Source organism: Loxodonta africana, chromosome X, assembly GCF_030014295.1.
Source record: "Loxodonta africana isolate mLoxAfr1 chromosome X, mLoxAfr1.hap2, whole genome shotgun sequence".
Taxonomy (NCBI): Eukaryota; Metazoa; Chordata; class Mammalia; order Proboscidea; family Elephantidae; genus Loxodonta; species Loxodonta africana.
Genome location: NC_087369.1, coordinates 47,328,137 through 47,472,315, shown reverse-complemented (window position 1 = coordinate 47,472,315; position 144,179 = coordinate 47,328,137). Strand labels below are relative to the sequence as shown.

Below are 144,179 nucleotides of genomic sequence, written 5' to 3'. Positions count from 1 at the left end.
TGGAATCGACTTGACAGCAATGGATCTCTTTATGTTCTCAAAACATTTCTACGAAATTGTCATGAGAGCCAAAGAACAACCTTTATCAGAATAATTTGAAAAGTTTGTGATGAGTATGTTCATGCTGGTTCATGTAAACTCTTCAAATGAATGATTTTTTTCTTTTATCAACACAAAGCTATACCTTACTTTTTTATTATTATTTTGTGTGTGTGCGTGTGTGTTAGGCGAGTAGCTTGCATTGCCATGGAGAAGACCAAGCAGGAGCAGCAGGCCAGCTGTACCTGGTTTGGCAAGAAAAAGAAGCAGTACAAAGATAAATATCTGGCAAAGCACAATGCAGGTAGGAAAAAGTACAACTTTTACTGCGGCCAGGTTAAATATCTCAAAAACCTAAATAGATGTAACATTTCAATTCAGTCTTCAGGGCTCTCTATCCAGAAGTTCCACCATATGAGATCTTCATCAGCCGCAAAAGCTTTTTTAAGAAACCTCTCCCTCCTTATTGTTAATATATTGGTTATTTGCTAGATATTGTGCAGAATTATATTTTATAGAAAGAAAAATACTGTTTTGAAGTATTAGTATCCTCTGGAACTAATGGAACTCAACACATTAAATCCTCCCCTGAGAAATGAGAACTTGAGAGTTTGTTGAATTACCAGGATTCTTACCTCCGTGTTTTGAATTGATCTTGAACAGCTCCCTTCTCTCCTGGCTCCTCTCTAGCCTTTGGATGTGGCTCTGTGATACATATCTAAGTAGAAGGGTGCACTCTTAATAGAGAGCTGTGTTGCAAATGATTCAGGGGTTGATTTGAAAGAGCACAGATGACATGGATACTAACTTGGTTTGCTCAGTTTTTGTGACTAGTCTCCTAGTCTTCACGGTATTTCCTAGCTCCTAAAAGACCAAGAACATTCTCTTGGGCTTGCCTACATGGTATGTTTGTCTATATGGAAGACTGTTCATCTGAAGTCAAAATATCCACTTGTTATGTTAAAAACTGAAATGAATACCAAAAAAGCAGATCTGTCATTGTATTTGGATCCCCAGAAGACTCACAAGATGTAGCTTAAGCTAAAAGAAAATGCATGGTGATATACAAAGTGGGATTGATTTTCAATAACTTCTTACTGTGAAAAAAAGGAACTTTTTCTGAGGACTTAAAAGCCCTGACATTGGCATTAGATTAGTTCCCAAGGTTTTAGAAATAACACCAAAGATCCAATATGCAGCAATAAAAATCAAGCACATACTCACTGCAACAAATTCTATGAAATGTACTTTTTTCTGTAGAATGTTGTAACACATTAAGATTCACTAGGAAATTTATTTAGAAACTCTGAATTGTTCATTTCTTTATCAGAGATTAAAAGTAAATGTTTTCGAAATACTGAATAATGTATAATGAATGTGAATGGCCACATGGGTTAATTTAAAATAGTCCCCTTAGATGAGGAATCTTCCCCTTCACATTAGCTACATCATGCCATGTTTTTATTTCCAAAAAAAGTATCATTTCAATTATGTGCTACTACAGAGCGCTAGTATCATAATGGCTTTTTTAGTTTTACAAAGGGAAAAATATTTAAAGCAGACTAGTTAAACACAATTTAGCAACTATTAATTTTAAATGCTCAAGTAGTACTATTTGAAGAAATTCACTGTAGTGCTAGCAAAATGTTTCTTAACACAAAATGTCAGTGGTTATTGCTGAGTCTCCTTAGTTGCCTTAATTTCGATCAACTTCTAACAGTCTTAACAGGCTCACAAGGAGATGTGTTGATATACATATACATACATATATACATACAGGCTCACAAGGAGATGTGTTGATATACGTATACATACATACATATGTATGTGTATATATATCTATAGCCTTGTATTTTTTTTAAACAACTTTAAATGATATATAGATATAAACAAAAAAAAAAACCAAACCCACTGCCGTCGTGTCGATTCCGACTCATAGCGACCCTATAAGACAGAGTAGAACTGCCCCATAGAGTTTCCAAGGAGCACCTGGCGAACTCAAACTGCCAACCTTTTGGTTAGCAGCTGTAGCACTTAGCTACTACGCCACCAGGGTTTCCATATAGATGGAACCCAGACCCAGTGCCATCGATGTAGATGACATTAAAATTAAGTAGAACATACAAAAGCAAAGAAATGGCTGGTTAAGGCTGTCAATTCATCGTTCGTTTTATGTACTCTACTAATGGGGGACATGTAGACAAAAGTATATAATTTGCCAATATTTTTTAATTCAGTCCTGAGAAAAAATAAGGAGCTAATGGACTGAAAAGCTAGAACACTCTAAATGCTCGCAAAGAATCAATTGAATCATTCATTTAAGAATTTGCCAGAGAATCCGCATCCAATTTGGTGGCCAATATTTTCCAAAGCTTACTTTTTCCATTCTTCGACAGTCAGGGCATCACTGATGTTCTTACATTGTTCCCACTGTCTCTGATTCATAATAGATGGTGCACAGTGGTCCTGCAAACACACCTGTAAGCTTAATAGGCAACTTGAGATAGAACAAGGAATTAGGACACCTGAGTAACCACCCAACTTGGACAAATCTCTTAGCTCCTGTGAGCCTCAAAAGGAGAGAATGCTAATTCTAAATGCTAGAATTCTTTTCTAATTCTAAAATTCAGTGATTTTAAGGTTCTTTCATTACTGGGTCTGACAAGTGGGTATCATTTAATGAAACCAAATACTCTTTTATTCTTCCTCATCACAGAGTTTAGCTCTCTGTTAAATGTTGTAAAAAAAAAAAAAAAAAAAACCGGCGCAGGGACTGAGTCTGACCTCTTCTAACTTCACAAGAGGGAAAGAGAATGAAGATCAACAGCCCAAGGCCGATTCCTGTGAGGAGGAGGTCAGACCTGCTTCCTCTCTCAGCCATCTTTATCAATTCTGACACCAACCATCCCCCCCACGGCACTGTCTTAACTCTCTGCTGAAGTCAATAGTTCTTTGCAGTGGCCACACAGAACTCACAGGCCGTACTCATGATTATGGGGTTTATTAGGGAAGTAACGGGTTCAGGTTGAGGAACCCTCAGGATACAGTTCTTCCATCAGGACAACCTCTTCTCAGCCATGCTCACAGGCACACCCCTCTCTGGCCCCTCACCTTCTGCCCTGCTCAGGCAAGTATTATAAAGCTCTTTTAGTCTCTCAGCCTCTACCCTGCTCAGGCAAGTGTTACAAAATTTTTTTTAAATCTGTGCCAGTAAGTGCCCAGAGGCACCCCACTCCGTTAGTAAGCCTCGGCCCAAAGGCACTCCGCTTTCTCACTCTGTGGGCCAAGAAGCCCATGGTATGTCTCTTGTGAGTCTCTCCTGCTGCCGTTTCTCTGCCGCCGCTTCTTGCTCAGCTCTCGCTCTCTCTCTTTTTCTCTCTCTGTCTCCTAGTTCCAAGCTTCTCAGTGCAGGGATCCTGGCTCCAAAGGACACACTCCACTCTTGGCTCTCCCTCCTTGGTAGTGTTGGGATCCTTTCTCTGCTCTGGAATTGGCTCTCTTTTAAGCCAGCGGGATGGCAAAAATGACCAATCCCCTTGATGGGCCACAGTTACCCTATTTGCAAGTGACTGGGTGGGAGTTATAAGATCATGGCAAGAAAGCCTACACAAAAGCAGTCCATCACACCACACGTGTAATGCCTGTCAAATTTGAAGGGTATTCCTTTGATATAGAAGGCAGGAGCCTGATAGAGGTAGAATAGGATTGCTTTCTCTCTATTGTCGTTTGACATTACACCTCCTATCCCAAACCATGGACCTATCTAAGTTTTTGTAAACTTAGAACTAACAAAGGAGGGTAAGAGGGAACCACCACTACTTTTTTGTTATCTTCAACATTTTCCTAAGCAATGGTCTTCCTGGGCATCAGAGTGTTCCTCATTCATCATGCTTAAGGGTTTGTTCCTTCTACGTGTCAGTGTTTATCATTGCATATGAGGCTCTCCTTTTGTACCCTTTGAAAGAAAGTCTGAGCTTCTTAGAAGGTCCTCCCAGAGCCACTCAAGTTTCTTTGTAGAACTTTGTGTTTAGGCTTATTAGTGATGATATAGTCAGAATATCATTTTTAGGGTTCCCTCCCCCCAAAGAATAATCACTTGTGAGCTCTCACTTCTTTTAGTTTCCCTGGTCATAAGAAGATGCCCAGCTTTTTTCCAGCACTTTCTGGAATATGATGCCTGACAAGGCTTAGCATTCCTTTCTGTCACTATCTCTTCGGGTTTCCTCCATTTCATCAACCAACTCCTCCATTCATTATAAGTTCCAGAAGAACCATTTGTTTAGTGCTTACTTTTCCTTTACAAGAGATGAAATTGTCAGAAAGGAAAATCAAATATTTTGTCAGTCATTCTGCTTTTAGCTATAATGAAATTTCATCCTAATATGCTGGGTTGCCTGTATAAAGAATTGCTATAAAAGAGAAACTAATACTATTGACCTTTATCAGTAAGGCAGATGCTTTGAGATACTCTTTAGTACCAAGAACTAGCCAAATGGCTCCTAGGCCACAGATCAAACCATCTTTCTGAAGTGTTTTCCTGGCTTTTTCAGAAGTTGACCATGAAATCCAGCATGCTCTTTGTTCTTCCCATACTATTCACTTAATTAAAATAAGGGCCGTATATTTTGTTTCCTGCTTCAAATCTTTGATATCAAGATTCAAACTTTATCAAATTCTGAAGTTTTTGTATTTATAATAAAAATGAGAACTTTGTCAATATCTAGAACCGATGGGAACATTAATACTAGAATTAATTACTTCCATTTTCACCAGAAAATTCCACATAATTATTAAAAGCAGGGTTCTGTTCAAACTGTGTTGCCTATATCTCACATTATAACGTGTCAGCCCCTTAACTGAGTGTGGCGTAGACATTAATTTTGTTTGCCCCATATACGTAGTGTTTAAAATAATTTTAACTAGATATCACATTGAAAAATCAAGATGTTTGACATTAAAATCTCAGTTTCTGACTTCCCTTGAAACAACAAAATGCAGCAACACTGAACCCACTTTCTCTCTTAGCGACTATAGGCCGTTAATGTCCCTTTTGGGTGGACACTCATTCTCCAGGTCCTGCCATCCCTACCACTCCCTGTTCTTGCACCTGGCCCACTTAATTCAACTACATTAGCTGCCTGGCCACTGCAGGTGTATGAGTGTATACTCCTTGGCCCAATGTTACCAGTGTGCAATGCCTTTTTTTAACTGGAACTTTTTACAGTGATTGAAGATATTTGTAGCTTTTCAAATGGAGACAAGGATTTGGTGTTAAAGGATTTTTTTATGGAAAAGATTCAACTGGAAAGTAGTTACCTAAATACTTAAAAGAAGTGTCTGGAATGTTGAATGGTTTACCAGAAAATCAAGATAATATGAGCAAATTATGCCAGATAGTATTGGGAATAGATTTGATTATGGTATATGTAGTGTTTACAGCAAATATATTTTCTGCAATATGTAAAAGATTTTCAGCCTCATGCATTTGGTGGAGAGAGCATTGTCATACTTCTGAAAGAACTATTCTCTTGAACTATGGAGATTCCTCAGACCCGGGACTTCCAAAAGGCATCTTTAGATCAAGTTACTGATATAAACTTTTTTTTTAAGTCTTCATTAATTTATTTTTTAAAATGTTAGGGCCCTGATCAATGGTATTTAAATACCCTATTTCTCCAGTTTTTATTTACATACATATGAACAGAAAATTCATAGGTGTGGTTAAATTAGGCTTAAATACCACAAATTAGTATTGTTGACTTTATAAAGCTGCTTTTTTTTTTTTCTTTAATATAGAGAACTCTATAAAGACAACAAAAAATGGTCCATAATTTCACTGTCCTGTTGGCCGGTTGACACATTTTTAAATAATGAAAGTAATAGACGTACATGATTAGAAATTGCAAACAGTGCAGAAAGGTACAAAATAAAAAGTGAAAGGCTTCTACACCTACACTCTCTGAAAAGAGTTTCTTGTAACTATTCCCACATAAAATTTCTGTGTATGTTAGTATATAAAATCCACTGGCTTTTATGTAAGGGTATTGTTGAATTTTTATTAAATGAGTTTGTTTCTTAATGTGATTTATTTGCCTTGTGTTTAGAATATTGCATGATAAAGTTTATTTTGTGCATATTATACTTTTATTTTACTAATATATTAAAAGCCATATTTCAATGACCCCTGTACATTTTTCATGCTGTCTTACTCCCAATGGCCTCTGTGCATGTAAGTAACCTGTTGAATGACTATGCCTCTTGATTTGTTTTTGACTGTTTCCTTTCATTAAGTCCTTTTTTTTTAATCAGCAAGCAACTCAAAACCTTTAAAAGTTCAGTCTTTTAGTGCTCTCCTTACATTCCTTGTATCTCTTATTTTGAAATATCCTTTTTTGTTGTTTCTCAACCCTTTGACCATGTGGTGATTTCATTTGGACCAGAGTAACCTCCTCATGCTACTCGTTTACAGTTAAAATATGGTTGTTGAACATGTCTGTTCATTTGTTTGTGGTGTTGATTGTTGATATCTAGCTCATTCTTCTGGGTTTATAAAAAATGACAAGTCTTAATTCAGTAGGAATGGAGTTATGAAGTGGCAGCCCATTAGAGGAGGGAGTGGGCTGTGCATACCATTCAGAAAGCTTGTTTCATCATCATCTTGCTCTTTTGTGAGATGCTTGATTATTTTTATACATGAAAATATATCAGTTTGTTGATGTACTTCTTTCATGGACATACTTTTTCTTGAAGAAAATATTACTTAGTGAGCAATAGATATAAAGAGCAATGCCATACCATAAGCACTCTTGCTTTTATTTTTGCCAGTCTCATCACTCCATCACCCCTGCAGCACTACTAGCTAGCTCCACCACGTAGAGTACCTCATATTCATTTTAATTTTGTGAGTCTCACCTTCGAAACACAGAAAACATTCTTGGTTTTTAGCTGTTGGTAGAGAAGATGCTTTAAAGTCTTTTATTCAGCCTTTATGGAATCAAGTTATCAAAAGAAAACATGCACAAATACCCATTAACATGCACTAACCCTTATTTTAACATGTTATATTTCCTTTTTTGAAATATATTTTGAGAATGATACTTCGGTTTTTGGTTTCTGATATTTTGCATTTTAAGGTTCTTTGCTACTGGGAAGATCATAAATATGGACTGAGCCGATACTCAAAACCGTTTGACCATATCGTTTCAGGGAGTAGAAGCTTCTCTTACTCATTGAAGCATCCAGATTCTTTTAGTACAGCATGGAATCAATTTTACTGAATTTATTTCAACCCCTGTAAAATTCAGGGCTTATTCAACATTCTTTAAAAAAAAACAAATGTTAGTGTGTGCCTGACAACATTTGGGGCTATTACCATGCAAAAATTATAGACGTATGACTTGCGCCTTCTTGTGAGAATGTTCAAATGGCGTGAGAATTGGGCTACGTTGAACGTCAACAGGAATGGTCATCCTTTCAGGAAAGCTTCATATATGGCTTGAAATTGTTTTTGCAATAGTTTTGTTAAGAAACTGGTTTCAAAAAATATTTTTAAAAATATTTCTTCTCAGTCTATAATGATGGAGAACTCCCCTTTTGCAAAGCTTCCCAGCCTCAGACCTTACTTAATGCTCCTTTCCATTTCTGTCCATCCTGATTTACCGCATACAGGCTGAGCATGTAATGGCTGACAAGGTTTGGGGCCCAGGGACGCATGTTTCCCTACTTACAAACCGAAGACTTTCCATTGAATGGATATCTGGATTATAATAAAACTTGTGAGATGTTCATTTCAAAAGCTTGTGAAATCATAGTGATAGAACTTGACTTGGAAAGAATCCAGCATGCTACCTCCATCAATTCTGTTGAAAGAAAGAACCATGAAGTTAAAGACCAGCTGTCCATGCATTTCTCATTCGTCTCTAGAAATGATTTAGCTGACCTCTCTCTTGGTTAACTTTAGTTGCATTCATGCTTTATTCATGTTGGTCACTGTCTGTAGACTTTTTCTTTTTAGTATTGCTGATTTCTTAGAATTGCAAAAATGGAAACAGCATGTGGAATTGAATAACTTCATATATTTATTGGATACTACATTAAAAGATATGCAGTATCTTTTAGAATTGAACTTTTATGCATGCACTCAACCTATCTTTGGATGCCCCTTGTTCTAAAGTGCATTTTCATGGGCGTAAAATTAAAATTTTCTCCCTAAAGGTCATATGACTAAAATTCCATGTAAGCTGTACACTGTAAGTTCAATTCACATTTTTAAGACATGGTTTTACTATAACTCTAATGTTGCCAGTAAAAGTATAATTTCATACATGAAATATTCGTTCTGCGAGTTTACCTTTCTTCTAAATCTTTGCCTTTTAGTGTTTGATCAATTAGATCTTGTTACATATGAAGAAGTAGTAAAACTGCCAGCATTCAAAAGGAAAACACTAGTCTTATTAGGTAAGTTTGATTGTATAAGTGGTTTGCTCTCTTATTCTCACCTTTAGAACATTTTGTGGGCATTAACAATTAAAATTTTTAACTTCGTTTCTTAAAAATGACATAGGTGCACATGGTGTTGGAAGAAGACACATAAAAAACACCCTCATTACTAAGCACCCGGACCGATTTGCGTATCCTATTCCACGTAAGCAATGTCTCACTGTCTTTCAATTAGACTTTTCTCTTGTGTTTTTAATATTGTAATATATGTATTTTTTACTGATTACATAAGAAATAGCCATTCATTGTAGGAAAAACACGAAAATAAGTTAACAATAATCCCACCCCTACCTCCTCAATGGCTCCTTTTAATGCAAACATATGTATGCGTATGTGTGTATCAGTCTGTGTGTATATATTTTTTTTAATAAAATTGGGCTCATTCATTGTATTTGTAACCTAATTTCTCCAATAGTGTCTCTTAAACATTACACAGATTAATTATTCTTCAGAAAAATAAGTTTTAATCATTGTATAGTTTTCTCCATGACAATATTTTCCTTAATCGGTACCTAAATTGTTGACTTATCACTTTTAAAAGCCGGTTAATGTACTGTTAATTGTTTGTTATGAAGAATTTTAAATCTATAAGATATTTATTTCCCTTATTATCTGTATCTTATTCTTAACCTCCGGGAGAAAGATGTGACAGTCTGCTTCCATAGATTTACAGCCTTGGGAACCTTATGGGACAGTTCCACTCTGTCCTGTAGGGTCGCTATGAGTCAGAATCGACTCTACAGCAATGGTTTTTTTATCATTATTATTCTTAACCTCTTGCCCTCTTGGTTTCCTCAACTATAAAATGAAGTAATTCCTGCATCCAGGATTGTGAAGAGGGTTAGAGATAATGTGTATGAAGTACTTAGCCAATGCTGAATAAAGAGTAACCATCTTGCCACTATCATTTTATTATCATCATCATCATTTATTCTAAAGTTTTGAATCCCAAAAGCTTTCTGGCAGTTATAGCCTTGTTCGGGGTAGGAAACACTAAAGGAGAATGATTTTGAAGAGCCACAGAAGGCAATGTGAAGATTGGCTCCATGCTGTCAGGCCTTCAGATGCCTTTCTGAAGCAGTGCCACGACCACTTACTATTACCTCCAACACCCCCAGAGAGTCATGGGGCTTCATAAGACCACCCTCATCCCACAACCCTGTCTGGTTTACACACAAAAAGGAAATCATTAAATATCATTTCAATTACTGCCACTGGGGTTTTCTATCAAAATACTTTGAAATTTTCCTTTAATTCTCCTTATATCTAGATCATGAATACAGCAAGCTTGGCTAATTTAGTTTCTTCTTGATCATGTAACAATTGAACTTCCAAGTTATCAAATGGCCAATTAACTAGCTTGGTTTAAAGCTTAAGGTTAATGACCTCGATCATGTCTGCTTCTCTGAAATATTTGATCCCAGATGTGTATATACCATATGATTAACTACTAAGACTACTAAAACTAGTACAAAATTAATATGGCATACCATTTCTTCAACTTCTGATAATGGCAGTGTTCTATATCTGCACTGTCCAATATGGCATTCTTTAGCCACATATGGCTATTGAATACTTGAAATGTGGCTGGTGAGACTGAGGAACTAAATTTTTAGTTTTATGTAGTTTTAATTCATTTAAATTTAAATAACCACATGTGGCTAGAGACTACTGCATTTAGACAGCACAGCTGTAGACAGTCAAGCACGGACCTCTTTCCTTTGCCTTCTTTCACCTCATTTTTCCATTTTTTATTCTTTTCCCTTCTGCTCAAGACCTAACTGCATTAAGGCATATAGTGAGTTATGTTAATCTTAGAGGGAGGGATAAATACATCTTTTCTTCTAAACACTGAAAGATTCATCAAATCAAACAACTAACTGGCTACTGCAGTTTGATGTCTTTCAGATAAATATAATTTCTACTTCTACAAAGCTACTGGGAGTGGGACCAGAGGATGGGAGACATATACTAAAGAATTCACAGATTTTAAGAAGAAATTGGGGTTTTGATAGGTAGGTCCCTTGGAAGTGTAAACTCATAAACTCAGCCTTTTAAATTTCTCTTGACATGTGACTTTGCAGATACAACCAGACCTCCAAAGAAAGATGAAGAAAATGGAAAGAATTATTACTTTGTATCCCATGACCAAATGATGCAAGACATCTCTAATAATGAGTACTTGGAGTACGGCAGCCATGAAGATGCGATGTATGGGACAAAACTGGAGACCATCCGGAAGATCCACGAGCAGGGGCTGATTGCAATACTGGATGTGGAGCCTCAGGTAATGTCCAGCCACGCCCAACCCCCTGTCATCCTGCTTGCATGCTACTCCCATATTCTGAAATCAAAGATGCCACCAGAAAGTCATGGGTTGCATAATAATTAAATAAACTGCAAGAAAGCATCAGTAATCAAGGCATCATGGGTTGACAGTCTAGAATGCAAAGTAATTGTTGGACTCAGTGCACACACCATGTACTTAGGAAGCAGAGATTATTCTCTTATGAGGTATATTATACTCAGAAACTCAATAAAGTACCTGATTGGGTCTGTGCCTGCCAGAAATTCTACAATAATATGACCTCAGGATAAGACTCTTGCACTTTGTTATCACAACATCCACTTTTCCTCTCTTGGTACAGATCATACTGGACCATCAGAGCCTCTGCCAGCATCTTATGTTAATCACTAGCAGGAAAATGTGATCCTGAGGCCTGGGTCTGAAACCTAGCACTAGCTTTACGAAAGCCAGTGCGAGTGAGCCCAGAGGATGCCAGAGGGAGTGGAGGTGTAGCCCAGGGGTGATTCTTGGCCTCTGCCATCTCTCTACCTGCGGACAGTGCCTGACCCTGAGCTCAAACTAGGAGGGATATGGAGAACTTAGAGAGGATTCAAAGGAGAGCCAGACACAGAGATGATTATATGATCCCCAGATAAGTCCTACGCCAAAAGCAATAGAAACTACTAAACCTGAAAAAGAGAAAGCTGAAGACCTTACATGGAGAATGCTGACAAGCTCTTTTTTCATCTCTGAGAACAAACCAAGTAGAAGTGGACTAGCACAGTAGAAAGGATGGGGGAGCTCTAAACATCAGAGTGGGTTACAGGAGAGGCTTGTGGGTGCCTGTGTGACTGCTTGGTCTGCCATTTCTAAGACTGCTCTGTACCCAAAATTTCTAATCGTTTATAAATGAAAGCTGTACACCACCTGCATAAATGGTAGACCAGCTCCCCTCATGCAGGCCCCGTCTCACTGGGAGGCTTACCTGGCTGTCCCAGGCAGGGCAAGTCTCTGCTCAAGGGCCACTGTGTGAGACTTGGTTCCCTAGCCATCCCCAAAGTGAGGACGGAACCTGTGTAGCCAGAGTCTGTGTGACCTGGGGCCTGACAGCTCAGTTATTAGGCTCCAGGATCCTAACCTCATGGCTGGCTGGGTTCACCCTTTTCCAATTTACAGCACCTGATGGGTTATTTAACTTGGAACTTTGGAAATCACAAAAGAATCTGGTTAAGGGGGCAGGTAGGGTGAACACTATACCATTTACTTAACTATTAACTGGGACCTATATAAAACGAAATATATGATGTGTAACACAGATTGGTTTTTGTTTAACTACTAATCCCTCCTTACTAGGGATTGGAAAAATCTTCTGGCCAGGGCTGGCTAGAGGCAAAGTCTCAATCCTGGTCCTGGTCTTCAACATCCTCTCCTTGGTTTCCACACTGGTCTTCACCTGAACGTCGTTTTCTGCTGGTAGTAATGTCTCTAGCAGTATGCTGGCTGCAGGGCTCCTCAAACTCCCTCTGCATTCCCAAGTCCAATTTCTAAGGCTTTCTGCCTTACCAATGCTACTGCTGCTGCTGCTGCCACCGCCCCCACCACTGCTATCGCTGCTGCCGCTCCACTCTTACCGTTCACCGGTCTCGCCTCCTTGCCCTTGCATTCATGCATTGCTCTGCACTGCTGAGTGGGAGATACTTCTCTTGGCCTCATCAGGACATCCACAGCAGTTACATTGACCTGTTGCAGTTGGCACCAGAGCGCTCCTCGCCCCAGGCTGGGCAGTTTCCCCTCCTCCCTGACTGCTGGATGTGCTCACCTGGACTCTTCTCACCTGCTTTCTGTGTGCCCGCTTCTCAGAACTGTCAGCTCTCAGGTCCACCTACCTCCAAGGACAGACCATAGGCAACCTGTTCTCTGCCCAACCTTCTTTGGGGAGGTCATCCTGGGGACAGGGATCACCCAAGTCATACTCCTCTTGTCAGCCTGGTTGACCACTCTGGTCCCAGGCTCTCCTGCCCAGGGCTACACACTGCCCAGTCTGGCCTCATGCCCAGCACTGGTCTCACACTGACCTCTGTGGATACCCACAGAGCCTGCACTGACTGGGGTTTGCCCTCAGGCTTCTCTGATCCCAGCCTACTCTTTCCACAAGCCAGGAAAGGCCTTCGTCCTGCCTTCAGGATGCCTGTGGCCATGAATGACTTGCTTTCAGGCAGCGCCTCATTGCTGTAGGGAGGCTCTTTCCTTAGGACATTTATCTCTATGCCCTTTTCCTGCCCCAGCTTTTTAAAATGCCCCCTCTACTGTATCTCATTGACAGTTTGATTTAACACACTTGTATGCCAGGCACTGTGCCAGCAGCTAAGAATGTAAATAATAAGAAGAGCTGTTGAGGATGAGATTCGTTCCTTGATGTACATCAAAAACTGTCCATAACTGGAGAAGTGCCTTATGGCATTTTCTTTAAAATCCTCTCACTTTTACCACTGCTGATGCCACTTCCACTATATGTGGACCTTTTAAAGACCACCTAGCAAAAGTGTTTAGCTCGTTTGGTTCAGGTCTAATACTTTGTGCCATCTTAACTTATTTTAGGCAGTTAAGGCCAAATTGTACAAATGTCCAGTAATTCCATATGATAAGATGTTGTTGCCCAATTTTAAACCTAAACCATCATGGCAAATACATTAAGCTGGAAAAAATTAGTAACCCAGCTTTTTTTTTTTTTAAGTAACAATAGATTGTGTTTCTATTACACACAAGAAGATTGTCATAGGGTCAGCCCCAACTCATGGCAACCCCATGTGCGTCAGAGTAGAACTGTGCTCCATAGGGCTTTCTTTCTTTCTTCTTCTTTTTTTTTTAATTTATTTTTTGTTGTTGTTGAGACCACAGGATTTTCAGTGGCTGATTTTTCAGCAGTAGATCACCAAGCCTTTCTTCCATGGTGCCTCTGGGTAAACTCAAACCTCCAACCTTTTGGTTAGCAGCCAAGTACTATTAACTCCTACTGTCTTATCTAATCCTTGTAACCCTATGAGATAGAGACATCGATATCTACATTTATGGATGAGGAAGCTGAGGCTTAACGTAATTGTAGCTTGATCAAGGCTTTACAGCCAATTGCTGCAAGTGAATTGTTTTGTTTGTTTGTTTGTTTGTTTGTTTTTACAGTAAATCCCAACTTGCTTTCATGGGATCATACTAGAAAAGAATCCTCAAAATGCAGCATTTCCCAGTGTTCCCCTTTGTATGTAATAGTACAATTTAAATTCTTTTTTTTTTTTAAGGTTTAGAAAAATCTATAAGGCAGTCAACCCTAAGAAAAACTATAGAACTCACTTCTCATGAAAATAAAGCCACGACTCAGGAAATAATCCATGTCCCTGAAGCTGAAACAATAATACCTCCAGTGTGTAATCAGAACTTAATGTCACAATTTTAGATTTTAGCTTTTTAATTTTATTCTGATTTATCTGTTTTCAGCATTAAAAAGTTAACAGTAGCAGAATCTTTATGGTTTTGCTTTTGCCCACAGAAGGAAAGGTCACAATGAAGGGACTAGCTTTCAGTCATTTGTTATGAATCTGTACTGGAAATCAAGAACCACGTTCTAAACCAGGGGCTACTTTGTTAAATCATTTGGCTCTTAAGATTGTTTCTGGGGTCATCGTTCCCTTAGATTTCTGTACAAAATGACTCAAACGCTTGCCCTTATGTGCTTTTTAAGTTTGCAAGCCAGATAAGTCTGTTCCAGGGTACTTGAGTCAAATGACTTTTTATTCCCTGAGGGTACAGTAGCTATAGGTGAAGATTTTCTAGAAATGAACTGAATGGTAACCTGAGATTAATTATTGGCCGTAGCTGAGCTCTAAAATCAATTGATCTCCAAAAAAGAGAACTGAAGAATTAAGTTTAAATGTTAATGTTACTTCGGCTATTTAAATCCAGCTTATTTTCACTGATCTTTCTAGAGATCTGTCTCTCTCTCCCCCCCGCCCTTCTCTGGGGTTCAGAGAGAAAGATTTGCCTGTAAACATTAACAAATTTATGTCTCATCTTGAATCAGAAAGGAAGAAGGTTTAAAGTTCATCTTAAAGTCACTTATTAACTGCCTGAGGGAGGGTAATCCTTATGAAACAGTCCATTTCCCGTCCCTAAAGTGACCCTGAACCTTGGCCAAGCTGAAATTATACCAAAAATAGCATTCACTTGAGGTCCATAAATAGAGCAAAGTATGGGAACAGAGACTTTCAAGAACAACTGAGGAAATGTGTATGTGGTGGCTCTGCTGAAGATATCAGGCCTAGCAGACAAGAAAATCTCAGTCCAGAAGTAAGGCATCTTACAATTTTTGAAATTATGATAATATAGGATAGAAATAGAAACTCAAAGCCATAAAAAGAAGGAGGAAGCAAATGTGCTAATGCAGGGGTGACTGTAGTTACTGGGATAAACATTACATTTGACTCTGAACATTCTAGCAACCATAGATCACGTAACATTCATTAAATAGAGAGAAGCATGCCATTTCTTCCCTTGGAATCAATTGCTAAAGGAATAAAACATGAGTCTTATCCACAAGAGCCATTAGACAATATGATGGACATGGTCTTCATTGACAGTTTTGTGCAGCAAGTGCCGACTGACCCTCATGTCTTTTTTTAAGACTGTGTGCAGTACAGAGAATAGATAATCTGCCGGGAACTAAACTCTTGTTTTCCAAGTTGGTTGTTTTCTGGTGTTGTAATGGGATAGCAGGCTAAAACTTAAAATATTCAAAGGATCGGGTGGATATCAGGCTGGAGTTACTGAGCAGAGAAGAGACCATTTCATGCCTGGGATGTCATTCTGTACTTCATCCGTGGGTCCCATTCACCATCTGGCACTCAGAATTCTGTCTTCGGGAATGGAAGCAAGGGTAGGACGTGTGCATTAGGACTTTTTTCCCATCTCAGTTTCCCAGAAGCTGGCTGTGGGTGTGCGTGTATGTATGTGATGGGGAGGGCGGGGAGAGGGGTAGATGAAGAAACCTTATGTCTCAACTGACCCTATATTCACCTGATTTATGAGCATAGGAGGGAAGGAAAAAAAAGGCCCACGATAATATTGACGAAAAGGACATTTCTAAGTGAAGGCCCCTGTTAAGCTTGATTAAGCTATATATGGACTTTTTGATGATATTTGCTCCTTGCTAACATCCTTGGTCACAAAAGGATTGGCAAAGAAGTTGCTAAAATACGTCTCTCAAAAAATGAACATGTGAAAGCTTTACAAGCTTTCCTACTAGGAAAATCTGAGGCTGTGACTTTAACAATTCAAGAACTGTGATAAAACTAGGTACTAGATCCCTTAACCCACAAGGAAATGGTGCATGACTAAAATTCAGAAATATAATCCAGGTGGAAGTGAACCTTGTACTGAAAAAGAAGGCTGAAACCTTTAATATCAGATTTGTCTCTAACATGCCTATATACTCCAAGAGGCAAAGAGATTCCCATCAACCAAGAAAGCAGAGTGCTATCTAGTTGAGCCTGCCTCAAAGACAAAATAAATTTTGTGCAAATTGTATTTACTGCTTTTCCATTTTCATCTGCATTTCATAAAGGCAGTTCATGTCAGGTGCCATATTGGGCATGAGAATACAACTGAACAAGAAGCTTCCCTGCCCTCACAAAGCTTCCCCTCTAGTAATCAGGGACTTGCATTTCCAATGTGATAGGTATGATGGTTGCACATGGGAGGGTCACCTAACCGAGTCTCAGAGCTCACCAAGGACTCTTCCAGAAAAAATAGTATCAGTGTTGAGTTAGAAAGGATTACTCAGTCAAGTAAAAAGGACAGTGGGAAAGGCAAAGAAGGAATGGAAGATTCAGGCAGAAGGGGTAGTAAGTAAAAATACCAGGAACCCAAGGAAAGCCTGGCCTTTTCTGGAACTGAAAGTAGTTCAGTAAGGCTGCTCCATGGAGGGGAAAGGGCAGAGAAAGGCTAAAGAGATAAGTATAGGCCTGCTTGTAAGGGACCTGACAGTTATGCTAAGGAGTGCACATTTTATTCCAAGGCCAAGAGGGAGCTATTGAAGGATTTTTTGCAGGGGAGGGACATTATCAGATTTGCGTTTCAGGAAGATCATTCTATGGTAGAGTGGAGTATGGATTGGAAAGCAGCAAAACTGGAGGCAGGATGACAAGTCTAATTGCTACTACAGTGAACCAGACAGGAGGTGGAATAATAGGAATAGAGCACAGCCAACAAATTTAAAGGCTATTTAGAAAGCAAAATCTGTAGTGGAGTAGAAATGTTAAATTCTCGTAGAAAGGACATGGAGCTATTTACCCCTGACACACACGAATTAATTGTATGTCAGTCGTTATGAACTGTATACCTGGATATCTTGGGGTTTGTTCATTGGAGGGGAGTTTGTAACCCATAGAAGTATCCTCCTAGGGGAGGAGCTGAAGCAGTAATCCCTTACAGAATCAGCTCCTACAGCATCTGATTCCAGCTGGGCAGTGTTATATCTATGCAAACTAGTAACGTACATAATTAGACGGGTTTGATGCCCCGGAAAGGGGCCTCAGAGGTCCTTCTCCCTTGAATGCAGTGTTTTCTCAAGGGCCTCCCGGTTGCCCAGAGCCACACAGCTCCTTAGTGGCAGGACTGAGACAGAAAGGCCGGGCTCCTGCACAAGGCCTCCCCCCACCGTGAGACTTCCTTCGCAGTGAGTCCCACAAGGGCCTTTCATCAGGGAAGCTCAGAGTGCCTCATGTAAGTGTTAACACAGCCCTCGCTTTTACACAAGTGACCAGTATTTTCTCTCCGTGCGTAGCAAGTTGAAATTTGAAATGTAGCAAAATGGGCTCTAGGTCAGTGGTGAAGCCAGCCTGCTCGTCCAAGTCTACCCAAAAATGCATTTCCTAGAAATTAAAATTCAGGCTAAAATCAATTTAAAAAATAAATAAATAAATAACCAGGTTTAAATGAACACTAGCCAACATAATCAGGATTCACTCTTCTGAAGAAAAAGAAATCAAATTGACTCATGAGATTCGTAAGAAAAATGTCCAGTTTGTCAACTTTTCTTTTCTGGATGGCTGTTGCCCATCCTTTGGAAGAGAGGAATATAAGTTATGAGTGAAGTTGGTAAATGTATAATACCTTGGCAAAAAATTTTTCAGTTGTGTAATTTTTATAAGCTCATTTGAAAGTCGCATTAGTCATTTCTTCTTTTAAGTTTCTTTTTCTTTTTTTCTTCACACAGGCACTGAAGGTCCTGCGAACTGCAGAGTTTGCTCCTTTTGTCGTTTTTATTGCCGCACCTACTATTACTCCAGGTTTAAATGAGGTAAGGATCACTCAGATAAGTTCCCAAATGAGCATGCCCCCTTGTAAGGACCCATGTTTGTTGTGTGCCCAAGACCAAAGCCTGGTCTCATTAAGAACTAAATGAAGCTCTGCTTTGTTGTTGATGTTGGAAAATCTGATTTCCAGAGCTTGGGGTCTTTTTCCAGTGTATTAGGAATTAGGCAACATAGACAGTATGATTCTTCTGAAATCAGAATCCTTAGGAAAAACCAAGCTTTAGTCCCAGCAGCCTAAAGCATGTGTCAGTGTACATTTGCAGCAGAAGTCTGCTGTAGTCAAATGGGATGGGGATAGAATGGTTCATGGAACAGCCTGTGGCCTTATCGATAAGTCTATCTCTAAAGTCTGGAGGGTGAACCCCCTCACCCTTCCAGGGCAGAAGGCGCCCCAGGAGTCTCATGCCCTCCAGGGCTGCCAGCCCACACCTTCTCCAGATAGAGATGGTGCCAAGAAAGCAGAGACCCCCAGCTCCAGCTCTGGGCTGGAGTGAGCGTCAAGGGGGAAGTCATTACCTCTAGGCCAAGGACTGCTTTGCATGAAGAGAGCTATAAGGAATCCATGACCTTAGCCCAGCTACCCTGGTTCCCCCAGGCAGCTCCTAGAGTGGAAGCCACATAGAATTTATATCCAGGCCCCCCAAAACCAAACCAAACCCATTGCTGCCGAGTCGATTCCGACTCATAGCGACCCTATAGGACAGAGTAGAACGGCCCCCATAGTGTTTCCAAGGAGCGCCTGGTGGATTCAAACTGCTGACCTTTTGGCTAGCAGCCATAGCGCTTAACCACTATGCCACCAGGGTTTCCTACAGGACTCCGGAGACTACCAGATCTGGAAATGAGCTCTATCCCTCATCAACTCAAATCAGGTCAGCAGCTACCACAGAGATATTGCCTGGGAGAGTTGATGCACTATCTCGTACAGCATCTACTTAGAAGGCCCTCTATTGCTAGGTAGATAAGAAGGGTAGTTATCATGTGTATGGTAAGTGTTTGGGTGCTTACTGACCATAGGCACGTTAGTTAGGAGGAGACTCCTATACAGAGTTATCCTGAAGACCACTCTTTTTGCAAGTTATAGAAACCATCAGAGTGCCCTTTGTTCTGTTCAGTAAACATGTAATACTGACATAAACTCATCCAAGGGCATATGTCCTTGTTACCCAAGGTTATAACATAGTGAAATCAAGGCTTGGAAATGTTCACTTTGTGTACCTTTAAGGAAGATTAAATATGTAGATTTAACTATGTCATTCATATTTTAAGTAATTATTTTTGTCATTTCATTTGCAAAAGGTGTATCCCTTTGTAAAATTCAACTTTTCCATCTCATTTGATACACAAACATGTTTGAAACCCCACACCGTGGTTAGCTTTTATCCTTTTGTTGCCATGTATTTTTCTTGAATTATCATCTTTGCTTTGTTTTGTCTGTTTGTTTTGTTTTGTTTTTGCCTGTTTTCCTGCCCTTTTACTAATTTTCCATAGCTGCCAAAATGGTGCAGAAAATTGCCTGTAAGTACCAGCTAGGAGGTGATTAAATACAGCCTTGTTTCTTTTAATAGATTTAGAATGTAGATATTTTGTTCCCACTCATCCTTGCTTCTGCTATTAGAATGAAGGCATTTTGTTTGCACTGAGTTAAACCCTGCTCACATGTAAGTTAAGAATGTAGGCAAGCTGTTGTTGAGGAAGAAGCTGACAAATAGAGCTTCATCTTATAAGATGCCTAAGAGACAGGAGTATTTTTTTGTAAGGAGAACTATATTTAAAATGTGATGCTTTCAGCCATAAAGTTTTCTGAATGTTTTCATCAGCCCAGATTTCTGAGCAAATAATAAACTCTGCTGGTGGTTTTTGAAGCCCAGGACTGGTATATTCAAATAAAATTGCCTAGCCCAGAGAGTGACTTTGTAGAATTGTTCTTTCTCATACCAGTAGGAAGCACTCCTGTCTTTGGGTGAATGCCTATTTCCTGAAATGAGGATTTTTGCATTGTTTTTATTGTGAAGTCACGGTGAAAATACTATGCTTTTTAAGTGCAGCCAGAAAGTGTGCTCATATGACCTGAAAAAACCAAAAAAATCAAACCCATTGCCGTCAATTCTGACTCATAACGACCCTGTAGTGCTAGTGGTGCAGTGGTTAAGAGCTCAGCTGCTAACCAAAAGGTGGGCAGTTCGAATCCACCAGCCACTCCTTGGAAACCCTATAGGGCAGATCCACTCTGTCCTGTAAGGTCGCTGTGAGTCGGAATCAACACAACGGCAATGAATATGACCTTAAAAAACCAAATCAAACCCAGTGCCGTGGAGTTGATTTTGACTCATAGCGACCCTATAGGACAGAGTAGAACTGCCCCGTAGAGCTTCCAAGGAGCACCTGGCGGATTTGAACTGCCGACCCTTTGGTTAGCAGCTGTAGCACTTAACCACTACACCACCAGGGTTTCCATGACCTTAGAAGGTGCTTATTAACTGGGGTCTTATCTACACTGTGGTAGTTAATACCTGACATTCAAAGCATGGCATGTCTTGCTTTGAAATTCCTATCAAAGATGACAAAACAGGCAGAAAATTCCTCACTCCAGAGTGTCCTGAGAGAAAAATTGAGTTTTCAGGTGCTCTGTTGTCTGTCCATCTCCCCTGCAGTGATGTGATAGAACCAGTCAAGTCTCCTATGGTTTGTTATTTCACTTCTGATCCCCTTTCCAGAGACCTGCCCCATAGAACCTAGGTTTACCTGGGGCATCACATCAGGTTCATCAGAAAGGGTCTTTTACAAATAACAGATGGGCCATGGAGAAAAGTAGACAGTGCCAGCATTAGTGCTCCTAAGTTCCCGAGGGCACTGCAGCTTTCATTTTTTTCTAGAGATCTGGCATTGTCACCCTGGCCCCCCAGGACTGCTCTGTCTCTTGATTATAGATTTAGTACTCATAAAATCCTGTAATGACCAGCATCAGTAAGTCAAGAGCTTATTCTTTCAACATTTATTAAGCACTTATTGTATACAAGGCACTATGCAATGCTGGGGTGCAGTGATGACAAGGCACACAAGATAAGTTTATATTCTACTTGGGGAGAGAGATACTAATCAAATAAACAGATGATCCCAGTAACTCACCTACCTAGTGTTGGGAATGGGAAAGAGTCATTTGACTCACAAAGTTCCTCAGTTTCAAATATGAACTTGTCCATTGGGAGTTTAACATAAAATTTGACCTGTGAAGAGGCAAAGGCATACTTTCTAGTGACCCATAAGAGATCTTTGTCTTGAAAGAACTACCATCCTACAGATAAAATTATACTCACATGACAAACTTGGGACCAAAAATTGCCACCCACTGTTGGCTCATCCCTGCCAAGAGTTCTCAAAATCTGTATAAGCTGTAGGAGTTTAGAATAAGTCCTTTACTGCTCCAAACCTCCTTGGAATTTAGTAGCTGCTTTTCCTTCAGTTTTTTTTCACAAGAGAACAGTGATATTTGTCTGACCATTTTCCAGTTTTTTGGAATTCATCAGATATCAGTTGATGGTTGGGATATGGCTTTATTCCGTTCATTATTTGTAACACCCAAAAAAGCTTTTGCCTCTGGCATCCACCGCAGTTGAGGGCCATTGTATGGTATTGAATTTCTGGAACACGTTGAACCTTTTGATAGAAAAGGAGAAAACACAACTTAATTTGTTGTCCAAAGGCAAGGGCTTATTGGTACAGATGCAGCTGGGCACTGGGGCCTGGCTCAAGTGAGTGCAGAATACCAAGGAAAAGGGAATGGAAGAGCTCTGGCCTTAGCAATGAAACCCTGTGTCAAATAGGAGAGTGGCTGGAGACCAGGCCACAGGTCCTCCTATGGGCCTGGGTTAGAAGAATGAGGAAAGACCAGCTTGGGGTACAGTAGGTACTGGTAACCAACACTTTGCAGGGCCTTCCCCTGCCTGGGTTTGGGCAGCGTGTTTGCTGAAGGGTGTCTGTTTTCTCTGGTTTGTCTGGTTTGTCGTGGAGACCCCTGTTGCATGTTGAGCAGTCTCAGTTTCAAGCCATAGTCTGTAAACCTACCATCCCAGGGAACACCGTCTCCTCTATCATGAAGCAGACTTGGCCTCATGCCCAGATATGGCCCATCAAGGTTTAGCTTTGACTGTTTCTGACACTGGGACAAACAGAAATGTGAAAAGACACAAAATCCAACTGATTTTTCTATTTGTTCTTCCCTTCCCCCATGCCCACCCCTGCCTCCGTCCCATCACCATTTAGGATGAATCTCTTCAGCGTCTGCAGAAGGAGTCTGATATCTTACAGAGAACATATGCACACTACTTTGATCTCACAATTATCAACAATGAAATTGACGAAACAATCAGACATCTGGAGGAAGCCATTGAGCTCGTGTGCACAGCCCCACAGTGGGTCCCCGTCTCCTGGGTCTATTAGGCCTTTCCCCAGATATCTGATGCATAACTGGGAACCACCTCATACATGGAAAAGCCTCTTTGTTATCGGCCTTGTGTCAGCAGGTCGTGGTCCCTAGAGACTACCTAGTTGTAGTGTGACCTACATTTATAATTATTGTCATGTCCGAATAGATAGGAGGAGAAAATCAATCACACACTAATTTAAAGAGACAGTATCTTTTTTAATCAGTTCTCCTAAACTTTAATAAAATGTATCTTTAAATGTATGTATTATTCAATCCTTTGGAATGTTATATTTTTGGAAATCATAGCTTTTTATTTCCAAGGCCCCTAAAAACTGCACAAAATAGATGCTGCTTTCTATAATCTATTTTAATAATAATAAAAAAATGACTCTGTTACCTTGATTGGGGGTGGAACACTACATTCTTTTTAGAGTCTGATTTTATGGATTGGAGTATCATTCTTTCCTTTATTTATTTGAAATAATTAGTCTAGTGATTACAAAACAGTCATAAATTTTTAAAGGCCTTTTTTCTCTCTTTTTTTCTTTTTAGAGTAGTATTTTTTTTTAAGTCCTTTTATGTAACATCCAGATAATGTGATACTGTCTCTTTGAAGCACCCTGTAAACCTTTTAGAGATTTGAAGTTGGGTCTTGACTCTTAATGCATGTGGACAGTCGCGAGCGTTTATGCTGTCGGTGTGTCTGTGTTGGACAAAAACAATCTGTAATCTATACAGCAAAGTACATTCCGTTCATGGGGCACACCCAGGGGAATAAGAATAAAATGCTATTATGACTAAGTTGTAAACCTATGCACATCCCTTGCATTTCGGGCAACTTTATAAAAAAAAAAAAAAAGAAACTGATTTTTATTAATAATAATCATGTAGTGAAATGTGTTTGTAATTTTGTCTCAATTTAATTTGTTGTAAGGTGGGAGGGGGACTTGCTGGTTTCACCATTTCAGATCTGTGTTGTCTGAGAGTATTAAGGTTTTAATTAAGCAAAGCAATGAGGATTTTAATATGTATGTAATTGTTTTAAAGCACCCATTTTAAGAGAAAATACTGTGCAATGAAGAAACCAGTTTAGGCGTTTGCTATAAACTGAATTATTCCAAAAGAATAATCTATAACAGCCCTGTAAATTCCTTTAAAGTGATAACTAACAGGACGGTTTGACCAAACTTTTTTTTTTTAAATATACTTCATTTTATGTGTTCAATAATTAAATGCCTTTGGGTCCTTCATTTCATTATAGACTTGTTCAGTTTTACAAGCTGATAATCTTTTAGGTTTTATAGTTCATTTGATGCTCATTGAACCATCAGAAAGCCCAGGAGTGAATGTCAGTTGGCAGGGCAGCAAAATAACCTGAGAGAGTGCAGCCTGGACCACGGCTGACTCCCAGAGAGTGTGTGCCCAAGAGCCATGGCGGCCATGGATGTACCGGAGGCCATCTGTGGTTTCTACTTCCTCTTGCTATATCCCTTGGCACAGGAGAATAGTCTTTCCTTGTTGGTTTAGATACATCAACCATCTCACCACCCTTCCATGAGGTCCCACTCTTTTAATATGGGAGATTAGGGCTTGGGATTTTCAACTCTTTGCCAGAGGTCCAGTCAAATGTTTTTCATTAGAGTTTGCGAGTGTGAAGTTGTCATAGTAACCTATGATTCTTGAAAAAAAAAACATCATTTTTTCTTCTTATACATTAGATGGCTTCAGTCACTTTGTGCCTTGGCAGGATGTGCAGGGTGTGTTCTGAGCTAAACAGCTCCTCTTAAAGGACCAAACAGAGAAGGCATTTGTATACTCCTTTTATGTTGTCAACCCCCCACCTACTATCATTAAACAATGCTAATTTTTTTTCTGATGTTGTCCTTTGTCAGTGGCAAGATGAGTCTGCAACTTACTAACAAGGTGTTGAGTGAACTACTTCTCTCTGGGCCCCACAGCAGGATGACCAAACAACCAAACCAGAGACAAGCTCAACAGAGGTCTAACCCTGGATGGAGAGAGGGATTTAAATCTAATTGATGCCAAGGCAAGACAGTCATTCCCGTAATGGTACTGACCACAATCCGGGCTCTTTTCAGTATCGAAGTGCCCACTCTACCTCTTTTCCACTGAAGCACAAAGAATACAACTAACACATGGGAAACAGAAGCTTCCCTTCCTCTGGTAGAAAAACCCATGCCCCTGCTTGCCCTTTGAGACCAGATCTCCAGAAATGGTGATGATGCCTACCTTATCCCATCCGCCATGTTCATAAAGGTGAGTTAAGCCAAGGAGGAGAAAAACGATACCAATTTAAATGTACGTGACCCCAGAATTCCGAAGCATGCCCTCTTAGTCTCTTTCTGCATCCTCTGAGAAGCACACAGGTAGCCATTGTTCTTGCCATTGTGCACCTGGAGAGATGCCTGCGACCAGAATTCCTGTCAGAGTTCTCTAAGATGCCATTCCACTAATAGGCATCTTCTCGAAAACAGTGTCTTTATGACCTGGCAGAAAATACTTAAATTTCTAAATTCAGAGTAATTTCAGTACATTGCTGCTGCTGCTGCTGCTACATTGCAATTGTCCAGTAAGCAATCAGAGAAAATTGCTAAAAGCTTCTTTACTGCTTCCATTCCATCAGCAAAACCATTTTTTTTTTCTTTTTAAAGACCAGAGCAAATGATTAGATTATTAAATCTTATCAGCGGCCCATTGAAGTGTTGAAGAGCTATATTCTGAGGTTCCCTACCCCACCCAATCCCACTCCCACAGCAAAATAGGGAGGTGTTTTTATACGTGGAATTCTTTGTTAAAGAGAGGAAATGTCCTAGTTTTCTAGTCATCCAGCGTATTCAATCTTAACACTAAAAAGGAAAACGTTGCTCAACTTAATTCATCTGTAAGTTTCCCTGTGTCAAGATAATATTGTAGCCTCTTAAAATGCAATTTGCAATTAAATATATCTGCTGTCAGATGAGACGGTTTAAAATATTTGCTCAGAAAGGAAAAGAAATGGTGACCTACTTCTCGCTTTTTTGCATTCAGAAGACACTGGCGGCAGACTATGTAAAGAAGCTGCAATGTTCCTCACTGCATGAAGGATTGCAGAGTGTTCCTTCCTCCTTTTTAATTCCACTTCACTCGGCTGGGGCCCGGCGGCCAGGGGCCAGCCTTCCTCTAGTCAGGCAGGCCTGGAATCTACAGCACTATTCCCTCATTAAAGCCTTTGGTCTCCTCGCTGCAGCTTTTGTTTTTTTAACCACTTGCAAGTATCTGTTCCCTGAGGCTTTGAGCTCATCCTTTGAAAAAGTTGAGTCAACTGAGCAACCAGGCAACTGAACAGTGACCATGCCCAGAGGAAACAGACCCTAGAGAAACTGCCCCTTAAGGACAAGGCAGCCACAAGCAAAAGCTCTTGTGTCTCCCACCCATGTGATGTCCTTTTTTTTCATTCCAGGTCAATGACTTGGGGCAAAGAGAACCCGCTGCTAAAGCTAGCAAGAAAACTGTGTGATAGATAAATTCTTAATAGAAATGCCGTCCACACATTGTCTCCTTGGAAAGAGGAGAAGACACCTTGCAATCGGTATTCCAAAAGCCAACCCCTTCCTTCCAGGCCTCACTCCTCCCCCTTCCTGTCTTCCATCATCAAATTGGGGTTTCTCAGAACTGAACATAGCCTCCTAATTCCATCCTCTTTACAAGGGCTTACAATCCTGAGGCTGGTTACGGCAAGTTCTTTTCGTTCTGCTCTTCAAACTAGTTTTCCTCTTAGAAAGATTGTTTGCTTCTCACTGCAGCTTACAGAAGGGTTACAAGCTTGAATCCTAAATCATTTTATCTTGTAGACGTTTTCCTTTCCTTATTCCTTTAGAAATAAGATTTTCCTCTCTTTTTGGCATCTACCGTTACAAGAAGACTCTTGTTAGGCTTCATGCTTGATTCGTTTTGTTCATGCACTCACAAATCAGTTTGCCTTAAATGTGGAGATACTAGAAATCTCAGATTTTCCAGCTCTAGTGAGTAAATTTAGATGTCACGTACACCAGGTAATGGACAAAAGGGAGAAGGAGAGTTACGCTCAACAGTCAACATCCCTCTTCCCATCTGGTCTTTTCGCTGCCACTCTTCTACAGCAGAAGTCGGGCAGACACAGCCCCCAGGAATAGCAGTAGGCAGAGGGCTGTACCATCTCTAGGGCAGGCAGTACCCAAGTCTTAGCTCTTCAGGGGTATGGTACATCCTGAGTTCCCACCACCTCTCACCTGACACCCCATCAACTATCTTGAGCCTGTGCAAATGGACCGAGCAAAAGAAAATGGAAAGACATGTTTGTCATCACACAGGAGACTTTGTTTCAGACCCCAAGCACAACTCCATTATCTGTATGCTTAGCAACTTGGGGCTTTGTTCCCTTCCCACTCGAGCATTAGCTCCAGTCTCTCTGGTGTGCGACCGAGGCCACCTGCCAGTGTTTTCACTGAGTCTTAAATCATGTAGGCCTGGGGGTGACCATCTCTGGACCCAGAGGAAGTACAATCTCTAGAAGGAGTTCTGCTTGGGAGTAGAAATAGGAATTCCTCCACAGTGAGTGGCCCCAACTATTTTTTTTCCTTTTTTATTTTTTTTAAGAGACATAGAACTGGGGAAATTTACTTACAATCTCAGCTGTCTCCAGAAGGTCATCCAGGCAGGTGGGCAGTGGGCTGCTGGGTGCCACAGGCAGGATGACAGATGCGAAGGCCGCACAATCCTCAAGTGCTGAGGCCAGAGCATCGTGTTTAATTGCTGTGTGTAGGCACGTCACCATTCAAACTCAGTTCTGGGGCTGCTTTCCATAAGATTTTGCCAACGTGTTCTTTTTTCTGTATGTATTCTTGCCTTTTTATAAAAGGTTTTGAAGTAATGTCTCAGTGATTAAAAAGAGAGAGAGCTGTGAATGGTTATTGTGTATCTCACCGTATCCAATTGTAAGTATTTGCAGGGTACAGCAGAGCCTTAGAGTGCAATAGCGTCCATGCAGGAGATGTCCTTCAGCATCCAGGAGATGAAGGAATTTGAAAGGTTCGGATTCTTTGTAAATGTCCTGGTTTTCTTTTTCTGTGTGTATCTATTTACATGCCTTAGCACACACCCCTCCCTTCCCGATCGCTTGACCCTGTGGCCAGGATAACCAGACGCTGGTGCACTGCCAGCACAGTACAACAAGTCGACGGAACCCTAATCTGTTATCTCTGGTATGACAGGGAACGAAGAGAAACTCCATAGTATTCTTTGTAGAATATACATACCTGTAGGATGCTGTGTAATGGGAAACCATAGAATTGGGTTTTTGTCATTTCAAAGTTGGAGAAATGTATGAATAAAATGTATAAAACACAAAAAGGCAGTTGTCTCCTCAGATTGCAGGTCAACCAACTTGGGAACAAACAACACGAGGATTAGAGGAAGAGGGCTGACGGGATTGTGAAAGGCCTCTGGGAGTTCCTCTGTGGGTTAGGCCTCACAGACCTTCCCAGAGGAGCTCGGCCCAGGCCTCTGGTGCTCATCCTACACGGGCTCTGTCTTTAGCCGTGGCTGTTACCGACTGCATCCGGAGAGCAGTTAAAGCTCAGTGACTTACAGATTTAAAATAGCATCAGGTTTAAGAAAAAAAAAAAAAAAAACTCAAGTTGTGACATCTCCTAGAAATAGAAATCTAAATTGATGTTAGCAGTGTAGGCGCTGCAGCATGTAAAGCCTGGCCCGTTTTTTACTTTTGTATGGAAAGCCTCTAGAGGAAGCCTCCTCCAGGGTTGTTGCTCTGCCGGATTCCTTTAGTCTTTTGTGGTCCGGTTGAGTCTGGAGTCTGAAATGTGGCTTCTCCTGTACCTCAGAAGCTTACTTTACACATTCGTCCTTCCTCACCCTTGACCTAGGTTTGGCCTGAGAGAAGAACCATGCTGGCTTCAAGAGAGCCACACTTCCATGTGTCTACACTCACACATCCCCCAAAATAGACTATGCCCAAAGTTGCTTACGTGGCTCACTTTAAGAAGACCCATATTAAGGAAACACAAGTTAGGAGTGATTCTTTGCTTTACTCAAGCAAAGCTCACTCTACGAAAAAAGTATTTATAGGAGGAATTGAAACCAGAAGTCTAGACCACATGCAGACACAAGAAATTGAGCCCCTGGCCTTTTGATTCCAAAAATCCCAAGTAATCTTTCTGTAGCCTTCTTACCCTAGATGCACAGAGGACCAAAACTATAATGCTTCCATCAAGCTTATTTTCTGAACTTTGTGGCATTCAAAACACTTCCAACATGTTGATATTAAGTTGGTAGAAATGAATATAAACGTGTTCGCGCACTTTTTCCCCAGATGACTGTGATAGGATACACGGAGTAAACACCAGCAGGTATCATTCTGTGAACTGCTGTAGCAGAGACAGGTCATCTGCAAAAAGAATGCATCGAGATTGATGCAGGAACAATGTAGTAATGAGAGCCAGCAATCCAGCTAAAGGGAAAGGCTACTCCAGGTGAGAATGTTCCAGAAGGCAGCATCTGTATCCAGCACAAGACATGGGGCCTGCCGATGAAATCCCATGATTATGGCAGTGTCAGGGATCCTGCATCCAGCACACCTGCTCTCCTTCCCCAACTTAACCTTGCAGGGCATGGGTAGATCACTATGAGTTTCCAGGGGAGTGGGGTAAGGGGACAAGTTACCACTCTTGCCATCTTTCCATCCCAAAAGGTACCTTTATATCTCCCTTCCTATAGCCACTTGCCCTACAGAGAATCTGGCTCCCTTCTGCTGCCAAAGTGGTCTGAGGAACTCCTTGAGAGGGGTAGTGGGGGTGACAGCCTGTTGGGGCCTTGCATGTGACTCCAGGCCCGTGAGATGTTAAACTAAGGTTGGAGATGGGAAATCAAGACTGATGAAGGCAGATGGTGGAGGCTCAGCCACCCAGCTCAACAGCTTATCATGGAATTTACATCTTTCTGGGGTGGTGGGAATGTTCTGTTTATTCTCTGGGGTGGTAGATACATGGGTGTATACAATTGTAGAAACTCATCAAACTGAATACTTAAAGTCTGTGCATTTATTTCATGTAAAATATACCTCAATTAGAAAAGAAAATGAAAAACCATACGATGGTCTTCGCAGCTGCCAAAAAAATCATTTGACAAAATTTACCACTCAGTTCTAGTTAAAAAAAGAAAACCCTCTTATAAATAAGATAGAAAATATCCTTAGCAGATAAATAATATCAGTTTCAGCCACAGCCAATATAATCTACACAATAAAGGCATTGAAACTGTCATTTTTTTTAATTACCTAAAATTTTTTTTTTTTAAATAATACACGATCTTGGTCAAAAAATTAGAAAATGCGAATAGCTAAAATAAAAAAGTAGATTCAACTAAATCCTGCCACTCAGAGGCAGAGACCACCACTAAAAACACTTCCGTATGTCTTTGTCAAACTAGTATTTTTTTCCATGCCAAATATATATATATATATATATATATATATATATATATATACACACATAATTTTTAATGCAGTCAGGGAAGCATACTAAACACACTGTTCTATAAATTATTTAACATACCCTACCCAGTAAGCCAGTTGTCATCAACTCTAACTCAAGGTGACCCCAGGTATGTCAGAGTAGAACTGTGCTCCACTGGGTTTTTAATGGCTGATTTTTTAAAAAATACATTGCAAGCCCTTTATTCTGGGCTGCCTCTGGGTGGGCTCAAATGGCCAATCTTTTGGTTAGCAGCCAAGTGCCTTACCATTTGCACCACCCAGGGACTCCAACATATCCTACCCCCTTTATTTTTCAATATTGTTTTTAAAGCACTGCCCAGAAACAGAACAAAGTATAGACATTAGAAAAGATAAGGCAAAATTGTACATATTTGCTAATAATATCATTGTATACCATAAAACTCCAAAGAGGACAACTTGACATCTACTGGAGTTAACAAAGAACAGGGACAAAACACACAGAAATTAATAGTAGTCTTCCATATAAAGTTACAAATTTTAAAATTAAAAAAATGTCATTCTCAAATGCAACGTTTTTTAAAAAACTAACAAAATTCATGGCATCTGTATGAAAATAGATGGAGTCCTTGGGTGGCAGAAATGGTTAAGTGTTCAGCTACTAACCAAAAGGTTGGCAGTTTGAATTCATCCAGCGGCACCTCAGAAAGTCCTGACAATCTGCTTGTGGAAGGTCACAGCCATTGAAAGCCCTATGGAGTGCAGCTCTACTCTGCACACATGGGGTCACCAGGAGTCAGAATTGACTTGACAGCAACTGATTTTGTATGAAAAGAAGACAAATCTGAACTGAGAATAAAAAGACTTGGACAAACAGAGAGGGAGCGGGCTGCTCCTGGATGAACTATATATTTTAATGGCACCAATTCTTTCCAAATTAATTGGTAGATTTAATACAATACCAAATCAAAACCCCAACAATAATTTTTGGGACCTTTATAAAATGACTGTTCATCTAGAAGAATGGACCATGAGACAGTTAGAGGAAATTCAGGGGAAAAGTAAGAGATGAGTAGCCCTGTCAAATGTTACAATCTGTTCTAAAGCTAAAATAATTAAGAGGCCATATACCAAAATTAGTTTCAGGCAAATTAAAGCACTAAATATAAAAATTAAATGAAAAGAATATAGAATTAGCAACATGGCTCCCTAGACAGATGCACCACACCATCCCTCTGCAGCAAAGACCCAAAAAACTAAGTAAAACAGATGCACATCAATCCTGGAACCCCAAGCATCAAATCAAGGGATAAAGAACTATATCGAACACCAAATGGAAGACGAAACTGACAGAAAACAGAGAACAAGGGGAGATATGGAATGGAGGTCCCCTGCTGTCTTAGTTACTAGTGCTGCTGTGGCAGAAATACCACAAGTGGATGACTTTAACAAACAGAAGTTCATTCTCTCACACTCCAGTAGGCTAGAAGTCCAAATTCAGAGCATCAATTCCAGAGGAAGGCTTACCTCTCTCTCTGTCAACTCTGGAGGAAGGTCCTTGTCATCAATCTTCCCCTGGTCAAGGAGCTTTTCTGTGCAGGAAGCCCAGATCCAAAGGATGTGCTCTACTCCCAGAGCTGCTTTCTTGGTAGTATGAGGTCCCCCTGTATCTCTGCTCACTTCTCTCTTTTGTATCTCAGAAGAGATTGGCTTAACTTGTAGATTAATCTTGTAAATTGAGTCTACATAACTGCCACTAATCCCATCTCATTAACATCATAAGATAAGATTTACAACACATAGGAAAATCACATCAGATGAAAAATGGTGGACAATCACACAATACTGGGAATCATGACATAGCCAAGTTGACAGATACTTTTGGGAGACACAATTCAGTTCCATGATACTTGCCAACTAACAAGGCAGCCTTGCCACACGACAACTATGAGCCCAAGAGACAGAAAGGGCTACACGAACCAGAGACTTACATCACCCTAAGACCAGAAGAACTAGATGGTGCCCGGCCACAACCGATGACTGCCCTGACAGGGAGCACAACAGAGAACCCCTGAGGGAACAGGAGATCAGTGGGATGCAGACCCCCAAATTCTCACAAAAAGACCAGACTTAATGGTCTGACTGAGACTAGAGGAATCCCGGCGGTCATGGTCCCCAAACCTTCTGTTGGCCCAGGACAGGAACCATTCCTGAAGACAACTCATCAGACATAGAAGGGACTGGACGGTGGGTAGGAGAGAGATGCTGATGAAGAGTGAGCTATTTGTATCAGGTGGACACTTGAGACTGTGCTGGCATCTCCTGTCTGGAGGGGGGATGGGAGGGTAGAGAGAGTTGGAAGCTGGCAAAATTGTCATGAAAGGAGAGACTGGAAGGGCTGACTCATTAGGGGGAGAGAAAATGGGAGTATGTAGTAAGGCGTATATAAACTTATATGTGACAGACTGACTTGATTTGTAAACGTTCACTTGAAGCTCAATAAAAATTAAAAAAAAAAGACTCAGCAAATACAAAAGCAACAACAATGAAAAAGACAAAAAGAAAATATATTTTTAAAAAATAACAGCACAGGAAATTAAGTGGAAAAAAGAAACTGTCAACAACACAAAAAAAAAGGCATCAAAATGACAGCACTAAGCTCATACCTATCAAAAATTACCCTGAATGTAAACTGACTAAATGCACCAATAAAGACACAGAGAGTGGCAGAATAGATTAAAAAACACGATCCAACTATATGCTGCCTACAAGAGAAACACCTTAGACTCAAAGACACAAACAAACTAAAACTCAAAGCATGGGAAAAAAAGGAATCGAGCAAACGATGATCAAAAAAAACAGGGGTGGCAATATTGATCTCTAACAAAATAGACTTTAAAATCTAACCCAAAGATAAGGAAGGATACTATATAATGACTAAAGGGTCAATATACCAGGAGGATAAAACCGTAATAAATATTTACACACCCAAGGACAGGGCTCCAAAACACATAAAACAAACTCTAACAGCATTGAAAAGAGAGATAGCTCCACAATTATAGTAGCAGACTTCAACAAACCACATTCGGTAAAGGATGAAACATCCAGTAAGAAGCTGAATAGAGACACAGAAGATCGAAATGCCACAATCAACCAACTTGACCTCATAGACATATACAGAACACTCCACGCAACAGCAGCCAAGGATACTTTCTTTTCCAATGCACATGGAACAGTCTCCAGAATAGACCACATATTAGGCCATGAAGCAGAATCCAAATCATCGAAATATACAGAGCATCTTTTCTGACCATAAAGCCATAAAAGTAGAAATCAATAACAGAAAAAGCAAAAAAAAAAAAAAACGGAAACTAAACAACACCTTGCTCAAAAACTACTAGGTTATAGAAGAAATCAAGAACGGAATAAAGAAATTCACAAAATCAAATGAGAATGAAAACACATCCTACCAGAACCTTTGGAACACAGCAAAAGCGGTGCTCAGAGGTCAATTTATAGCAATAAATGCACACATACACAAAGAAGAAAGGGCCAAAATCAAAACATTAATCTTACACCTCGAACAAATAGAAAGAAAGCCCTCGGGCACCAGAAGAAAGCAAATAATAAAAATTAGAGCAGAATTAAATAAAATGGAGAATAGAAAAACAACTGAAAAAGTTAACAGGACAAAAAGCCGGTTCTTTGAAAACATCGAAAAAAATCGAAAAGCCATAAGCCAAACTGACAAAAGAAAAACAGGACAGAAAGCAGATAAACCAAATAAGAAACAAGATAGGCAATACCACGACACACCCAGCAGAAATAAGAAGAATCATAACAGAATACTATGAAAAAAATTGTACTCTAACAAATTTGAAAACCTAAAGGAAATGGACAAATTTCTAGAAACAAACTACCTACCTAAACTAACACAAACAAAGGTAGAACAACTAAATAAACCTATAACAAAAGAAGAGATTTAAAAACTCCCAACAAAAAAAGTCCCGACTCTGATGACTTCACTGGAGAATTCTACCAAACTTTCAGAGAAGAGTTAATACCACTACTACCAAAGGTATTTCAGAGCACAGTATTCAGATGGAATACTCCCAAACACCTTCTATGAAGCCAGCATAACCCTGACACCAAAACCAGGTAAAGACATCACAAAAAAAATTACAGACCAATATCCCCAGTGAACATAGGCACAAAAATCCTCAACAAAATTCTAGCCAATAGAATTCAACAAAATGTAAAAAAAATAGTTCACCATGAACAAGTGGGATTCACACCAGGTATGCAGGGATGGTTCAACATTAGAAAAACAATCAATGTAATCCATCACATAAATAAAACAAAAGGCAAGAACCACATGATCTTACCAATTGATGCAGAAAAGGCATTTGACAAAGTTCAACACCCATTATGATAAAACTCTCGACAAAATAGGAATAGAAGGGAAAATCTTCAACATAATAAAGGGCATTTATACAAAGTCAACACCCAACATCATCCTAAATAGAGACAGTCTGAAAGCATTCCACTTAAGAACGGGGAACAGAAAATACCACTCTTATTGAACATTGTGCTGGAAGTCCTAGCCAGAGCAGTTAGGCTAGATAAAGAAATAAAGGGCATCCAAATTGGTAAGGAAGAAGTAAAAGTATCCCTACTTGCAGATGACATGATCTTATACACAGAAAAATCCCGAAGAATCCACAAGAAAACAACTGAAACTAATAGAAGATTTCAACAAAGTATCAGAATGCAAGATAAACATAAAAAGAAAAATTTGGATTCCTCTTCACCAACGAACAGAATGTCGAAGAGGAAATCACTGAATCAATACCATTTACAATAGCTCCCAAGAAGATAAAATACTTAGGGATAAATCTAACCAGAGACATAAAAGACCTATACAAAGAAAGCTACAAGACACTTCTGCAAGAAACCAAAAGAGACCTACGTAAGTGGAAAAACATACCTTGCTCATGGATAGGAAGACTTAACATTGTGAAAATGTCTATTCTACTCAAAACGATGTATAGATACAATGCAATCCCAATCCAAATGCCAATGACATTTTTTAATGAGATGGAGAAACAAATCACCAACTTCACATGGAAAGGGGAGAGGTCCCAGATAAGTAAAGCAATACTGAAAAAGCAGAATAAAGTGGGAGGCCTCACACTACCTGTTATTAGAACCTATTATACCACCACAGTAGTCAAAACAGCCTGGTGCTGGTACAACAGATACATAGACCAATGGAACAGAATTGAGAATCCAGACATAAATTCATCCACCTATGAAAACCTGATATTTGACAAGGGCCCAAAGTCCGTTAAATGAGGAAAAGACAATCCTTTTAACAAATGGTGCTGGCATAACTGGATATCTACCTGCAAAAAAAAAATGAAACAAGACCCATACCTCACACCACACACAAAAACTAACTCAAAATGGATCGAAGATCTAAATATAAAATCTAAAATGATAAAGATCATGGGAGAAAAAACAGGAACAATGCTAGGAGCCCTAATACATGGCATAAACAGTATACAAAACATAACTAACGACTCACAAGCAACAGAAGAGAAACTTGATAACTGGAAGATCCTAAAAATCAAACACTTTTGCTCATCAAAAGATTTCACCAAAACAGTAAAAAAAAAAAAAAAAAAACCTGCACACTGGGAAAAAAATTCTGGCTACGACAAATCTGATCAGAATCTAATCTCTAAAATCTACAAGATACTGCAAAACATCAACAACAAAAAGACAAATAACTCAATTTAATAAAATGGGCAAAGGATATGAACAGGAAATTCACCAAAGAAGACATTCAGGCAGCTAACAGGTACATGAGGAAATGCTCACGATCATTAGCCATAAGAGAAACGCAAGTCAAAACTAGAATGAGATACCATTTCACCCCAACAAGGCTGCCATTAATCCAAAAAACACAAAATGATAAATGTTGGAGAGGTTGTGGAGAGACTGGAACACTTATACGCTGCTGAAGGGAATGTAAAATGGTACAACCAATTTGAAAATCGATTTGGTTCTTCCTTAAGAAACTAGAAATCGAAGTGCCATATGATCCAACAATCCACTCCTTGGAATATATCCTAGAGAAATGAGAGCCTTCACACGAATAGATACACGCACACCCATGTTCACTGCAGCACTGTTTACGATAGCAAAAAGATGGAAACAACCAAGGTGCCCATCAATGGATGAATGGATGAACAAATTATGGTATATTCACACAATGGAATACTACACATCGATAAAGAACAATGATGAACCCATAAAACATCTCATAACATGGAGGAATCTGGAAGCCACTATGCTGAATGTAATTAGTGAGTCACAAAAGGAAAAATATTGTATGAGACCACTATTATAAGTACTCAAGAAAAGGTTTAAAAACATTTTTTGATGGTTATGAGGATGAGAGAGATGGAGAGGTCTATTCACTAACTAGATAAAAAAAAAAACTAGATAGTAGACGAGAATTATTTTAGGTGAAGCGAAGGACAACACACAATACAGGGGAAGTCAGCACAACTGGACAAAACCAAACGCTAACAAGTTTCCTGAATACAACCAAACACTTCCAGGGACAGATTAGCAGGGGGTCTGGGGACCATGGTTTCAGGGGCATCTAGGTCAATTGGCATAACAAAGTTTATTAATGTTCCGCATCCCTCTTTGGTGAGTGACGTCTAGGGTCTTAAAAGCTAGCAAGCTACCATCTAAGATGCATCAATTGGTCTCAGCAAAGGAGAATGAAGAACACAAAGACACAAGGACAATATTATCCCAAGAGACAGAAAGAGCCACATAAACCAGAGACTCCATCAGCATGAGACCAGAAGAACTAAATGGTGCCCAGCCGTCACCAATGACTGCCCTGACGGGGAACACAACAGAGAGTCCCTGATGGAGCAGAAGAAAAGTGGGGTGCAGAACTCAAGTTCTAGTAAAAAGACCAGACTTAATGGTCTGACTGAGATGGGAGGAACCCCAGAAGACATGGCCCCCAGACTCTCTGTTAACCTAGAACTAAAACCATTCCTGAAGCCAACGCTTCAGACAAAGATCAGACTGGACTATAAGACATAAAATGATACTGGTGGAGAGCGCACTTCTTAGCTCAAGTAGACACATGTGGGTAGCTCCTGTCTGGAGGTGAGATGAGAAGACAGAGGGGGACAGGAGGGGGTTGAATGGACACGGGAAATACAGGGTTGAGAGAAGGAGTGTGCTGTCACGTTGTAGGGACAGCAACTAGGGTCACGAAACAAAGTGTGTATAAGTTTTTTATGAGAAACTGACTTCAATTGTAAACTTCCACTTAAAGCACAATGAAAAAAAACTATACTCCAACAAAATTTGAAAACCTAGACAAAATGACAAGTTTCTAGAAACACACTACCCAAACTATTACAAACTGAAGTTGAAAATATGAACAGACCCATAACAGAAAAGAGATTGAAAATGCAGTAATAATAATAATAAAAATTCCCAACAACAACAAAAAAAGTCCTAGGCTATATGGCTTCACTGGAGAATTCTACCAAACGTTCAGAGAAGAGCTTACACCGGTACTACTAAATTATTTCAGAACATAGAAAAGGGAGGGCTACTTCTGAATTCATTACATGAAGCCAGCATAACTCTGATACCAAAACCAGGCAACAACACCACAAAAAAAAGAAAATTACAGACCAGTATCTCTCATGAATATAGATGCAAAAATTCTCAACAAAATTCTAGCCGATAGAATTCAGCATCATATCAAAAAATAATACACGGCAACCAAGTGGGATTCATACCAGGTACACAAGGATGGTTCAACATTAGAAAATCAATCAAAATAATCCACCACATAAAGAAAAGAATCACGTGACTATCTCAACTGATGCAGAAAAGGCATTCGATAAAGTCCAACACCCATTCCTAATAACAACTCTCAATAAAATACGTATAGAAGGGAAATTCCTCAACATAATAAAGGGCATCTTTTATACAAAAGCAATAGCCAACATGGTTCTTCTTTTTTTTTTTTTTTAAGTAAAGCAAAAAGAAAGTTTTATTCGGCATATATTAAGAAAGACAAAAGTTGAGAAGCGGACAAGCATGCTGCCAGAACTAATGTCTGCCCAAGCCCAAGGAAATATTACAGAGTAAGAGAGAATGGGAAAAGCAACAAGCACGTTTCACAAACATGTCTGCCAGAGTGCAGAGACTATTGCAGAATAAACAAGAATGGGAAAATGGACAAGCATGCTGCCACAGCCATGTCTGTCCAGAGTCCAAGGAAGGTCACAGAGTCATCAGTATATATTAACATTACAAATGGCCAAAACCATTGAAAGCTTCACTTTTTCACAGATTGGCTAGAAACTGTCATCCTACATTTTGACTTGTCTTTCTTAACAATCATTGTTTCAGGTTTCAGTAACGACAGTCAGGATGGTCTTTATTGGTCCAACAAATTTCTATTCACTATATGTTAATAGAAAAAGATAAGAGTGGAAAGCTTTTGTATTCTGGCTTACGTGAAAGTTTCCCTAAAAGATATTTTCCAAGATTATTCTATCTATTGTCTTTATCTCAGGGCCCAATTGATGTGTCCTTGTGAGCTCCTGCGAGCCCAACTCCACCTGGGTCACATTCTCTACGTTCAAGGACAGAGGATAACGATTCCAATATTATTTCCTAGATCATTCCCTGCTTTTGATCGGAATTTGGAGATAACACATCAATGATCAATACCTACATTTAGTCGAGCTCCTAGATGGTGACCATGGCAGGTTGTTTAAACTCACAGTGCTGGTTTTCCACCAGGTACCATCTGGTTCTTCACCAGGACCTTAAGAGTGATGTTCTCTTCAGACAGTGTTCTCATCAATCACGTTGCCAAAGTGAGCAAACTCAATGTACATCAACATTTTAGCCTGGGGCCTTCTTTTGCCTTTTAGGTGTGTAAGACAATAGGAGATAAGTTTCATTATGCGTAAAACTATCAGGATGTAGACTAAGAATATTACTTGTAGTAGTGCAAATAAATCTGGTGTTTGTAAGGGTGTTACAGTATGTAACCAAGTAGCTTGCTATCCAATTCTGTTTGTATATCCTGTTCTTCTCCTGTGTTATTTATCTAAATGCAACAAGAGGTATTTACTACAGCACATATTACACATTCTTAGACCAATAAATAAAAATCTAAGGCTATTTTGTTATCTCATGTCACCTTGACTTAACGAGGGCAGAGATCACTGTTGTCTTTCCATCTCACTAACAACTTTGTCTGTTATTTGTCCCACAGTGATTGATAAATTCCTTAAAGATTTCTCCAATTCAAATATATGATAAGTAGGAATTAAATTTACCAACCATACCCTGAGTGTTGGACCAATGGGCTTTCTTCTGACTCTCATTTTAAAAAGGATAACAAATTAACATTACCTTCTTAATATTTACTATGAATATCTAAAAATAATCCTAAACTTCCAAAAGTGAATTGCCCACACATTCAACAGGAATCTAAAAAGGAGATTCCCCCTTAAATTCACTATTAGTTAGAAAGGAATCATCTAAATTAGTATAGTTGGATCCACCACACAAAAACATATATCTATAAAGGGCACTCAAAGTTTGTCTAGAGAAAACAGAAGATATAGAAAAATTTACATGTGACAAGTTTCTACTAAAGAACACATGATTAGCAAGATAATACAGGATGTACTTCTCCTGTCAGCCAACATCTTTCTTAATGGAGAGAGGCTGAAAACATTCCCTTTGAAAACACGAATAAGACAAGGATGCCCTTTATCAGCACTCCTATTTAACTTTGTGCTGAAAGTCCTAGCTAGAGCAATAAGGCAAGAAAAAGAAATAGAGGGCATACAAATCGGTAACAAAGAAGTGAAACTGTCCCTATTTGCAGATGATATGATACTCTACATAGAAAACCCAAAAGACTCCATGAGAAAACTACTAAAACTAAAAGGAAGATTCAGTAGAGGAGCAGGATATAACATCAACATACAAAAATCAATTGAATTCCTATTACCGATAAAGAGAATGACAAAAAGGGAATCAGGAAAACAATACAATTTATAATAGCCCCTAAGAAAAATACAATACTTAGGAATAAATCTAACGAGGGGCATAAAAGACCTATACAAACAAAATTACAAAACACTACTGCAAGAAACCAAAAGAGACCTACATAAATGGAAAAACATACCATGCTCATGGATGGGTAGACTCAACATTGTAAAAATGTTAATTCTAACCAAGGAGATCTACAAACCCAATGCAAAACCAATCCAAATACCAAGAGCATCTTTAAAGAGATGGAAAAGTTAATCATTGACTTTATATGGAAAGGGAAGAGGCCCCAGATAAGTAAAGAACTATTGAGGAGGCGAGGCCAAGATGGCAGAGTAGTCAGACGCTTCCGGTGAACCCTCTTACAGCAAAGACCCGAAAAAACAAGTGAAACAATTACATTTATGACAAGCTAAAAGTCCTGAACATCAAAGGCAAAGTTAGAAAATGGACTGAACAGCAGGGGGAGAGAGAGACAGTTCAGGAAGTGGAGACCATGTGCCAGACCTGAATTGCCGGGATCCCACAGGCACCATCCCCAGGAGCAACTACGGCAGGCTGGTACTAGAGTTCGGTTGCAGTTTCCTTAGGGAGAAACAGCCAGCCGCACAGCCTACTCACACCTCAGGAACCAGAGAAAAAGGGCACTTTCGGCAAAAGTAAGTACTTGCGTATATTTTACCCTACCCCAAGCCCCCAAGCTGCCTTCGGGGGCTGTTGATTTCCCTGGGCCTGAGATAGGTTCTGTTGTGTGGCCTGAGCCATTCTCCTGGCCTTGGAGAAAGAATACATTCACAACTGGGAAAAAGATAATCTGCCAACTCCACTAACTAACCTGGGGAGCTCAGGACAGAAGCAGCTCCTGTCCAGGCATAAATGGTCCATGGACTTTGAGTACATTTCCCCCCTGCGTGGTCCTGTGTGGGCCTATTTCAGGAGAATAGGCCCTTGTTGGCAGACTGCAACCATTTCAGGTGTGAGGTGAAGAGGTGGGTGTTTAATATTTGACACTGCTTTGCCTATTAAACAGGGTCCTCACCTACCCATATCAGGGGCCTCAGGACTGGTGGCTCCACTCACATCACCCAGCCACCTGCAACAGGGGACTAAAGGATAACTGGTACCTCCCAGTCCTTCCAACCAAAAGCACCGGGGACCCAAGGTTTTTCTACAGAACCCACCCACCTGTGTACTCTAGGGAACAGGGACACACTTTCCTCACAGACACTTGGTGAATGGTTCTCAGCCCCCTGCCTTGTTCAGAACGTCACCCCCTGCCGCTACCAGAAACTGATAAATACATCAATCACCCCTGCACCTCAAGGAATGTAGGACAGAACCTGTACTGCACACTTGATGATCAGCTACCTGAACACCTGAGCTGAATTCATACAAGAAAAGTGAATGGACTCCTAGGCTCATATACCGGGTAACAGCTCTAGCCATCTGGGGACAGGACGTCAGAGCTTCAAAGGCAACAATAATCAAACTAGCTCACTCAAGCAACCCATTTGGGCATATCAAAACAGAACAAAGGAAGAAGCTACAATACAGTAAGCAAACATAAAATAAACTAATACAATAACTTATGGATGGCTCGGAGACAACAGTCAATATCAAGTCACATAAAGAAACAGACCGTGATTGCCTCAAGAAGTTCTCAAAGCAAATAATCAGTGGATCTTCTGGATGCAGGTGCCTTCCTGGAATTACCGGAAGCAGAATTCAGAAGATTAATATATAGAACTCCTCAAGGCATCAGGAACGAGATTAGGAAGGAGATCGGGTGATACGCAGAACAAGCTAAGGAACAGATAAAGTAGTTGAAGAAATTAAAAAGATTATTCAAGAATATAATGAAAAATTTGATAAGCTGCAAGAATCCATAGAGAAACAGCAATCAGAAATTCCGAAGGCTAACAATAAAATTACAAAATTAGACAACTCAATAGAAAGTCAGAGGAGAAGAATTAAGCAAGCGGAAGACAGAACTAGTGAGACTGAAGATAAAGCACATGGCACCAATATATTTGAAGAAAAACCAGATTAAAGAATTTTAAAAAATGAAGAAACCCTAAGAATCATGTGAGAATCTATCAAGGGAAATAACCTGCAAGTGAGCGGAGTACAAGATCAGGGAGGAATAACAGAAAATACAGAGAGAATTGTCAAAACTTCATTGGCAGAAAACTTCCCTGATATAGTGAAAGGTGAGAATATATCTATCCAAGATGCTCATCGAACTCCACATAAGGTAGATGTTAAAAGAAAGTCACCAAAACATATTGTAATCAAACTTGCCAGAACCAAAGATAAAGAGAGAATTTTAAGAGCAGCTAGGGATAAACAAAAAGTCACCTACAAAGGAGAGTCAGTAAGAATAAACCCTGACTACTCGGCAGAAACCATGCGGGCAAGAAGGCAACGGGATGACTTATACAAAGCTTTGAAGAAAAAAAATTGCCAGCCCAGAATCATATATCCAGCAAAACTGTCTCTCAAATATGAAGGTGAAATGAGGACATTTTCAGAAAAATAGAATTTTAGGGAATTTGTAAAAATCAAACCAAAACTACAAGAAATACTAAAGGAAGCTCTTTGGTTTGAAGTTTGAGATCAGGTATCAACCCAAGACTAGAACACTGGACAGGGCAATCAGAGGTCAATCTAGAAAGGGAAATCACAAAAATAAATCAAGATAAAAAATGCTCAAAACAGAGAAACAGTAATGTTCTTTTGTAAAAGAAGACAACATTAAAACAATAAAGAGGGACTAAGAAATGCAGTCATAGATCTTTCATATGGAGAAGAAGACAAAGTGATATAAAGAAATAAAAGTTAGGTTTAAACTTAGAAAAATAGGGATAAATATTGAAGTAACCTCAAAGGACAGTAACTATCCTACTCATCAAAATAAAAAACAAGAAAAAATAGAGACTCAGCAGAAACAAAATCAACAACAATGAATAAGAGGAAAAGAAAACATATAAAGATAAACTACTCATCACAGAAACTTAAGTGGGAAAAGAAATTGTCAGCAACACACAAAAAAAGACATCAAAATGACAACACTAAACTCATATCTATCTATAATTACGCTGGATGTAAATGGACTAAATGCACCAATAAAGAGACAAAGAGTGCCAGAATGGATTAAAAAAGACATGATCCGTCTATATACTGCCTACACCTTAGACTTACGGACACAAAAAGCTAAAGCTCAAAAGATGGAAAAACATAAATCAAACAAACAACAATCAAAAAAGAGCAGGAGTGGCAGTATTAATTTCTGGCAAAATATATTTTTAAAGTTAAAACCACCACACAGGACAAGGAATGACACTACGTAATGAATAAAGGGGCAATATACCAAGAGCATATAACCACATAAATTATTTATACACCCAATGACAGGGCTGCAAGGTACATAAAACAAACTCTAACAGCATTGAAAAGTAAGATAGACAGCTCCACAATTACAGTAGGAGACTTCAACACACCACTTTTGGTGAAGGACAGGACATCCAGAAAGAAGCTCAATAAAGACACACAAGATCTAAATGCCAGAATCAACCGACTTGACCTCATACACATATACAGAACACTCCACTCAACAGCAGGCACGTATACTTTCTTTTCTAGCGCACACGAAACATTCTCTAGAATAGACTACATATTAGGTCATAAAGCAAGCTTTGTTGTTGTTAGGTGCCGTCGAGTCAGTTCCAACTAAAACCGACCCTATGCACAACAGAACGAAACACCGCCCGGTCCTGCGCCATCCTCACAATCATTGTTATGCTTGAGCCCATCGTTGCAGCCACCGTGTCAATCCACCTCGTTGAGGGTCTTCCTCTTTTCCGCTGACCCTGTACTCTGCCAAGCATGATGTCCTTCTCCAGGAACTGATCCCTCCTGACAACATGTCTAAAGTATGTAAGACTCAGTCTCGCCATCCTCGCTTCTAAGGAGCATTCTGGTTGTACGTCTTCTAAGACAGATTTGTTTGTTCTCTTGGCAGTCCATGGTATAGTCAATATTCTTCACCAACACCACAATGCAAAGGGGTCAACTCTTCTTCAGTCTTCCTTATTCATTGTCCAGCTTTCACATGCATATGATGTGATTGAAAATACCATGGTTTGGGTCAGGCGCACCTTAGTCTTCAGGGTGACATCTTTGCTCTTCAACACTTTGAAGAGGTCCTTTGCAGCAGATTTGCCCAATGCCATGGGTCTTTTGATTTCTTGACTGCTGCTTCCATGGCTGTTGATTGTGGATCCAAGTAAAATGAAATCCTTGACAACTTCAAGCAAGCCTTAGCAGAATCCAAAACATCAAAATGTTGCAAAGCATCTTCTCTGATCATAAGGCCATAAAAGTAGAAATCGATAAAAGAAAAAGCAGGGAAAAGAAATCAAACACTTGGACACCGAACGATACCCTGCTCAAAAAAGGCTGGGTTATAGAAGACATTAAGGATGGAATAAAGAAATTCATAGAATCCAGTGAGAATGAAATCACTTCCTATCAGAATCTTTGGGACAAAGTGAAAGCAGTGCTCAGAGGTCAATTTATATCAATAAATACACACATACAAAAAGCAGAAAGGGCCATAATCAAAGAATTATCCCTACAACTTGAATAGAGAGAGAGCAACAAAAGAAACCCTCGGGCACCAGAAGAAGGCAAATAATAAAAATTAGAGCAGAATTAAATGAAATAGAAAAACAATTGAAAAAGTTAACAAGACCAAAACCTGGTTCTTTGGAAAAAATTAACAAAATTGATAAACCACTGGCCAAACTGACAAAAGAAAAACAGGTTAGGAAGCAAATAACCCAAATAAAAAATGAGATGGGCAATATTACAATAGACCCCACTGAAATTAAAATAATCATATGAGATTACTACAAAAACTTATACTCTAACAAACTTGAAAACCTAGAAGACATCAATGAATTCCTAGAAACACACTACCTACCTAAACTAACAGAAACAGAGGTAGAACAACTAAATAGACCCATAACAAAAGAAGAGATTGAAAAGGTAATAAAAAAAAAAAAACCCTGGCCCTGACCGCTTCACTGCAGAGTTCTACCAATCTTTCAGAGAAGACGTAACATCACTACTACTAAAGGTACTTCAGAGCATAGAAAAGGATGGAATACTCCCAAACTCATTCATTCTATGAAGCCAACATATCCCTGCTACCAAAACCAGGTAAAGACACCACAAAAAAGGAAAACTACAGACCTATATCCCTCATGAACTTAGATGTAAAAATCCTCAACAAAATTCTAGCCAATAGAATTCAACAACATACCAAAAAAAAAAAAAAAATCACCGTGACCAAGTGGGATTCATACCAGGTATGCAGGGATGGTTCAACTTTAGAAAAATACTTAATGTAATCCATCATATAAATAAAACAAAAGGCAAGAATCACATGATTGTATCAATTGATTCAGAAAAGGCCTTTGACAACGTTCAACACACATTCATGATAAAAACTCTCAGCAAAACAGAAATAGAAGGAAAATTCCTCAACATAATAAAGGGCATTTACACAAAGCCAACAGCCAACATCATCCTAAAAGGAGAGAGTCTAAAAGCATATCCCCTTGAGCTCAGGAACCAGACAAGGATGCCCTTTGTCACCAGTCTTATTCAGCATTGTTCTGGAGGTCCTAGCCAGAGCAATTAGGCTAGATGAAGAAATAAAGAGCATCCAGATTGGTAAGGAAGAAGTAAAAGTATTTGCAGATGACATGATCTTATTCACAGAAAACCCTAAGGAATCCTCAAGAAAACTACAACTAATAGAAGAGTTCAGCAGAGTATCAGGATACAAGATAAACATACAAAAATCAGTTGGATTCCTCTACACCAACAAAAAGAACATGGAGGAGGAAATCACCAAGTCAATACCATTTACAGTAGCCCCCAAGAAGATAAAATGCTTAGGAATAAATCTTACCAGAGATGTAAAAGACCTATACAAAGAAAACTACAAGACACTACTGCAAGAAACCAAAAGAAACTTACATAAGGGGAAAAACAAACCTTGCTCATGGATAGGAAGACTTAACATTGTAAAAATATCTACCAAAAGCAATATATAGATACAAAGCAATTCTGATTCAAATTCCAACGACATTTTCTAATGAGATGGAGAAACAAATCACCAATTTCATATGGAAGGGAAAGAGGCCCCGGATAAGGAAAGCATTACTGAAAAAGAAGAACAAAGTGGGAGCCCTCACTCTACCTGATTTTAGAACCTATTATACCGCCACAGTAGTCAAAACAGCCTGGTGCTGGTACAACAACAGATACATAGACCAATGGAACAGAATTGAGAATCCAGAATTAACTGGAGCAGCTGATATTTGACAAAGGCCCGAAGCCAGTTAAATGGGGAAAAGACAGTCTGTTTAACAAATGGTGCTGGCATAACTGGATATCCATCTACAAAAAAATGAAACAAGGCCCATACCTCACACCATGCACAAAAGCTAACTCAAAATGAATCAAAGACCTAAATATGAAATCTAAAATGATAAAGATCATGGAAGAAAAAATAGGGACAACACTAGGAGCCCTAATGCATGGCATAAACAGTATACAAAACATTACTAACAATGCAAAAGAAAAACTAGATAACTGGGAGCTCCTAAAAATCAAACACCTATGTCATCCAAAGACTTCACCAAAAGATTAAAAAGGTTACCTACAGACTGGGAAAAATGTTTTTAGTTATGACATTTCTGATCAGCGTCTGATCTCTAAAATCTACATGATACAGCAAAAACTCAACTACAAAAAGACAAATAACCCAATTAAAAAAATGGGCAAAGGATATAAACAGGCACTTCACTAAAGAAGACATTCAGGTAGGTAACAGATAAGTGAGGAAACGCTCATGATTATTAGCCATTAGAGAAATGCAGATCAAAACTACAATGAGATTCCATCTCACTCCAGCAAAGCTGGCATTAATAAAAAAAACACAAAATAATAAATATTGGAGAGGTTGTGCAGAGACTGGAACACTTATACACTGCTGGTGGGAATGTCAAATGGTACAATCACTTTGGAAATCGATTTGGCACTTCCTTAAGAGCTAGAAATAGAATTACCATGTGATCCAAAAACCACACTCCTTGGAATACACCCTAGAGAATTAAGAGCCTTTACACAAACAGATATATGCACACCCATGTTCACTGTAGCACTGTTTAGAATAGCAAAAAGATGGAAGCACCCAAGGTGCCCATTAATGGATGAATGGATAAATAAACTATGATATATTCACATAATGGAAAATTACGCATTGACAAAGAACAATGTTGAGTCCATGAAACATTTCATAACATGGAGGAATCTGGAAGACATTATGCTGCATGAAATTAGTTGCAAAAGGACAAATATTGTGTAAGACCACTAATATAATAACTGGAGAAATAGTTGAAACAGAAAAGAAAATATTCTTTGATGGTTAACAGATGGGGGAGGGAGGGAGGGAGGGAGGGAGAGTGGTTTTCACTAATTAGATAGTAGCTAAGAATTATTTTAGGTGAGGGGAAAGACAACACACAATACAGGTGAGGTCAGCACAACAGGACTAAACTAAAATCAAAGAAGTTTCCTGAATGAACTGAATGCTTCGAAGGCCAGTGCAGCAGGAGCAGGGGTCTGGGGACCATGGTTTCAGGGGACATCTAAGTCAATTGGCATAATAAAATCTATTAAGAAAATATTCTGCATGCCCTGACAGGGAACACAACAGAGAACCCCTGAAGGAGCAGGAGAGCGGTGGGATGCAGACCTCAAATTCTCCTAAAAAGACCAGACTTAATGGTCTGACTGAGACTAGAAGGACTCTGGAGGTCATAGTCCCCAGACCTTCTGTTAGCCCAAGACAAGAACCATTCCCAAAGCCAACTCTTCAGACAGGGATTGGACTGGACCTGTGGGATAGAAAACGATACCGGTGAAGAGTGAGCTTCTTATATCAAGTAGACACATGAGACTATGTTGGCATCTCCTGTCTGGAGGGGAGATGAGAGGGCAGAAGGGGTCAGAAGCTGGCCGAATGGACACAAAAATAGTGGAGGAAAGGAGTGTGCTGTCTCATTAGAGTGAGAGCAACTAGGAGTATACACCTTATAAGTTTTTGTATGAAAGACTGACTTGGTTTGTAAACTTTCACTTAAAGCAAAATAAATTTTTTTTAAAAAGAACTATTGAAGAAGTAGAATAAAGTAGGAGGACTTATACTACCTGACCTCAGAACCTACTATGCAGCTATGGTACTCAAAACAGCCTGGTACTGGTACAATGACAGACACATTGAACAACGAAATAGAATTGAGAACCTAGATGTAAATCTAGCCACCTAGGGTCACCTAATCTTCATTAAGGGTCCAAAGTCCATCAAATGGGGAAAAGACAGTCTTTGTAACAAATAGTGCTGACAAAGCTGTATGTCCATCTGCAAAAAAATGAAATACGACCCATTCCTCACACCATACACGAAAACTAACTCAAAATGGATCAAAGAGCTAAATATAAAACCAAAAACTATAAATATCACAGAAGAAAAAATAGGATCAACATTAGAGATGCCAATACACAGCACTGACAGGATACAAACCATAACTAACAACACACAAACTCCAGAAGATAAGCTACATAACTGGGATCTTTTAAAAATTAAACACATATACTCATCAAAAGACTTCACCAAAAGAGTAAAAAGAGAACCTACAGACTGGGAAAAAAATTTTAGCTATGACAAATACGAAAATGGTCCAATCTCTAAAATCTACAGGAAAATTCAGCATCTCCACAACAAAAAGACAAATAATCCAGTTCAAAAATGGGAAGAGGATATTGTCATGGATTGAATTGTGTCCCCCAAAAATCTGTGTCAACTTGGTTAGGCCACTATTCTCAGTATTGTGTGGTTTTCCTCCATTTTGTGATTTTCCTATATGTTATAAATCATAATCTCTGCCAGTTGTTAAAGAAGGTTAGGGTGGGACATAACACATCCCTAATCCAATGTAAAGGGAGTTTCCCTGGGATGTGGCCTGCACCACCTTTTACCTATGAGAGATAAAAGGAAAAGGAAGCAAGCAGAGAGTGGGGGACCTCATACCACCAAGAAAGCAGTACCAGGAGCAGAGTGTGTGTCCTTTGGACCCAGGGTTCTTGTGCCGAGAAGCTCCTAGTCCAGGGGAAGATTGATGAGCAGAACCTTCCTCCAGAGCCAACAGAGAGAAAGCCTTCCCCTAAAGCTGACACCCTGAATTTGGATTTCTAGCCTTCTAGACTGTGAGAGAATAAATTTCTCTTTGTTAAAGCCATCCACTTGTGGTATTTCTGTTATAGCGGCACTAGATAACTAAGACAGATATGAACAGACACTTCACTAAAGAAAACATTCAAGCATCTAACAGACACATGAGAAATGCTTGTAATCACGAGCCATTACAGAAACGCAAATCAAAACCACAATGAGATACCTTCTCACCCAGACATTCGTGGCAGGAATCAAAAAAACAGAAAATAACAAACATTGGAAAGCCTGCAGGGAGACTGGAAGTCTTATGCACAGCTGGTGAGAATCCAAAACGTTACAGCCTTTTTGGAAAATTATATGACGCTTACTTAAAAATCTAGAAATAGAAATACCATATGATCCAGCAATCCCACTCCTATAAATATATCCTAGAGAAATAAGAGCCACCACATGAATAGACACATGCACATCCATGTTCATTGCAGCATTGTTCACAATAGCAAAAAGGTGGAAACAACCTAGGTGCTGATCAACAGGTGAATGGATAAACAAATTATGGTACATACATACAATGGAATACTATGCAAAGATAAAGAACAATGATGAATCTGTGAAGTGTCTCACAGCATGGATGAATCTAGAGGTTATTATGCTGAGTGAAATAAGTCAATCATAAAAAGACAAATATTGTATGAGACGACTACTATAAAAACTCATGAAAAGGTATACACACAAAAAGAAACCATCTTTGATGGTTACAAGGGAGGGGTGGGTGGGAATGGGAACACACTAAATAGACAATAGATAAGTGGTAACTTTGGTGAAGGATAAGACAGTACACAATACTGGGTAAGTCAGCACAACTTGTTCAAGGCAAGGTCACGGAAGCTCCATAGACACATTCAAACTCCCGAGGGACCGAATTACTGGGTTGAGGGCTATGGGGACCATGGTCTCGGGGAATATCTAGCTCAATTGGCATAACATAGTTTAGAAAGAAAATGTACAGTCTTGTACTTTGCTGAGTAGCGTCTGGGGTCTTAAAAGCTTGTGAACAGCCATCTAAGATACTCCACTGCTCTCACCCCATCTGGAGCAAGGGAGAATGAAGAAAACTAAAGACACAAGGGAAAGATTAGTCCAAATGACTAATGGACCACAAGTACTACAGTCTCCACCAGACTGAGTCGAGCACAATTAGATGGTGCCCGGCTACCACCACCAACTGCTCTGACAGGGATCACAACAGAAGTCACTGGACACAGCTGGAGAAAAATTTAGAACAGACAGAGACTGGAGAAACCCCAAGAGTATTGCCCCGGACATCCTTTTAGCTCAGTAATGAAGTCGCTCCTGAGGTTCACCCTTCAGCCAAAGATTAGACAGGCCCATAAAACAAAACAAAACAAGACTAAATGGGCACACTAGCCCAGGGGCAAGGTCGAGAAGGCAGGAAAGCTGGTAACAGGGAACACAAGGTCCAGAAAGGGACAGTGTTGATATGTCATAGGGTTGGCAACCAATGTCACAAAACGATATGCATACTAATTGTTTAATGAGAAGCTAGTTTAATCTGTAATTCTTCATCTAAAGTACAATTTAAAAAATCAAAGGATGGAAAAAATATATATATCAAGCAAACAGTAACAAAAAAAGAGCAGGAGTGGCAATACTATTCTCAGATAAAACAAGCTTTAAAGGAAAATCGACCATAAAAGACAAGGAAGAGCATTATATGATTGAAGGAATAATCCACTGAGAAGACATAACCTTAATAAATATCTACACACCCAACGATAGTGCTCCAAAATACATAAAACAAACTCTAACAGCACTGAAAAGAGAAATAAACAGTTCTACAATAATATTAAAAGACATCAACACACCACTCTCAGTAAAGGACAGAAGATCTAGAAAGAAACTCAACAAAGATACAGAAGATCTACAGGCCACAATGAACCAAATTGACCTCATACACATATATAACACTCCACCCAACAGCAGCAAAGTACACATTCTAGCCCAACATATGTGGAACACTCTCCAGAATAGACCACAATTTTAGGCCACAAAGCAGCCCTCAATAAAATTCAAAACACCAAAATAATACAAAGCATTCCCTCTGATCACAATGCCATAAAGGTAGAAATCAATAACAGGAAAAGCAAGGAAAAAAAATTGAATACATGGAGATTGAACAACACCATGCTTAAAAACAACTGGATAATAGAAGAAATCAAAGATGGAATTAAAAAATTCACAGACTCAAATGAGAATGAAAACATATACCAAAATCTACTCAAACTATTTGAGAGCATAGAAAAGGGAGAAATACTCCTGAATTAATTCTATGAAGCCAGCATAGCCCTGATATTAAAGCTGGGCAAAGACACCACAAAAAAAGAAAATTACAGACCAATATCTCTCATGAATATAGATGCAAAAATTCTCAACATAATTTTAGCCAATAGAATTCAGCATCATATGAAAAAAATAATACACCATGACCAAGTGGGATTCATGCCAGATATGCAAGGATGGTTCCACGTTGGAAAATCAATCAATGTAATCCACTGCATAAATAAAACAAAAGAATCACATGATCATCTCAATTGGCACAGAAAGGGCATTTGATAAAGTCCAACACCCATTCCTGATAAAAACTCTCAATAAAATACGAATAGAAGGGAAATTCCTCAACATAATAAAGGGCATCTATACAAAACCAACAGCCACCATCATTCTCAATGGAGAGAGGCTGAAAGCATTCCCCTCAAGAGCAAGAACAAGACAAGAGTGCCTTTTATCACCACTCCTATTTAACATTGTGCTGTAAGTCCTAGCTAGAGCAATAAAGCAAGAAAAAGAAATAAAGGACATAAAAATTGGAAAGGAAGAAGTAAAACTACCCCTATTTGCAGATGATATGATCCTATACACAGAAACCCCCAAAGATTCCACCAAAAAAACTACTGGAACTAATAGAAAGATTCAACGGAGTAGCAGGATACAAGATCAACATAAAAAAAAAATCAAATGGATTTCTATAAGCCAACAAAAAGAACTTGGAAATGCAAATCAGGAAAATAATATCCTTTATAATAACCCCTAAAAAGATAAAATATTAGGACTAAACCTAACCAGGGATGTAAAAGACCTATGCAAAAAAAAATTACAAAACACCACTGTAAGAAACCAAGAGATCTAAATAAATGGAAAAACATACTAGGCTCATGGATATGAAGACTTGGCCCTGTGAAAATGTCAGTTCTACCCAAAATGGTCAACAGATATAATTAATGTAATCATGATCCAAATACCAACAACATTCATTAATGAGATGGAAAAGCTAATCACCAAATTTATATGGGAAGAAAAGAGGATTTGGATAAGCAAAGCATTACTGAAGAAAAAGAACAATGTATGTGGCCTCACACTACCTGATCTCAGAACCTCCTATACAGCAATGGTAGTCAGAACAGCCTGATACTGGTACAAGAACAGACACATAAACCCATGGAACAGAATTGAGAACCCAGACGTAAATCCATTCACCTATGGTCAGCTGCTTTTTGACAAAGGCCCGAAGTCCATTAAATGGGGAAAAGACAGGTCTTTTAGCAAATGGTGCTGTCAAAACTGGATGTTCACCTGTACAAAAATGAAACAGGACACATACCTCACACCATACACAAAAACTAACTCAAAATGGATAAAGACCTAAATATAAAAACTAAAATGTTCCGATTATGGAAGAAAAAATTGGGACATCACTAGGGGCCCTAATACACGGCATAAATACAATACAAACCATAACTAACGGTACAAAAACACCAGAAGATAAACTAGAAAACTGGGAGCTCCCAAAAAGTAAACACTTATGCTCATCAAAAGGCTTCACCAAAAGAGTAAAAAGAAAACCTACAGACTGGGAAAAAAATTTTGGCTAAGCTCTAAAATCAAACACTTCAACACCTCAACAACAAAAAAGCATATAATCCAATTACAAATAGGCAAAATATATGAATGGACTTCACCAAAGAAATCATTCTTGTGGGTAACAGACACAAAGGAAATGGTCATGATCATTAGCCATTACCCATTGCTGTTGAGTTGATTCTGACTCATAGCAACCCTGAAGGACAGAGTAGAACTGCCCCATAGGGTTTCCAAGGAGCTCCTGGTGGATTCAAACTGGCGACCTTTTGTTTAGCAGCAGTAGCTTTTAACCACTATGCCTCCAGGGTTTCCCATGAGCCATTAGAGAAATGTAAATCAAAACTACACTTAGATACCATCTCACCCTGGCATTACTGCCACTAATAAAAAAAAAACAGAAAATTACAAATGTTGGAGAGGTTGTAGGGAGATTGGATCTATTATGCATTGCTGGTGGGAATGTAAAATGGTACAACCACTTTGAAAATCGATTTGACATTTCCTTAAAAAGCTAGAAATAGAAATACTGTATGATCCAATAATCCCACTCCTAGGAATAGGAGCCTTCACATGAATAGACACATGCACACCCATGTTCATTGCACCATTATTCACAAAAGCAAAAAGATGGAAACAACCTAAGTGCCTATCAACAGATGAATGGATAAAAAAATTATGGTACATACACACAATGGAATACTATGCAATGATGAAGAACAAAGATGAATCCGCAAAACATCTCATAACCTGGATGAATCTGGAGGGCATTACGCTGAGTGAAAGGAGTCAATCGCAAAAGGTCAAATATTGTATGAGACGGATATTATAAAAACTCAAGAGAATTTTACACACAGAGAAAAACAATCTTTGATTGTTACGAGGAAGGTGAGGGCTGGGGAGGGAAGATCACTAACTAAATAGGCTTTTTTATTTAGTTAGTTTTAATGTGACCTTGTGTATATCCCACCTGAATTTAGAGACCATCTCAAGAGTAGATTTGATGCATTGAACACTCGTGACCGAAGACCAGACGAGCTGTTGAATGACATCAAGGACTTTATACATGAAGAAAGCAAGAAGTCATTGAAAAGACAGGAAAGAAAGAAAAGACCAAGATGGATGTCAGAGTAGACTCTGAAACTTGCTTTCGAATGTCGAGCAGCTAAAGCAAAAGGAAGAATTGATGAAGCAAAAGAACTGAACAGAAGATTTCAAAGGGCGGCTCGAGAAGACAAAGTATTATAATGACATGTGCAAAGAGCTGGAGATGGAAAACCAAAAGGGAAGAACACGCTCGGCATTTCTCAAGCTGAAAGAACGGAAGAAAAAATTCAAGCCTTGAGTTGCAATAGTGAAGGATTCCAGGGGGAAAATATTAAACAAAGCAGGAAGCATCAAAAGAAGATGGAAGGAATACACAGTCATTATACCAAAAAGAATTAGTCATTGTTCAACCATTTCAAGGCATATGATCAGGAACTGATAGTACTGAAGGAAGAAGTCCAAGCTGCTCTGAAGGCATTGGTGAAAAACAAGGCTCCAGGAATTGATGGAATATCAGAGAGGTTGTGGGGAGACTGGAACTCTTATGCATTGCTGGTGGGAATGCAAAATGGTACAACCACTTTGAAAATTGATTTGACACTTCCTTAAAAAGCTAGAAATAGAAATACCATATGATCCAGGAATCCCACTCCTAGGAATAGGAACCTTCACATGAATGGACATGTGCACACCCATGTTCATTGTACTGAAAAGGTTTACACACAAAAAGAAACAATCTTTGATGGTTATTAGGGAGGGGAGGGGTGGGGATGGAAAAACACTTGATAATACATAAGCAGTAACTTTGGTGAAAGGTAAAACAGTACACAATACTGGAGAAGCCAGAGCAATTTGTATAAGGCAAGGCCATGGTAGCTCCTTAGACACATCCAAACTCCCTGAGGAACCGAATTGCAGGGCTGATGGCTGTGGGGACCATGGTCTTGAAGAACATCTAGCTCAATTGGCATAACATAGTTTATAAAGAATATGTTCTACATTCTACTTTGGTGAGTAGTGTCTGGGGTCTTAAAAGCCTATGAGCGGCCATCTAAAGTATCCCACTGGTCTCACCGCCTTGGGAGCAAGGGAGAATGAAGAAAACTCAAGAGACAAGGGACAGATTAGTTCAAAGGACTAATGGACTGCAACTACTACGGCCTTCACAAGACTGAGCCCAGAACACCTAGGTGGTGCCTAGCTACCACTACCAACTGCTCTGACAGGAATCACAATAAAGAGTCCTGGACAGAGCTGGAGAAAAATGTAGAACAAAATCCTAATTCACAAAAAAAGACCAGATTTACTGGCCTGACAGAGACTGAAGAAACCCTGAGAGTATGGCCCCTGGACACTCTTTTAGCTCAGTAATGAAGTCATTCCTGAGGTTCACCCTTCATCCAAAGATTAGACAGGCTCATAAAACAAAATGAGACTAAATAGGCACGCCAGCTCAGGGGCAAGGACTAGAAGACAGGCAGGCACAGGAAAGCTGGTAATGGGGAACCCAAGTTCGAGAAGGAAGAGTGTTGACATATCATGGGATTGTTAACCAATGTCATAAAGCAATATGTATATTAATTAATGAGAAGCTAATTTGTTCTGTAAACCATTATCTAAAGTACAATAAAAAATAAGTAAATAAAAATAAAAGAGGGTTGTCAGTTAGTAGATAAGAACTACTTTAGGTGAAGGGAAGGACAATACTCAATACACGGAAGGTCAGCTCAAACGGACTGGACCAAAAGCAAAGAAGTTTCCAGGATAAACTGAATGCTTCAAAGGTCAGCGGAGCAAGGGCGGGGGTTTGGGGACTATGGTTTAAGGGGACTGCTAAGTCAATTGGCAAAATAAATTCTATTATGAAAACATTCTGCATCCCACTTTGAAATGTGGCGTCTGGGGTCTTAAATGCCAACAAGCGGCCATCTAAGATGCATCAATTGGTCTCAACCCACCTGGAGCAAAGGAGAATGAAGAACACCAAGGTCACACGACAACTATGAGCCCAAGAGACAGAAAGGGCTACACGAACCAGAGACTTACATCACCCTAAGACCAGAAGAACTAGATGGTGCCCGGCCACAACCGATGACTGCCCTGACAGGGAGCACAACAGAGAACCCCTGAGGGAGCAGGAGATCAGTGGGATGCAGACCCTCAAATTCTCACAAAAAGACCAGACTTAATGGTCTGACTGAGACTAGAGGAATCCTGGCGGTCATGGTCCCCAAACCTTCTGTTGGCACAGGACAGGAACCATTCCTGAAGACAACTCATCAGACATAGAAGGGACTGGACAATGGGTTGGAGAGAGATGCTGACAAAGAGTGAGCTACTTGTATCAGGTGGACACTTGAGACTGTGTTGGCATCTCCTGTCTGGAGGGGAGATAGGAGGGTAGAGAGGGTTAGAAACTGGCAAAATTGTCACGAAAGGAGAGACTGGAAGGGCTGACTCATTAGGGGGAGAGTAAGTGGGAGTATGGAGTAAGGTGTATATAAACTTATATGTGACAGACTGACTGGATTTGTAAATATTCACTTAAAGCTCAATAAAAATTATTTAAAAAAAAAGAGGGGTGTCAGATGTTTGGACAGGAGCACAATTTTGGTGCTTGTCATTTTCTGTAGATACGCAGCTGGCCGTACCAGGTTAATAGAAACTGCTCAGTGGCGCCACGTGCCCAGGGCCAGTGCAATACCTGCCATACCCTAGTTACACCTCTGATTACCTAGGTTACTGGTGGAAGTTACAGAACAGGCCTCTACTTTCCTAGGGTGCCAACCAAGTTGTGGAATTCTCCCTTTTTCTATAATCTTCCTTTTTCTACAGTAATAAAAAAAAAATAGAACCCCCATTTTTTAGCCAGGTACATGGCCAGATGGAATAAAAATTACATTTCCCAGCCTCCCTTGCATTTAGGTTTCCCCATGTGACTAAGTTTTAGCCGATGGGATCTGAGCAGAATGGTATGTGCAACTTCTAGATGGTACTCTTGATAGAAGACATGTTATTCTTCACCCTCTTCCTCCTTCATTCTGACTAGAATATGGATGTGTTGACTGGTGCTCTAGCAGGCATCTTGGATCATGAGACAAACTTGAAACTAGAAACCACACACAATGACACAATAGAGAAACAATCTGGATCCTTCAGAGCTTTGTAGAGTCCCTGGGTTAAGAGCTTTGTGGAACAAAGTTGTCATACAAGCTCCAGACTTCTTACTCCTGGACTTTATCATCAGAAAGAACTAAGCTTCTATCTTTAGGCACAGGTATTTTGGATATTACTGTTACTCACAGCTAAGTCCAGTCCTACTTACGACCCAAGAGCTGATCCACATTCCATTGGTGCTCAACAAAGGTTTCTATTCTTTATTGCACACAATAGCTCTTTGAGGTAAAAAGCATTTTTCCAATGAGGAAATGGAAGTTTCAGCAACCAGTGGTGAGGTGAGAGGCTGGTTTTGTCTTTCCAGAAGGCTGTTCCTGCAGCTGCTATATTAATCACAATGACTAAGCCCTGTGATATCAGCCATGTGTCAGGGAAATCAGAAGGCACGAGTTGTTCCCAGTTTGCCATAACCTGAAATTATGAAAGTGCTGTGGCAATTTCATTCATCTGGAGACCAGCTTCTAACCAGAGGATGCTATTTTACAAGGTCAAAACATATGCCAGGGAAACTTGCAATGCTGCTTCCCAGCTCCAGAAAGGAAAGTTTCAAAGCCCCAGGGTAAGCTTTTGATGATGCTATCCATAATGGGCAGTGTTCTGTTTTGCTGATGAGCGTATTTAAAAACTAGAGAAAGCAAAAAAAGTCAGCAAACTGTTTTCCGGAATGCCTCTTCATTCCTACCACCAATGTATAAGTGATCCAATTTCTCCGCAGCCTTACCAGCATTTGGTGTTATTACTGTTTTTTACTTTAGTATTTCTGATGAGTTGTGTAGTGACAGTTCATTGTGGTTTTAATTGCATTTCCCCAATAGCTGTCTAATGATACTAAACACCTTTTACTGTGCTTGTTTGGAGCCCTGGTGGCTCAGTGGTTAAGAGCTCAGCTGTTGACCAAAAGGTCAGCAGCTTGAATCCACCAGTCACTCCTTGAAAACCCTATGGGGCAGTACTATTCTGTCCTATAGGGTCGCTCTGAGTCAGAATCGACTCAATGGCAACAGATTTTGTTTTATTTACCATCTGTGTATCCTCTTCAGTGAAATGTCTGTTCATGTCTTGTGCCCATTTTCTAATTGGATTGTTTGGTTTTTATTGTTGAGTTTTGAGAGTTCTTTATGTATTCCAGATACAAGTTCTTGGTTGTGTATGTGGTTGACAAATATTTTCTCCCAGGCTGTAGCATATCTTTGCCTCCTTTTCACATGTGCTTTTGCAGAGCAAAATGTTTTTCATTTTGATGAGATACAATTTATCAGTTTTTCCTTTTATGGGTCATGTGTTTGGTGTTAAGTCTAAGAAAGAACTCTGCCTAGTCCTGGATCCCAAAGATTTTCTCCTATTATTATTTTTTTAAGTTTTATAGTTTTACACTTAACACTTAATTCCAAGACCCATTTTGAGTTAATTTTTGTGTAAGATGCGGGTTAAGTCAAGGTTCATTTTTGCTTATGCTTGTCCAATTGCTCTCACGATATTTGTTGAAAAGACTAACCTCCTTCCATTGAATTGCTCCTGCATCTTTGTCAAAAATCAGCTAAGCATATTTGTGTAGATCTATTTTGGGGTTCTCTATTCTGTTCATTTATCTATGTTTCTGTTCCTATCCTTCCACCAGTATCACAGCATCTTGATTATGGAGCTATATTTAATTTTTAAAAAATAGTTGCCATGAAGTTGACTCTGACTTGTGGCAATCCTCACTCATGGCGACCCCATGTGTGTCAGAGTAGAACTGTGCTCCGTAGAGTTTTTAATGGCTGGTTTTTCAGCAGCAGATCACCAGGTCATTCTCCAGAGGTGCCTCTGGGTGAACTTGAACCTCCAACCTTTCAGTTAGCAGCCGAGCATGTTAACCATTTGCACTACCCAGGGACTCAAAGCTATATCCTGTTGTTGATGAGTCAATTCCAACTCATAGTGACTATATAGGATAGAGTAGAACTGCCCTGTAGTGTTTCCACGGCTGTAATATTTATGAAAGCAGGCTGACACATCCTTCTCCCACAGAGCATCTAGTGGGTTCGAGCCACCGAACTTTCAGTTAACAGCCAAGCCACTTAACCATTGTGCCACCACGGCTCCTTCTGGAGCTATATAGTAAGCCTAGTATCAGGTGGAGCCCTGGTGGCGTAGTAGTTAAGAGCTCAGCTGCTAACCAAAATGTCAGCAATTTAAATCCATCAGCTGCTCCTTGGAAACCCTATCCAAGTATATTAGCTGTATGTTATCTGTAAATGCTCTTTAACAAGTTGAGATAATTCTCCTCTGTTCCTAACTTGGAAACCCTGGTGGCATAGTGGTTAAGAGCTATGGCTGCTAACCAAAAGGTCAGCAGTTCAAATCTCCTTGGAAACCCTGTGGGGCAGATCTATTCTGTCCTATAGGGTCACTATGAGTTGGAATAGACTCGACGGCAGTGGGCTTTTTTGGTTCCTAACTTGCTGAGAGTTTTTATTATGAATAGGCATTGGATTTTTGTCAAACGCTTTTTCTGCATTAATTGACAAGATCATATGATTTTTTTCTTCTTTAGCTTGTATGGTAGGTTACATTGATTGATTTTCAAATGTTAAACCAGCCTTGCATACCTTCAATAAATCCCACTTGGTCAAAGCATATAATTCTTTTGGTTGCTGTCTTAGGCCGGCTTCTCTAGAGAAGCAAAACCAGTGCAACATATAAATATACAAAGAGAGATTTATATAAAGGAAAAGGCTCACGTAATTGTAGTGGCTAGAAAGTCCTAAGTTGTGGGTGAGGCTGCAGGCTTCTCCTGACTCACGTAGCCATAGGTGCTGGTGAATCCAAGATCGGAAGTTGAGATAGGAGGCCTTGGGCTCACAGGGTGTGGAGGCCAGCGAATCCCAAGATTGTCAGGTAAGACTTCAGGTAAACTGCTAGCTCAAGACCCAAGAACAAGAAGTCAGATGAACAGGAGCCAGCTGCAAGAGCCAGAGTGAGAAAAAGCCCACAAGCCTTGCCAGAAGTCCACCTATATTGAATGCAGGCCACATGCCCAAGGAAACTCCTTTTCAACTGACTGGCTACTCACAGCAGATTCCATCATGGAGGTGAACACATTATATCAGATCTCATCATGGAGGTGTTTACATCACTATGTAACTGCCATACTACATCATAACTAACCAAACCACTGAGAATCATAGCCCAGCCTGGTTGACACACAACCTTAATGATCATAGATACTAAATTCCTCACCTACTTTGTTATTACTGTTTTTTTAATGCTGGTTTTAACTACCCATTAATGAATTGTGAGTGGCCCACTAGTGGGCCTCAGCCCCAAGGTAAGATAGGCTCTGAGGTAACTCCTGCTGGGCCACTGGAAATGGCAAAGGTAAGACCTCCAGGGGCCTCTGGAGTTTCAGTCTTAGTGTTTCAATCAGTCTGGCTGTGAACAAAGCTCTCTTTTTTGTTTTTTTAAACATTTTATTATGCTTTAGGTAAAAGTTTGCATGGCACATTAGTTTCCCATTCAACAATTGAAACATAAATTTTTCCCTGACATTGGTTGCTGTCCCCACAACACGTCAGCACGCTCCCCATTTCCACCCTGACTTCCCCATTTCCATCCCTCCGATTTCCCTCTCTTTGCCTTCTCGTCCTTGCTTTTGTGCAAATGTTGCCTGTTTAGTCTTGTATAGTTGATTGTTCTGAGGAGCACATTCCTCGTATTTGTAATTGCTTGTTTTATAGGCTAATCTATTATTGACTGAAAGGTAACCTCCAGGAGTGACTTCAGTTCCAGGTTAAAAGAGTGTCTTAGGGCAATAGTGTCAGGTGTTCTTCTAGTCTCTATCAGTCCAGTAAGTCTGGTCTCTTTTATGAACTTGAGTATCGTTCTACGTTTTTCTTCCATTCTAACGGGGACCTTCTATTGTGCCCGAGGTCAGAGCGATGAGTAGTGGTAGCTGGGCATCATCTAGTTCCTTTGGTCTCAGGCTAGAGGAGGCTGTGATTCGTGTGAGCCATTAGTCCTACGGACTAATTGCTTCCTTGAGTCTTTGGTTTCCTTCACTCTCTTTTGCTCCAGGTGGGAAGAGACCAATAGTTGTATCTTAGATGGCCACTCGCAAGCTTTTAAGACCCCAGGCACTACTCACCAAACTAGGTTGTGGAACGTTACCTTTATGAACTATGTTATGCCAGTTGACCTAGATGTGCCCCAAGGCTATGTTCCTTAGCCTTCAAGCCCAGCAACTCAGTCCCACAAGGTTTTTGGGTATGTCAAAGAAGTTTCCATAGCTGTGCCCCCTATGTGCTGTATTATATATATGAATATACATGCAGCACATACAAATATATACATACAAATGCCCACAACTATGCCCATATATGCACTCACAGGCTTTCCCATACACCCTCCACCATCTATATAGCATACATATCTACCTATGTTAACCGCTCACAGATTTTTGGTTGTTATTGTTGTTGTTGCAGAATTGTATAGGTAATTACCATAGTTGTTCTTTACTCTTGGGTACCTCTCAGTGTCTTCATTTGCCTTGGTCACGTTGCACGGGCTTCCCCCATATTGTGTATTGCCTTTCCCTTCACCAGAATTAACACATGTCTACTATCTGGTAAGTGATTCTCCCTTCCTCCCCCTCCCATCCCAGGTAACCATCAAAGAATGTTGCTTTCAGTGTGTAAACCTATTCTTAATTTTTTATAAAAGTGGTATCATACAGTATTTGTTCTTTTGTAATTGACTTATTTCACTCAGCATAATGTCCTCCAGATTCATTCATGTTCTAAGATGCTTCATGGACTCATCATTGTTCTTTATTGTTGCGTAGTATTCCGTTGTATGTATGTACCACAACTTGTTTATCCATTCATCTGTTGATGGGCACTTAGGTTGTTGCCATCTTTTTGCTATTGTGAATAATGCTGCAATGGACATGGGTGTGCATATGTCTATTCGTATCACTGCTCCTATTTCTTTAGGATATATAGCTAATAGTGGGATTGCTGAATCACAAGGTATTTCTATTTCTAGCTTTTTGAGGAAGTGCCACGCCATTTTCCATAGTGGTCTTACCATTTTACAATCCCACCAGCAGTGTATAAGAGTTCAATCTCTCCACAACCTTGCCAGCATTTGTTGTTTTCTGTTTTTCTGATCAGTGCCATTTTTGCAGTATGAGATGGTATCTCATTGTAATTTTGATTTGCAACTCCCTTAATGGCTAATGGCTAGTGATCATGAGCATCTTCCCGTGTGTCTGTTAGCTGCCTGAATGTCCTCTTTGGTGAAGCATCTGTTCATGTCCTTTGCTCATTTTGATTGGATTGTTTGTCTTTTTGTTGTTGAGGTGTTGAAGTTTTCTATGTATTTTATAGACTAGACCCTTGTCATATATGTCATTGCCAAATTTTTTTTCTCAGTCTGCAGGCTCTCTTTTTACTCTTTTGGTGAAGTCTTTTGATGAGCATACATATTAGGAGGTCCTAGTTACCTAGTTCATCTTCTGTTGTTTGTGCATTTTTAGTTATGTTTGATAGTCTACTTATGCCATGAATTAGGACCCCTAGCTTTGTCCCTGTGTTATCTTCCAAAAACTTTATAGCTTCAGCTTTAACATTTAGGTCTTTGATCCGTTTTGAACTAGTTTTTGTGTGTGGTGTGAGGTATGGATCCTGTTTCATTTTTCTGCAAATGGATATCCAGTTTTGCCAGCATCATTTGTTAAAGAGACTATTTTTTCCCCGTTGAATGGACTTGGACCTTTTGTTGAAGATCAGCTGTCCATGGCTGGATGTATTTACTTCTGGGTTCTCAATTCTGTTCCATTGGTATATGTGTCTGTTGTTATACCAGTACCAGGCTGTTTTGGCTACTGTGGCTGTATAGTAAGTTCTGAGATCAGGAAATGTGAGGCCTCCTACTTTGTTCTTCTTCTTCAATAATGCTTTAGCTGTTCAGGGCCTCTTTCTTTAGTTTTTCCATTTCATTAGAAACCTGGATTTAAATTCCAGTTTTGCCATTTACTAGCTGCGGACCTTGGGCAAGTCACTTAAATTCCGTGAACCTCAGTTTCTGTATCCGTAAAATGGGTAGAACACCATCTATATTGCAGGATTGTTGAGAGAAGTAAATGAGATAATTAAGTGATTAGACATTGATTATTGTCGTTATTTTGTTATTAGTTGCCACTGAGTCAGCTCCAACTCATGACAACTTTACGTATTAAAGAATGCAATGTTGCCTGGTCCTGCGCCATCTTCATGATTGTAGCTGTTTGAGTCTGCTGTTGTGGCTATTGTGTCAATCCATCTTATTGATGGTTTCTCGCATTTTCGTTGGCCCTCTACTTTACCAAACATGATGTCCTTTTCTAGGGAAGACATTGATTACCTGATACATAAGCAGTAGTCAATAATGGTAGCCATCTGAATTCCTGAAAAGCAAGCATTTTGAGTAAGATTAGGAAAATTTGGAAAGGCAGACATATACAATATTATCCTAAATGATCACAGTCTCTGTATTCATTTACCTTTTGTCATGCATTGAATTATGTCCCCCCAAAAATATGTGTCAACTTGGTTAGGCCATGATTCCCAGTATTGTGTGGTTGTCCTCCATTTTGTGATTGTAATTTTATGTTGAGAGTATTAGGGTGGGGTTGTAACACCACCCTTACTCAGGTCGCCTCCCTGATCCAAGGTAAGGGGAGTTTCCCTGGGGTGTGGCCCGCACCACCTTTTATCTCTCAAGAGATAAAAGGAAAGGGAAGCAAACAGAGGATTGGGGACCTCATGCCACCAAGAAAACGGCAGCAGGAGCAGAGCACGTCCTTTGGACCCAGGGTCCTTGCACGTGAGAAGCTCCTCAACCAGGGGAAGATCGAGGACAAGGACCTTCCTTCAGAGCCGACAGACAGAGAAAGCCCTCCCCTGGAGCCGACGCCCTGAAGTTGGACTTGTAACCTACTAGACTGTGAGAAAATAAATTTCTCTTTGTTAAAGCCATCCCCTTGTGGTATTTCTGTTATGGCAGCACTAGATGACTAAGACACCTTTGTTTTGTTTTTTCCATTTTATTTGGTGCTTTCATAAGAGATATCATTGCAAGACACCAAGAGGGCCATTTAAAGACATCCTCATGAATAGTTATTGACTTATTAAATGAAACGGCCATCAGTGAACTCATTAGCTGCCTGTTCTGCATGTGTCATTTCACCCTGTTTTCAGCCCAATAAAAAAACACCTCAATTAGAACTCCTGTTCATCCAGGTCATCATTGAAATCTTACTTTTTTGCATCTAACTATGTCTTTGAATAGGATATAAATAAGGCAGTTTCACTTTTTGGTAGTGGTGCAGAAAAATTAATTGGCTGGAAGAATAATGAGTAAATGAAATGGGGCCCTGCACTTTACTGTCAACCCCACATTCTTTGAAAATAAATGAGGAACCAAATTGACTTGTGACACTGGCTTTCAAATAAACATGATGTGACCCATAGTGAAAAATACATTTTTATACTGTGATCCAGTACACACACACACTCACATATGTAGCTGAATCAAATGCAAAATGAATTATTGAGGCTTCTTGTTTGGTGCGGTCGAGTCAATTCCAATGCATAGCGACCCTATAGAACAGAGTAGAACTGCCCCATGGGTTTTCAAGGCTGTAATCTTTATGGGAGGAGACTGGCAGGTCTTTCTCCAGAGGCGCTGCTGGTGGGCTTGAACAGCCAACCTTTTGGTTAGCAGCCGAGTGTTTAACTGTTGCACTACCAGGGTTCCTATCGAGGCTTAAAAAAAAAAAACCCCATTGCTGTCAAGTAGATTCCAACTCATAGGGACCCTAGAGGACAGAGTAGAACTGCCTCATAGAGTTTCCAAGGAGCCCCTGGTAGCTTTCAACTGCCGACTTTTTGGTTAGCAGCTGTAGCTCTTAATCACTACGCCACCACGGTTTCCTACTGAGGCTTAAAGGGTTAAAATGTTCAACGTAAAAAAGAACTTTTTTTTTTAAGTTTAATGATACTTTTCTTACTACCTGTGATGCAGCTAAAATTTCCCATCTATTTTGTTATTATTATTTTTTAATGCTGGTTGCAACTATCTGAGGCTGTGACCTGCAAATGGATTGCTAGTGGCCCACGAGTGGGCCTCAACCCTAAGGTAATATAGGCTCTGAAGTAACTCCTGCTAGGCTGCTAGAAAAAGGTAAGGCCTCCAGGGGCCTCCAGAGTTTCAGTTTTAGCGTTTCAGTCAGTCTGGCTGTGAACAAAGCTCTCCTTTTCTCCTCTCAGGCCCACAGTTATAAAAGTCAGCAGAGTTTCAAGGGAACTCCCTTTAAAATTGCAAATGTTTGTCTAAGTGCCTCTAAATTTTCTGACTGGAACACAAACAGAAGGAATATAAGTAACACTCATTCAGGAGGTGTAGTCAGCCAGGATACACTGTGGAGGGGAACATGTTTCACTTAAGCCTTGTACCCCTGGCCACAGGGGGACAAGAGGCCAAATGGTCCGTGAGACCAGGGACTGCCTGTGTTGTGTTGGGGAGAGTAGAATCAGACAGCAGACTCCTTCTCAAATCGGCCCAGCCTGCAGGAGTGAGTGTGTGTGTGTGTGAGAGAGAGAGAGAGAGAGACCCAGCTGTTATTGCTGTTAAAAAAAAAAAAATACCACCTCCCCTGGTACGATTCCTGTCCCCCTCGTCCTCTCTTGACAACACTGACCATAAGGCCTCCAGTCTCCCTCAGTCTCCCGTCCCCCACCCCCACCACACACACACACATCACCCAAGAAACCCAGTAGATGCACAGACAACTCACTGGGCAACTGGGTGGCCCAGGCCCAGACTTTCGGAATCTGGAAAACTCATTTACTGTCACAAGCAGTTCCTACTCCCTGCTCACTTGAGTGGGCCTCTGGGCAAGACTGTTTTTGCCCTGTGAAACCATCACACCCAGTGCAAATAACAAGCCAGGGGGAAACTGAACACAGTCTCAGATGGAAAAAGTAGGACTTCTCTTTGATACAGTGAAAACTGTGAGAGCCTGAACTCAACAGGACTGTCTTGTTTTCCTGGGTCTCGCAAGTTTTCCACTCTGTTTAGTGGAATATATTTGAGTTTTCCTTCTCTGGAAGGTTTCTGCCTTATGCAGGTTTCAGCTTTTGTAGGTTTTACTGTAATATAAAATGGGAGTTTCTTTCCAAATAAAAACATCGGCCATATAAAGGGAGGGAATTATATCTTTTATCAGAGCAATGTCTTCCAAGTATGCGGGCTTCTTTGAGGAGAAATATTACTTTACTCTGTGCAACTTTAGGCTAATAGGTGTCCCCAGAATTACTTTTTGTTCTTTGGAGCTCTGAGCAGCGGTTTTTAGGCAACACAGAATTGGGATGAACGGACTGGAAGGCAGGCAGACGGGATGAGGATCTGTACTTGGCTGTAGCCTCTGGCTCTTGCTGGACCACAAAGTGGGACTGTGTTTGATGTCTTGGGAGTGCTGCCGAGGCAAGACCGTGCCACCATACATAGGGGTGGCACTTCCCATGTGGGGGTGGGGAGGTGGGCCTTAGACTGGGGACAGGAAAAAAGTCCTTCACGGGAGTTTGGTGTCAGAAATACCGTGAGACCTTGGCATTGGCATTCTCAGGGTGGGTGGGCAGGGGGGATAGTTAGACCAGCCCAGACTCAATGGACCCTGAGGGGATATAGGCCTGGGGGTTCTGCCAACAGCCACGTTCACAAGTAGGCAGGTGTTTGTCTTTTCTTACTTCTCTTCCATTAGACCCAACCCTTCTTTAAAGTCTCACTCACTTCTCAGCCTGTTGTTCCCTCCTGCTGTCAAAGGTTGTGTGGAAGGGCCTAAACTGCCCTTGGGCCTGAGGAGCAAAGGGAAGAGCAAGATCCCTTCCCTTGAGGTCAGGGTGAGGACTGCATAGGGGACCAACAGCAGAGGGCAGCTGCGCCCAGCAGGCAGTATCCTCTAGAGGGCAGCATTGTGGCGGCCTGACAAAAAGATGGGTGGCCCCGAGGACTTTTCACCATCCTTGTGTTTTTTTTGTGTGTGTGTGTGAAATCACCCCAGGAGACTTCTCAGAAACAGCCTGGGTGCTTTATTTCCCTATTTCCCTGGAGAGGGACTATTTTCTAGCAATCAAACTTCTGGAATTTGAATATTGTACTTTCAGCTAAAAAAAAATTTTTTTTACATTTACATGGAAAACACTTTTTAAAGGTGAAAATATGACCCTTTTGTCTCTGCAATTTCTCTCCACCTTTTTGAAAGAACCACTATAATGAGGCCATAGCATTCCTGTTGGCCAAAGCCTATATTGTGTTCAGAAGCCTAGTTGGGGTGCTGGGGAGAGAGAACAATCGGGGCTGGTGAATCTCCCCAGATTTCCCCCTAAAGTCTAGTTCTTCTGACAGGTCTGAGAGTCCAGGCTTGATTCTAGAAGGTGAGCCACTAATTTTTTTTTTTTTAGTGCTTGGGGTCACTATGAGTCGGAACTGACTTGACGGCAGTGGGTTTTTTTTTGGTTTAGTGCTTTGGGGAAACCTGGTGGTGGACTGGTTAAGTGCTACAGCTGCTAACCAAAATGTTGGCAGTTCGAATCCACCAGGCGCTCCTTGAGAACTGTACTGGGCAGTTCTACCCTGCCCTATAGGGTCACCATGAGTCAGAATCAACGGCAACGGGTTTGGTTTAGTGCTTTGGAGCATTAAGATGAATATTCCCAGTTCTCCTCCCCTGGGAACAAAGAGGGACCATTCTTCTCTGCCTGTGTGAAGTTAAGTGTGACCACATGTCTTTTTTAGCCAATGAAATGTGAAAGGTGACGTGAGTTAGATCTGGATGGAAGGATTTAAGAGTGATACATGATCCTCCCAGGCTCTCTTCTGTTGCAACAATCCCTGGAACCTTGTCTGTAGACAGCAATGTCCTAAAGTAGTAGCTCCTTCATCAGCCTGGGTCCCTGAGGAGCTGCAATGAGCAGAGCCCCCCTAATGACCCCCAATGGACATGTAGCATGAGGAAGAAAGAAACCTCAGTAAGCCACTGAGGTTTGGGAGTTGTTTGTTACTACAGCATAATATGGCCCATCCTGACTGGTACACAAAGTTTTGCTTAGCAGAATCCATGGTAGCCAATATTTCCCAAGGTACTAATCAGGCAATCCTGGGGTGAGAGATTTCATGCTCAACATGGGAACTCTTCATTTCTTGTTCTCTCATGAGATCTTCGAGCCACAATTCACCAGGAACTCATTCCAGGCAACTCTGCATTTATTTGTCAGTCTGCAGCACCCACATTCCCACAATTCTGCTGGGCTGGTTAGCTCTATAAAAATCTGTCTCCCTGGAGGCTATTTCAGTGTTGACACTTGTTCAAAAACGTTCAGCCAAATAAATGTTCATTAAAAAGCTGGCCATCTAACTACCCAGGCAGAACGGGAGCAGCATTTTGAAGCTGATTCTCATGAACCCACTACAAACGAAAGGAAGGCTATTCCTCTCCGGGCATTGTCTTGTTCCTCAGTAACCCGGGCTGCAAGTCTGTGCTGTGGACTTCCATGGTTACACAAGTGCAGCGATCTGTTCTCTGGGATTCTCCTGATCCTCCCTCAGTTACCATGGCCACAACACACTGTTCAAACAAACATCATTTCTGACCTCATCTGATTCTCACATTTGAAAAGTAAGACATTTGGAGAGCTAATTCACTTTGAAACATTAAAACCAATCGACAGACTTAAGTTTTAGTAATGTGATAAAATGTAAGCAAGGCTACAACCTAGGAATCTCATTTTCCACCCATAAACCAAACCAAACCTGCTGCCTTCGAGTCTACTCCAACCCATAGAGACCCTATAGGAGAGAGTAAAACTGCCCCATAAGGTTTTTAAGGAGTGCCTGGTGGATTCAAACTTCCAACCTTTTGGTTAGCAGACGCAGCTCTTAACCACTATACCACCAAGGTTTCCTTTTTATCTTGACAACTGTTAAAATTTCAATTACAGTATATTTTAAGTAATAGTATTCTATCAATGATAAATTTCCTGATTTGGGTAATGGTATTGTGGGTGAGAGAATGTCCTTGCTCTTAGTAATTACACGCTGATGTATTGTGGGACAAAGAGCTAGATTTCACCTTCAGTATCTGGTTTCTGAAAACAGCCCAAGCAATTAAGGTACTCTTTGTCTTTCTAAAATAGTCAAGCAAGTAGGGGCTACACAGGCCCCATGCCTGGCAAACTAACTTCAGGAAGGGAGGGGGCATGATGCAGTCATCATGCATATTCATTGTGCATGCATAGTCATTGAGTTCCCAATGACTAGAGGACATGGAACCTTGGAGCGCTCTTTGATGTTTCGGGAATTGGTGAATTGGTGAGAACATTCATGTATGGGAGAGGGAGCAGCACACCCATGAGGACAATTGGAAGCCTCGGTGCTGGGACCTCTCCCAGACCTTGCCTGATGTGCCTCTTAGCTTGTATTCTTTCTGGTTATAACAAATGGATAACTATAAGTATAGATAACATTCTCCATGAGTTTTGTGAGCCATTCTAGAGAATTAACAAACCCACAGGGGCAATAAGCCAGCAAGGGCTGGCAGTACAGAGTCAATTTGTGTAGATCAGCTCTGGGTGCCTGGTGGTCAGAGAAAGGCTGCAGGGGCAGTTGGTGAAGGAGAGTGTCATTCTAGCTTGTGACCTAGTCCAAGGGTGCTAGAGAGAGGAATGGCAATATGGGAAGGTGAGGACTGGATCCACTTCTAACTGGGAATTGGATTCATGGTGATCCTTGCCACGCAGTTAGTGATAAAGGTGGGGTTTCCCCACCTTGCCCCTTTTATAGTGCAGTTTGTTTGCAGCCAACTCAAATTGTGAGTAAGAAATAATAATATGTAAAAAGAGAGATATAAAGCAACTATGGTAAGATGTTAACATCTTGGGAACCTAGGTGAATGGCCAAAATATTCACTGTATTATCCTTGTAACTTTGAAATGTAGGTTTAAATTTTTCCCCCCCAAAAAAATGCATGCTCCAGATCATTGTTGCCCAATTAGCGTCCAGGCCCTGGAGCAGTCCAAGTCAAAAAGAGTGAGAAAGTGTATTCAGGAGATGTATACATCGCGGGACCCCCCAGCAACACAGACTGTCTCTATGGAGTCCCAAAAAACAATTTTACATTACAGCTTATACAGAATTTTCACAAGGGTTAGAAGTGTCTTTGTAGCCTGCATATGGCATGGCCTGAGGAGTTATTCATCACAAGATAGTGACAAAAGACTCTTTATCAGACTAAAGAGATACATGCTAGACATCTCCTTATCAGGCTAAAGATAAACATGTCAGACATCCGTCTCTGGTTTCCCTGTCACAGGTGGTCAGACAGAACAAAGCAAAGTTATTTGCATCAGATCAAAGAACAAAGTCATTAACAAAGGTATACAAAGGAGGAGGCAGGCAGAGGAAGGGGAAGAACTTATAGGTTCATCATGGCCTTAGTTATGTCAAGCTCTCAGTTGCCCATTTTGAGAAGGAAAAAAACATGTTGGGGAGTATTAGGGTCACACCACTGTGGCTTCCAAACTATTTTAACCACAACCCACAATAAAAGTTGTACCAAACATCTTGTGAGATGAAGTTCTTAGGCTCGAAGGCCAAGGACCGTAGACTTGGGGGACATCTACACCAACTGGCACAACATAGTTCATAAAGACAAAGTTCTGCATCCTACTTTGATGAATAGAGTCTGGGGTTTTAAAAGCTTGCAAGCAGCTATCTAAGATACAACTAACTATTGGTCTCTTCCCATCTGGAGCAAAAGAAACTGAAGAAAATCAAAGACTCAAGGGAGAAATTAGTCCAAAGGACTAGTGGACCACATGAACCACAGCCTACATGACCCCGAGGCCAGAAGAACTAGATGATGCCCAGCTACCACCATCAATAGCTCTGACTGGGATCACAACAGAGGATCCTGGACAGAGTAGGAGGAAAATTGTAGAACAAAAAATCAAATTCACGAAAAAGACGGGACATAGACTGTAGGAACCCCTGAGGCTATTGCCTTCAGACGCCCTTCTGAACTAGAACTGACGCCATTCCCAGAGACCTGTCAGCCAAACCATAGACAGGCTCATAAAATAAACAATAACACCTGAGAGGAATACGCTCCATAGAACAATCAATTATTCAGGATCGAAAGGGCAAGATTTGCCCAGAAGCAAAGGTGAGAAGGCAGGAAGGAGTAGATAATTAGAATGAAAGGAAACGGGGACTCTAGGGTGGAAATGGAGAGAATGCTGACACATTGTGGAGAATGAAACCAATGTCACGGAACACTTTATGTACAAACTATCGAATGGGAAACTAATTTGCTCTGTAAACTTTCATTAAACAAAAGCATACATAGCAACCCAACACACACATACATACAGTTATAATTTGAACAAATGCATGTAATAATAAGTTGCACAAAACAATACTTACCCTTATAATGTTACATGTGATACTCTGTGACTTTTCTACTCTGGTCTATCATGACTTTTTTTAAAATGCTGTCCTGACTTACTGAGTTTATGACCACTAAAGACCACTAGTGGTTGAAAACTCATTTGAAAACTCCTGCCCTCAGTGGTGCTTTCTGCAACATTTTTAATACTAAACCTAGAGACACAGGAGAAATACTGTCCCCAGCTCCCTGAATCCATGTGGGCTTTGAAGAACCACCTCTTCAAATACAGAGAGGAACTGGGAACATTAAGAAGATTACAGCTTTCTAGAATGTTGACAAACGTAGTCATCATTGCACACGGTATAGAGAACAGCTTGAGCATGAAGTTAGCAGACATATGGCACTCATGGTCCATTATGAATGTGGGCCTGCTGTGTCCCACTCACGGTGGTTCTGCAGCTAATTATAGAGGCAGGCAGGGGAGGACACAGCCTGCAAAGGCTGCCACTGCAGCCAGTAACTGGGCTGAAAATGCTGCTAGTCCTGAGGTCGACAGCACAGTCCAGCTCCCTCATTTCCACTGCAACTCTGAGAAAGGAGGGCTTGTTAGGGCCCCTGGGGTGGGATCTGGCAGCCCTGCCATCTGACATAGCCCAGCCAGAGGCCATGCACACTTGCTCCAGGTACTGGTTTGCCCTGGCTCTGGCAGTCAGGCCTGGGAGCATCCCACGCCAACTCCCACCCTGGGGAATCTCTCAGCCCCTGCCCAGTTACTGGCTGTTTCCTTCCCTCTTGGGGATACACACCTAGGGAGACATCTAGTCTCCCTAACGTAGCATCTCTGTGTCCTCTGGATACTTCCCACAAAACGTTAAGAACGGAGGTTTTTTTTTTTTTTTAATAACTTTTATTGAGCTTCAAGTGAACATTTACAAATCAAGTCAGACTGTCACATATAAGTTTATATACACCTTACTCCTTACTCCCACTTGCTCTTCCCCTAATGAGTCAGCCCTTCCAGTCTCTCCTTTCGTGACAATTTTGCCAGCTTCCAACTCTCTCTATCCTCCCATCCCTCCTCCAGACAGGAGATGCCAACACAGTCTCAAGTGTCCACCTGATATAAATAGCTCACTCTTCATCAGCATCTCTCTCCTACCCACTGTCTAGTCCCTTTCATGTCTGATGAGTTGTCTTCAGGAATGGTTCCTGTCCTGGGCCAACAGAAGGTTTGGGGACCATGACCGCCGGGATTCCTCTAGTCTCAGTCAGACCATTAAGTCTGGTCTTTTTATGAGAATTTGGGGTCTGCATCCCACTGATCTCCTGCTCCCTCAGAAGTTCTCTGTTGTGCTCGCTGTCAGGGCAGTCATCGGTTGTGGCCGGGCACCATCTAGTTCTGGTCTCAGGATGATGTAGGTCTCTGGTTCATGTGGCCCTTTCTGTCTCTTGGGCTCTTAGTTATTGTGTGAGCTTGGTGTTCTTCATTCTCCTTTGATCCAGGTGGGTTGAGACCAATTGATGCATCTTAGATGGCCACTTGTTGGCATTTAAGACCCCAGATGCCACATTTCGAAGTGGGATGCAGAATGTTTTCATAATAAAATTATTTTGCCAATTGACTTAGAAGCCCCCTTAAACCATGGTCCCCAAACCCCCGCCCTTGCTCTGCTGACCTTTGAAGCATTCAGTTTATCCTGGAAACTTCTTTGCTTTTGGTCCAGTCCAGTTGAGCTGACCTTCCATGTATTGAGTATTGTCCTTCCCTTCACCTAAAGCAAAGAACGGAGGTTTTTATGGCCTCCTTGGAGATGCACGATATTGTCAGCATATGAAATGCTCTGAAAAATTCTATAGTAGAGAAACCTGCTTAACCTCTTTTTTTTTTTTTATCTTAGGATTTTACAAACTTATTTGTCCTCAGACCCCCTCTTTTTTCCTAGCCTGCCCTAAAGTTCCTTTGTGGCCAAGGCCATCTCTGGGAATAACTACGGAGTAAATTAAATTGATCTTTGTTTTAATGCTGTAAAAAAATTTCTGAGAACTCAAACAAAGTTGAAAACAATACTAGAGATTTATTATTTGATCAACAATTCATGGATTGGGGAACACACAGCTAAACCAAGTGTTCCAAAGAAATGTGGCAGCATCAGGGTTAATATAGTCAGAGGGAAACAAACAGAAGTCTGGGGCAGTTTTAGCAGGTTTTTCAGAGGTTCATTAAAATGTCCTTCAAATTCCTTTCTTTGAAACTTTAGTTTGCTTAAGAAGATAGATGTTGCAGTTTTCAGGAGGGGGTTGGGGGTCCATGCATGCTGAGCAGAGGCAGATAACCAGGAGTCTGTCTGTTAGGAATGCAGGAGTTGAAGACAAGGAACTGTTGATTATACATAAATCTACAGAAACAAGTTAATTACTATTTCTAAAAGGTTACTTATCATCTTAAACTTTTGTCCTACAAAACCAGGTAGTAGCCATGCTCTTCCAGCATGGCATAAGGGACTCCATGTTGATTTTAGCTTCCACAGCCACATTTTCCCCTTTTTGATCCAGCCTCCACTAGAAGGCACTGATGACCTAAAAGTGGAGTAACCTTTCTTCTGCTAGAACTTTTACTTCTTGTTGTTGATCACTCCATCATTTACCTTATTTCAGTGTCATATTACCTCGTGTTTATTTTCTTCACCTTGCCATGCTATCAGGCCTCCTCTTCAGGGTGAGTCATTTTGGAGTTTTATTAGTAGAAGTTTTAGGCCAAATTTGAGAAACTCCTTAGCCAGCCTGAAGAACATTAGCCAATACCTGTATACCAAAGGGCAAAAAGTTACACATTATTTCCTTGCCGAAAAGCACAAGTGATTAACATCAGTTCTTCTGCAGAGTGAGTAGATTTAGAAATACAATATTTGATTAGCAAAAAACAACATTTTATATTTATAAAATAGATACAAAGATGAATAGAAAGAAGCCAAGGAAAATTAATATTTTCTTCCACTATCCACCCCAAGAACTAAACCAATTGTTTAAAATATCAGTCAAAGAGAGAACAAGATTATTGAGATTTGACACGTTGTTGCAGATGGGAAACACAGTGAGTGATATTAGCACTACTATCAGGAATATAAACACAACAATCAGCTCTAACAATAGCACAGTTGCCTCCCTGAGCAGCCGTGAGAATGCTAAGAGCCATTCCGTTTTGGAGAACTACTCTTCTCATCATAGTCACTTTGGCATTTATTTCTTAGAGTCCATGGGTGGAATTATTTAAAACCTCCTGAATATATTTAGTTGGAACTTTGACATGTGCCGTAACATCTTCTAACCCTATTTGAGGTACAAAAATAGAAGCAAAATGATGATCTCATTGAAATACAGATCTGGATTAATGAGTTCTTAAAAGTAGAACATCAGCTAGAAGAGGTAAGTCAGCCAATATTCGAACTTGGGTCCAACTCAATCCTATAGTACATCTGTTAATCTATCCAGGTGGGAGCCAAGTCCAAAGATTACGGTCACATAACCAAGATGTGCCCTTTGGGCTAGTCAAATAGCAAGTATCAAGAGAAGAGAAAAACTCTTATCATAGGATATTCCATAGCCAGCATAGTGTTATTAGTTACTGAAATAGCTGATTCTTACATTAAAAGAGGGAAAGGAAAAAATGGTTTCTTATATCTAGAAAATGTAACATTGAACGTCAGCAATATTCTTATATAAAGCCCCTAGTAATCCTTTAGTCTGCTCAGTCCTATGTAGTTAGTTTTTGGTTCCATGCAATTCTGGATCAGCAGCAGTCTGAACACTTCATCAATTTCTACATAAGAGTTCTAGAAATCTTGATTCAGTCCAATAGTATCCATGTTAGAAATACAGTCCTTTTCATAAGTCTGATATAGTCCATTTTTGTTGAAATACTTTGGTCAAGCGTTTTCAGTGAGTCAGCAAAGTAAAACTTATTTGCAGATGACAAACTTAAAAATGGCCATGGTAAACTTATAATAATAATAATAATTCTTGAAAGTGAAACACCTGATAGAAATTAACTGCAAAAGTAATGCAAAGCCAAATAAAGTCAATTAAAAAAAACTTTAGACCGAAACATCTCTAAACATAATGATTAACCTTATTTTCAAAGAGCTTCAAATAGAACACAAAATAATTTTGAGACACTATACTAAATAGTCAAGACACAATGAGAATATACCAAGATTATCAAGTCTCTAAACATCTGAATAGTAATAAAAACTCCATGGATAAACTATGTGAATTCCCCAGTTAAAGCCATTGGTTTTGATGACAATAGATTCAAAGGAAACTAAGTTGTGAACAAGTTAGCAATTGAAATAATAATATTTATGTGCTTGTCATCTAATATCATGCAAACATCACTGACATAAATTTTAACTCAAAGAAATTTTGGGCTTTCTCTTGATTTGACATGTTTCATGTAACTCATAACAAATTAAATAAAACTGTTTTTAGCAGTTTTCTCTTTATGAAACACACACAAATCTTTTGTGGCTTTCCATGAAGTTTCAAAGTTGTTATGAGTTAATCATAGTCACTGAGAAACAATACTTGAGTTATTTAACCAAAGACCTTAAAGGTAAAAACCTTAGCTTTTTCCAAAGCCATGCAGCTTGATTTTCAACTCAGGAATTTATCCTGTTGAACCCTTGCTTTCAGGGCAGATTGCACAAACAATAAAATTAACTCTTCGATCCAATAATCAAAGAAAATTTTGTTAACAGTGAGAAACCCAATTCTTTGCTTTATATATATGCTATTTGACATTAAACCTCTTAAAAATTCTCATAAATTAACCCATTAAACTTTTACCAGCAGCAAATAAGAAGTCTGACAATATCAAATAAATTCCATTTTAATAGACCTTTTATAGAACCCCAAAACCAAACCCATGGCCGTCGAGTCAATTCCAACTCATAGTGACCCTTTAGGGCATTTTTAGAACTGACCCACAAGATTTCCAAGGAGTGGCTGGTTGATTCAAACTTCCAATCTTTTTGTTAGCAACCATAACTCTTAACCACTGTGCCACCATGTATATACATACATATATATATATATACGTATATGTATGTTTGTATATGGAGACCTGGTGATGCAGTGGTTAAGAACTCAGCTGCTAACCAAAAGGTCGGTAGTTCAAATCCACCAGCTGCTCCTTGAAAACCCTATGGAATAATTCTATCCAGTCCTATAGGATCACTATGGGTCAGAATTGACTTGATGGAAATGGGTTTGGTATATATATATATCCTTTCTCTGAGGCATAAAAAGTAAGAGCCTATAAACATCAGTAAGTTACCAAAAAATCTTAGAAATTAATTTAACCCTATATATTACAAAACATAATTACTGTTGAAGTAAAGTTTGTCTAAATAGTCTATATTTCCATTCAAACCCTTACCATTTCTTATATTTTCTCAATCTAACCTTAGATTTGTCCACAGGTTTTTTATGTTGGGGATCCACCCAATTTCCGGTAACTGTATTAAGGTAGCATTTTTCTTATTTTAGGCTTCATTAATGTCCACATTATTTATCCTATTTTGTTTTGTCTTTAAAAGGTTTTTGCCTGGTTGGGAGGGGTCTTTTCAAAGCTTTCTCTGGAGTAGTGAGCATCTCAGAGGCTCCTTTCAAGAAAGAATCAGTTAATATCAATTCATTTACATTAAATTTAATTTGGCCTATGTATTTTGAAAGATAACTAAATTCTTTTCCATCTAATTTTTATTATTCTCTTGGTAAGCAGTCTAGTCTTCTTTCTTCTCATTCTGGAATTAATAAAAACTACTCCTTTTCCATAAATAAAACACATTTCATATAATATCTAGCTTAAGTTACTTAGAGAGGTTTTGTTTTCAAAGTCGACATAAACATAAAAACCTCTGTTAAATGGATTCATTTTCATTAATTTCTGGGAATATTAGGACTATTTGACTTATGTAAGCACTTATTTATCATTAAACTGATCAGAGTAATTTCTTTGAAGGAATACTATAATGTAATTTAATAATACCATCTCATCCAGAGGTAGGAAATTATTACATTTTCATAGCCCTCTCTTTTGCATATTTTAAAGGATCCTTTAAGGAAACAATTTAGAATAAGTTGTCCGTTTTAAGGCCTTGTTATACCAATCAAAATAAACAATCCCTCCTTTTCAGTGCACCTTTCAAATAGACCAATTTGTATCAAATTTTTTCAGTGTACCTCCTGAAAGCCCAACTGATAAGACAGGCTCAAGAAGCAGTTTTTCTTGGAAGAGAAAAAAAAAACTAAGTTTTAAAAGACTGCCTCATGAGAAAAAAAGAAGAGAAAAACCAAGCAACTGTCAGTCACAGCTTCCAGAGACAAGACAAAAACTCAGACACAAAATGAGACAGAAATATTACCTAAATTCAGCAGTCTGTGAGGCCAGCTCAAAACCCAGGCTTATACTCAACACAAGACAAAAATATGGAGAAACCGTTTCTTAAAATGTATACAGCAATTCTTGGATGAGATTGACTCAGTTCAATAGAAAAACAGGTCCTAGACAAACTCGTTAACATGCCAGAGTCTCAGATGGAAGAATTTTATTCAGACCTTTAGACTAAAACTGAGCATTAAACAAAAGCTCTCTGAAAAGGACAATGCAAATGGGAACTCATTTTTCCAAAGTGATCACTGAGATTTCAAATTACTTCAAGTATATTCAGCTTATAGTGTTTTTGAACATGAAACCCAAACCAGCATCCTGGTAGGGGAGAAATCCAGGTTCATTTATCAAGGATGTTAAGAATCTTATTCTCTTAGGTTGAAACTTTGAATTCCCAGAGCCAAATAAAATTCCTAGCAGAGAGTCTGCAACGGGGTTTGGTCACTGTTTTGTTTCACAGTGTGCTTCTGTTGCATGAGAGTTTCCTTGCAATTGCTGGGCAGCCTAGAGCTCTGTTCCACCTCATGTCCCAGCTTATCCTTTCATGGGTGTCTTTCTGTCAGTGGCACAAGTGCTGTAAGGGCATGTAAGATGCTTGACCCATGCCCACATATTTTTGTGGCTTAAAGACTCTGGGATTCCTTTGTCACAACCATATGAAACCTAGTTTCATTCTTTCTGAACCTAATTCATTCTGCTGGCTAGAGACCTAGTCTCTTATTTTAGACCTTAAATATACTAATCTTTCCAGTTGGAAAGTACCCTAAAGTGGTCACTGATTTAACGAACTGTTGTTAAGGAGCTCAAACAAAAATCCAAATACAAACAACACCTACATCCATAGTTCTTGGCCATGCAGTGAGCCAGAGGAAAATCAGCTGCTTTCTTGGATTCAGCATACCCCACACTAAGACAGTCCTAAGCACTATGATTCACCAAACTCACAATAAATATTGGAGTTCACACTATCCATCAGGACAGCAGTTCCAAAGTTGACAATTCAAAATACAGATCAAAAAATAAATCTCAGGAGAGCTATTATGCAAGGCATGGAGCCAAGATTCCAAGAGGTTTCTTGTTTTTTATTTTTACCTGAGTAATCCTGAAATAAAGCAGAGACAAAGGAGCTCAGTCAGCTTAGCTTGGTACCAAAGCTCGAAACCAGCAATTAATCTTGTGATTGCAGAGGCTACCTAGGGAATCCCATGTCTCTGACACCAGAAATGTAAAAGAATTTCTGAGAATTGAAGCAAAGTTAAAAACTATACTAGAGATTTATTGTCAGATCAGGGAACACACAGCCTAAACCATGTGTTCCAAAGAAATGTGGCAGCACTGGGGTTAATAACAGTCAGAGGGAAACAAAAAGAGTTCGAGAAGTCCTGGCGGTTTTAGCCATTTTTTCAGAGATCCATTAAAATGCCCTTCAACTTCCTTTCTTCTCTGAAATGTCAGTTTGCTTAAGAAGACAAATGTTGCAGTTGGGGGGAGGGGGGCGGATAAGGATGTGGTCTGTGCCTGCTGAGCAGAGGCAGATAACAAGGCATCTGCTTGTCTGAAATGCAGGAGTTAAAAAGGAGGAACTGTCGATTATGCATAAATCTACAGAAACAAGCTAATTACTATTTCTAAAAGTTAGGTTACTTATCATCTTTAATTTTTGCCCTGTGAAACCAGGTAGTAGCCACGCTTTTCCAGCATGGCGTAAGGGACTCCATGTTGGCTTTAGCTTCCACAACCACAATGTCTCTTAACACATCTCAGACCCCAGGAACCACCCTCTTGCTCTAAGGCCTGCTACCATCCCCCTTCTCTCATGCCTGGTCCACCTTCCTGGACCCCAATGTCCCCAGGCCCCTGGGGGAGGGGGAGGAGGATTGTGGTCTTAATGGGTTACCCTGCCAGGAGAAATGGCACAGTCCTTAGTACTTAGCCAATGGACCGACTGTAAGTCAGGCATTGCAGGCACTGTTGCCTGGAGATGGGGGGAAAGGGATTTTGCACCCCTAGGAGATTCCAGTTCCTAGCCTTCCATGTTCACTCTTGCTTCTCGTTTCCAACTGATGCCCATATGACAAGGCCAAAAATCCACAGCCTCCCTCCTCCCCCATGTGGCATTTCCCAGGGTTCTCCTCTTCCTAGGGCCAGCTCTGGAGGCAAACTGTTCCTTCCACCCTCAACTGGCATCCTCATGACCTGCAGCCATCCTGTCCCTCCCTCTCTAAGCACCCTCCCCCAAGCCCAGTTAACCAAACTTTCTTTTGCTGGCCAAGGCAGTTTGGGCCACTCCAGTGTGTCAGGATCAGTCCATATGCAGGCCAAACACCACATGCTGGACCACATTGCACAGAAGATAAGAGATAAGTAGAATTGTGGTCTTGCAGCCCCAGCATCCCACCCCATGGGAGGGAAGGCTGCTGGACAATGAGGTGTTGGCCAGCACCTCAGTGGTGTTGGCCACCTCCTCCACCGGGGCCCTAGGGGCCAGCAGCTTGGAGAGGAGGCTGCTGAACCTGCTCACAGTGGTAGCTGCTGGCTCTGGGGATGGGCCTGGACTGGTTGCAGTGAGGTTCAGCTCCTTCGGGTCCACACAGAGGCCGTCAGAGGAGTGCCCAAAGGCCACCTCGCTGAGGTCCAGGCCAGCCACGGAGCCCGGGGAGGTGCACAGCATGTCGGCCACGTGCCCAGAGCTCTCCATCCAGTCCCGCAGCCACTCCAGGCGGCAGTCACAGCGCCACGGGTTTCGGAAGAGGAATAGGTGGCCCAGGAAGAAGCCGGGCTGGAAGGCGGCCCAAGCTAGCACAGTGAGGCGGTTGCTGTTGAGGTGCAGCGCCAGAAGGCCCGAGAGGTTCTGGAAGGAGCCCTCCTCCACGAAGGCGATGCTGTTGCGGTCCAGGTAAAGCAGCTCCAGCTCTGCCAGGTCTGCGAACCAGGTGCGTTCCACTCGGCCCAGAGCATTGCCGCCCAGGTTAAGCGTGCGCAGGCGGCACAAGCCTCGGAAGGCGTCGGCGGGCAGCCCGGCCAGCAGATTGTCATTGAGCAGCAGGTGCTCCAGGGCGCTGCAGTCACGGAAGGCGCCGGCTTGCACGGTGCGGACATGGTTGGCCTGCAGGCTGAGCGAGCGCAGACACCGCAGGCCCTGCAGTGAGCTGGAGGCCACTGCTTCGATCCGGCCGCGCTCCAGGTGCACGTGCGTTAGGTTAGCCAGGCCGCGCAGGGCCCCGGGCACGCGGCGGAACAGGTTGTCGAAGGCGGCGAGCTCCCGCAGGGCGGGCAGCTCGGCTAGGAGGCGCTCAGGCACGCTGAAGAGGCGGCAGGAGGCCAGGTCGAGGCGGCGCAAGCGACCAAGCGCGGCGAAGGTGCGCGCGTGCAAGTAGCGAAGGTCGCCGTTGTGCGCCAGGCGCAGCTCAGCCAGACCCGACAGGCCCTTAAAGGCACCGGGCGTGATGAACGACAGGTTGTTGTGGCGCAACGACAGGCGGCGCAGCGATGGCAACGTGCCGAAGGCCCGCTCGCCCAGGAAGCGCAAGCCGTTGCGGTCCAGGTCAATGGAAGCCGCCTCGCACGGGAACTCGGCCGGCACACGCAGGAGGCCCGCGCGGTCACAACGCACCGAGCAGCCGCGCTCAGAGCTGCTGCAGACACAGGCGGTAGGGCAGGTGCGCACGCAGGCTTCCGTGGCCCAGGCGCCGGGCAGGCCCAGCACCATCGCTGGAGAGTGGGCAGGGGGCAGAGGAGAAAACACAAAAACAGAGCAACAGTTAGCTGAAAGGTAGCCCTAGGTAAAATCTTACCTTACCACGTGGCTGGATGCACGGCCTTCCGCCCAGTGCCCCCACCACGCCTTGCCTTCTCCTCCCTTAACTGTTCTCTTACCTCCTGCAAGGCCACACGTTTTCCAAATGGCCTCTTCCAACCTACTAGGCCTTACACAGGTTTCCCCACCTAAAACACCCTCCCCTTTGCATTCCAGATATCTTAATCGACAAAACCCAGAGCTAATCCGGGCATCTGATTTCCATTCTAAACTCCCTCCTGCCTGTATCATCACTTCTTGTTGTTAGTTGCTGTCCAGTGGATTCCTACTCAGACAACCCAAAGCATGCAGAGCAGAACCGTGCTTTATGGGGTTCTTAAGGCTGTGACCTTTCAGAAGCAGATCCTCGGGCCCTACTACCTAGGTGCCTCTGGGTGGATTTGAACCGCCAACCCTTTGGTTAGTAATCCAGCACTTAACCATTTGCACCACAGGGACTCTTGGAATGAGGCACAGGGCTTGTTGTTTGCCTGGGTAGGGGGACCTTGAGGGCATCACTGTGGCCTACATTCTAGTCCTGTGCTGTCCTATACGGTAGCCACTAACCGCGTGTGGCTATTGGCTATTTGAACTGTGGTTGGTTCACATGGAGATGTGCTTTGGTGTAAATGGTTACTGCCCTTGGCTGCTAACGGAAAGGCTGGAGGTTGGAGTCTACCCAGAGACACCTCAGGAGAAAGGCCTGGTGATCTAGATCTACTTCTGACAAATCAGCAGTTGAAAACCCTATAGAGCACAGGTGTACTCTGACACATGTGGGGTTGCCATGAGCGGGAATCTACTTGATAGCAACAGGTTTGGGTTGGTAAGTGTAAAATACACACCAGATTTCAAAGACTTAGTACCAAAAAAAAAAACTGTCATTAATTTTTTATATGGCTTACATGTTGAAATTATATTTTGGATATACTTATTGTCTTAAATAAATTATTAAAGTTAATATCACTTGTTTATTTTTAAAAATGTGGCTACTAGAATATTTAAATGTGGTTCACATTATACTTCTATTGGCCAGAGCTGCTCAAGGCCCTCCCACCATAAGAATTAAATTTCTGAAAACCCCCACTGTGGAAATACAGCCATCACGGAAAGAGAGAATTAGGGAGCAGAAGGCTGAGAATAAACTTATGTTTTTGTTTCTTTAACAGTCACTAAAATTAAACCATAAGGACAGCATACTAAATAAATTTATTAATGACCTTCTCATACATCTCAAAAGAATCCTCGTGGACACTGCTGTACAATTAATTTCCATTCACCAGTCCTTGCTCTTTAGAAACTTTTTTACATCATCACGGGAAAGAAAACCAAAACCAAACCCGTTGCTGTCGAGTCGATTCCGACTCATAGCAACCCTATAGGACAGAGTAGAACTGTCCCATAGTTTCCAAGGAGCACCTGGTAGACTTGAACTGCTGACCTTTTGGTTAGCAGCCACAGCACTTAACCACTACATCACCAGGGTTTCCTGGTGCTTATCAATTACTTTTGTTCTGAGCATTTGAATGGAGGATCAGATAAAGACTTCAGAAGCCCTCCAATAAGCAGGCTTGCCACCACAGGAAAGCTGAATGGCATGGCCTGCTGCACTATGGAAGCCAGAGACCCCAAACCCAAACAGTCTCAAGGACCACTGGAAAAGGCACCGTAGGGGATGCACAGTTTGTATTTTCTGGCCAGCAGCAGCTCGCAGGTGGAATGTGCTTAATGTGAAATTCCTGCAGAGGAACAAAGGGTATCCAGGCATAAAACTGCCCACTGATTCATAATTTCTACCTCTCCCCATCATTGTTGTTAGTTGCCCTCGAGTCACCTCTGGCTCATGGCGACCTCATATATAACAGAACAAAACATTCCCCAGTCTTGTACCACCTTCAGGATCCTTGGTATGTTTGAGTCCATTATTGTGGCTATTGTGTCAATCCATCTCATTGAGGGTTTCCCATGTTTTTGCTGACCCTCTACTTTACCAAGGATCCCTGGATGGCACAAATGGTTGAGCGCTTGACTCCTAGCCAAAAAGTTGGTGGTTCAAACCCACCCAGAGGCACCTCAGGAGACAGGCCTGGCAATATGCTTCTGAAAGGTCACAGCCTTGAAAATCCTATGGAGCAGTTCTAGTCTGTACACACGGGGTCACCATGAGTTGGAATCAACTCGATGTCAATTAACAAGAACTATTTTACCAACTATGATGTCCTTTTCTAGAGACTGGTCTTTCCTAATGACATGCCCAAAATAAGCAAGTTGAAGTGTTGCCATCCTCACTTTTAAGGAGCATTCTGGTTATACCTCTCCCCATCAGTACTCTCAAATTCCTAGCAAACACACCTGGCCTACCATTCAGTCCTTCCCACTGGGCCTGCCTGGCTTCACCAAGCCCCTGTGGGAACCTGAAGTTTTGCCATGCAAGGAGTGTGTAAAATACACTTGTTGCTGCCTCAGTAGGTTTGCTCAGCTTCCAGTGTCTTTTCGGTTCATTTCTTGTGGACACTCCATGTTTTCTCAGCTGCTGGGAGAGGGATTCAGCCCTTTCAGACTTGGCTTGGGAACCCTCAGAACTTTGAACACCCCTTCAGTTGTCAGCTGTCACTAGTTCGACGTTCTGATGTTGAGAAGGCTCGGCTTAGTTTTTTCTTCCCCCTAAAAACTGTGAGATAGAGACCAAACTTCCAGCAAAGTTCTTGGGCAGGTGCTGAGCTTGGCTGTGAACAGGGCCACTGCTGGGTTGGAGACACATTCTGTTAGAGAGACAAGGCCAAGAATGTAACCTTAACTCCAGGCTTCATCTGGGCAGAGACCAAACCTCCACCAACTCTTCCAACTAGGTTAAGTAGAAGGCATCAGATTGCCTGACAAATAGTCCTTCATTCTACTTTCTTCTCCTTTCTAATTAAGAAAAGTGCACTATCAACCGTATGACTCATGTTTATACCCCATGATAGCTAACATTGTTCCAGGCACACTGTGTAGCTCAATAAATGTTTGCTGAATTAATGGAATCGATGCTTTCCTCTGTGACAATTCCTGCTGGAGGATGTCCTTTATTTTGAAAACGCTTTGCCAAGGACTTCATTGAATTGTGACAGGCAGGATACAACCAATTTGTTTGTATGCTGCAAGAGATCAAAAAATGTAGCTGCCAATTTTTTAAAAACACAAGCAAGCAAGTGGGAAGGAAGCTTTTTGTTGTATATCCTTTTTCACTTCTTAAATTTTGAACCATGTGCATGTATTACCTATTTCGAAAAATAGATTAAAGTTTATAAAAAAAAATAATAAAAACACTCAAGCTGCTGTCACTGATTGTAACCAATGTCACAAAACAATTTGTGTATAAATTTTTGAATGAGAAACTAATTTGCGCTGTAAACTTTCACCTAAAGTACAATAAAATTTTTGAAAAATGATGTCACTGTTAGAGACCTAGTTTCAGCCTCTGAAACTTTGATGGTTATTAAGAACAATAACTAATTTGCTGAATTATTTCATGAAATTTAAATTCAGTTAAGTAAATTCTCAGAACAGACAACCAAACTCCAGTATTAACTTACCCAGTATAAAGACTAGATATACGCTTAGTGCACCATGACAGCAGGAGCATAAAAAAAAAAGAAAACAATTGCTTTAAATAATAATGTATTTGGGTGAGTTCTTCTTGCAGTAATGGTACAGTAGCTTGCATCAGACTAACATTCCTGCCAATAGCTACTGTAAACTCAGGACAACTTTTTTTGTTTGTTTGAAGGTACCGAAGAGCAACCAAAACAGGCAACCAGAGTGCATACAGCCTTTGAAAGAAGAGGAACATTTAACTGGCTTTTCCTCTCAGGACATTTTTCAGTCCACACAGCACATGGGGAGCAGAGCTCAAGCAGAAAGCCACAGTCTTATTGGGCAGACAAGTTAGAGGTTAGACTTTATAGCTGCCACAGTGGCTGGAAAGTGAGGAGGGATAACATGGAAAAGAGAGAGCCACAAGGGAGGAACCCCAAAATTGGCATACAGACCCTTAAACATGTGGTTGAGTCATGAAGTATACATTGTAGAGCGACTTCAAGGAGCCCAAGGGGAAAACAAGACCTGAAGGCCAAAAGCTGTACAGCGATTTCAGCAGTTTTCCAGTGATGGAAGACAGGCGGAGAGTTCAAGATCCACCTAGTTAGAGGACCTTGTGAAATGGCTGGAGCTTCTTCCACTGAAACCTTAAGAGTAAAGACTACTTCCCTGGCCTAAAGGCAAAACTGAAATTGGCCTACCCTTACAAGGCCAAAAACCAAGTCGTCCCCATATCAAGTTGATCTCCCAGTAATTTAACTGCCTGCCAGAACAAAAGTCAACACTCTTCAAAGGAAGATAAGAGAATCCAGAGTTTCTGCGACTGCCATCCACAATATCTATTTACAATCAAATAATACTAGACATGTAAAGAAGCAGCAAGAGGGAAAAATAGGTAAGAGAAGCACACCACAGTCCAGACATCGGAATTAACAAACAAGGTTTTATTATAAATATGTTAAAGAATTTTACAGAAAAATGGAGGAGAAGGGAATAATTACCAGCTTGATTTATGAGGCCATCATAATCCTGATATCAAAACCTGGCAAGAATATTCCAAGAAAAGAAAATTACAAACCAGTATCTCTTACGAACATAGAGAACACAAAATTTCTCCACAAAATATTAGCAAGTCAAATTCACCAAGTGGGATTTATCCTGGGAATGCAAATTAAGTTTAACAATTGTAAATCAACCAATGTAATAAACTGAATAAAGGAGAAACATTATATAATTCTTCCACTGATGCATAAAAAAGCATCTGACAAATTTCAACAACCACTCATAACAATACAAATAATAAACTTTCGACATACTAGGAATAGAAGAGAATTTCCTCAATCTGGAAAAGGGCATCCATGAAAAAACTCGCAGCTATAATTAGTAATGAAATATTAAATATTTTTACCCAAGATTGGGAACAAGGCAAAGATGCCCACTCACCCCACTGCTATTCAACAGTGTCCCAGATGTCCCACTCATAGCAATAGAAGAAGAAATAAAAGACTAGAATGGGAGAATTCAAACTGTCTTTAGTCACAGACAACATGATTGTGTACATAAAATATTCCAAGTTATCTACAAAAAAACTACTAGAACAAATTAGTAAATTTTGCAAGATCATAGTTGACAAGGGCAATATAAAAAAATCAGTACTGTTTCTATATACCAGCAACAAACAATTGAAAAATGAAATTTAAAAATCTATATAATTTACAATAGAATAAAAAATATATATACTTAGGAATAAATTTAGCCAAAGATATGAACTACAGACTATAAAACATCTTTGAGAGAAATCTTAAAAGATTTACATAAATGGAGAGACTGTTCACAAATTCAATATTGCTAGATGACTGTTCTCTTCAAATTGATTTATAAATTCAGTATGATCCCAGTGGAAATCCCAATAGACTTTCCTTCTGTCAAAATGGACAAGCTGATTCCAGAAATGGAAATGACCTAGAATAGCCAAAATGATTTTGAAGAACAAAGTTGGAGGACTTATACTGCCTAATTTCAAGACTTATTATAAAGGTATAGTGATCAAAATAGTATGTCGTTGGTGTAAGGATAGGCAAACGGATCAGTGGAACAGAATAGAGAGTTCAGAAATAGATCCATGAATATAAGGTCAATTGATTTTTTATGATCGTGTCAAAGTAATTCAAGGGGGAAAGGAAAATCCTTCAGCATTGTTACTGGAACAACCGGATATCCATATGGAAGATAAAAAGAACTTCAACCCTTTTTTGAAACCATACACACAAATTATTTTAGATATAAATGTAAAAACTAAAATTATACAGTGTCTTGGAAATAGCATAGGAGAATATCTTTGTGGCCTTTGTGGTAGGCAAAGATTTCTATGGCAGTACCCCACCCCCAAAAAACAGCATTAACTGTAAAAGAAAAAATGATAAACTGAACATCATCAAAATTTAAAAACTTTTTTTTTGAAAGACACCATTAAGATAAATGAAAGGAGAGGCCACAAACTGGGAGAAAATATTTGTAAATCATAGGTCTGATAAAGGACTTGTATCCAAAATATGGAAACCCTGGTGGTGTAGTGGTTAAGAGCTATGTATGCTGCCCAAAAGGTCAGCAGTTCAAATCCACCAGGCACTCCTTGGAAACTCTATGGGGCAGTTCTACTCTGTCCTATAGGGTTGCTATGAGTCGAAATCGACTCAACGGCAATGGATTTTTTTAATCCAAAATATATAAAGAACTCTCAAAACTCAATAATAGAGAAACAAACAATCCAATTAGAAAATGAATAACAGATGTGAAGAAATACTTCACCAAAGAAGATATACAGATGGCAGATAAGCACATGACAAGATGCTCAACATCTTTAGACGTTAGGGAAATGCAAATAAAAATAGCCACAAATTAAAATAGCCACCTATTAAAAAAAAAAATTAGACTGGCTAAAATGCAAAAGACTGACCATAGTAAGTGTTGGAGAATATGTGGAACAACTGGGCCTTTGTACACTGCTGATAGGAACATAAAATGGTACAACCATGTTGGAAAACAATTTGGTAGCTTCTTTTAATGCTTTCAAGACATGTGGGACATACGGCATCCCACCCACTTTTTATGCCTCTGGAGTTCTTTAGAACAAGGGTAGCCTGATATTAACATGGTTAGCCTCAAGGTGGGAGCCTTTTGAAATGCGTGAAACTAAAAAATCCTGAGTGGGAGCCCCATTTTTGTGTAGAATGAGCATTGTCTTAGGTGATACCAGATGTGTGATTTTTCTAAAATTTTGACAGGTTTGCCTACATTTCTGTGAGATAAGCCTCCTCACTATGTTTCCCTTTTACTATGTTCTCTTGAGAATGTACTTATGGTGAGACTAAGCTATTGCCAGTCTTCGTTCAGTCATAGTGGCCATTTTCTCCTTTATGTCATTCATTGTTTCCAAGTGTTACTGGCTCCCTTCTTTTCTAGCTTCTGAACAGTAAATAATGCCTTTTCAATAAGGAATAATGCATTGCAGTGGTACTTTTCAAGAGTCTGGAACTCGTATAAGTTATTCTTACCCTACACTCAATCTTGGGGCCCAATCATTGCTTGTACATGTAGCAGGTGGACTGCACCAATGTGAACAGTTCTGCAGTATTCCAGGGCAGCTGTTTCTGCTTCTTAGCTGTTAATACTGCTTTTATTATAATGAAGAATGCATAGGAGTGGTAATCTTCCTGAAACTCAAATTACTTTAGTTTTATTTATTTTGCCTCTAAGTACTGCTTTTGCAGTAATGAAGAATGCATTGCAGTGGTAATATTCCTGAGGTTTAAAAAAAAAATCCCTTGGCTTTATTTATTTATTGACTTTTTGCAGTAAGGAAGAATGCATTGTACCGTGTTTTGAAAAGTTTCATGAAAAATAATTAAAAGGCTAAGAAGGAGGAGACTGGAACAAAATGTATGTGCAGTCATTGTCAGGTGCCTTCATGGTCTATCTCATGTTTTGCAAATTTTTGAGAAATAAAATAAATAAAAATAAAAGATTTTATCATTGACTCATATCGGCAGGATTTATGTTGTCCAGAGGCCACTGGGACACATATGGCCCCAGGTGACAGGTATCAAAATCCATAACTCATAACAAAAGTTCTGAATTTGTCCTTTAATCAGCATGCCTTCATTAATGAAAACACATAGTCCAAACCAAAACCAAACTCACTGCCATCGAGTCGATTCCAACTCATAGTGACCCTATAGGGCAGAGTAGAACTGCCCCATAGGGTTTCCAAGGAGCAGCTGGTGGATTTGAACTGTCGACCTTTTGTTTAGCAGCCATAGCTCTTAACCACTGCACCACCAGGGCTCCAAAACACCATAGCATCAACAAAAAATTCAAAGGAGAAAATAATTAGGTCTTGAAAGAGTTAAACATATGCCTATCTTACTATCCAGCCATTTCACACCTAGGAAAATAAAAGCATTTGTCCATCCAAAGACTTGAGCATGAATGTTTGTAGCAGCTTTACTCATAAGAGGCCCAAACTGGAAACTATGCAAAGATCCATGAAGAGTTGAATGGGTAGACAAATTGTGATATATGCATACAATGGAACACTACTCAATGAAAAGGAATGAACTATTGATACCTGCAACATAAATGAATCTCAAGATAATTATGCTAAGTGAAAGAAATCAGACAAAAAGAGTACATACTATATGATTCCACTTACATAAAATTCTAGGAAATGCAAACTAATCTATAGTGACAGAAAGATCAGTGGTTGCCTAGGAATGGGTGGGGAGGGCAACAGAAGGGAAGGATTACAAAGGGACATGAAGAATCTTGGGAGTGATGTATACATTCATTATCTTGATTGTGGTGATGGTTTCATAGGTGTATACTTTAAATATGTTCAGTTTATTGTATGTCAGTTATACCTCAAAAAAGCAGTTTTTTTAAAAAAGACACAAAGAAAGGAATACTTGCAGTTTATACATGTATATATCCCACACGTCTTTCAGTCTGTCGTACTGTGGTGGCTTGAGCGTTGCTGTGATGCTGGAAGCTATGCCACAAGTATTTCAAATGCCAGCATAGTCACCCATGGTGAACAGGTTTCAGAGAGCTTCCAGACTAAGATAGGCTAGGAAGAAGGACCTGACAGTCTACTTCTGAAAAAAATTGGCCAGTGAAAACCTTATGAATAGCAGTAGGACATTGTTCCTCAGGTTGGAAAGCACTCAGAATATGACTGAGGAAGGGCTGCCTCCTCACATTAGAGTGAACATTAATGATGTGGATGGAGACAAGCTTCCAAGACCTTCATTCGCTGAGGTGGCATGATTCAAAATGAGAAGAAACAGCTGCAAACATCCATTAATAATCGGAACATGAAATGTATAAAATACGAATTTAGGAAAATTGGAAGTTGTCCAAAATGAAATGGACCACAAAAAGATTGATATATCAGGCATAAGTGAGCTGAAATGGACTGGTATTGGCCATTTTGAATGAGACAGTGATATGGTCTACTGTGCCAGGAATGACAAATTGAAGAAGAATGGTGTCACATTCATTGTCAAAAAGAGCATTTCAAGATATATTCTGAAGTACAATGTTGTCAGTGATAGGATAATATCCATACACCTACAAGGAAGACCAGTTAATACGACTGCTATTCAAATTTACGTACCAACCGCTAATGCCAAAGATGAGGAAACTGAAGATTTTTACCAACTTCTGCAGTCTGAAATTGATCAAACATGAATTACGATGCATTGATAATTACTGGTGATTGAAATGTGAAAGCTGGAAACAAAGGATCGGTAGTTGGAAAATATGGCCTTGGTGATAGAAATGACGCTGGAGGCCACATGATAGAATTTTGCAAGACCAATGACTTTTTCATTGCAAATACCTTTCTTCAACAACATAAACAACAACTATACACATGGACCTCACCAGACGGAATATACAGGAATCAAATTGACTATATCTGTGGAAAGAGATGATGGAGGAGTTCAATTTCGTCAGAACAAACCAGGGGCCAACTGTGGAACGTACCTTCGATTGCTCATATGCAAGTACAAGCTGAAGGTGAAGAAAATTAGAACAATTCCCCAAGAGCCAAAATATGGCCTCGAGTATATTCCACCTGAATTTAGAGATCATCTCAAGAATAGATTTGACACATTGAACACTAATGACTAAAGACCAGACAAGTTGTGGAATTACATCAAGGACATCACACATGAAGAAAGCATGACAGGAAAGAAAGAAAAGGCCAAAATGGATGTCAGAAGAGACTCAGACTTGCTCTTGAATCTGGAGCAGCTAAAGCAAACAGAAGAAATGATGAAGTAAAAAAGCTGAACGAAAGATTTCAACGGGAGGCTTGAGAAGACACAGTATTATAATAAAACGTGCAAAGACCTGGAGTTAGAAAATCAAAAGGGAAGAACACCATCAGCATTTCTCAAGCTGAAAGAACTGAAGAAAAAAATCAAGCCTCGAGTTGCAATACTGAAGGATTCTATGGGGGAAAATATTGAACAACGCAGGAAGTATCAAAAGAAGATGGAAGGAATACATTGTACCAAAAAGAATTGGTCGGTGTTCAACCACTTCAGGAGGTAGTATATGATCAAGAACCAACGGTACTGAAGGAAGAAGTCCAATCTGCACTGCAGGGAATGGCAAAATATAAGGCTCCAGGAATTGACGGAATACCAATTGAGATGTTTCAACAAAAGGATGCAGCACTGGAGGTGCTCACTCATCTATGTCAAGAAATTTGAAAGACAGTTACCTGGCCAACTGACTGGAAAGATCCATATGTGTGCCCATTCCAAAGAAACGTGATCCAACAGAATGTGAAAATTATCAAACAATATCATTAATATCACACACAAGTAAAATTTTGCTGAAAACAATCCAAAAATGGCTGCAGCAGTACATCAAAAGGGAACTGCCAGAAGTTCAAGCTGAATTGTTCAAGGAGGACGTGAAATGAGGGATATCATTGCTGATGTCAGGTGGATCTTGGCTGAAAGCAGAGAATACCAGAAAAATGTTTACCTGTGTTTTATTGACTATGAAAAGGAATTCAACTGTGTGGATCATAACAAATTGTGGATAACATTGCAAAGAATGGAAATTCCAGAACACTTAATTGTGCTCATGAGGAACCTTTACAAATATCAAGAGGCAGTTGTTCGGACAGAACAAGGGGATGCTAACTGGTTTAAAGTCAGGAAAGGTGTGCGCCAGGGTTGTATTTTTTCACCATACCTTTTCAATCTGTATGCTGAGCAAATAATTCAAGAAGGTGGACTATTTGAAGAAGAACGGAGCATCAGGATTGGAGGAAGACTTATTAACAACCTGCGTTATGCAGATGACACAACCTTGCTTGCTGAAAGTGAAGAGGACTTGAAGCACTTACTGATGAAGATCAAAGCCTTCAGTATGGATTGCACCTCAACTTAAAGAAAACAAAAATCCCCACAACTGGACCAATAAGCAATGTCATGATAGATGGAGAAAAGATTGAAGTTGTTAAGGATTTCATTTTACTTGGATCCACAATCAGTGCCCATGGAAGCAGTAGTCAAGAAATCAAATTTGCTGCAAATTTGCTGCAAAACACATCTATAAAGTGTTGAAAAACAAATAGCCAGAATGCTCCTTAGAAGCAATGATGGCAAAATTTCTTCTCACATACTTTGAACACGTTATCAGTAGAGAACAGTTCCTGGAGAAGGACATCATGCTTGGTAAAGTAGAGGGTCGGTGAAAAAGAGGAAGACTCTCAAGGAAATGGACTGACACAGTGGCTGCAACAATGGGTTCAAGCATAACAATTGTGAGGATGGTGTAGGACCAGGCAGTGTTTTGTTCTGTTGTACATCAAGTCACTATGAGTCGGAACCAACTTGATGGCACCTAACAACATATGTGTGTGTGTGTATCTTACAGAGGACTTGTATACAGAATAAAACAACTCCTACAAATTAACAATAAGAAGACAAACAGCTAAATAAAAATAAGCAAGAGACTTGAACAGACACTACACAAACGAATATATACAAATGGGCACTAGTACCATTGCCGTTGAGTCAATTTCAACTCATAGCGACCCTATAGAACAGAGTAGAACTGCCCCATAGTTTCCAAAGAGCGCCTGGTGGATTCAAACTGCTGACCCTTTGGTTAGCAGCTGTAGCTCTTAATCACTATGCCACCAGGGTTTCCCAAATAGACATTAAGCACACAAGATGGCTTTCAACATCGTTAGCCATTAGTGAAATGCAAATTAAAACCACAATGAGATATAACTACACACCCACTAATCAGTTGCTGTCAGTCGACTCTGATTCATGGCAACCCCCTTTGTGTCAGAGCAAAGCTATGCTCCATAGGGTTTTCAGTGGCTGATTTTTCCGAAATAGATTGTTAGACCTTTCTTCCAAGGTGCCTCTGTGTGGACTGAAACCTTCAGTCTTTCAGTTAGCAGCTAAGCGTGTTAACCATTTGTACCACCCAGGAACTCCCGACACCCACTAGAAGGGCTAAGATTAAAAAAGGACTGACAACTCCAAATGTTGGTGAGGATGTAGAACAACTGGATACTCTTACATTCTTGGTAGAAGTATAAAATAGTCCAATAACGTTAGGAAATTTTAAAGTATCTATTAAAGCTAAACTCATGTCTACCCTATGACTCAGCAATTCCACTCCTAGGTATTTTACCCGCTACCGTGGAGTCGATTCCAACTCAAAGCGACCCATGGGGTTTCCAAGGCTGTAAATCTCTATAGAAGCAGACTGCCACGTCTTTCTCCTTCAGAGCCACTGGTGGTTTCAAACTACCGACCTTCTGGTCAGCAGTCCATCACTTTAACTACAGAGCTCCTAGGTATTTACCCAAGAGAAGTTTTTTAAAAATGTCCACATAAAGACTTGTACAAAAATGTTCACCGCAGCCTTATTCATAATAGACAAAAGCTGGAAATTACCCATAGTAAAGTAGGTAAAGAAATTACAATATCATCATACAATGGAATACTATTTGGCAATAAAAAAGAACTACTGACACAAGCAACAAAAACATTATGTTGAGCAAAAGAAACTTGACACAAAAGAGTACATACATTTATATACAGTTTTAGAACAGAAGCTGCTGGAAGTGGTTCAGGGACGCTCAACAGAACAAGGCCTGCAAAAGAACTATTCCCAAATGACAGCAAATATCTACAGGACACAGTTTAGAAACTGGGGTAACATGTTATCTGGTTGATATGAGCATGTATAATGCTGCTCAAATGAAACAAATTGTTTCTGTTGCTCTTATAACCAAACCAGTTGCCATTAAATCAATGCCGACTCATATCGACCCTCTACAACACAGTTGCTGTTGAGTCGATTCCGACAGAGTAGAACTGCCCCCTAGGGTTTCCAAGGAGTGCCTGGTTGATTTGAACTGCTGACCTTTCAGTTAGCAGCCAAACACTTAACCACTGCGCCACCAGGGCTCTGTTTTTATAACAGGCAACTTTTAATAAGTGTTTGCAGAGGGCTAAGCTTGTTACATACATTATAGTTCATTTAATACAACAACTCTGCCAGCTGAGTATCATTCTCCCCTTCTCACAAAAGAGGAAACAGGTTCATGGTGGTTAAATGACACTAACCTTTGTCTTTCCACTGAGCTGTACTATCTCCCACCCCAGTCCGCCTAGCCTTTCTGAGCTTCCGTTTCTTTAACCGTAAACTGAAGGACTTGTACTTCCTGATCTTTGAGGGCTTTCATCTCCATGGTTCCACAGCAGCTGTTGCCAACCACTGCCTCTAAGAACAAACACCTCACTCAGAGCTGTGTATGCCTTTGCTGCCTTCTCCCAGCCACAGCTGCTTGGACTGCGGGTGAACATTTGAACACATGGACATCCATCCTTCTCCATGAAAATGGAATTGGCACTGAGAAACTGTCAGTGAGATCATATGAGCACCTGAACGAAAGGACTGGATAGTTGGGGCTGGGGTTTCTACCGAAGCCACTGTGCAGGTCAGTGCCACGGGGGAGCAGGAGTCAAGGGCAAGGTGAGGAAGCTAGTGTGAGAGACAGGGATAGATCTGACAGGAGAATCGCAGGGGCAGAGATCAGGAAACCAGGGAGAGAGGGAAGCTGCTGGCCAGCTCCTTAGTTCTCCTGTTGTTGTCGTTAGTTGCTGTGGAGTCAACCCCAACTCACTGCGACCGCATGTGTGTAGAGAACTACTTCACAGGGTTTTCTAGAATGTGACCTTTCGGAAGCAGATTGCCAGTCTTCTGAGGCACCCCTTGGTGGGTTCAAACTGCCAACCTTCTGGTTAGTAGTCCAGTGCTTAACTGTTCGCACTACCCATGGACTCCTCTAGTTTCCATAAGGCCCTGCTATAGCTCTTTCTGTGACATTTTCCCGTTTCTACTTCTTAAATCCACTCAAACCATCTGTGTGAGTGAATGAATTTCTGTTCCTTCCAATCAAACAAGTTGTGGACAGTTGACACCTCTTCTGGTTATTCAGCACCTTACAAGCACTCTTTCTACGTTTAGGGAGTTTTCTGCACAAGGAGGCCTGGTGGCACAATGGTTAAGCGCTCAGCTGCTAACTGAAACGTTGGTGGTTTGAACTCACCCGGTGACTCTGAGAGAGAAAAGACCTGGCAATCTGCTCCCGTAAAGATTATAGTTCTATCGTGTCCTATAGGGTCGCTATGAGACGGAATCAACTCTGCAGCAAGCAACTACATTATAAGTCCTGCCTCCTCAAGACAGAAGCCAGTAACTCTCTTTCCCAGCTCAGTTTCCCTTCAAGTTAGGGCCCAGGCATGTGACCTAGCTTAGCCAATCAGACACACCCAAGACAAACTTATAGATTCAGAGGCAGGCGCCATGTCGAAACAATATTCTAGAAGAATGATGGCAGAGGCATCTGACTTTCAGGCTAGCATGGGATTTCTGGCACCCAGCAACCAGTATGATCTTTGTGAACTGCCATGTCTGCCCTCCAGTGGGGGTGGCCATGGGGTCTTTGTTGGAGCTGCCCCTCTATGTAATTTAGGCATTGCTCCTGGCTGTGTGGCCTCCAACTGGAAAGCCTGTGAACACCTAATATCCTTAAATAAGCTTCTTCTCTGCTTCATCAGCCTAGAGTGGGTTCTCCTGTTTGCAACAAGAATTCTTACCAAAAACATCCTGAATAAGACAAGTTCCCTTAATCTTTCTAGAACCATCTCCCTCCTTCTGCCCCCTCCCAATGCCCTTGAAAAACTACACGAACTCTTCATTTTGATAGAGAAAAAGAATCAAATTCATTGACAGGATATACACAAAATTGAATCAAAAATTATTTAGGACATCCCTGATTTTTCCAAATCCAAATGAAAAAATGGCCTCTCCCAGAATCAGCAGTAACTGTTCCAAAAACAAATCTCCTTGGCTGTCCAGAGCTAAGTTCCATGGGAATACCTTAGGCAGCAAAACATTTACCAAATTAAAATTCAGATTACAGTTTGTGAGAAGAGAAAGTCAAATTCATTGGCAGTTGCTTAGCAATCCTGTTCTCACACTGGTATTTTTGGGAAGGATCCCTACGGAAATCTGAAAAGGCTCCCAGTCTGAGGAAGGGAGGGGAAGATGGGAAATTCAGCAGGACTGGCCTCTGTTCAGCCAGCCTCTGTCATAGCTCCAGGGTTCACGCATGGGGCTTTCCAGAGCATTCCATCGTGTGTGTGCGCCATCGTGTGCGTGTGCGTGTGTGTGTGTACTGTAGGTGAAAGTTCACAGTGCAAATTAACTTCTCATTCAAAAATGTACACTCAAATTGTTTTGTGACGTTGTTTGCACGCCTGAAATGTGTCAGCACTCTCTCCCTTTCCAACCGGGGTTCTCCGTGTCCATTTTTCCAGTTTTCCTATCCCTTCCTGCCTTGTTGTCTTTGCTTTTGGGCAGATGTTGCCCATTTGGTCTCACATACTTGATTGAACTAAAAAGCAAGTTCCTCAACATGTGTTATTGTTTGTTTTACAGACTTGTCTAATCTTTGGTTGAAAGGTGGATTTCGGGAGTGGCTTCAGTTCTGAGTTAGCAGGGTGTCTGGGGGCTACAGTCTCACAGTTCCTCCAGTCTCTGTCAGACCAGTAAGTCTGGTCTTTTTTTGTGAATTTGAAGTTTGTTCGTGTAAAAATGCGTGGGGGCACAGTCTGACCACCTCTAACTTCAGGAAGGGGAAGGAGGATCAAGATCAACAGCCCAAGGCTGATTCCTATGAGGCAGAGGTTAGACATGTCTCCCCTCTCCACCATCTTTATCAATTCTGGCACCAACCATCCCTCCCACAGCCCCTTGGCACTCTCTACTAATCTTTTGGCTTCGATAATTCATTGCAATGGCCACACAGAACTCACAGACAATACTCATGATTATGGGGTTTATTAGAGAAGTAACAGGTTACAATTCAGGTTCAGGAAGGCTCAGGATACAGTTCTTCCATCAGGACATCCTCTTCCCAGCCATACCCGCAGGCAGGCCTCTCTCTGGCCCTTGGCCTCTGCCCAGCTCAGGCAAGTGTTGCAAATCTCTTTTAGCTCTGCTGATAAGTACCCTGAGGCACCCCACTCCACCAGTAAGCCTTGGCCCGAAAGTGCTCAGCTCTAGCTCCGTGAGTCAGCAAACCTAGCTCCACCAAGTGCCCAGGGACACCCTACTCCACCAGCAAGCCTCCTTCCCCAAGGACCTCAACTGCATTCTCACTCCACGGGCTGGGAAGCCCATCATGCCGTCTCCTGCCCGTCTCTCCTGCCAGCATTTCTCTGCCACTGCTCCTCAACATCTTTGGTGTTACAGCTCTCTCTCTCAGTCTCCTGACTCCAGGAGCTTCTCGGCGCAGGCATCCCAGGTCCAAAGGACACTCTCCACTATTGGCTTTTCTTGCTTGGTGGTAGTGAGATCCTCTGTCTGCTCTGGAATTGGCTCTCTTTTAAGCCTAGCAGGATGGCAAAACTGACCAATCCCCTTGGAGGGCCACATTTACCTTATTTGCACAGTCCCACCCAATCACTTGGGTGGGAGTTAGAAGACTACACAAAATTGATCCATCGCACTGCAGTTCTACATTTTTCTCCTGCTCATCCGGGACCCTCTATTGTGATCCCTGTCATAGCCATTGGTGGTGGTAGCCAAGCACCATCTAGTTCTGGGCTCAGGCTGGTGGAGGCTGTGGTTCGTGTGGTCTATTAGTCTTTTGGACTAATATTTTCCTCGTGTCTTTGGTTTTCTTCATTCTCCTTTGCTCTGGACAGGATGGGAAAAGTAGATGTATCTTAGATGACCGTTCTCAAGCTTTTAAGACCCCAGATGCTACTCACCAAAGTAGGATGTAGAACATTGTCTTTACGGACTATGTTATACCAGTCAACCTAGATGTCCCCTGAGACCATGGTCCCCAGCCCTCAGCCCCAGTAACTCAATCCCTCAAGCTGTTTGGATGTGTCTAGGAAGGTTCTATGACTTTGCCTCAGTCAAGTTGTGCTGACTTCCCCTATATTGTGTGTTGTCTTTCCCTTCACCAAAGTTAACATTTGTCTACTCTCTAGTTAGTGATTTCTCCTCCCCAGCCCTCCCCTCCCTGGTAACCAAAGATTTTTTTTCTGTGTGTGCTCTTTTCTTGAGTGTTTATAATAGTGCTCTCGTACAAGTATTTGTCCTTTCGTGATTGACTTACCTCACTCAGCATAATGCCCTCCAGATTCATCCATGTTGTGTTTCATGGATCCATCATTGTTCTTTATCATTTTGTAGTATTCCATTGTGTGTATGTACCGTAATTTGTTTATCTATTCATCTGTTGATAGGCACTTAGGTTGTTTCCAACTTTTTGCTATTGTGAATAATGCTTCAATGAACATGGTTGTGCATATGTCTATTCATGCGAAGGCTCTTATTTCTCTAGGGTATATTCCTAGGAGTTTAGTTGCTGGATCACATGGTATTTCTATCTCTAGCTTTCTTAAGGAGGTACCATATCATCTTCCAAAATGGGTGTACCATTTTACATTCCCACCAGCAGTGCATAAGAGTTCCAATCTCCTCACAACTACTCCAACATTTGTTATTTTCTGTTTTTTTGATTAGTGCCAGAAATGTCAGGGCAAGATGATAGCTCATTGTAGTTTTGATTTGCATTTCTCTAAAGGCTAATGATCCCGAGCATTTCCTCATATGTCTGTTAGCTGTCTGAATGCCTTCTTTGGTGAAGTGTCTGTTCATATCATTTGCCCATTTTTTAATCAGATTATTTGTCTTTTTGTTATTGAGATGTTGAAGTGTTCTATAGATTTTAGAGATCAGACCCTTGTCGGCTATGTCATAGTCAAAAATTTTCCCCCAGTCTGTGGGTTCTCTTTTTACTCTTTTGGTGAAGTCTTTTGATGAACCAAAACCCATTGCCGTCACATCTATTCCGACTCATAGTGACCCTATAGGACAGAGCAGAACTGCCCCATAGAGTTTCCAAGGAGCGCCTGGTGGATTAGAACTGTTGACCTCTTGGTTAGCAGCTGTAGCACTTAACCACTATGCCACCAGGGTTTCCCTTTTGATAAAAGTAAGTGTTTAATTTTTAGGTGCTCTGAGTTATCTAGTTTATCTTCTGGTGTTTGTGCATTGTTAGCTATGGTTTGTATTGTATTTATGCCATGTATTAGGGTCCCTAGCATTGTCCCTATTTTTTCTTCCATGATCCTTAACTTTTTAGGTTTTATATTTATGTCTTTGATCCATTTTGAGTTAGTATGTGTATGGTGTGAGGTATGGGTCCTGTGTCTTTTTTTTAGAAATGGACATCCAGTTTTGCCAGCACCATTTGTTAAAAAGACTATCTTCCCCCCATTTAATGGACTTTGGTCCTTTGTCAAAGATCAGCTAACCATAGGTGGATGGATTTAAGTCTGGCTTCTCGATTCTGTTCCATTGGTCTATGTGTCTGTAATTGCACCAGTACCAGGCTGTTTTGACTACCATGACTATATAATTGGTTCTGAGATCAGGTAGCGTGAGGCCTTCTACTATCTTTTTCTTCAATAATGCTTTACTTATCCAGGATCTCTTTTCTTTCCATATAAAGTTGGTGATTAGTTTTTCCATCTTGCTAAAGAATGCTGTTGGTATTTAGATCAGGATTGCATTATATCTGTAGATTGCTTTGGGTAGAATTGACATTTTCACACTGCTGAGTCTTTCTATCCGTGAGCATGATATGTTTTTCCATTTATGTAGGTCTCTTTTGGTTTCTTACAGTAGTGTTTTCTTTTACACCCCTGGTTAGATTTATTCCTAACATTTTTTTTTTAGGGGCTATTATAAATGGTATTGTTTTCCTGATTTCCTTTTCGAAGTTCTCTTTGTTGGTGTATGGGAATCCAACTGATTTTTGTATGTTGATCTTGTATCTTCCTACTCTGCTGAATCTTTCTATTGGTTTCAGTAGTTTTCTTATGGAATCTTTGGGGTTCTCTATGTATAAGATCATATCATCGGCAAATAGGAATAGCTTTACTTCTTTTCCAATTTGGATGCCCTTTATTTCTTTGTCTTGCCTTATTAGAGCATTCAGTCTTGAAACACTCTCCCTGAGGGCTGGGCCTCTCACCCAAGTTCTCTCATAAACTCTGAGGACCCTACTTCTCATCCCTGTTATCTCATACTGCCGTTTTTTTTTTAACCTCAGACAAACTCTCTGTAGCTTAGTTTTCTCATCTGTAACATGTGGACAATTATGAGGAACAGGTGAGTTGTAATGCTTGAAACAGGTGTGAAAGCACTGGGCAAAGCTAATAGCAGGCTCCACAAGCCACTGTTGCCACAGAATTAAACCTCATCAAGGGCGTGGTCCTTCAAAGACCAACTGGAAATCTTCCCCAGAGTGCAAAGCAAAACATCAAGTGTCAGATTATTGTAGTTATTACTACCAACAGACTGCAATGAATAGTCTAGAATGATTCTCTACCTGGGCTTCACATTAGAATCACCTGGGGAGCTTTTAAAACTCAAAATGCCCAAGTCTTATGCCAGACCAATTCCATCAGAATCTTCAGGGGTGGGACCAGGCCTGGTAATTTTTAAAGCTCTGCAGGTGATTCCAATATGTAGCCGAAGTCAAAACCCACTGGTCTAAGTGGAAAAACTTTATAAAAATGGGCTTCACTTGTGAGCTATAAAATTTTACAAGTTGTAAAATGGAGTTACCTTATGACACAGCAACTCCACTCTTAAGTATATACCAAAAGCAATTGGAAACTGGCTCTCAAACAAATACACATACATGCATGTGCAAAATAGCAAAAAAGGTGGAAATAACCTAAGTGCCCATCAACTGACGAATGGAATATTATTCCTCCATAAACCGGAATGAAGTACTGATACATGCTACAACATGGATGGACCTTGAAAACATTATGCTGAGTGAAAGACGCCAGACACAAAAGGTCACATATCCTATGATTCTATTTATATGGAATGTTGAGAATACGCAAATCCATAGAGACAGAAAGCTGATTAGCCTGGGGCTAGGGTGAAGGAGGAATGGGAAGTGACCGCTTAGTGGGTACAAGGTTTCCTTTGGAGATGATGAAAATGTCTTGGAACTAGATAGAGGTGATGGTTGCACAACATTGTAAATGTACTAGATGCCACTGAGTTGTACATTTTAAAATGGTTAATGGTTAATTTTTTGTTATGTAAATTTTACCTCAATAAAAGAAAATGTTACAAGGTGTCCCTGAATCTGGGCAAACACCAGAAATGGGTCTGTCCTTTTGTGTCCTGGAAGGGCACCCTGGCGCCCATGAGCTGCAAGAAGGCCACACTGGCCAGCCAAAAAACGATGTCTTAATGCAGACCAGATGAAGGGTTTCTCTTTCCTAGGTCCTCAGCTTTTCAAATATGTGTTTCTCCTCCCTTGAGGTTTGCTAGAAGAACATTACTCATGTTGTTTCCAACCACAGACTGAGTTTGGAGGGTTTCTTCATCCTCATTGTCTCAAAAGAACTTGTGCCTCATGAAACCAAAATAGCAAGGGAAAATATGGTCAATTTTCTGGTTTCAGCAAAATCTATTCAGCCACTTCAGCTCTAGAGGTCATTCCCCTCCCCATCCCGGCAACTGCTACCCCAGTTGCTCCTCAGGCCAAGACCCAATGCTGTTTTTTTGAAACATAACTGACTGGAAGAAATGGAAATGCAGTGGGAGAGACCATCCGGTGGCCTCTGACCTCCCAGTTAACCTAGAACTTGCTTCTCATGCCATGCAGGTAACTTTTGTGACAGGAAAGAAAGGATCATTGATTCACGTTGCAGCTTTGCTGGCTAATGGGAGTTGTGGGGAGCTGAAAAATCAACCTTGTCTCCAGAGGGGTGGTCTGCTGACACCACCCCAGGTCTTGTTGAAGTTAAGGGTGGAGAGCTGTCCCATCGAAGGAGTAAAACACAAGGCCCCAGAAAAGCCTTCTGGGCCTAAATATTCATAATTTCCCAAACTGGAAAAAATTTAAATATTTAACAGTAAACCAAAAAAAAAAAAACACTTGCCGTCAAGGCAATTCCTACTCATGGTGACCCCATCTATGTAGAACTGTGCTCCATAGAGTTTTCAAGGCTGTGATCTTCCCGAAGCAGATCACCAGGCCTTTCTTCCAAGGCGCCTCTGGGTGGGTTCAAACTGCCAACCTTTCAGTTAGTAGTAGAGCCCTTAACCATCCAGGGATTCCATCCAACAATCAAACCAAAATCCAAACCCATTGCCATCGAGCCGATTCCGACTCATGGCGACCCTGTAGGACAGAGTAGAACTGCCCATAGGGTTTTCTTGGCTGTAATCTTGACAGACTCATAGAAGTCGGAATCAACTTGATGGCAGTGGGTTTGGTTTTGGTTTTTTTAATCTTGACAGAAGCAGACTGCCATGTCTTTCTACTGCAGAGCAGCTGATGGGTTCAAACCACCAACCTTTCGGTCACCAGCCGAACACTTAACCACTGTACCACCAAGGCTCCTTACACAAGGGAATACTGCTCTGTAATAAAAATGTAGGAACTATTGATATACACAATAGCATTGACTAGTCTCACACATGCAAGATTCATCCATATTGCAAATATCGGTAGATCATTGCTTTTTATTCCTGAGTAGTATTCCATTGTACATAGGTACCTCAATTTGTTTATTCATTTACCTGTTCAGGGACACTTGGATTGCTTTCAGTTTTAGCCTATTATGAATAAAGCTTATATAATGATTTGTGTGCAAGGCTTTTTGTGGACATGTGTTTTAATTTCTCATTTCTCCATGGGAGAAACATGTGGCAATCTATTTCCAGAAAGTAGATTGCCACATCAAGTACAGACTTGAAAACCAAACACCTCGTGGGACTGAGTTACTGGGCTTGAGGGCTTAGGACTATAGTCTTGGGGGATATCTAGGTCAACTGCCATAACATAGTCCATAAAGACAATGCTCTATATCCTACTTTGGCGAGTAGAGTCTGGGGTCTTAAAAGCTTGTGAGTGGCCATCTAAGATACAACTATTGGTCTCTTCCCGTCCAGAGCAAAGAAGAGTGGAGAAAACAAAGACCCAAGGGAACAATTAGTCCAAAGGTCTAACAGATCACATGAACCACAGCCTCCACTAGCCCGAGACCAGAAGAACTAGATGGTGCCCAGCTACCACTACCTACCACTCTGACCAGGATCACAGTAGAAGGTCCTGGACAGAGTGGGAGAAAAATGTAGAACAAAATTCAAATTCATAAAGAAGACCGGACTTACTGGTCTGATAGAGACTGGTAGAATCCCAAAGACTATGGCCCTTAGACACCCTTCTAACTTGAAATTAAACCACTCCTAAAGATCACCTTTCAGCCAAACAATAGGCCTATAAAGTGAACAATAACACCAGTGAATAACATGCTTCCCAGAACAATCCTCCATAGAGACCAAAAGGGCAGAATTTGCCCAAAAGCAAACTTCAGAAGGCAAGAAGGAACAGGAAGGCTGAGTGAATGGAAACAGGGATCCCAGGAAGGAAGTGGGGAGAGTGCTGAAACATCGAGGGGATAGCAACCAATGTCATGAAACAAGACATGTGTAAACTGTTGAATGGCAAACTAATTTGCTCTATAAACTCTAAACCACAAAAAAATGTTCAACAACAACAACAAAAGATTACAGCCTTGGAAACCCTATGGGGCATTTCTACTCTGTCCTATAGGGTTGCTATGAGTTGCTATGGCTGCCTAATTTGGAGACCTAATAATACTGTGTGGATGAGTTTATCAGACTAACAGTTCTAATCTGGGCAACTTCACTCATTCAACAAACAAACCCTTCTTAAGCACCTAAGGTTGGTGGTTGGAACCCACCAGCTGCTCCTTGGGAGAAAAGATCTGGCAATCTGCCAGCTCCCTGTGCCTGTAAAGGTTACAGCCTAGGAAATGCTATGGGGCAGTTCTACTCTGTTACACTGGGTTGCTTTGAGTGGGAATCGACTGGACGTCACCTTACAACAACAGTGCATTACGCATTGCCATTGAGTCGATTCCAACTCCTAGAAACCCTATAGGATTTCCAAAGAGTGGCTGGTGGATTCCAGCTGCCGATTTGTTGGTTAGCAGCCGAGCTCTTAACCACTCCACCACCAGGTCTCCGCATTAGGTGCTAAACCCAAACCTACTGCCATCGTGTGGATTCCGACTCATGACAACCCCATAGGGTTTCCAAGGCTGTAAATTTCTACGGAAGCAAAGTGCACATCTTTCTCCAGTGGGGCCACTGGTGGTTTCAAATGGCCGATCTTTCGGTTAGCAGTGGATTACTTTGACCACTGCACCACCAGGGCTCCTTGCATTAAGTGTTAGCGACAGGAGAATGAATAAAATACAAAGGCTCACAGTTCAGAGCAAAAGAAATCCTGAAGGACCCTGTAAAGCATGTTGAGGAATTCAGATAGTATGCTGTGGACAGCAGGAAGACCCTAAGGGGCTTAATGTGGGGTGGGTGGGAGGTATTTGCACTTATCAGTACAAGAGGAGAGGCTCTTCCAGGAGACCCAGGTGTCCGCAGGATAATTTCTGCTTCGCTCTTGCCCTGAATTGACCCTGCTGTAAGCCACTCCTGATTCCATGGAGGCCTTATTTTTTAAGGCTCATTTTGTCATTTTTTCTAGCTGAGGATGTAGAGCACTCTCCCCCGCCTGCTTCTCAGGAACATGTTGTCCGCATTGCCTATGACTTGTAGTCAGGAGTAATATTGTCTGGGCTGCTAGAGTCTGTTTTAAATTAAAGCGCCAGGGGACTTGGAGACAGTCATTAATTTTAAGCGCATCTATTGTTAGCAAATGATGTCATCGCTAAACTCTCCAGCTTGTCACAAGAAGTCTGAATGTATTTCGGGTTTTTGTAGCAGGGACAGTTCCTGTTTTGCAGTATGCAGGCTGTGAATACTGTCTGCATTCTGTGATGAGCAGTTGGGCTTTGGTGCTTCTAGGCAGCACGTTTGAAATAATACTGGCTCTTGGAAGCAAACATTCTGTCCCAATGAGTAGCTCAAGCTTCATATCCTTTCTAAACCAAACACCAAACCCACTGCCGTCGAGTTGATTCTGACTCATAGCGACCCTATAGGACGGAGTAGAACTGCCCCATAGAGTTTCCAAGGAGCGCCTGGCAGATTCGAACTGCCGACCTCTTGGTTAGCAGCTGTAGCACTCAACCACTATGCCACCAGGGTTTCCATATCCTTTCTAGATAGGATAAATGGCAAGAAGCTGACCGTTTGTGATTATATAAATGTTAACCTCTGTCCTTTGGAGGCTCCCCAAGGTAAGAATCATGTCATATTTATCATAGTGTTCTCTGTGCCTTGTTCTATTTTTTTTTCTCATCTATTTATTGGGTTTCCCGTAAAAGAATGTAAGTTTCTCAAGGACAAAGGCCATGTGGTTTCATCCCTCACAATACCTCTTGGTGGAAACCCTGGTGGCACAGTGGTTAAGTGCTACAGCTTCTAACCAAAAGGTCAACAGTTTGAATCCACCAGACACTCCTTGGAAACCCTATGGAGCAGTTCTACTCTGTCCTATAGGGTTGCTATGAGTTAGAATCAACTCGACAGCCACGGGCTTTTTTTTTTTAATGCCTCTCAAGCATATTGAAGGTACACAGTGTATACCTGTAGCTTCATTGTAGATTCACTTTCTACTTTTTGAAAAGGGGGAATAAAGAATAAGAAAATTCTATTACTGCCATTTTGGAATTATCTATGTAGTAAAATTTTCTCTATTAGCAGTGCATACCAAGGTTTATTACACAGATAGTCACAGCCTCAAAATAATGAAATTCACCCGAGGGTCAGAAAAACAACTCCTTTGTGTAGAATCATTTACTGAGGAACTGAACAAAGGATTTTTCCTTGGGCTGTGTCAGTTAGATTTGCACAGCTGGAGCTGCAGAAGTGGGAAAAATAATTTGTGATGAATCTTCCTGTCATATTGAAAACCGTAGAACAACCATGACCACAAACTTTGAAAAAAAAAATTCTCAACATCCATAATCCTACAATTCCAACAGATTATTTTTCATTTTGTCTTTTCCCTTTAGGAAAATGGTTTCTCGGAGGGAATTTTTCTAAACTAAATGACCTTAAAATAATGTGATTAGAAAACCACTGTAGTTTTCGGTGATTATACCAATGCATTCATATCTGAAATTAGAACAAGAAAATCACCAAGAGGAATATTTAATATATGTGGCTCCTGAATTTCATTTTTAAAGGTCTGCACCACCTGAAAGGAGCCCTGATGGCACAGTGTTTAAGGGCTCAGCTGCTAACCGCAAGGTCAGTGGTTGGAAACCATCCGCAACTCCACAGGAGAAAAGCGGGGCTTGGAATCGGTTCATTTTGGTTCAAACCCCTGCTGAGAATTTGCATTTCCACCCTGATGTACTGAATCAGAATCTATCTTTTAACAAGATCCCCTGGTAATTCTTATTTAGAACTTGTTAGAAGTGCAAATTCTCAGCAGAGAGCTTGTTAGAGATGCAAATTCTCAGCAGGGGTTCGAACCGAAATGAACCAGTTCGAAGCCCTGGTGAAAAGACCTGGTGATCTGCTCCAGTAAAGACTGCAGCCTAGGAAACTCTATGGGGTGGTTCTACTCTGTCATATAGGGTCACTATGAGTCAGAATCAACTCATAACGGCACACAACAACATGCCATCTGCAGGTTTTCTCTCCCTCTTCACGTCCCTCCACCCCCACCCCCACCCCAGGATCACACTTTCAATGAAACCTAATCAGACAAACAAGTATTCAGGCTGAACTTTCACAGGAGCTATTTGAAGACCTCGCCTCCTTGGAAAGAAGCCCTGTGGTTTCCTGCATCTTCCAGCAGCTTCCCAACCCCTTCCCCCACTGGCCAGCTCTCAGAAGGAGCAGGCCTCAGAGGACTCACCGTGCAGAAGCAGGACCAGCATCCCTGTGGCCTCTCACACACCTGGTGGCTTAGAACCACCCAGCTGCAGGATCCCTACCTGAGGGAGAAAGCACTGGTCACCAGGTGCCCAGGAGGGGTCCCTTGAGAATGAGGACACTCAGGCTCCTCCCACACCTCCAAATTTCCTCCTAAATGCCCTGCCTTTCCTCCTTCTTCTTCACACTTGTTTCCCTGCAACGACCTTGACGTTGGGTTAAGAGAAACCAGTAACAACAGCCAAACAGAAAAAAAAAAAAGCTCCCCGCTAATTGGCAGCTTGGATCTATTTGGAGACCCTCCATCAGGCTAAAGCCCTGACAGTAACGCAAATGGAATCACTTCCAGTTCAGCAAGAAAATGGGCCGAGAGAAAACCTCTGGACAGAAACTATATTGATAAATAGTCCCCAAATGTTGCTTACCGTCCTGGGGGCCTGCCTGGTTCTGCTGCTCCTCCAAGGCAGCCCTCAGCTCCCCTAGCCCGTCCATCTCTCAAGCTTGGCAGTCATAGACAAAAAAGAATGTCCAACCACGAAGGAAATGGGGGCAGGGCCAGGGGGCAAAGAGGAATAGTTGCTTGTGCAGGTTTGAGAGCTTATTTTTCTTTTTCCAGGTTTAATGGCAGGAAAATCCTCTGTATCAGATGAGGATTAACAGAGATGAAAGAATGTGTCTGCCTTTCGAATCACCAAAGCCAGTGACAGATTTTGCTGACACACCAATCGGCTTTATCCAAAGGCCTCTGCCACGCTGGCCCTCCTCGCCCTCTCCATCTGCCTTGCCCCCTTCTCTTCTTAAACCCTCACCAGACCCTGCCCCCTGCCCTGACTCCATCCCACCCACCCCCAGCAAAATGAAGCCAGAAATTGACTTCCTGTCATTCAAATAGCATTATCAGCATGTTCCAACAAGGACATGTTATATAACTTGGAAAGGTGGGGAAGGAACAGGGCAGCTTAAAATAATTATGTTTTCCCAAAATGCAGGCTGCTGAGTTCCTTTCTTTGGACTGGTTGGTGGTGAAGGATCCAAACATGGACCGTGAAGAGTGCCCTTTCACTATGAAAAGGCTAGAGTTCCCGCTTTGGGGGATGAGGCTGGGATAGCCATGGCCTAAGGGCTCTGTGGACCATTTTCAGAATCAGGCTAAGGTTTCTCAGATCCATCAGGACTCAGTTTAGGGCCTTGCCACTCCAAGTATGGTCTGGTGACCGGCAACATTAGCATCACTGGGAAGCATGTTAGAAATGCAGAATCTCAGGTCCTGTCCCTGAATATGCATCTAAATTTTAACCAGATCCTGAGGGGATTCCTATGCCCCTTAAAGTTTGGGAAGCTATGCCTTAGGGGAGTTTTGAAGAGGCCACCCCCTCGTAGGTCCTGCTGCCAGGCAGCTGGTAGAGGGGGTCTGATCAAGGTTGTGGCATCAGGGGGTGTCTTAGGCTGGGTTCTCTACAGTAGCAAAACCAGTGAAGCATTTACATACATAGAGAGAGAGTGCGCAAGGAAATGGCTCACATAGTTGTAGAGGCTAGAAAGTCCCAAATCCATAGGTCAGGCTGGAGGCCTCTCCCAACTCAGGTGGCTACAAGGGCTGGTGAACCCAAGATCCAGACCTCAGAGGCTAATGAATCCCAAGATCGGCCAGTAAGCTGCTAGCTCAAGTCCCAAGAACTGGAAGTCAGATGAACAGGAGCCAGCTGCAGGATCCAGAGCAAGCAAAAGCGCACAAGCCTTACCAGAAAGTCCACCCATATTGGATGCAGGCCACACCCCCCAAGGAAACTCCCTTTCAACTGATTGGCTACTCACAGCAGATCCCATCATGGAGGTGACTGCATTCTATCAAATCTCATGAAGATGAATACATCACTATACAACTGCCAAACTACATCATAACTGCCAAATGATAACCATGGCCCAGCCATGTCTTGGCCCAGCCATGTCTTGGCCCAGCCAAGTTGACACACAACCCTAACAATCACAGTCCACCCCTTGTCAACTTGGCATCTGTACACATCTCCTTAAACCATACATAATCTCTGAATAAAGATAAAGTCATACTTGCGCCTAACATGATACAACCAACAGGTACAACCAAAAATGCACTACCCCATTTGCATCTTATATTTTATAACTGAAGAAAACAAAAATATTTGCTGCACACATACAAGGAAGAAATACTCATAACAATTACAGTCCACGTTTCTGCAAATGGTCATGTGGTCATAACTTGTATTAAAAAAAAAACTTATATTTAGAACTACCTTATTCCACCAAACATTCTGTATTGCTTTTGCCCTCAGGAAGCACCTCAGCTGGTCATGGTTCTTTGCCTGGTGGGGTGACCCAAACCTTCATTCCTAAAGGGTCTGAGCTATTCATGGTCATGTCAGAATTGAGTTGCTGTTGTCTTCCGTTGACTTTAATCACAGGACATGGTAGTACTAAGAGACGCCCTAAGGAATCTCCTGCATTCCAGACATACTCTTCTTTGCCTTCTTTATGTAGTATCAACCTGGTTTCCTCTTGGTAATCAGGATCAATCACACCAGCCAATATGGTAACTCCCTTCTGTGCCTGTTGATAAGGAGCCCAAAGTGACCAGGTGGCATTCTTCCAGTTCAATGGAATCAGTGATGTGTCCCTAGGTGGGAGCATTCCTCCCTTTGGAACTAAGACCTCTAGACCTGCAGAGCATAAGGTTGCGGGGACAGGAAGCAAAAATCTTGAGAGTGGGTCACCAGGGTAATAGTGAGTGGTGCCACTCCCATTTCCACCCCTTGATTCCTGAAGGCCCTGGGAACCCAAAGCCCTGGCGTGAGGTCCTGAATAAAACCCAAGCAGGCTACATTCCTCTCCATGCAAGAACTCAGCATCATCTCTTTCTTTCACCAGTTTGTCCAGTAAAAGCAGAACCAACCAACCAGCTTCCTCATACTTATAGTTACGACAAAATTGGAAGAAGGTATCAAACATGCAGACACCCAGAGCCTTGCCCTTCACCAGTACCTGATCTATTGGTAGTAATATTTTGCATATTTCTATTGTCACCTCATGCCATGAATCAGCAGTTCAGGCTTTACTACTGGAAGCAGAGTCATTAACATCTTTAAGACTAACTAGACTTGAAAGCCAATTTAGGAAACTTATTCTTTCAATTTTGTTTCTCTAGAACCACTCTTGGTCGGTACCAAATGTCTTAGGCTAGGTTCTCTAGAGAAGCAAAACCAGTGAAGTGTCTCTCTCTCTCTCTCTCTCTCTCTCTATATATATAAAACAAAACCGTTTCCCGTCGATTCCAACTCACAGCAACCCTATAGGACAGAGTAGAACTGCCCCATAGAGTTTCCAAGGAATGCCTGGTGGATTCGAACTGCCAACGTTTCGGTTAGCAGCTGTAGCTCTTAACCACTATGCCACTAGGGTTTCCATATACATGTATACATAGAGAGAGAGAGAGAGTCCCCCATGTGTCTGTCAGTTTGCCGTACTGTGGGGGCTTGTGTATTGCTGTGATGCTGGAAGCTATGTCACGGTATTCAGATACCAGCAGGGACACCCATGGAGGACAGGTTCCAGCTGAGCTTCCAGACTAAGACAGACTAGGAAGAAGGACCTGGCAGTCTACTTCTGAAAAGGATTAGCCACTGAAAACCTTATGAATAGCAGTGGAACGTTGTCTGACATAGTGCTGGAAGATGAGCCCCCCAGGTTGGAAGGCACTCAAAAGATGACTGGGGAAGAGCTGCCTCCTCAAAGTAGAGTCGACCTTAATGATGTGGATGGAGTAAAGCTTTCGGGACCTTCATTTGCTGATGTGGCACGACTCAAAATGAGAAGAAACAGCTGCAAACATCCATTAATAATCGGAACCTGGAATGTATGAAGTATGAATCTAGGAAAATTGGAAATCATCAAAAATGAAATGGAATGCATGAACATCAATATCCTAGGCATTAGTGAGCTGAAATGGACTGGTATTGGCCATTTTGAATCAGACAATCATATAGTCTACTATGCTGGAGATGACAACTCGAAGAGGAATGGTGTTGCATTCATCGTCAAAGAGAATGTTTCAAGATCTATCCCGAAGTACAAAACTGTCAGTGATAGGATAATATCCACACACCTACAAGGAAGACCAGTTAATATGAGTATTATTCAAATTTACGCACCAACCACTAGGGCCAAAGACGAAGAAATAGAAGATTTTTATCAGCTGCTGCAGTCTGAAATTGATCGAACAAGCAATCAAGATGCATTGATAATTACTGGTGATTGGAATGCGAAAGTTGGAAACGAAGAAGGATCAGTAGTTGGAAAATATGGCCTTGGTGATAGAAACAATGTCGGAGATTGAATGATAGAATTTTGCAAGACCAATGACTTCTTCATTACAAATACCTTCTTTCACCAACATAAACAGTGACAATACACATGGACCTCACCAGATGGACCACACAGAAATCAAATCGACTATATCTGTGGAAAGAGACAATGGAAAAGCTCAATATCAACAGTCAGAACAAGACCAGGGGCCGACTGTGGAACAGACCATCAATTGCTCATATGCAAATTCAAGCCGAAACTGAAGAAAACCAGAGCAAGTCCACGAGAGCCAAAATATGACCTTGAGTATATCCCACCTGGATTTAGAGACCATCTGAAGAATAGATTTGACGCATTGAACACTAGTGACCGAAGACCAGACGAGTTGTGGAATGACATCAAGGACTTTATCCATGAAGAAAGCAAGAAGTCACTGAAAAGACAGGAAAGAAAGAAAAGACCAAGATGGATGTCAGAGGAGACTCTGAAAATTGCTCTGGAGCGTCGAGCAGCTAAAGCAAAAGGAAGAATTGATGAAGTAAAAGAACTGAACAGAAGATTTCAAAGGGCCTCTCTAGAAGACAAAGTAAAGTATTATAATGACACGTGCAAAGAGCTGGAGATGGAAAACCAAAAGGGAAGAACACACTCGGTGTTTCTCAAGCTGAAAGACCTGAAGAAAAAATTCAAGCCTCGAGTTGCAATAGTGAAGGATTCCATGGGACAAATATTAAACAATGCAGGGAGCATCAAAAGAAGATGGAAGGAATACACAGAGTCATTATACCAAAAAGAATTAGTTGATGTTCAACCATTTCAAGAGGTGGCATATGATCAGGAACCGATGGTGCTGAAGGAAGAAGTCCAAGCTGCTCTGAAGACATTGGCGAAAAACAAGGCTCCAGGAATAGATGGAATATCAACTGAGATGTTTCAACAAACAGATGCAGCACTGGAGGTGCTCACTCGTCTGTGCCAAGAAACATGGAAGACAGCTTCCTGGCCTACTGATTGGAAGAGATCCATATTTATGCTTATTCCCAAGAAAGGTGATCCAACCGAATGTGGAAATTATAAAACAATATCATTAATATCACACACAAGCATAATTTTGCTGAAGATCATTCAAAAACAGCTGCAGCAACATATCGAGAGGGAACTGCCAGAAATTCAGACCGGTTTCAGAAGAGGACGTGGAACCAGGGATATCATTGCTGATGTTAGATGGATCCTGGCTGAAAGCAGAGAATACCAGAAGGATGTTTACCTCTGTTTCATTGACTATGCAAAGGCATTTGACTGTGTGGATCATAACAAACTATGGATAACACCGCGAAGAATGAGAATTCCAGAACACTTAATTGTGCTCATGAGGAACCTTTACATAGATCAAGAGGCAGTTGTTCGGACAGAACAAGGGGATACTGATTGGTTTAAAGTCCGAAAAGGTGTGCGTCAGGGTTGTATTCTTTCACCATACCTATTTAATCTGTATGCTGAACAAATAATCCGAGAAGCTGGACTACATGAAGAAGAACGAGGCATCAGGATTGGAGGAAGACTCATTAAGCACCTGCGTGATGTAGATGACACAACCTTGCTTGCTGAAAGTGAGGAGGACCTGAAGCACTTACTAATGAAGATCAAAGACCACAGCCTTCAGGATGGACTGCACCTCAACATGAAGAAAACAAAAATCCTCACAACTGGACCAATGAGCAACATCATGACAAATGGAGAAAAGATTGAAGTTGTCAAGGATTTTGTTTTACTTGGATCCACAATCAACAGCCACGGAAGCAGCAGTCAAGAAATCAAAAGACGCATTGCATTGGGCAAATCTGCTGCAAAGAACCTCTTCGAAGTGTTGAAGAGCAAAGATGTCACCCTGAAGACTAAGGTGCGCCTGACCCAAGCCGTGGTATTTTCAAACACATCATATGCATGTGAAAGCTGGACAATGAATAAGGAAGGCCGAAGAAGAGTTGACGCCTTTGCATTGTGGTGTTGGCGAAGAATATTGAATATACCATGGACTGCCAAAAGAACGAACAAATCTGTCTTGGAGGAAGTGCGGCCAGAATGCTCCTTAGAAGCAAGGATGGCGAGACTGCGTATTACATACTTTGGACATGTTGTCAGGAGGGGTGAGTCCCTGGAGAAGGACATCATGCTTGGCAGAGTACAGGGTCAGCGGAAAAGAGGAAGACCCTCAACGAGGTGAATTGACAGTGGCTGCAACAATGAGCTCAAGCATAACAACGATTGTAAGGATGGCGCAGGACCGGGCAGTGTTTCATTCTGTTGTGCACAGGGTCGCTATGAGTCGGAACCGACTCAACGGCACCTAACAACAGCAACATATATACGTATATAGAGAGAAAGAGATCGAGGAAATGACTCACACAGCTGTAGAGGCTGGCAAGTCCCAAATCCATAGGTCAGACTGGAGACTTCTCCTGACTCAGGTAGCTGCAGGGACTGGCAAACCCAAGACCCAGACTGCGGAGGCTGACAAATTCCAAAATCAGCAGGTAAGCTACTAGCTCAAATCCCAAAAACCAGAGGTCAGATGAACAGGAGCCAGCTGCAGGATCCAGATCAAGCAAAGGCCCGTGAGCCTTGCCAGAAAATCCACCTATATTGGATGCAGGCCACACCTCCAAGAAAACTCCCTTTCAACTGATTGGCTATTCACATCAGATCCCATCTTGGAGGTGACTACAATATTTTAAACCTCATCCTGAATGTGATTACATCATTACATAGCTACCGAACTACATCATAACTGCCAAACCACTGAGAATCATGGCCCAGCCAAGTTGACACACAACCCTAATGATCACAGGGGGCTATTTCTCTGACCCTCCTGACCAGCAGTTCAGGTGACCCCACAGCCTTCTGGTCCCAGCAGATGCACCAGGCCTGGGTATAGGGTCTGGTCCTCTCCCTCTCCCAGGATCATGTGCCCAGGTATCCATGACAACCAGCCAAGTTCTTTGCTGCACTGGACTTGGTATGCTGACGGGAGGGAGCCTGGAATTTTCCTTCCCACAAGGGCCCTGGGTGTAAATCTAGACACCTGAGACTGCTGTGCCCTGGGGGACTTTTGTTTTCTTCTATTTGGCCTTGAAAGCCAAAATGTGGGATAAGGATGCAGGCAGAGGAAGCCCCCCAAATGAAGCCCCTATTCTCAAGGGTGGGCTCGCCCTGCACAGATGGGAGCGGTGGGCAGCGCCTGCTTGTGACTACGAGGGTTGGAAGCATCCTTCCACCCATCATATTGAACCTTGACCCAATGAAGCCTCCACTCCCCCAGCAGCAGGCAAGAGGCTACGACTTAGCTTTAAGAGCCTGCCTGCCTGCACCCGTGGCCCTTGTCTGTAGCTTATTGGGTTCATCCTGCCTTCGACCTTCTCTAATCTAGTGGGTCCGTGCTCTGAGCCAAGGTTCTCACTGAAGAAGGCCTTCTCTGCTGAGGAAATCAAACATTTCTCCCAGGTAGAAAGGAAAAACTAAGCAGAAACTATCAAGTGATTCAATGTAGGGACAAACAGTCCTTGTAATCAAAATTTTGCTCCAGGAAGAAAAGGAAAGGAGTGTGCGTGCATGTGTGTGTGTGTGTGTAGGGATTCCCTGGGTGGCTCAGTTAAGCGCTTGGTTGCTAAGTGAAATGTTGATGGTTAAAACCCAGTCAGAGGTGCCTCAGAGGAAAGGTCTTGCAATCTGCTTCCAGAAAGATTACAGCCAAGAAAATCCTATAGAGCAGTTCTACTCTGTAATGCATGGGGTCGCCATGAGTCAGAGTCTACTCAGCAACTGGTAACTGGTATGTGTGTGGGGGGGTTATTACAGTGTAGAGAAGCACCTTTCACCAAAGCCTTCCACCACAAAGAGATTTTTGTTGTGACATATCAGAAAACAAAATGGGGAATTGGCTGCAAGCACTCAGGCTATAAACACCCAAATCCAAAAAAGTACAATCTTTAAGTGCTTTTTATACAATTTTGACAGGTGCTGATTCATTATGAGTAAATGACTTTCAGACTATGATTGGTTAAAGACAAAGGACTAAGATCATGATGGGGTGACTTGTTTTTGTTTTCCAACGATTTGGTCTCTTGGCTCAGGGGTCCCAGGTCTGTCTGTGGCAGTCGTTTTCTATTTGTTATGTGGGCTACGTATGATATTGGGTAGACCTTCAACTCCCTTCCTGGGGTAAATTGCTATTTAAGCTTGGTACACACGTCCACAGTCCATTAAACTGGTTAGAGCACTCTGTCCCACTCCTTTGATTTAGTTTCCTACTGTTTTAAGCTTTTCGGATTCTAACAAACAAGTTAGGCTTTTGTGGTTATGGTGTGCTGTTGTTAGGTTGGAGCCCTGGTGGCTCACTGGTTAAGAGTTCAGCTGCTAACCAAAAGGTTGGCAGTTCAAATCCATCAGCTGCTCCTTGGAAACCCTATGGGGCACTTCTACTCTGTCCTGAAGGGTCGCTATGAACGCGAATCAAATTAAAGGCCATGGGTATGGGAGGTTGGGCTAACCCTTTATCAATAGGAAGTGCGATTGATTGACATCCCCCCAAGGAGACATTTCAAACAGGACAACCATTAGCCAAAGATCAAGGTAGGAGAGGCCCCTTCCTTTCATAGCCCACCCCCAGGCGCATGGGGGATGCTGGGGCAGTTTTGCACCCACAGTGGCCCCCTGTCTCAAAGGAAGAGAAGGAAGGAGGGGTATGCTAAGTAAACATGTGAAATAGAGGTATCCCAGGAGGAATCATTTAACCTCTGCAGATTGCCTTTTTAGAAAAGCTTCCATCCATAGAGGGGGAAAAAGCTCTCTCGTTTCTTTGTAATTTTCGCTACACTGGTTTGGAGGCAGCCAGCAGAGACCTAGCAACGTGGCTCACATTAAAGGAAAAGACAAAATACCTCCTTTGGACTCACGGGTTTAGATGTTCAGTGGCCTTCTGTGGGGCCTCTCAGAGGCAGCTTGGATACAAAGTCAGATACCTTTCTCCTTCTCTGCTCCAGGCTCCTTCTGCTTGTACACACATACGCAGACCACATGGTGTCAAGACCATTCTGCCGGGGTGGAAAGCATGGGCACATTTAGCCTGACATTCAGTGAAACAAGGCAGTAGGTGCCCTGTTTCATTTGATGAGGGGCAGGAAGGCAAATGCCCCCCGCAGAGAGCTGGAAGGGAAGCCGGCGATCACCTTGTTCAATGCCTTTAATTTACATATGAGGAAACAGATTTAGTTTGGGTTCCCCCAGAAACAGACCCTGAGACAAGCATTCAAATGTAAGTACTTTGTTTGGGAGGTGTCTTCAGGCAGCACCAGCAGGGGAGTGGGGAAGTGAGACAGGGGAGGGAAGGCAGGAAAAAGGTGTTATCAAGCAAATTACTGCTGTGGGCAATTGGAGCTTAATCCGCAGGAAACTCTGAGAGACAATGTAGAATACACATCTCAGAGTTTTCTCCACCTAGGGGCAGGGAGCTGTTCCCAGCTGGGATAAAAAAAAAAAAAATTTTTTAAGGTGCTAATTCTCCCGCAGCCTCTGTCTACTAGGCAAAGTGATATCGATTTCTAAAGAAAACTTCCTTCCAGGGCCATCTCTTATAGGAAACCAAACCAAAAAATTCAAGCCCGTTGCAGTCAAATCCAACTCAAGGCAACCCCATATGTTACAGAGTAGAACTGAGCTCCTCCGTTACGGTTTTCTTGGCGGTAATCTTTACGAAAGTAGATTGTCAGGCCTTTCTTCCATGGTTAGGCGGGTTTGAACTGCCAACCTTTCGGTTCTCACTCCAGCACAAATTGATTGCACCACCCAGGAACCTTATAGCAAACCAGGGGAGGCAGAATTCCTTATAAAAGCTGTGAGTAGCTGAGCTTCCCCAACTTGGAATTGTTAAAGATATGCTGATTACCAAGGTGGCCTGTTGGGGGGTGAGGTGGGACTTCTGCTCAATGCTGAGCTTCCCTGGGATAGGCTACAGGGGGTCATCTGGCTCTGATGGGTGAAGCTGCCCCTTGGGGGCACCACCCCACCCCATACAGCTCACCAAAACCAAAACCCAAGCCTGTTGCTGTGGATGGAGATGATTCTGACTCACAGCGATCCTATAGGACAGAGTAGAACTGCCCCATATCATTTCTAAGGCTGTAAATCTATACGAAAGCAGACTGTCACATCTTTTTCCCTGCAGAGCAACTGGTAGGTTTGAACCACCAACCTTTTAGTTAGTAGCCAAGCGCTTAACCACTACACCACCAAGGCTCCTTCATATAGCTCCCAGACACAGAAGACAGCCTTTCTGCTTTATAGTCACAGTTCACAGACACACAGACCCTGCATGGCTGGTCCCGGGGCCTTTGGCTCTTTCTTTCTCTACTTCCCCACCTGCTGAAATCCCAATCCTCCTGCCAGGCTTAGCACAAGTGCTACCTCCTCTAAGAAATAAGCCCCTTCCTAGTATCCTGCCCCCAACCCGAAGGCATCTGCCTTGCAACTTAGTGTTTGGATGATCTGCCTCCTTGAAGGGGCTCTGCCTGATCCGGGTCTGCACTCCTACAAAGCCTGGCCAGTACCATCCTTAGAGTGGGCAAGAGGGAGCAAGACATGGGACAAGGAGTCATTGGAGTCAAGGGGACGTGCCCATCCAGACGCCATGCCGCCCTTCTAGACCATGCTCTGGGTACCTAGGACTCGAGAATTTCTTGCCCAATTAGTTCTGAGCCCACTTCTTTTGACTGATGTGCCACCAGTGTGCACACAACTAGACTTACTCCAGGGGCAGACAAGGGGCAGGTGTTTGCAGGGATGTGGCCAGAGCTTGGACCGGAGGGAAGGGGAATCCACACACCTGCACAAAAGGGCCTTCTTGGTGTGACCCTGATTGGGAAAAGAGAAAGCAAGCCACAGGCCTTGGACTGGGGCCCACTCTCTCTGTGCCACCACATTTCAGCCCAGAGCTCTGAGGATTATAAGAATTCCCAACTTGAACCTGGCCTTCCAAATTGTTATGGAGATACATGTGTCAAAGTAGGAGGATCAAACCTACCTTAGTTAATGGTTTGTTGGCTTGACTTACAACTTTTAAATATTTAAACACCCTGGTGGTGTAGTGGTTAAGTGCTACGGCTGCTAACCAAAAGGTCAGCAGTTCAAATCCACCAGGCGCTCCTTGGGAACTCTACGGGGCAGTTCTACTCTGTCCTATAGGGTGGCTATGAGTCAGAATCGACTTGACAGCAGTGGATTTTGGTTTTTGGATGATAGGTGGACCTCCATGCGTACTTTTGCCCCAGGCCCCAGAAACATTAGGAGTGAGCCTGTGTTTGGCACACAGTAGAAGGTATACAAATGTTTGCTAAAAAGAATTGAAGCTCTTGTGAGAATTAGTGGGGGAGCCTGGAAAGAGACCTGGAGTGAGTGACAGCCTTGGCCCCTGGCCAAGCCTCTGTCTCTGATTTACTGGGTGGTCTTAGGGTAGGCACCCTCAGCTCCGTGTCTTATAGTACTTGAAATACATTCAATAGTCTAGTCCAGATCGCTCATTCTTCAAATGAGGAAACTGAAGCCCAGAAAGGTGAAGTGACCCGCTCCCTAGCATGACAGTTAGGTGAAGGTAGAGCCAGGACTCAGGTCTCCTGCCTCCCAGCTCCTGGGCTTTTCTGGAACCCTAGCAAGATGCGCCCTCTGCCAGCTACTCTCTCAACAGTGAGATGCTCACAGTGTCTGACACACGGGGTCCCTGTGGCCACCCCCATTGCCTTCATGAGAAGACAGGATGAGGGCGGGAGAGGAAGGGTGTAGTCACTCCACTTCTTGCCCGAAACCCCTAAACTACCTTGGCTGAACCCATTCTGTGGACAAAGCACCCAAAATGCCCTTGTTCTTTATTCACAAACCACCCTACTTCGTCTGCCATTTCACCTCCAACCTTCCAATCAAAATCCCAGCTCCGTGGGGGTTGGTTAGATCACCTAGGCCTCCTTTCTGGAATTGGGAGGGTGGGGACAGTGGCCTAGGTCCGCTGACACCCATTGGCGTGACATCGCCCCAACTGCAGGTAGGGGAGAGGACTGGAGCCTCCTTCCCCCCTCCCGGCACAGGGCGCGCCATCGTCGTAATGGAGGGGCAGCATGCAGCCTGTTACATCTTGATGTTTGGATCCCAGTCCCTCCCTCCCTCCGCGAACGTCAGAGAACTAGTTTGCAACTCGCTAGCCCGGGTTTGCAACCTCGCTTGACACAGTGGGGTTTTCTCCCCCTTAAGGTCACACCCTCGCGTAGCCTCTGCAGCCTCTCCCAGCCCCACCCGGTACGAAGAGGCAGGGCAGCCGGCGCCGAACCCCGCCCCCGCCCGCCGTGGCCGCCAGAGGGCGCCAAGGTTCCTGAGACTGAGCCGGGCGCCTCCCGGCCTCCTCCTGCCCTCCCGCCCCCGCCCCCGCCCCCGCCCCCGCCCCCGCCCCCGCCGCGCTACTGGCTCCAACTCCGCGGTGACGGGGCCTGGGAAAGTCCCAGGGCGCGTCAGTGCCGGAAACGTTAGTCACGCACCTGGAGCCTCAAGGACCGGCTGGAAAGGATGCCAGGGCGAGGGCCTAACTTGCCAAAGGTGACAACCTGCGAAGGGGCTCCGAGGCCGTCCCTGAGTGCCCTGCCCTCCTGACCCGGCCATGTATCTCCGATAGTGGCTGAGAGCCTGTTTGCTTAACTGGTAATGCGTTGGCCCAGGGTCCCTTCTTGCCTTTCCACCTAACAAACACCGCCCACCGTGAGGCACGCAAAGATACACTGTCTGGGAGCCTCTTCTGAAATCATCGCTATTCACTTTGCATCCAAAGAATGTTCCTCTGCACTTCCCAGTAGAAGGAACCAGAGCTCCTTGTAGAAAAGGCTGCTTCCAGACCTAGCGCTGACACAGTATTTACTGATCCTGGAACGTCTTATTATTTCAGAAAGCAAAGAAACCATCAAAGATACTGGGGTCAATGGAAAGGACTCAGGAGCCAACTTTAAGGAGTTGAGGTGGAACAAGCATCAATAAGAATAGCGACTGTAATGAACTGAACGCATCAAATACGATAAATATTATTTAAAATCCATGAGTCTTTAATGATACAAAAAAAAAAAAAAAGCACCTCGTCAGTAGCTTATTCTGAAGGGCGTTCTGAAAGTGATAATTAAACGGAAAGATGTAGGCATTTATCTTGCCTTTCCCTTATGGACTGTATTTCAGGATAACCAGATATAATCATTGATGAGGGAAAGTTTTTCTTTATAAAAAAAATCACAGTTAATAAATGCAGAGCTGATACAATAAGAAAACCACTATGTCGCAAGGAAATCATGGATTCAACTGATCACTCCTAGCATCCCCAAAAGGGACACGACCAGATATTAGATGCCTCCTGAAGAAATGCCGTAGAAAGTACACAGCAGCAGCACCACGACCGCTGAAGTATTCTTGCAAAAGAAAAAAGAAAAAAAAAACCTGAAGCTAATCAAGCCTCCAGATCTAACTACCATTTAAAGAAATAGGAGGGATGGAGAAACATGTTAAAAAGACACCAGGCAAAGATACAATCAGCTAAATATAGACTGTGGAAAGTTCTACAAGGAAAACGACCCAGTTTTTCCAACAAATTAATGGAATAGAGAGGGTGGGAAAGGGAGACTTGTTAAGTACAGGAGATTTAAGAGCTGTATCAATCAAATGCAATTTTTTACAACTTTGAGATAATCAGTAAAAAAGAAGTACGGACTGATTATTAGATAATATTAAAGGACTGGTTTTTTTGATTATGAGTATGGTATTATGGTTCTATTTTTAAAGTTCTTATCCATTAGGAAAAAATGCGGAAGTACTTCCGATGAAATGATATGGTATCTGGGATTTGCTTTAAAATACTCCAACAAAACAACAGGTGACAGGAGAGAATTGAAACAAGAATATCAGAAAGCTGACAACTTGAAACTGGGTGATGAACACATGGACCCTCTCTACTTTTATGTATGTTTGAAAAATTCCATAGTAGCTTTTAAATAGTATGTCTTTCATTTGGCCCTTTTCAGATGTATAGCTAAATATATTGGTACAAAGAAAATTTTCTGTTTTTCTCTGTATTTCCTTCCACGTGTTTTTATCCACTTTCGTATATTTCCTTCATTTGAAATTGAAAATAACCTGTACAAAGTGGGATGATTAGCTTAAATGTAGCATCTAGTAGTTTATTTTTCTTTATGGCAAGAGGTCTAGAGATAGGTGGCTTCAGATAAATGTGACAATATAAAAAAAATTGGAATGTCAAAAAGAACATTAAAGAGTCAAGATACAGATGAAAACTGGGAAAATACTTGTTACTAATATTGATTCGGAGCCCTGGTGGCATAGTGGTTAAGAGCTCTGCTGCTAGCCCAAAGGTTAGTAGTTCAAATCCACCAGCTGCTCCTTGGAAACCCTATGTGGCTGTTCTCCTTCATCCTGTAGGGTCGCTATGAGTTGGAACCGACTCGACGGCACCTAACAACAACAAAAATATTAGTTCAGCAGCTTGATGACATCAGTGCAGACAGCTCTTGGAAACTCTTGGCCTTTCCGTCACAACCACCGATGAGGACTGAAACTTCAGGAATCCTATCTGCATTCAAAGCGGGAAAGAAGAGGAGAGGAGTTGAGACCATTCACATATATCATTTTTATCAGGAAAGAAAAAGGTTTTCTCAAAACCCACCATTAGATTTCATTTTATAGCTCATTGGCAAGAACTAGGGCACATGGTCACCCCTCGATATAATCAAGTTGTCATCAAGTGGATTCTGACTCATGGCTATCCCATGTGTTGCAGAGTAGAACTGCTCCATAGGGTTATCATGGCTGTGACGTTTCAAAGAAGATTGCCAGGCCTTTATTCTGAGGCACCTCTGGGTGGGTTCAAACTGCCAACCTTTCGGTTAGTAGCCAAGTGCTTAACTGTTTGCTCTACCCAGAAAACCAAACCCATTGCCATCTAGTCAATTCTGACTCATGGTGACCCTATGTGTTACAGAGTAGAACTGCTCCAGAGGGGTTTCTTGGCTATAATCTTTACAGAAGATCTCCAGGCCTTTCTTCCAAAGCACCTCTGGGTGGGTTAGAGCTGCCAACCTTGTGGTTAGTAGCAGAACACATAACCATTTGCGCCACACAGGAACCCCTAGATATAAGGGAGGCAAAATTGTGGACAATTTTGACCATCCATTTGCAATCATTCCCCTCCTATTTTGATTCAGAACAGTTCCCTACATAACCCAGAACTCAATATGGCTAAACTAGGAAACAGAATCAGAACTTCTGAGCTTTATAACCCACTTGATTTCTTGGGGATTTATTGCTTTGTTCGTTCGTTTGCTTGCTTGCTTGTTTAGATAAGCTTAGGAGGTGATTTTAATAAGCAGGAATTTATTATGGACCCTAAAATGTGCTGGTTTGGCTCACGTGTTTCAAGTGTTCAAAGTGTGAACAAATGCGTGCTCTCAGTTTAAACCTTGTCAGTGTTAACTCTTGGCTGAAGCGAAGGAGAGGGGTTCAGCTTATTGTTGAGGTGGGGTTGGGTAGCATTATTCTATCAAAATCCTTCCCTCCAACAGGAAGCTTCTCCTCGTATTTCATTTTCCTCTTCTGTAAAATGAGGCTGTTTTACTTCTTCCCAGTAGAGCTATAAAGATTAATTAGAGCTCGTGGAACCACTTTTAAGAAGATTCTAAGATATACAAGGCTAGAGAAATGAAAACTATCATTAATATATTTTAATCATCATGTAAAATGACACACAGGCACACCCACCGTCTCTCCATTCAGACAGGTGTTACCAAAGGGGTAATTAACAGTGATGTCACAACCACAGATCCCTGCTTTCACCCTGAAAACTGCAAAGTTTTCGAAGACCGTACTTCCTAACTCCTGATTGTTGTTGTTGTTAGTTGCCGTTGAGTCAATCCTGACTCACGGCGACCCCATGTGTGCAGAGTAGAACTGCTCCATAGGGTTTTCAAGGTGTGACCGGCGACCCCATGTGTGCAGAGTAGAACTGCTCCATAGGGTTTTCAAGGTGTGACCTTTCTGAAGCAGATCGCCAGGACTGTCTTCCAAGGTGCCTCTGGGTGTGAGACAGAGAAGAGATAGGGCTGGCTGAGTTAGGGCTACATTTCAAGGCCCTGTGTGCTCGACCAGCTACAATTAAACCTAAGTGCAGACCGCCATATAACTTTTACTGCTGGCACCCGAGAACTACTTGTGATTAACAAACTAGGTGCTTAGACAAGATAAAGGGCTACATTTCAAGGCCCTGTGTGCTTGACCAGCTATAAATTACTGATAATCCTCCTGAGTTGTTTTTTTCAAGGCTTCACCTTTTTTTTTTTTTCCACCAGCTGCACAGCATACGCAGTAAAGATCAACATGGCCTATGAATGACCTTCCACATGAGACAAACATGAACAGGTACCCCTCGCCGGGGCTCGAACCAAGATCCAGAGTCATCACCCATGCACAACATCCCAGAATAAGTCCCGTTCAACATCCCAACAGCCTTTGTGACAGACTCCATCTTGGTTCCCGCAACCTCTGCGAGGAAGTCCAGCTTAATTCTAACTGCACGTGCATTTGATTTTCATAATCCCTCCCTATCTCCTGGAAATCTCCACCCATCTAATGAATAAAGATAATGCCTTTTTCCCTACCTAAGAACTTTCATAAGCCCCAGGAAATCCTTTGTTCAGTAAGAGACTGGAGGCTATCCTAGGTGGAAACCCCTCTCCCTCGTGAGCCTAGTACTTTTTTTCTGTCACTAATAAACCTGTGAGCCTATTACTTTCCTTCTGTCACTAATAAACCTTTGTTCGTGTGGAACCTCTGAGCCCCTCCAGGTCATTCTTGGTCAGAAGAAGGTAAGAACCTAGGCAGGGCTTAGTCCCGAGCTGGGAAGCCTTGCCCTGTTACTAGTGGGTTCCAACCGCCGACCTTTCAGTTAGTAGTCAAGCGCTTAGACTTTTAAAACATATTAAATAAATACGAATTTCCCATATCTGAGTGAAAGCATGCTGAAAACATTTTTCTCTGTAAACAGAGTAAATGAATAAACATTAAGTGGCCATCCTTTAGGCAAGCCTGCCAAAAACCCAGACAGAAGGTAACAGCAATAAAATAAAATACTGAAATGGCTTGTTTAGAAAATCAACTTGACTGCCTCCAAAAAGACCCCATAGACCTGTACCTGCCTTTTAGATCCTCACCAGCAGATAAGGAGCTACAAGGTTCCTCAGCTCCTGGCACCTGGAAAGGGAGGACGGAGGACTTTTCAGCCATTAAATACCAATCCCTCTGGGAAAGAGGTGACCAGTGCATTTATAATCCAGATATCACATACAGTAATGCTGTTCTTTGAAATTCAAATACAATGAGCTCAAATCTCCATGCGATTGGAAACCCTGTGTACTTTCCCAGTATCTACAGGGATTCTTGCCTGATAGTCAGATGGGGCAAGGGAATGTTACATTTTACCTAATAATTTCTGGTTCGGATTTCCAGCTTGCTCAGATTTCTCTACTTCACACGTTTCGCCTCTTGTTTTCTCTCTACCCCATGTCAACCCTAATATGTAATAAAGTTCCTTTTCCTTGATTTCCCCAAAACACCACTCACCAAGGCTGCTGTGAATGTATAGCAGACTTCTCCTGAGGATTTGAAGCAGGAATGGGGCGCTACCTCACAGAGCGCAGCGAGGAGAATTTAAAACAGAATATTAGATTATTGCCTTTGGCCATCCTTCTTCCCCCCTCCATTCCCTACCAGGGCTCCTTCACTGGTCATCTCTTCCATTCAGGCTTCACCTCTAGCTACAGTCGTGGGGTCATCTCCCTCTCCTTCCAGCATCATGATGCTGCATCCGTCATGATGCTGGAAGCTATGCCACCAGTATTTCAAATACCAGCAGGGTCACCTATGGTGGGCAGGTTTCAGCGGAGCTTCCAGACTGTAACAGACTAGGTAGAAAGGCCTGACCATCTACTTCTGAAAATTAGCCAATGAACAGAACATTGTCCGTTACAGCGCTGGGAGATAAGCCTCCTAGGCTGGAAGGCACTCAAAATACACAGAGGCTGCAACAATGGGCTCAACCAGGAAAATGGCCCAGCACCAGGCAACGTTTTGTTCTAGTGCACGTGGGGGTCGCCATGAGCAGCAGGCGACTTAAGGCAACAACAATACCCTCTCCTTTACCTCCTAGGTTCCTCTCCCTAGCTCACACTTGCCAAATACCCAAACTGCTCGCTCTTTTCTTGTGCTAAGCAGTTTTGCTCTCTCTTTGTGTCATTCTCAGGCCCGTTAATTAATTCCTGCCCAAAGCATTCCTGAATGATGCAAAACAGAATTCTTCTTGGGGCCCAGAACTGTCTTTGTTTAGAAAAGCAAATCGATGGGCCATTGTAGTTACAGAAAGATTGCACTGCTGGGGTGACCTGACCTGCGGATTAGATAAAGACAAAGCCAAACTGCTCAGCAAAAGAAAAGTGAGCATTTTGGAGTGGGTAAAAAAAAAAAAAAGAGCAGAACCCAGCCAGTAAAGGAGAGGGAGCTGTCGGTAGTTGCCGCTGAGTCGGCTACTATTTATGTTAACACGTAATGAGTGGAAGGAAAAACACAAATTGAAAATAAGAGGTTTTAATTCACCCTGTTGAAAATAAAGAAAGGGGCTCCCCTCCCCCAGTGTTCTTTCAGAATTCGTGTTGTAATGATAAAATCTGCGTCTTTTTGAAAAGTATGTAAATCAAGGATGTTTCCTCAGGAACCCGGGAGCCATCTCTTTCCAAACGTAATCATCAAGAAAGCTCACAGCCCTACCTCCCAGTTTTCTGGAAGGAGATGAGCATAACTTCAGGTATCCTGCCATAAAAATAATAGAAATTTGGCAATTTGCTCTTAAACATAAATGTAATGAGTTGTAGCCACTCAGTTGTACAAAGGATAAGATTTCCTGTCTTTGCAATCTCTATGGAGTGGCCTGTGACGCGTCACATTCTGGTTTAATGTTTATCCAATAATAAAAATTTCTTTCTCTTCTCTATTTGTGGAGAGATTTTCTGGGTTGGGGGGAGATTTTGTTTTTAGTAACTTTTCCCCAACAATATCGTATCAGAAATCTTTTTTGTGGTGTCCTTGGACTTAAGATTTTTGTGGGAACAACAGAACTCCACACTAAAGATTGTCGTAAGGATTAAAGAGTATTATTTCACTCAAGCAGATTATCAAGCAAAACTACAGGACCACATAATTGTAGTACGGTGGGTGTCCACGAGCAATGAACCACAAATTTGGAAATGCTCAGCAAATGTACCAGGAAGCATTTATTGAGCAGGCTTGCGATATATAAAAAAGAATAGTATTATTTGTTTTTATATCAAACTTGTCTCATTCCAAGAGAGATTCTAGTAGCATACAACAGAAAATAAAAAAAAATTTAAAAACTAATAAAATAAATTGGACATCCAATTTTAAAAACTGAATAATTTTTATTGGGTAAATAAGATTTTTTCTAAGTAAATCAGGGAAGAAATTGGACAGGAAGGAAAACAACAGAAAAAATACAACGAAGCTAAAGTTCATGACATATGTTACATACAGTTTTTAAAGGTGACTTTCAAATTTGACACCTGCCAGCAATCAATTCAAAGATGGAAATGCAATCACTTGCACAATTCCACTGTTACTACGGAAAATTTCCTCACCCAGGCCCACGTACGTACATACATAGTTGCTGTTGTTGTGTGCGGTCGAGTCGATTCTGACTCATACAGACCTTATACAACAAAGTAGAACTGCCCCATTAGGGTTTCCTAGGCTATAATCTTTATGGGAGCAAATCACCACGTCTTTTCTCTCACATAGCCCCTGGTGGGTTTGAACTGCCTGCCGACCTTTCAGTCAGCTGCTGATCTTCTAACCGTTGTACCACCAGGCTCCTTTACATGCATCAGGGGGAAAAAATTAAAGCCATTGCCCGTCAAGTCGATTCCGACTCATAGCAACCCTATAAGACAGAGTAGAACTAGGGTTTCCAAGGCTGAAATCTTTACAGAACCAGACTGCCACGGCAGCTGGTGGGTTTGAACTACAGACATTTCTTTCAGTTAGCAGCTAAGCATTTTAACTACTGCGCCACCAGGGCTCCTTACACAGTGATATTAAAAAACACACACACAAAAAAAAACCTTAGAAACTGTCTCTATAGTAAATACAGTAAAAAGTTAAATAGGACTATTTCTTATTGCAGTTTTCAACATTGGTGTGGGCATTGTGCCAAAGCAAAATTTCCATAAATGTTATTCTACAAATGCCAACGGCTTTGTAGCACAAGTACATCGTTCTTGGATGATCTGGCTTAATCCAAAAATAAAATTTACAGAAAATAGAAATGAGCGATAAGTACATTCTAATATTAACAAAAGACAAGCCCGGCGAGAAAAACTAAAATGAACCAGTAAATACTGAGAGATAACTGGTATAGATTGAATTTCAATAAGAATGTCTAGTAAGCATAAATGATGGGGGGAGTCATAGAACATTGAATAAAGTCTTTAAAAAACTAAGCTTTTAACATACCTACATGAAAATTCAAAGCATCCTAAAAATACTAGAACTAAACATTTGTATAAAAGCCAATAAATTGAAAATGTTAGAAAACAGATTAGTTAAGGTTATCTTCTAATGTAATCCAAAAGGAAACAAACTTTAAAGCACTCTACATAAATGACATAAATTGAAAAGGAGAGAGTAAATGACAATTAGAATAAGCTTAAAAGAAAATAGAATATTGAAAAATTTCCTCAATAAAAGCATTAAATGGTCCAATCTGCAACAGATCATGGGGATGACAAAGGACCAGGCAGCATTTTGTTCTGTTGTGCATGGGATTGCCACGAGTAGGGGGCCGACTCAACAGCAGCTAACAATAAAAAAAAAAAAACCAATAGCAAAGCATTAATATAAACAGGCTGAACTCTCTTAACGAAAAGAAGGAAGTTCACTGACTACTAAAAAACAGAATCTAGTGATCTGTTGCCCACAAGACACACACACAGAGACACAAAATCATAAACAGAGTAACAGTATAAGAGGATATTCCTATGTGAACAGAAGAAAAGCTGGGATTTCTATTTTCGTAGCAGATAAAGCAGATGTCCTAGCAAAAGGCAGTAAAATAAATAAGCTCATTACATAATGGTAAATGTATATTAAACTATGCAAATTGAAAAATACTGAATGTATGTGTTACAAAAACCATAGCAGCAAAGTCCATAGAAGAAAATGGACAAAAAATGCAGAAGAAATAAAAACAAATATTATTTTAATTGGAAATCTCAAAATTCCATTTCAGTAAAATGATAGACAAAGAATAAATTATAAAAAACTAGATGGTTTAATAACTCATTCAAAAACTTTTTTAGGGCTCACTGAGTTCCAGGGCCTCTGCTATATACTAGAAGACAATCCCATAAGCACTTTGAGTTGAACAAGCATATGGAGATACTAAAGATGGGACAAGTTAATATAATCTCTTTTCACGTGTACATAGATTTTACTATCACCATCAAACTGTGGCTGTGGAATCTAAAAACAAAGATGGAGTTACTTATGCCCAGTCCAGAAGAGCATGGCTGCTACCTGGTTTCACAAGGCAGAAGTTTAGGACAATAAGTAACCTAACTTTTAGGAATAGTAATTAGCTTGTCTCTGTAGATTTATGTATGATCAACAGTCCCTACTCTCTAACTCCTGCATTTCAGGCAAGCAGATGCCTGCTTATCTGAGAGCCGCTCTCTGCAGGAATTGACCCCCTCAGACTTGGGACATTTGACTTCTTAAACAAACTAAGATTGCAGAGAAAAAAGGATTTTGAAGGACATTTTAAGGAACCTCAGAAAAACCCCCTGAACTTCTCGGACTCTCTTCCTTCCCCTCTGACTATGTTAACCCTGATGCTGCCTCATTTCTTTGGAACACTTGGTATGGCTCTGTGTTCCTTGAGACACTAATCGTTGATCGAATAATAAATCTTTAGAACTGTTTTTAACTTTGTTTCCATTCTCAGAAATTCTTTTACAAAACAAACATCCAAAAACTATGATCCTATATTGGACTACAAAGACTCATTCCTTCATTAAATTAGCACATATTAGAGAGCTTATTCAACATATTAGGCTGTTCGATATTCACAGAAAGGCAGAAATATTATCTACCAAATAGTCAAACCGCTATGCAATAAAATAAAAAAATGCTAATAACAAAACCAAAATAAAATGCCAATCACATTGAAATGTTCTCTTTAGTAATGCTTGAGTTACACAGGAAATCCAGAACATATGTAGCAGAAATCTGTTGTTTTTGCCCAATTCCCATCTCTTCCCCCTTCTTCTGGTAACAGAAGTCACCTCTTTGGGGGAACTTCCCCTCTCTCACTCCACATGACTCTGGTGGAACTGTCAGTCCCGCGGGTCTGTATGAAGAGGTGACTCAGATGGCCAAAGTAACTTGTCCTTCTGAAGACAGTGATTGTCCAGGAAGGTGATCCAAGCAGGCCAATCAAAGCCCTTTTCAAAGATTGATATGGACACTGGGGGAGAGAAAGTCATGGTAAGTTCTCCAAGATTCTGAGGGTGTTAAGAAGGACATAAACCTAGTGACACTGGAGCGAGCCACATGGGATTGAAAGTCACACAAAGAAAAGAACAGAGATATGGGACTGAGAGGAGAGAGTCCTCATGACATCACTTGGACCCCTGGATTTATCCGTGCCTGAAGTAAGACTCAGTTGCTAGAGCTAAGAAGTTCCCTGCTGAGGCTTAAACAGTTTTGAGTTCAGTTTCTGTGCCTTGTGATCAAAAGAGTCAACTAATACAACTTCGTAAAATAATATTTTTTAAACAATGGTACATCTAAAATTATCATATATAACAAGAACTGTAAAACTATTCACATTCTTTGACATAGTAATTTTATTCTGGGGAATATAACAGAAAGAATCTGCAAAATTAAAAGTAAATTAATAAATAAAAGGCTGTATTAAACAAAAACATTCCTAACAGGCTATTGATAATAATGAATTATGGAAGGAACATAATATACAGCAGTATGGGTTTTAATGACATATTTAATGACATATTTGGACCATGTAAAAACATGAGAATGTTCAAATAAAGTAAAAAAAAAAAAAAAAGCAAGAGAAAGAGTAGGCACACATTGATCATATAGGGAAGAAAATCTTTGAATGCACACTTCATGAGAGAGAATATTCAAGCATGAAAAGCTGCTCAACTTCATTAATCAGCTGGAAAGTGCAAATTAAAACCATAATGCAATGCTACTTAACACCCACAAAAAAGGCTTAAATAAAAACGACAATACTAAGTGTTGGTGAGGATATAGAATAACCAGAACTCTTCATACATTGCTTCTGGGAGTGTAAATTGGTACAACTGTTTTTGGAAAACTGTTTACTTCTTCTTGCATTTTTGTCCATTTTCTTTTGTGGACTTTGTCACTATGGTTTTTGTAACAGATACATTCAGTAGTTTTCAATATACATTTACCTATTAAAACTGAACATATTCCACTCCTGGATATACACCCAAAAGAAAATCATGTAGTAGAATGCACCACCATCTCTAAGAAACCTAAACTGAGAACTACTCGAATACACATCAGCAGTAAAATGAACCAATAAATTATGAGTATTCACACCGTGGATTACTATACAGGAGGGGTCAGCAATATATGGCCTATGGGCCAAATCTGGCCCACTACCTGTTTTCATAAATAAATTTTTATTAGAACACACCCACATCATTCATTCATGTATTATCTATGACTGCTTTCACACTATAAACGAAGAGTTGAAGACTTGCAACAGAAGCCATACGGCCCACAAGTCTAAAATACTTACTGCCTGGCCCTTTACAGAAAAAAATTGTTGACCCACACTATAAAGCAATGAGAATGAATGAACTGCAACTACCTGTAACAAATGGACGCATTTTACAAACAGATACACAAAAGAGTACACATTGTATGATTCTATTCACGTAAAGTAAAAAACAGACAAAACTATCCTATGCTGGTAGAAGTCAGGATAATGGTTACCTTTGCGGAGGTAGTGTCTCAAACAGGGGGGACTTCTGGGGAAATGGGAATGTTCCGTTTCTTGTTCTAGATGCTGTTTCTGAACATTCACCGAGCTATGCACTTATAATATGTGTACTTTCCTGGACATATATTAATCCTCAGCAAAAAGTGAGGAAAGACAATTGTAAATTTTCAAAAACTATATACATTAAACACAATGTACTCTCCTAGATTGGATCCTGGAACAGAAAAACAACATTAGTGGAAAAGCTGATGAGATAGGTAGACTCAACATTGTAAAAATGACAATTTTACCCAAAGCGATTTACAAATACGATGCAATTCCATCCAAATATCAACAACATTCTTTAAAAAGATGGAAAAACTAATCGTTAACTTTATATGGAAAGGTAAGAGGCTCCAGATAAGGAAAGCACTATTGAAGAAGAAAAATTAAGTAGGAGGACTCACACTACCTGACCTCAGAAACTGCTGTACAGCTACGGTAGTCAGAACAGCCTGGTACTGGTACAACGACAGACACATTGACTGAGGGAACAGAATTGAGAACTCAGGCATAAACCCAACCACCTATGATCACTTGACGTTCAACAAGGGCCCAAAATACATCAGATGTGGAAAAGTCAGTCTTTTTAACAAATGGTCCTGGCAAAACTGACGTCCATCTGCAAAAAAATAAACAGGACTCATACCTCACACCATATACAAAAACTAACTGAAAATGAATCAAAGACCTAAATATAAAGCCAAAAGCCATGAAGTTCATAGAAGAAAAAATAGGGTCAAAGCTAGAGGCCCTAATATAAGGCATTAACAGGATACAAACCACAACCAACAACACACAAGCTGCAGAAGATAGGCTCGATAACTGTGATCTTCTAAAAATTAAACACTTATGCTCATCAAAAGACTTTACCAAAAGAGTAAAAAGACAACCCACAGACTGGGAAAAAAATTTTGGCTATGACAAATCCAACAAAAGTTCTAATCTCTAAAATCAACAGGAAAATTCAACATCTCTACAACAAAAAGACAAATAATCCAATTAAAAAATGGGCAAAGGAAATGAACAGACACTTCACCAAAGAAGACATTCAAGCAGCTAACAGACACATGAGGAAATGCTCATGACCACTAAAAAAAAAAAAAAAAAAGCCATTAGAGAAATACAAATCAAAACCACAATGAGATACCATCTCACGCCAGCATTACTGGCACAAATCAAAAAAACAGAAAATAACAAACATTGAGGGGACTTCTTGGAGACTGGAACTCTTATGCACTTTCTGGTGGAAATGCGAAATGGTACAACCATTTTGGAAAACGATATGGTGCTGCCTTAGAAAGCTAGAAATAGAAATACCATCTGATCCTGCGATCCCACTCCTAGAAATATATCCTAGAGAAATAAGAGCTGCCACACAAATAAACATATGTACACCCATGTTCATTGCAGCATTGTTCACAATAGCAGAAAGATGGAAACAACCTAGATACCCATCAGCAGATGAATGGATAAACAAACTACGGTACATACACACAGTGTAGTACTACGCAATGATAAAGAACAATGATGAATCTGTGAAAAGCATCTCACAACATGGATGAATCTGGAGGTCATTATGCTGAGTGAAATAAGTAAATCACAAAAGGACAAATATTGTATGAGACAACTACTATAAAAACTTATGAAAAGTTTTACACACAAAAAGAATCTTTGATGGTTAAGAGGGAGGGGAGGGGTAGGGATGGAAAAAAATCAGTTGGGTTTCTATACACCAGCAATGAAAAATCAGAGAGGGAAATTAGGAAAACAATTTCATTTACAATAGCATCTAAGAGAATAAAATATAGGAATAAATCTAACTACGAATGCGAAGGACTTATGCAATGAAAACTATAAACACTGCTGAAAGAGAGTAAAGAAGAGTTAAATAAATGGAAAGATGTTCCATGTTCACAGATTGAAAGACTTAATATTATTAAGATGTCGATACTACCGAAACTAATCTATAGATTCAACACAATCCTGATAAAAATTCCAACAGCCTTCTTCACAGAAACAGAAAAACCAATCCTCAACTTTATACTGAGTGGCAAGAGGCCCTGAATAACTCAAACAGTGTTGAAAGAGAACAAAGTAAAAGGAATCACACTTCCTGATTTTAAGACATTTATGCAGTAATCAAAACAGCCTTGTACTGTTATAAGAATAGACACATAGACCAATGGAATAGAATTGAGAGTCCAGAAATAAACCCACGCATCTACGATCAACTGATTTTTGACAAGGCTGCTAAGTCCATTCAGTGGGGAAAGAAGAGTCTCTTCAGTAAATGGTGCTGGAAAAATTGGATTTCCACATGCAGAGAAATGAAACAGGATCCATGTCTCACACCATACACAGAAACAAAATCTATTAAGGAAGGACCTAAATGTGCAAACTAAAACCATAAAATTATTAGGAAAAAAAAGCAGGGGCAACACTGTCAGGCCTAGTTTTCAACAATGGATTATCTAATGTAATAACAAAAGCACAAAAAACAAAATTAATGGGATCTCATAAAAATTAAAAAAGAAATTTGTTTATCAAAAGACTTTACCAAAAAAGTAAAAAGACAAGCTGCCAATTGTGAGAACATCTTTGGAAACTATATATTCAACAAGAACCTAATAATTATAATATAAATATATAAATAATATATATAGAGAGAGAGAGACAACTTAACAACAAAAAGACAAACAACCCAATCATAAAATGGGCAAAGGACTTGAATAGACATTTCACCAAAGAGGACATTCAAATGGCCACCAAACACATGAAAAGACGCCCTGTGTCATAAGCCATCAGAGAGATGCAAATCAAAACTGCAGTGAAATACCATTTCACTCCCACTAGGATGAATAGTATAAAAAAAAAAGAAAATCATAAACGTTGGCAAGGATGTAGGGAAATTGAGACCATTATCCATTGCTGGTGGGAATGCAAAATGGTACAGCCATTGTGGAAAACAGTGTGGCAGTTCCTAAAAAAAAAAAAAACTAAAAATAGAACTACCATGTGACCCAACAATTTCACTCCTAGGGTATATATCCAAAAGACTTGAAAGGAGAAACTCAAACAGAGACTTGTACACCAATGTTCATTGCAGCAATATTCACAGTAGCCAAAAGATGGAAACAACCTAAATGCCCATCAACAGACGAATGGATAAACTAAATGTGGTACATACATACAATGAAATACTACTCAGCCAATTCAGATGGAGCTGGAAGCCATTACGCTGAGTGAAATAAGTCAATCACAAAAGGAAATATTGTATGACTTCACTTATACAAAAAGACAAGAAAAGGCAAATGTACCAAGAACAGTGTTTATTAGTGGTTACCAGAGGGAGAGGGAAAGGGGGGGAGGAAGGCTAATGGTGATGGAAATATTTCATTGATTAAGGGTAGGGCCGCACAGGCAATTATTGTAATTACTCTCTTATTGAGCACCTGTAAAACGTTGAATTGGCCAAAGTTGTATGATAGATGTATTTACAACAATGACAAAAAAAAGAGTAGCTGCCGAGGCTGTTTATGTAAAACAAAACAGCTCATGGGATTTGGTACCTTGGTTTGGAGGTTTAGGGTCATGGTTTCATGGGACATCCCAGTTAATTGGCCTGATGCTGTGTTCAGTACTTCTGTTCTACCTTGTAGTTCCTTCTGTAGTGTCTGAGGTCTTAAAAGCTTGCAAGTGGTCATCCAAGGCACAACAATGGGTCTCTATTTGCCTGGAGCAGCAGAGGAAGAAGGAGAGTCAAGAGGAGACGGAGGATATGGAATGTGTGGCTAATTGCCTCCGTGAACAACTGCCTCTTTTGCCATGAGACCAAAAGAACTGGATGGTGCTCAGCTACCATTACGGAACATTTTGATCAAAGATTCTATAGAAGAATCTTGATCAATAGCAGGAAAATGAAGAATAGAATTTCGAATTCTCATGCACTCTAGACTTTCTGGAGCCATGTGGGTTGGATGAACCCCTGAAACTATTGCCCTGAGATAATCTTTAAACCTTAAACCAAAAAAGTCTCCTGAAGTCTTCTTAAAACAAAACAATAATTTTGATTAACTAGTAAAAAAATGTCTGCCTTGAGCATTTTGCTCTTTTAAGAACTATCTATATGGGAACAAAGCGACAACACCAACTTAAAAGATTAGATAAGAAACTTAGGGGGCAGTGAATTTATGTTAATGGGGGAAGAACAACTCAGAAAAGGAGGGTGAGAATGGTTGCAAAACTTAAAGAATGTAATCAGTGTCACTGAATTGTAGATGTAGAAACTTGAATTAATGTATATTTTGCTGTATATATTCTCAACAATAACAACAAAATTAATAAAATTAAAATAAAAATTATTGAGGACACCAAAGAGATTTTCTTTATGTAGATTGTATCTGTCAATATTTGTTTATTAGAAATTAAAACTAAGACTTTTAAAAATCTATATTAATACATTTTATAAAACAATAATAAGCCTATTGTGTGCTAGCATAAATATCTCCATGAAAAATAGCTCTATATCCAAAACGAAACAAAAAAAGTGAGAAGAGTGACATTGTTTTACATTTTGCAAATCTCTTTCATGTCTGACTTAATAAAGACAGTTGGATACTGTATCTGCTTCTGCCTTTCATCTGTTTCGATATCAAACATCATGTAGCTTCTGGAAAACTCCACTGTACACCCGTAAGAAAACGAAAGTGAAAAAGACAAACTACGGCTTTTCATTATTATGAAAATAGTTTTAACCTCGTGGGACCCAGGAAGGTTCTCAGGGATCCCCCAGGGTTCATGAACCACACTTTGGAACCACTGCTACATAGAAATGGATCATTTAAACAATAAGATTGGTATTTTCATTAGACTCTTTGTTCTATAAAATCACTTAATTTAGACCATTTTTTAAAAAGGAAATGTTGAAAACAAAGCAAAGCAAAGACTCCTGAGGAAGGTAATTAAGCATTGTTACCAGGAAGCCAGCTCCTGCTGGAACTTGTGTGTCTGCATCTCACCTACAAAAGAATGAGGCCTCTGCCCTGGTTGCCAAGGATGAACAGTCCTCAGTGGAAAGCCCTGGTCCCCCTACTTAGGGCTTCAGATGCTGTCAATGCAGGTTGGATTTTTTAATGCACTGATAAGTAGCTGATGCTGAGGTCTTGCATGGGAGAGGAATGTAGCCTGCTCGGGTTTTATTTAGCTGCTCACACCAGAGCTTTGGGTTCCCAGGGCCTTCAGTGCTGAATGTGCCCAGACCTGCTAACAAGGGCACTGCCAGGACTGGGACTGCACAGACACCCTGCCAACCTGCCCTAGCTCTGCCTAGCACTGCCAACACCACCCAGCCAAGTTCCATCTTCTTTCTATTTGTTGATTCTTTATATAAACTAGATTTAACTTTGACCTTTTTATTGATGTATAACTTACTTATGGAAAAGTGCATATATTATAATAGTACACCTCTGTGAATTTTCACAAACTGAGCACTCCCCAAAACCAAACCCATTGCTATCGAGTTGATTCTGACTCATAGGGACCCTACAGGTCAGAGTAGAACTGCCTCATAGTGTTTCCTAGGCTGAAATCTCTGGAGAAGCAAACCGCCATATCTTTCTCCCTTGGAGCCGCTGGTGGGTTCAAACCGCCAACCTTTCAGTTAGCAGCTGAGCATTTAGCCACTGCACCACCAGGGCTCTTGGAGCACTCCCATAGACTCCCCCTCCCCCTATTGCCTTTGAGTTGATTCCAACTCATAGCGACCCTATAGGACAGAGCAGAACTGCCCCATAAGGTTTCCAGCTGTGGCTGGTGGATTTGAACTGTCAACCTTTTGGTTAGTAGCCCAGTGTTTAACCACTGAGCCACCAGGGTCCCAGGTGGCCCTTATTCCAAAAGCGCATCCTTGTATTCTATTCCTAGTCAAAACCCACCAACCCCCTTAGATAACCACTATCCTGATCTGACATCATAAATTAGTTTTGCCAGTGTAAAAATGGTGTGACAGAGGTGTCTTCTGACCTCCTCTAACATCACAAGGGGGAAGAAGAATCAAGATCAACAGACCAAGGCTGATTCCTCTTAGGCGGAGATTAGACATGCCTCCTCCCTCTATCTCCTTTTTACCAGTTCTGACACCAACCATCCCTCCCATGGCACCCTCTACTTCTCTACTGGGTCCGATAATTTGTTGCGATGGCCACACAGAACTCACAGATCATACTCAAAGTTACAGAGCTTATTAGGGAAGCAACAGGTTACAATTCAGGATACCATTCTTTGATCAGGACAGCTTCTCAGCAGAACCTGAAGGCAGGACTCTCTCTGGCCCTCAGCCTCTGGGCCCCTAGCCTCACCTCTACCCTGCTCAGGCAAGCATTACAAAGCTCTTTAGATCCACCGATAAGTGGCCAGAGGCACCTCACTCTGCTAGGAAGCCTGGGCCCAAAGATGCTCAGCTCTCTAGCTCTGTGGGTCAGTGAGCCTAGCTTCACCATGTGCCCAAAGGCACCCTACTCCGTCAGCAAGTGTCCTGCCTGAAGGCACTCAGTTTTCTCACTCCATGGGCTGGGAAGCTTACTGCACTGTCTCCTGCAGGTCTCCTGGTTCTGCTGCTGCTGTTTCTCTGCCACTGCCTCTTGCCATCTTGCCGTCTTTGGTGTTACAGCTCTCTTTCTCTGTCTCCTGGATCTAGGAGGGTCTCAGAATAGGGATCCTGGGCCCAAAGGACGAGCTCCACTCCCACCTCTTCTGCTTGGTAGTAGCCAGGTCCTCACTTTCCACCTCTCAGATGGCTCGTTATAAGCCTAGTGGGATGGCAAAACTGCCCAATCCCCTCATTAGGGTTCCATACACCTTATTTGCACAGTCCCACCCAGTCATTTGGTGGGATTTATAAACCATGGCAGGAAAGGTCATACCAAAGTGATTCATCACACCATAGCCAGTTTCTATACTTCATAAAAATGTAATAAACTGTACATATTCTTTTGGCTTAGAACTTGTTTTCAAAGTACGTGGCTTCTTTTGCTTAATGTTATATATTTATCGATTATCCATATTGTTACATGTTTGTTTATTCTCATTTACTGGATACTAAATATTCTATATATGAATATAGCACAATTTGTTTATTCATTCTCCTATAGATGAACACCTGCACTGTTTCCAGTTTGGAGCTATTATGAGTAAGGCTGCTATGAACATTCTTGTGGAAATCTTTTTGTGGAAACAGTAACTAATTTTAAATTTAAACTTACCACGATTATGATTTTTTTTAAAATCCAACACTGCGGAAGGTTATAACATGAAAACCAGAAATTGCCTTCCCTGTCTCTCCTTTCAACTCCTTTGTTGTATGCCCTATTAAGTTTCCATAAATCCTTCCAGAAGTTTCTTAGGTATATAAACACACACACACACACACACACACAAATGAGATCATTCTTTTTGTACTTAGGCTTTTTTTACTTAACAATTTATCCTGGAGATTATAGCAGTCAGGATAGGCTAGAATATGCCAAAGTAACGAAAAGTCTCCACAGTTTCAGTAGTTTAAAACTACAAATGTTTATTTTCCACTCAGGCTACATGTTCAACCTAGGTAGATAAGAGAGCCACGCTCATCATAGTTACTCAAAGACCCAGATGCCTCCTCAACATTTGTGTTCACAGTCACTGGGGCAGGGAAAAGGGGATGTTACACAGTAGCGCTTGAGGCACCCGTTCAGAAGAAACGCTTCTGCTCACATATCATTAGCCAACAAGCCATGTGGCCACACGTATCTTCAGTGGTGGTGGGAAAGTACAGCCCACTGCCACAGAGATCTTATCTCATAAGTACACATAGATCTACCTCATTCTACCACAGTAAAGATGTACTGCAAATTACTTAACCAATTCCTATCCATAAACAATACAAGCAATGCTACAATGAACATCCCTTTACATGTATATTTACCCACTTGTTTCAGTACCAAAGCCAAGCCAAACCTCTTGCTGTTGAGTCAGTTTAAGACAGGGAACAGAGGGCCCCCCAAATCTGCAAACAAAGTACAGGAAATGGGCCAGGGCACAGAAACAAACCCATTCCCCAGAACAATGGGGCAGGGTATCAAAAGATAGCCCTCAAACTTCTTTAAAGTTGTCTTACAGAAGCAGCTGGATAAAACGAGCGCCAGGGACATGCACAGAACATTCACCTGTGACCACTGTGTGGCCTTCCACCAGGGACAGTGAGGGACAGCAGCAGCAGCCAGGAATCGAACTTGGGGAGCAAGAGACTGAGTGGGCGCGAAACCTCATAATAAGTCCTGCTACAAATCCCAGAGGCTTCCGGGACAGGAGCCATCTTAGAAAGCTGCTACTTGTGCACCGTAGTTAATATATCCCTGCCTATGCCTACGGGTTTTGGGTTTATGCCTATGAGTAAACATGAATCTTTTCCCGCCCAAGAACTTTTAAAAACTCAGGCCCATCTTTTGTTCTGTGAGATGGGGCGGGTGGGGCGTAAGTGTTGCTTAGGCCGTCCTCGTCTCCACTTGCAAGCCTCTTCAATAAAGCTTTGCTAATGTGGAAAACTCTACGTGCCTTACCTGCTCATTCTTGATCAGTGAGAGGTATCAAATTCTGACTCATAGTGACCCCACGGGACAGAGCAGAACTGCTCCATAGGGTTTCCAAAGAGCAGCTGGTAGATTTGAACTGCCGACCTTTTGGTTAGCATCTGAGCTCTTAACCACTGCATCGCCAGGACTCCTGTTTCAGTACATCTCTAGAATAAATTCTTTAAGGTAAAACTGCTGGGTCGAAAAGTTTGGGCATTTTTAAATGCCAAATTGCTGAAAAAAAAAATTTTTAATTGCTAGTATCATTAAATTGTTGCTGAAGGAGTTGCCAATTTGCACGCATACCAAGAAAAATGAGAATTCCCGTTTTTAGCATTTTCTGGCTTTATCTAACTTTTAAACCTTTAGCCATTCCCAGTAATCCTGTTGCTGTCAAGTTTATTCCAACTCATGCCGACTATTATGGATTGAGTTGTAAAAAAAAAAAAAAAAAAAAAATCCCAGTGCCATCAGGTCGATTCCGACTCATAGCGACCCTATAGGACAGAGTAGAACTGTCCTGTAGATTTTCCAAGGAGCGCCTGGCGGATTCAAACTGCTGACCCTTTGGTTAGCAGCCATAGCACTTAACCATAACGCCACCAGGGTTTCCTCAGATTGAATTGTATCCCCAAAAAATATGCGTTGTAAATCTTAACCCCTATATCTGTAGCTATAATCTCATTTGTTACGTTAATGAGACAGTGTTAGTGTAGGGTGTGTCGTAAATCAATCTCTTTTGAGGTGAAAAAGAGATTAAACACCCAAGGGAGCAAGCAGAGATGTGGGAAGATAGATGCGATGCCACAAGAAGATCACCAAGGAGCCAAGGAATAGAAGCTGAAGAGACAAGGACCTTCCCCCAGAGCCAACAGAGAGAGAAAACTTTCCTGTAGACCCAGCACCCTGATTCCAGACTTCTAATATCCCAACTGTGAGAAAATAAATTTCCATTTGTTAAAACCACCCTCTTGTGGTATTTCTGTTACAACAGCAGTAGATACCTAAGACAGCAACCCTATGGAGAATCAAGCTGCTCCATGGGGTTTTCTTGGCTGTAACCTTTCCGGAAGCAGATCACCAGGCCTTTCTTATGCAGTGCTGCTGGGTGGGTTCAAACCCCCAACCTTTAGGTTAGTAGTACAAACTGTGCCACCAAGGGACCTGTCTTTGACCATCAAACCAAAGACCAAACCTGTTGCCGTGGAGCTGATTCCAGCTCATAGCGACTCTATAGGCCAGAGTAGAACTGCCCCATAGGGTTTCCAAGGCTGTAAATCTTTATGGAAGCACACATCTTTCTCCCTCAGAGCAGCTGGAGGGTTCGAACCACCAGCCTTTTGGTTAGCAGCCAAGCACTTTAACCACTGCACCAACATGCCTCCTTTGATAGGCTAAAAAGGTTATTTTAAGTTGCGTTTCTTTAATCAGGATTTATGTTGAGCATCTTATCACATGCTTATTAGTCACTTAAATTTATTTTTCTGTAAACTGACCTTTGCCCATTTTGTGTTGAGTTATTGGTCCCATTCTCTGTTGAGTTACTCATTGATTAGTAAGGCCTCTTTGTATATTCAGGAAATTAGCCTATAGTCTGCCATGTGTATTTCAAAGATTTTTTTTCTTCGTCTGTATTTATCTTTTGTCTTCAGTTAAGGTATTTTTTTTTTCCACACAGACATTTTTAATCTTGTATAATCAAAGCTACCAGTTTTTTGCTTTGTGGATTCTAGGTCTTAAAACTTGTTTTAAAAGACAGAGGTACAACCGAGACAATTTTTAAAAATCACTCACGTTTATTTCTAAAACCTTTATATTCCTTTATTCTTGAGGGAGCTCCCCCTCTTTAAAGGACAGTATCGATGTTACTAAAAATAAGTTTCTTATAGAAACTAAAAAAAAAAAAAAAAAACATTGCTGTTGTTATGAGTTGAATTGTGTGCCCCAAAAATGTGTGTCAACCTGGCTAGGCTATAATTCCTAGTGTTGTGTAGTTGTCTACCATTTTCTGATCTGATGTGATTATCCTATATGATGTTAATGAGGCAGGATTGGAGGCAGTTTTGTTAATGAGGCAGGCCACAATCTACAGGATCAGGTTGTATCTTGAGTCAATCTCTTTTGAGACATAAAAGAGAGAATCGAGCAGAGAGCAGGGGGAAAGAAGAACCAGGATAGAAGTGCATCCTTTGGACCCATGGTCCCTGGGCTGAAAAACTCCTAGGCCAGGAGAAGATTGATGACAAGGACCTTCCCCCAGAGCTGAGAGAGAAAGAAAGCCTTCCCTTGAGGCTGGCAGCCTGAATTTGGAGTTCTAGCCTCCTAAACTGTGAGAGAATAAATTTATCTTTGTGAAAGCCATACACTTGTGGTACTTTTTTTACAGCAGTACCAGATAACTAAGAGAATTTGGTACTGAGAGCTGGATGCTGTTCTAA

At 41.3% G+C, this 144,179-nt stretch overlaps 2 protein-coding genes across 11 annotated transcripts in view; one reads left to right on the top strand and one right to left on the bottom strand.

Moving 5' to 3' along the window:
* The window catches only part of CASK (calcium/calmodulin dependent serine protein kinase), a 455,537-nt gene extending 427,776 nt beyond the window's left edge, over nt 1-27,761 (top strand). For all 8 annotated transcript variants that reach the window (XM_023557951.2, XM_010597744.3, XM_010597743.3 and 5 more), the window contains 6 exons: nt 228-343; nt 8,416-8,496; nt 8,603-8,683; nt 10,623-10,825; nt 18,090-18,173; nt 22,453-27,761. In XM_023557951.2, the coding sequence (XP_023413719.1) occupies nt 228-343; nt 8,416-8,496; nt 8,603-8,683; nt 10,623-10,825; nt 18,090-18,173; nt 22,453-22,629 (742 nt within the window). In that variant the 3' untranslated portion in view covers nt 22,630-27,761. The remainder of the gene's footprint in view (nt 1-227; nt 344-8,415; nt 8,497-8,602; nt 8,684-10,622; nt 10,826-18,089; nt 18,174-22,452) is intronic.
* Nucleotides 27,762-67,378: 39,617 nt separating this feature from the next.
* NYX (nyctalopin) lies at nt 67,379-121,239 on the bottom strand. 3 transcript variants are annotated; one of them, XR_010319763.1, is made up of 3 exons: nt 110,829-121,239; nt 108,542-108,620; nt 67,379-74,992 (listed from the first exon to the last, which is right to left on the bottom strand). XR_010319763.1 is itself a non-coding variant. In XM_064278169.1 (2 exons), exons 1-2 carry the CDS (start codon nt 82,345-82,347, stop codon nt 74,963-74,965), a joined length of 1,218 nt encoding a protein of 405 aa, XP_064134239.1. In that variant the 5' UTR covers nt 82,348-99,647; the 3' UTR covers nt 67,379-74,962. The 3 variants fall into 3 exon arrangements, 2 of the variants coding, with proteins under 2 accessions (XP_064134239.1, XP_064134238.1); XM_064278169.1 differs by lacking the exons at nt 108,542-108,620; nt 110,829-121,239 and adding an exon at nt 81,160-99,647; XM_064278168.1 differs by lacking the exons at nt 108,542-108,620; nt 110,829-121,239 and having other exon boundaries at nt 67,379-99,647.
* Between the last annotated feature and the right edge of the window lie 22,940 nt (nt 121,240-144,179).

Excerpts from the sequence above, each read along its gene's own strand:
- NYX (XM_064278168.1), bottom strand. The coding sequence starts at position 82,347 with ATGGTGCTGGGCCTGCCCGGCGCCTGGGCCACGGAAGCCTGCGTGCGC.